Source organism: Aythya marila, assembly GCF_965140915.1.
Source record: "Aythya marila genome assembly, chromosome: 1".
NCBI lineage: Eukaryota > Metazoa > Chordata > Aves > Anseriformes > Anatidae > Aythya > Aythya marila.
Window position 1 is genome coordinate 59,219,835 of NC_139042.1, and position 144,179 is coordinate 59,364,013.

At 38.8% G+C, this 144,179-nt stretch overlaps 2 protein-coding genes across 5 annotated transcripts; both read right to left on the minus strand.

Moving 5' to 3' along the window:
* Window positions 1-17,422: 17,422 nt before the first annotated feature.
* EFNB2 (ephrin B2) lies at window positions 17,423-62,154 on the minus strand. Of its 2 annotated transcripts, XM_082760844.1 has the most exons (5): window positions 61,026-62,154; window positions 39,853-40,136; window positions 23,687-23,779; window positions 22,814-22,927; window positions 17,423-21,228 (listed from the first exon to the last, which is right to left on the minus strand). In XM_082760844.1, the coding sequence occupies exons 1-5, from the start codon at window positions 61,151-61,153 to the stop codon at window positions 20,846-20,848; spliced, it is 1,002 nt and encodes a 333-aa protein (XP_082616970.1). In that variant the 5' UTR covers window positions 61,154-62,154; the 3' UTR covers window positions 17,423-20,845. The 2 variants fall into 2 exon arrangements, with proteins under 2 accessions (XP_082616970.1, XP_082616971.1); XM_082760845.1 differs by lacking the exon at window positions 23,687-23,779.
* Window positions 62,155-67,888: 5,734 nt separating this feature from the next.
* ARGLU1 (arginine and glutamate rich 1) lies at window positions 67,889-78,520 on the minus strand. 3 transcript variants are annotated; one of them, XM_082779966.1, is made up of 4 exons: window positions 77,902-78,518; window positions 73,567-73,792; window positions 71,159-71,242; window positions 67,889-69,877 (listed from the first exon to the last, which is right to left on the minus strand). In XM_082779966.1, the coding sequence occupies exons 1-4, from the start codon at window positions 78,255-78,257 to the stop codon at window positions 69,713-69,715; spliced, it is 831 nt and encodes a 276-aa protein (XP_082636092.1). In that variant the 5' UTR covers window positions 78,258-78,518; the 3' UTR covers window positions 67,889-69,712. The 3 variants fall into 3 exon arrangements, 1 of the variants encoding a protein (XP_082636092.1); XR_014319104.1 differs by having other exon boundaries at window positions 69,813-69,877; window positions 71,159-71,733; window positions 77,902-78,520; XR_014319105.1 differs by lacking the exon at window positions 67,889-69,877 and having other exon boundaries at window positions 71,160-71,242; window positions 71,676-73,792; window positions 77,902-78,519.
* Between the last annotated feature and the right edge of the window lie 65,659 nt (window positions 78,521-144,179).

A 144,179-nucleotide genomic window follows, 5' to 3' on the forward strand; every position in this document is an offset into this window, starting at 1 on the left:
AGATTATGGAACTTAGATTCATGTTTGCAGGTACTCAAATATGGATTTCACTTCATGAAACCCAGAAAACATTACTCCAGTATGGGAACTGTATTTCATTCTCTTATTATGTATGATTTCTGAAACTAGTTTCAAATTCGTGCTCTAGAAATGGCTTCATTCCAAGTCGCTGTATGTTGGATATTACTGAATGTAATAAAGTCCATTTACTGATGAATATGAAATAGCTTTTATTCATGTATCTGCTATGATAGTGACAAGCCTGTGGTTAACCAAATACAAACTTGTGATGTAAGTGTGTGATGTAAGAAAAACCTAATCTAATTAATTATCTAATTAATTATCTATATTATCTGCAGGAATAACAAAATGTCTTTATTCACACATGTAGAGACTCCATCTTATTGTTTAAACTTAAAACAATATTTTGAGGGCATAATTATAGTAGTGTTCATTAGGTAGAACTAGAGTTGTCCTTCATCCTTCTGTACCTGAGCAAAGCTTGTAAAAATGAGCTCTAACTAGAAAAGGTGTTGCAACCTGTCATAGACTAATTGTACAGACCTTCTGTAAGTGTGAATGCATAAAAATGAAAAATATAGATATATAATAAGCTACCTGTTTTCTACATATTTCTTAAATATTTTGCATGCTTTTTATAAATGGCTGTTCTGAAAAGGGACAGTTATGACAATTTGTCCTCCTTTCTTTCCCAGGTATTAATTTAATGAGTTTTAATTTAAAAACATGCGAAGATTACATGAGTGTGGACTTGGAAGAACATACTGAGCCACACACAAGTGTACACAGTATTTGTAGGTGAGGCTTAGTACACCTGCATCTGAATGATAACGTCTAATTTGAGGGCTATAATTTCCATCTAATTTGAAGCTAAAGCAATAAAGAAATGAAATATAAACTGAGGTAAAATTAAGTGCATGCTTCCTTTTCCTCTCCAAAAATCCATAATGCTCCACAGGGATAACAGTAGCTAACTCTTCTGGCCATGTGCAATGGATAAAAATGGCTGAATGAATATTTCTGGATGTTAGTGTTTAACTTGATTGCACCATATGCCACAGGAGCTCACTGGATTTAATTATCACTTTGCCCCAGAAAAAAATCAAGACTTTAATTTTTCCTAGCAAAACTTTTAGAGTTCTCTTAAGAGGATCTCATTGTCATTATTACTATTTTTTGACAGGCCTACTGTGTGAAGCAGACTTATAATCTCATTACTAGAAGATATTAAGTCACTCAGTGGACTGAGTTCATTCCTTTCGCAGTATGTTGAGTCAGGCAGCTTCTATGCAGGGTTTGCAAAATTCCTGTGTATCAGGTAACATTTGTGATCTACCTCAATGACTGACTGGCACCTTTGCTGTCTGGGTTAGGATACCTTCAGGCTTCCACTTTGAGGAGCTTTTGTAAACTGTTCTTTTAGAAGCCTAACAAGGCCTTGAAAGTTATGAAGTAATCCAGGAACCTCTTCTGCCTTTCTATGTTCTTGCACAAAATGTTGGCACCAATGTGCCCAAATGAACTCTATCACATAAAGAGATAAAGAATACAGTCATAGTGTTTAAGCTGACCTGTGATTATCTGAATTGAATCTGACATGCTTGTACTCCATGCTAAAAGCTGCACTGGCCACTGGCAGATTACTAAACCCTGGCAACTCAACAAAAAATCTCATTTTAGTTGTATCAGAATGATGATCCTGTTCAAATCTTCCCATTTTCATCATCTGGGTTGGAAACATCGGCTGATAATGTTGTCAGTCAAATCAGCTGTCCTAGCAACAAAACTGATAGCCCTGGGCAATCATAGAATCATAGAATCATAGAATATCCTGAGTTGGAAGGGACCCTTAAGGATCATCAAGTCCAACTCTTGACACCGCACAGGTCTACCCAAAAGTTCAGACCATGTGCCTAAGTGCACAGTCCAATCTCTTCTTAAATTCAGATAGGCTCAGTTCAGTGACCACTTCCCTGGGGAGCCTGTTCCAGTGTGCAACCACCCTCTCTGTGAAGAACCCCCTCCTGACGTCCAGCCTAAATTTCCCCTGCCTCAGCTTAACCCCGTTCCCGCGGGTCCTGTCACTAGTGTTAATGGAGAAAAGGTCTCCTGCCTCTCGACACCCCCTTACGAGGAAGTTGTAGACTGTGATGAGGCTTCTTTCAATTAACACTTTGTCTTGCAAAGTTGGCCCATGAGTAAATTGGTGCAAACATTCAGTGAGCTAAATCAGATGAGACTGAACAGCCAAATATGGAAGAAAAGGTGGTATTTATCCTGACCAACATGCAAAACCAAACTGAATTAATTTGTAGGAACTATTTATTTAGTAAAACTGCAGTATAACAATTTGCCTAGTAATTCTGCCTCAGGGAATAGAGTATATGTACAAAAGTGTGGACTTGATTAATTTGGACCTGATTTTTTGAAATAAATGTTCAAATACAAACCTATAGAGGAAAAAATCATACACTATCATCTAATTTTTGGCTAGGCATGAAAGATACAAATTTAAAGTAAGAGACATATGTGCTTATTTTTCAATCCATTCTTTCATTTATATCTTTCTGAGGTCACACAATATTCTACAGAGTGAGCACTCCTAAAAATGAAGAGAAAGGAAAGTTAGAGGTTCATTGCTTGTCCATAATAGTTGCATATCATCTTAAGAAAAGTAACAGATATGGCACAAATAATTTAACAAAAGCCAGCAGTCACAATCTTCCTGTAAGAGCAAGGTAACGTAAAGCTACAGTCAGAAAGCACTGAAGGGCTTTTGAATCACATGATTAGTCTTACGGTAATGTATATGTGTTTTCTTAAAACAAAGCAGTACTAATATAAACTACTAAGACATTATTGGTACCAGAACAAGAAAATATATCTGGAAAATATAATGCAACAATGTAATAAAATAACAAACCCAAAACCAAACAAAAACATTGATCTGTTCTATATCAGGTTCATATGCTACTACAAAATGACTAAGGAAACAAATAGAGCCAACAGGCTAGGATTGCCTTCCACCTTCCTACACACTAAATCATAGTGTCCAAAGGGTGTAGGAAATTTCTGATTAGCCAAGACCAGTTTTTAATATCTCCATGACACACTCTGTGAGCAGCCCTTCTGATTTCAAGCTGCCTGTACAAGGAATAAGGCCCTAAGAGGACAAAAGGCAGATTTCCACATAATATAGTTCCCTGCACACCAGTGTCCACCTCTGCATTTGTCCTCCTTGACCTTTATAGTGTTGCCCTCATTTACTGAATCCACACCATCCTGTATGACAGCCCATCCTTCTTCAGGAATACCTCCCAATGAGAAGAATAACTTTGCACTCCTAGCTCGTCAAACTCCTAATCTCCTGATTAAACTGTTCCTTCCTAGAGCATTGCACTGTGATAAGTGATGAAATAGTTGTCAGTTTACAGTTTTTCTGGATTCCATTTCCTCTCCTGAGGCCACTGTTGGAGGAAAAATCAAGCTGATTATCAGGATATTTCTTATTGCCTATAAATAAAACTTTTTCAGGGCTAAGATTAATCAAAAGATATATTTTATATATGATTTCACCGTTAAAGAGGTGTTTTGTTTTGTTTTGTTTCCAAACAACCAGAAAAAGAGCACTTAGAACATGAATGCCTTCCTCACCTACTCAGGAGCATCTGGGGATGGTATTTCTAAGACACATTTACACTTAAAATGGTACGTTGATTTTCATTATTTTTTATTAGTCATGATACCTCTGGCATTTTCCTTCTGAACTTTCTTTTCTAAGTTTCCTCAAAGTTAGCCAAGTATGCAAGTTCCCTTTTATTTCTTAATTCCAAAGGGGAATATGGAAAGTGCCTGCTCTGCGTTTTTATTAATGCATAGTTTGCAGTGGAGATAATCCACATGATCCAAGGAACAAAAACACCCACTTCATGCAGGTGTGTGGGCATGGCTGAGTTTCACTCTGCTGCCAGAAATCTTACACAGGCCTTAAGCTTTATACTCACTGGATAAATACGCAATCCCTCAAATAATTTTGCATCCAATACATCACAAGTAAATTATAAAAAGAAGTAAGTTAGCAGGGAACTGGCACTTGCCACTATGTACGGTCTTTGAAAAGCCTTGGTACAATAATGATTTATCTTGCTTAACAAGGGGGAAATGATGCCTAGTATTCAGTTGTTAGCACTTCTTATAAGCCTCTTAAGCAATCTTTTTTTGCCCAGTGATAAAAGAATTCTTTACAGGTTTTTACACAAAATCTCTAAGCAGCTATCCAAAATCTGCAGGATTTTTCTTCCAGGGTTCTTCCACCTTCTGCTTGCTATTATATTTGTCTCTGTTCTTATGTATTAATATGAGATGCCATTCTAAAATGAATAGAAATTTAATAGAAAGCATACAAATTTGCTGATGTGATGTTATATCAGACGCAATGACTGCTAGTGCAAACTTTAAAGAAAACCGACAACATTCTGTAATATCTCAAGCATAGGCTGGAAGTTTCATTACTGCATCTCAGAATCAAAATAATTTCCCAACATAACAAGAGAAATAAAATTAAGTATATGTGTATGTGTATGTATATGTATACATATACACGTATGTATGCATATATGTATATGTATATAACTTGAGCTATAACTATATGTATATAACTTGAGCTTGTCTCCTGACCTGACCTAGTTCCTGGAGGGTACTGTCTCTCCATTAGCTCCTGGGCACCTGCTGCATTATTTGCTCAGGTGCAGCAGCATGTGAGCACAAGGAGCCAGCACAGGCCACAGGGTACTGTGGCTTTCTTTCACCTGGACCCGTGCCCTACCTAGTGAGCCCTCTTATAACTTGAATTATTAAAGTGCTTGGATATTAACCTTGGGTAAAGGTTATTGAAATGAAGCTTTGTTGTTTCTGGACCTATATTGGCTCTATATTCATATCTATATTCATACCACATGCTACCTGATCTGAGAAGTATAGTCAGATCTGTGTTGCTCTGTGGAATCATACATTCTGGTTGTACTGCACCTACTGAGGTCTCAAGCCAAGGTTTCCTTTCACCCCACTAGATCCACCCTGTGTGTGAGTGGTACATGGGAGGAAAGAGAGAATGGTGATTGCTAGTATTTGGTATAGTTAATGGAAACCTCATCTCTTCATTTACAGAGCAGTGTGGTAGTCTTTTGACACTTCTCTCTCTCATCTTCAAATGAAAGTGTTGGAAAGAGAACTTTTACCCATTCACTTTAATGCATTTTAATTTAATGCTTTCCTTATTTAAGCTTACTCCACAAGTCCTCCCACTGATGTTATTAAAATGTCAGCATGCAGTGATCAGGCTACTTTGAAGATCATTCTTGAAAAATAAAATAAATAATAAAAAGAGGAGGAGAAATTGCGTCTTAATGAATTTTATCAGCTCATACAGACATAATGCTTCTCCAAATAAATGTCCAGTAGAATGGGTATCATAATAAATTATGTAAGTAGATAATTCTGTTAATTTATTGTTATTATTGCCTTTTCCTATTCCATTACATCTTAAGACAGACAAATATTTTCTCCCCTTAAACAAATATCAGATAATATTCACATTCACAGGTTTCTAAAATAAAGTTTCTCACCATACAATAAGCATTGCAAACACTGCATGACACAATGTTTTGGTTGACAAGTGAAATGAGTATCTGAGTGTCACAGGGAATGCCTGCAAGACAGAAGGCCTTGGTAGGGTGCGGAGCAATGTGTGGGAACACAGAAGATTACTTGGGAAAGGTTTTTTATATATGTGTGTAGTGGTACATAAGTGCAGGATGCTTTTGAAAACTCTGTTCCATCTTCTATTGCTTGCATTTCTTCATTGCCATATCACATTTCTCACCGGACTGCAATACTTCTGAGACAGGGCTTGTGTCTAGCTGAGCCATCCCTAAGGCACCTAAGATGCTATGGGAGTGTCATAAGTACATATTTTTAATCTTTGCTTCTCCCTAGTCATATTCTCATCTCTGATTATTAACTGCCACTCTTTAGAAATACTGGTTTTGAAGATTTTCCACTTCCCTATTTCTCTGTGGTGTTATATGCTGCCTTCAATTCAAGTAACTAAATTAAGTCAATGGCACCCAGCTTCTCTCTCTAGGTTTTCACCTGCTGCTTCAAGGCAAAAAAAAAAAAAAAAAGAAGCAGTTCTCCCCAGTCTGCAGCTGTAGGCTAATTATTAGGCTGGTCTGTCAGCAGAAAATTTAAAGAAATACACACTTCTGCTCTTTTTATTCTTTTTTTTTTTTTTTTCTTTCAATTAAACCACAGGCCAAGTGGTCTCCATTTAATTTTCAATTTTCCCCACTAACTTCAGAGCCTGCATATAATAGCTGAATTTAGCTGGGCAGATTATGATTCAGCCCATGCTCCCCAGGCGCTACATGGGGAATTCAGGCACCACATTTGGGTCTCTGAATTCCACTATAGAGGTCAAACGCCTAAAATGTATGTTTGAGCATTATCATACCTACAACTCTCTCCACATATGGGTCATGAAGACCTACATCAGGTGTGCCTAAGGCTGCTTTTCTCCCACACCCTTTCAGCTGTGGTTTCCCACCTTGCCTTAGTAAATACATGAATGAAAGGTACTAAGGACACAGACTCTCTCTTTCAGACTACAAATGCTTAAACTGGTACCTGAGTTTTTCGGGGGAAAAAAAGTCTGTTTTGTTTATTGAGGTATAGAGCTTTTCGGAAAGCGGGAGTGTGATAAGAACTCTAGATATATCAGCAAGTTAAAATTTTAGTATTTCTCTTCACATCAGCAGGAAGGAATTAAAAAACAATTAGTTCAATATGTGATAGCTTCCTTTAATGACCTACTTATATATGAAATAAGGTGACCCAAAATTTACACCTGTAGTGTTTGAACACTACTACAAACAGCATATGGAGCAATGTTGAATTCTCTGTTGACCTAACAGCAATTTTATTCATGTTGCCATGGGGAATACATTGCTCATTAATTAGTTTACTCGTCCTTAATATTTTTTGCATTAGCTTGTAAACAGACTTTTCTAGGCTAAATCAATCATTTGTCAAGTATCTGATGGGTTGGTCGTGTTCTTTTAGGAAAAAAATGGTTAACACTGCATTAAGCAACTAAAAATTGTCATCTCTGCTAATGGAAGAGAGGAACCTGTCTAAATCTCCTGGAATTAATTTTAAAATAACAAGACAAATCAGAGAGATTTTCATACATTTCTTTTCCACTTTGTAGTGGAGAACTGAAAGCAGTTGTAGATACCTAAGGAACTGAAGCCCATAGAAAAGACATATGGCATTGGATACATCACGTGGTTGTCTGAATGCAAAATACTGAAGACATCTGAAAATGTCATCTGTGACTCTTGACTGTTGGTGGGAACATCTCTCACCCAGAGCTAATCTTTTTGAAGTGCAAGGCCTCAGCTGTTTCCTCAGCACTTCCTGCTGACATCTTTGTCTTTGATGCCAGCACTGTCTCTGCCACTTTTAGCTTAATGTACGTGTCTTTAACATGAAGCTAGACTTTATTCTGTGAACCTTAAACAGCATTTTTCTCTGCTCTGATTTTCCAACTGTATGTAGATGTCATTTGGTTTAATAAATTCCAGGTTGAGACTGTTAGAAAATAAAATCCCCAAAATGCTACAGTGGGAGGGCATTTTTTTTTCACTTATTGTGTACTTTGCAAAACTGTCACTGCTGCCAGACCATTCATTATAAATGAGCTAGTTCTGGCTCTTAGTAGTAGAAAATGCACAAGTAAGTTGAAGTCATAAGATACGTTGAGAGAAATCTTCCATTCTGCCTTTCCTCTCATTGAAAAAATGAAGGCTATTGATTTCTTATTATTCATTTTCCACTCTTGTAAGTTTAAGCCCTTTATATGAACATCAGGGGATCTAAAGCCAAGGTGCTGAAGGGGTTAAGCAGGTTTTAAGCAAAGAAAATGTGTGTCCAGATTTGCAGAAGCTTTCAAAATGCCATCTAAAAATCAGTGCATAGTAGTCAGCAAAGGCTCAGCCACTGAGCATAGAAAGCAATACTTTGAAAATAGCTCTTTATTGTTCAAGTACTTTAAAAGTGTATTTTTAAACATCTGGAGCTGTGAAATTGCACGGATGAGATTGTTCGTTACAGGAGGAGGCAGTGGATGGCAAGCAGCTGTGGGATCAACAACATAACACCTGGTTTCTGACCTAAAGTGACTAAGAAACTGGAGATCTCATCACTGGCAGCCACAGTCCTGCAACATGATCTATCCTCTGGTATATTTGTCTAATGCTTTTTTTAGGCCTCCTGTAGGCTCTAGCTTCAGAAAACAATCCCTCTGAGTTCTTTCTTTCCTTGCAGAAATTGGCAAAGATATAAGAAACAAAGTATGAAAGATAGCAAATGGATCTTGGGGGAATGTGATGGAGGGGGAGCCTCTCTTCACTTATAATGAGCAGACTGTTGCTCCAGTGCAAAAATTCAAGTTTTGTCTTTCAAATCACCAGGTGTCTCCTAGACCTCATGGATTCCCTATTTTTTCCTCGGTTTCTACTTATAGCATTCACACTTCCTGCTACAGGAGACTAACTGCAGCAAAATGTTTTCAGTCTGCCAGAAGGATCGCTTATAAGGTCTGTATGTTTGTTTCAGTCCTACGCAAGTCTATACATTTTTTGGTGCAGACGTGTACTAAGTCAGTGGGAATTATGCTTGCATATGCCAGAGCTGAATATGGCCCTAGATTTACTGTGTCATCAAGTATTCGTAACACAATAGCATTTGTCAAAATGCCAGCGTGAAGTGCAAGTGGGTTTCAAACAGCTGTAGTACTGCCATATGCTGCCCTTTGGTTAAGCCATGACTTAAAGTTCAGCTTCTCATTTAGAGAGAAAACTGACAGATTCATCTTTTCCAGATCTTCAGAAGCAGTCAGGCTCTCAGCTGTGCCTCTACTCATCTAAACCCTTCAGATGGGCACTACTGACACCTACCACTGCCACTGAACCCAGTGGGTGCCTTGACTGATGAAAAAACTCCTAATGGAATTCACTGTCCACCATGAATGAAGTGATTGGGGTTGCAGCTCAACCCAGAAGACCTTGCAAATAGGCACCCTGCCAGTAAGACCCGATCTCCCACTTATGACATGTACTGAATCAGGATAAGTTAAAGGTCAGAGCCCTCAGACACAATTTGGACTGCTTAGGTGTGTTTGCAACCTCTGTTGTGACGTGAGCTTTGCCCTCTGTATTAAAGGGGATTTCCCTAAATGTCAGGTTTGGGGTTGATCTCTCTTACTGAATAGCAACAGGATAATGCCACTGCATTTAAGTGGTGAGGCTTGATGAGCAGGGTATAAACCTGACTCCCTAGACCACTGGTTCATAAACTGTAGTATGTTGGAGACTCTGTGCCCTACTAACTGTTCAGCTATCAAAAATGAGGAAACTAACACAAAATGAGGAAACTCAAAATACTTAGTAGGGCACTGACATGAAATCCTATACTCATATCCCTGCTCTGAATCATGCTGGCCATATTTAGTAAGCCTCGGACTCCTACTCCCCTAGTGAATAATCCAAACTGGAAGACAAATGCGTGTTTTTAGAAGTGGAGATGGAGACATTCTGGCTGCTAGCAGGGACCCTTAATACCTGGGAAAGGACTCAACCTTTGCTTCAAGCATGGTCCGTCTACAAAAGATGGATTAGTAAGGCAAACTGTTAGTATGTGGATGATTCATTTGGTTTATGAGGAAGAAAATGGATTAAAGGAGATCTTTGAAAAATAAGTTTTGTGCATCAGGTTGGACTATGCAACAAAAGATTATTGAGAAAAATATTTCTCACCAATGTATTGTTAAGGAAACATTGTGATTTCATAGGTAGAAACCATTTAATCTTTTTGACTGCAGCCAAAAATATAATCCTCCCTGGATAAGATGCTTAAGAGGTGCTGAGCAGTTTCAAATCCTACAACTATTAAGGCAAGCTGAAAGTGCTTATCACCACTCAAGATACAGATGTTTTACAGGAGCAGTCTGCCACAATTCTGTGAACATAGTAATTGGCCATGATGGCATCCAAACTGTTTCATATGCAGTTCCTTCTCACTCTTTTTAAGATTACTCTATTGAAAAAAGCCACACAGTCTCTACTAGAAAATTGTATATATTCCTGGTCTCTTTGCTTTGTAAGGTTATAGCAGAAGTAAGAAAGAGTTCAAAGTACAGAAAAAAAAATGTTTAGGGCATGGGAAATTCTGTAAATGGGAATAGATTGCAGAGCAAGGGTACCATAAGAATGAGAATGAGATGAATGAAAATTTACCAAAAAAAAAAAAAAATATATATATATATATATATATATATGTACTAAGAAGTTATAGAATTTAGGAGTTGATTTCTCTGTCTCAAAAGACACAAATAGAGGGAACTTAAACACATTAAAGCTGGAAAGCTAAAAACTGATCAAAGAAATCACTCTTTCATATGATGTGTCACTGAACTATAAAACTCACCTCCACAGAAAACCACGGTAGCCTAGAATGGAGCAAGATTAAAAAAAAAGAACTTGCTACACTCAACAATTACGTTTATCTTAAAATAGCTTGTAACATGCAGGATTTTTACAAGAGTCATATTTGTAAGAGACTTGAAGATGTTACTAGATCAGTCTTATATTTTACAATGATCTAATTGCCACCCAATTCATGGCAGTTGATGGATTAATAAACATGGGCCAAACTCTTCATGGCACTGAAATCAGCCAATCTCATCAGTGAGAAATTCTGCTTCAGCTTTAAGAAATCACTTCTACGTCAAACAGGAGCCAGTGGAAATGTTGAGTGGTTTCTGCACACAGTGAACAGGGAATATAAGCCCTACCAGACCTCCCTCTGTAACCCAAAAGAAGCCTGTCCTGAGAAGCTGGTGCCTACCAGGTCTGCAGAAGGCCCTGCCATGACACTTGCAGCTACTTCTTCCTGCCTCCATGGTTTTCACCATGCAGGCTGGTTCCACCATTTCAGTTAAGCAAGATCCTCCTCCTTATTGATCATTTCTGGCAAAATGCTGCTGGTATAGTGGTACAGAGGGACAAGTCAGATAAATTATGGCATGCTGAAAGCCCTGTATTGGCCCCCACCTGCACTCCTCAGATGATCGGCTGCTTCTGAGAAATCCGTTGATTTCCAAGTAGTTGCTCTGTCACAACTGTCTGCCGAAAGCTGAGCTGTGGAGCACCATTGCTAGGCCCTGTGTTTATCATGTGCTTAGTGCAACCACGATGGCTGTGAGAAACTCCAGTCTTGTGCAATGCAGAGCAGCTCTTTGCTTTGCGAAAGAATGATCAAAGCACTCAGCACTGAGGCCTCTCCACCTCCTATCCGCCTCCCTACAAAAGCCTAGGCAACCCAGTGCAATTCCTCAGAGCTGGTGAGTGAAAGAGAGAAAATAAAATCAGTCCTTACAGCTTCTGCAAGCAGGGACAAGGCATTCCTGAACCAAGGTGCTTCAATCTGTCAGTGTTGTGGCACAAGTGAAACACGACAGTAAGATATTCCTCAAATTCTTGATATAAAATTGACACAAAAATATGTTCTCCTGAGGCTCATCTACATATTTGTAGGCACTGCTTTATTAATGAATGGTGCCTTCAGTGAAGAGACTCTGTGGAAACTTTGCAATCATCAGCCAGATACATAAAAAGACAGAAGTGTTGTATAACTTGACAAATATAGTTCTGATCCTATCTTTGAAATATTTAGCCTGGGGAAAAATATATAAAGGAAAAATGACTGCTGTTTTAAAACACAACATTGGAAAGGATGGAGGGGGGGAGCCAGCAAAAGGGATTTATATTTCTCCTGCAGGAAAAATGCTTTGGTATAAATCCTTTGTATTGTGTGTGATCACATAGGTTACACCTACCAGTGGCCAAAGCATCCAGACTTCGGTTTCATCACCACTCATCATAAGAGACTGAAAAGAGAAAGCTACATAAACAAGCCCCAAGCTGGCTGGTACACAGACAATAAAACCAACAGCACTTTCTGCTTCTCAGTGTTAAGCTAATTTAAGCAAACAAATAAAACCAAATATTGGTTATTGCCAAAAGTCATTCTGTCTTTCAAATATGTTCACTCAGTTTTGAGCATCACACCAACCACTGTTCTTAAATGAATTCTTCTTAAATGACGGCTTCTGAAGTGAACTGATCACTCTTTTCTGAAAAGAGATCTTAAAAGATCTAACATTTTATCTAAAATCACAATAAATGACCTCAGATATTTTTAGCTTATTATACTGATGAATAGGGATGTAAGAACAACTGGATAGAAATGAGCTATATTTAAATTGTATTTAGGAATTTCGCTGTACGCTATTTTCTTTAAGTTGCAATTGAGTAAATACAAAAGGAAGATATAAAGCCATGTAAAAATACACACCAAAGCTCATTAGAAAAAAAAAAGGGGGGGGGGGAGGCTTAGCAGAAAACATGCTTTTGGAACAAGAACACAGTTTCTGGAACTGTTCCTGTGTTCCATCAAAATGTTTTCTTCATGAAAAAGTTGTCACCACCTCAAATCCAGACGCAGTCACATAAAAAAAGGAAAGTCTAGGGTAACATTTATAAAAGAGTCTTTCATGGTGAGCAACAAAAGCTTTGTCCAGAAGTGAAACCTTATATTGGAAGATAAAGGCCTTTGGGACTGACAGGGCTGGTGTACTGTGCAGGTGATCAGGGCATGGCATCAGGGGTTGAAGGAATGCAGCCACCATTTTCTCAATATTGTAAAGTCAGTAGAAAGCCTCCAGAATTATGAATCTTTACAGCTTGTACCCTGTTTTGAGGTCTAGAAAGCTCACATTTGCTTTGTTGGTTATATACAAAAAGAATATATAGCATGAAGGAGAGAATATGAAGCAAAGGCAGCACATGCAATTATTTTAACTTGTGCATCATCACTTGGGTTTCCCCAAATCTTGAGATTTTTTCCAGCATGACATATGAAGAGTTCTTTTGCATCATATTCTGGGTCCTGAGCTTTCTGGCTTCACATCCTCTGCTATGCTTCACAGTGATGAAGGATAAAATGCTATTTATTCTGAATAATTACTGAATTGCTCATGTGATCATGTACTTCCAACAGCTGAGTTTAAAGAAAGCCAACATTCGGTATTTTGATCTAATTATGATATTTGGAAATACTACGATAGCGGCCTGTGGGGATGAATGGAAAACAGGAACAGCAGACAGCTGACCTGCCATTTACACATTTGGAATAGAGTTGAATAGAAAGGAATGAGTTTAAGTATTACAAGAAATGACAAAGACACATTAAAATGTGAAATATTTTTTATTATACATTTGCTAGTAATGCAATCTAGTTTTAATGAACGGATACAGCAAATTGCTGAAGATGTTCAGTACTGTACAAATTACAATTGTTATGGCATTTAATAGCAGTCTCTTATAAAAGCATGTCATTGTTGGTATGTTTTTGAGTGCAGTCTTTATAATATTCAGGACTACACTCTTATAAAGCACTTTCTCATAGCATAAGAGGTATAATAAAATCTGTATCAATATTGCTTATGCATGTGCAATTCTCAATTGTGGTAAGTAGGATCATATACCAAACGAAGCTACACTAATTTATATCTGTTGAAGGTCTGATCTAGAAACAATTACCACCACCACCACCCCCAATGGATTCCTTGTGTTAGTAAATTAATTGCACTTCTTCAGCACCCTAAGCATATGAGGTTCTATTCATGTACTTAACGAAAACACAGATTTTTTCCATAGGTTTCAAGAGCTATGCACAAAGTTCTATGCTGTTTAGACTTTTGATAGTCCTACATTTACTCACTTTTTTGCAGACCTTTGATCCCTTTTTCACAGGATCCACACTTGCAGAAAGCACTGAATTTTGGTCTCCATTCTCCATCCAATGTAGCCTCTTTTTCCTCTCAATGTCTAGCAGAACAACCTGGGCTGGTCTCCTCACATTTTCATAACAAGAGCCAACAGTATTGAATCACTATTTTTATTTCCCTTTTCTCTGTCAACATTTTTCTTCTACTTGCTGTTACCTGTTTTCCACTGAAGCCTTTACCTGTGTGTCCCTCTAACTCCCTCCACAGCTGGGCTTGTCTTCTCAATCTGATTTTTGCCCAGGACATCATTACAGATTTCCCCAAGCCTCCTCCATGGGCAGTCACTGCCCTGTCACTGGCCTTCCCCCTCCTTTCCTCCTCCCTCTTCTCCACATGAAGCCTTTCTCCAGGAAGAACCACCTGTAGCTTCTATTCTGCATCCTCACCTGGAGAGGTGTGGGCAGACTCCTGCCCATATTTTATAAGGCTTGCCAGTCCCGCTTTGCCAGCACCTCACCTCTTATTGCCAGATCCAAGCATAAGCAAGGATCTCATCTGCACACTACATTTCCAATTGTAACTCCAGTTCTACCGTCAGCCCCATGATTTTATCTTTAGGGTGATTCCTATGGATTGCATTATGCCTTAATTAAGCATCAAAGTATTTCTGTGAGTCATATGAAAGAGAGATATTGTTTTTTTAAGAGATTATGGCTCAGTCAGCTGAATCCAGCATTCATAATATGGATTATGAATGGCACAACTATGAATACACTGTGGTATATTCTCCAACCTTCTTCTTTTTCCAAAACAAATATTACTTGATTTCTGATCCGATGCTTCATGTGATGACATGCCAACTGTATAATGAGTATATTTGGTGTTTTTTAAGCCCTGTGCTTTTTCCCACTAAAATTTCTATTATGGCTACAAAGATGGAGAACATCTCTTCCAAAGACTAAGTTTCATTTTCTTTTATTTTGCTAACTACTACACAATTTTAAACTTTTCTGCAAAAAGGGAATTTACAGTGCCTACAGAACAAAATGAGCATGCTGCTGAGTGAGTAAGCATTTGATCAATGCATCACAGAAAAGCTAAAGAAAGAGGTACAACGTTTTAAATATAGGTAGTAGCATTGTTATGCTTACTCTGTGAGGCACTATTTTATGTAATAGATTCTTATTCCAATCTAGGTGGATAACAACTGTGAATTATAATTTTATTTTCCACTTAGCAGAGCCTATTGACTTGGACTAGTTCTTACCAGGGAACCAGTTTCACAATAAAGGCAGTAAATTCTGATTTTGTGCTTGTTTGATAATTAATAGTGCAGTGTCAGCAGCAGTGCAAAATGCAAGTATGATTTTTTTTTCCTCTGCAAGTTATAAAAGATGGGTTATAAGTTAACAGCTTGATGCCGAGTGTCTAAGGCACATATTATTTACTAGGATGAGTTTAACAGACTCTGTGAAGGTTCAGTTATGTGTGTGAATGAGTGTGCAAGGCCCTCCCATTAATCTAGCATCCTTTTCCCCAAACGCACCTATACAGTTACACCACCAACCATTCTTTTCCCCACACCCCCCCATGGAGACACCATTTATAGCAACACTGCTTTGCCTTATTGCTTAAACTGTGACAAAAATTGGTATGTGGTGGCTGTCTGTAAACATGCCATCTATAAATATAATAATTATATAATAATGTTTATCATGGATGGGCAAAAGAGGCACAGAAATGAAAATGCCACATAAGCTTGACTCTGTCAAATTACTTTTATCTCTATTCTCCGGTGTTTACCACAGCCTAAAATAAAGCAATAAATTAAAGCCTTAACAAAGCTAAAGAGCCACAATTCTAACAGGCAGCTGCATCAGAAAAGCTTTTAGAGCAGACCACAGTGTTAATGAGCACCTCACAGACATTAACAGTGTGGCGGCCCTCATCACAACCCACCAAGACAAGCAAGTGAAATCCCACATGTGCAAGTCACAGAGCAGGGAGTAAAGTCTCAATCCAGCCAAGTGTGTATGTGCCTCTGAGTGCGCAGGAGTACTTCCTTTGAAGCAACTCAGAGCAGTAAATGCAGGATTAGGGCCAAGTGAGTTACTCAGGCAGTCGGTGTATGCTCACACGCTCCACCTTGGGCACCCACATGTTCTGCTGGACCACTGAACTGTCCCAAGGATATCTGTAGCAGAGGCAAGAGGGAAACCTGAGTGAACTGCCTTCTAAGGCCAACCCCCACAGCTGATTCTGTAAGCTGCGCTGATTAAATGAGCTCCACCAGCAAGAAGCCATGCTAGCTCAATGGTTCGATAGTCTAAGGTTTCTTTAAATAAATCCACCTTCACAATACCTGTACCACAGCAACACATACAGTATCTCAAAGTTTACCTTCACCTGTCACTCATTTTTGCCTTGACTAGTCATAAAAACAAAACAAAAATCCCTCTTGACAAATGGGAATTGCATGACCAATACTATAATAAACTAGCTGCCTTTCTTCGGTGAAAACTGTGACAAATTGGCATCAGTTATTACAGTGATGAATGCATCTTTCCCCTTTGTAGACCTTTCCCACCTGCTAGTCCGTGGATGACCCTGACGTTTATGCACTGCTAACAGGCTGATAGATGCTTTGCTTTCAAGGTGGCTGGACTTTCTCAAAAATGAAAGTATTTGTTAAATGTGAGAATCAGTTAACCAAGTGAAAATCAAAGCGACACAAGCACAGACCTTGTTACTGCTTGTGTCACCTGCACACATTGGCACTGGTCTTCTTTAACATGGCTTTCACAACAGGTGATTTCAGAGTGCCTTATTCATAGCAGTAAAGCCAGGACAGGACATTGCATGGCCTCACTGAAAAGAGGCATGCTGAGATGCTTTGACATGGTGGTCCTTCAAATGCTTTACCATTCTTCAGTTTCTTTCATCTCCTGCCCCTTCTTGCTCAGCCCTGCTGCCCCAAGCTTGCTCCTCCTCCTCAGAAGCAGCAGCAACAGCAACAGTGCCCAAAAGGCTTCAGGTATAACTTTTTCTCTGGCTCTACTCAGTACAAAAATCACCCCATAATTGCTGGGAATTATCCACGTGGTTAAAATCTCACCTCCTAGATGATCCAGGCAACTTGCAGCTGCTACAACTCACTGACCTCCAAGGGCGTAAGATACCCACTTTATTTTATTTTTTTTTCTCCCCGAATCTGCTGATGTGCCCTATCTGTATGATTTCCTCTCTGGGAAATTAGGTTAACAGAAGTCAGTGTGTTACAAGGAGCTTGCTTTGCTTATGAACCAGAAGCAATCTGGGTGGAGAGATAGGGGGAGACATGGGAACAGGGAGACAGAAAGGGAAGGAGGGAGGGGCAGATAGAGGCAGACTTGGTGGCTTTCTTATTTATTATTTCTTTTAAAAAATAAAAAGAAAAAAATGACAAAAAAAAAAAAAAAAAAAAAAAAGAAAATACTTAGAAGGCAAGGTTTCCATAGGAAAAAAATATTTTATTTTTTTAAGAACAAATTCAGTTTGAAACAGACGTGGAATGTGATTTTCATAATTTTCATTTTCTGGGAGCTAATTGCAATGTGGAACTAAAGCAGATTTCAAACTTATTACCGGCTAGTTTAAAAACAGAACAAAACAAACAAACAAAACAAAACAAAACAAAACAAAAAAGAAATTATTTATAACTCAAGCATAATACTGTGTTACAAACTGGACAAAGAAATTCTTAAATAAATATTCATGGTACACAATTTCAGCACAAATATGCGGCAATTTGGCAACCTTTATACCATTTTTTCCTTAATACAGTGCAAAGGGGAATGACACTGCCTTTAAACAAGCTGTAGCTAAATACATTGCAAAATTCAAATTTTATACAAAACATCTTGCTCGGACTTTATAAAAAACCAACATTGCTCTATATACACAATCTGGTTAAGAAAAGCCATTTTTGTCTTGTTTTCACATGTTTTTTTTTTTTGTTTTTTTTTTTTTTCTTTTTTCTTTTTTTACTTAAAAAGGTGAATAAGGCTACTGTAACACCCCAAATCCATATACAGTAAATCTGAACCTATTTACAGCATCTTCACTTAGACATGATGGTGCAAATTCCAAGTCAGGTGACTAGGGATGATCATACAAGCAAGGCATTTACAGTAACTTTTCAAAGCTGAACCAACGTCAAATAAAGGAACAGTTGGTAGATTGTCATAATTCTGCACCAGACACAAAACAGACGCACAGTACATTTTATTTTATTTTTCTGATTGGTTGCAGGTTGCTCTTAAGTAATTCATCTGATTTTTTTCACAGTTTAGTACATAACTAGAATGTAGCCAAGTGATGAAGCATAGGTTTGATTTGATAAAAATCAGGATCAGCAAACCCATCTTTTCCCTTCCTTCCCCTCCCCCAAAATAAAATCTTAATGACTTACAAGAGAACCTTGTATGGATGGATTCACAGAAAGGAAGGGTTGTTGAAAAGAATTACATATGTACTGTAGTTAGTCACCATGGTAACCTTCCACAGAACCATGGGTTGGGATTTTTTGTTTTGTTTCTCTCATTTGGACCAACATCCCAATGTCATTTTCAGGTTCAGGAAACAGAGAGAGTGATAATTTCTGTGACAGATTTTTTTTTTCCTTTTCTTGCAGGTACTCACTGGAGGTCTGAGAACCCCAAAATGCTGTTGCTACATTTTCCTTCCAAATCAGAAAGGAAAGTGTTACCATAGTAACATGACTATGTTAGAAATGTCTATTTGCATAGCACATATAAAAGTAGAGTTTTCTTATTTCCTCTCCAGGGTGGGAGCTTCAGGGGAATAGCCACGCTAAAGAGAAAACTTTAACCTGAACCCCCTCTCTAAAAATCTCCATGAAATCTACAGAACACTTCAGCTCGTAAGGCAAGGGAAAATACAACACAGAAAATAAATGCCGGCACACCTTGTCATTGTTAAATATGTGATGCAGTAACATCGATTTCCTGATTCTTTGGGCTTATTTCCTCATTTTCTCTGATGAGATACTTTTAAAGGGATTTGGATTCTGTTTGTATATGCTCTCATTACCATTATTTTTGGATGGTTGTTGTTTTTCCCAGAAGCAGTTTCTGCATTTCTTAATGTATGCATATATATGCATACATAAATACATATATATGTGTACACACACACACACATATATATGTAGAACGATGACAAGTTAAGACTATTTAATTGCCGCAAATGAATTTCACATCTTCTGGTGTAGATTCTGTGCAATCTCAAAATATATATTAGTAAAAAACAAAACAAAAACAACAAAACAAAAAAGAAAGAAAGAAAAAGAAAAGCTATCATTTTATATCCCTTGTGTTCTATACACCTATTATAAATAAGACATATCTTCCTTCTCCATCTCAGTGTCATAATTTATTTTATTCTTATGGACTGCAGGTTTGCCGTATGTGCTTTAACTTTGCAACAGAGCACCAATGAACTGCTGTGCCCATTACAGTACTTACATGTACTGTGCAGGTACAGCACTAAGATAAACCAAAGCGTCAAAAGGCTCAGTCAGAAAAAAATTCTGTTTTACTTGTAGAGATGAGAAAGGCTTTTTTTCTTTCCTTTTTTTTTTTTCTTTTTAATTTTTTTTTTCCAACTTTACCAGTGATAGAATTACAGCTCATTTGACCTGTTGGCTTATAATCATCTTGGTCAGATTTGGCTCTCCGCTATTTTCTTAAATGCTTTCCCTGTGTTTAGTATAATGTGACAGTATAGCAGCTGAGTCTGCTTAAAAGTCTTCCGAAGCAGACTGCGTTTTTGCTACAGCTTCAAAGCTGTACATTTTATTGCCAGTACCGCAATAGCCCTGCCCTAATATATCCTCAGCGGCCTGCTATTGTCTTGTCCGCTCCAAGCTTGTTCACTTCCTGACAATACCCCTTTGTTCTACTGTATTGAAGGTACTATTTTTTCTGCACACTGGTATTTGATAACCGTGAATTCCTTCAAATGCAGCCCTAAGCCACTGCACTTGTTATTGTGTCTCCTATTTGCCTCTTAAACTTAGCATACCAAAGTGCTGTGCTACCTAAATGTTTTTTTCTTCCCAGCTTCTATTTTTGAGGCAGCAGTATTTAATTTCAACTGCAGCCAGCCCTTCCCTCCACCACCCAGTCCTGCTCTTGACTTGTTGACAGCCTAACTTTTTGGCTGGAAGGCTCCTTACTATCAAACACAATTTCTATAAATGCATTACCCATTCGAGTGAGGCTGCTGTAGCAGATGGATGGAGCACAGATCTCCAAACATTAATGTTCCATTAGTGATTCAGGAGGTGGAGTGAAAGGAAATCTTATGTGAAGGATGGCAGAGCCCTGGATAACAGAAATAAATGGAACAGTGACGGACTAAAGCAAGAGAACTTTAACAAGTCTTAGACATCAAGGTCTGTGTGACAAATCCAGTATGCACTGAGAGAGACACACAAAAGTCAGAAGATTGCATTTCAAGCTTGATATCCTAGAGCACCTTCCCAGGATGCCTAGAGCTATTAACATCCACGGATCACTCCATCTTCCCTTGGCTTTTGTACATGCCTGAACGCCTGCAGCACATGGCTTTGAGGATGATGAATGTAACAAGAGTACAGCAATCAGAATGGGCATCTTCTACATAAAAGTCTTCCAGCTTTTAGTGAATACTGATTCACCGAGAGAGGAATTCTACAGACTAGGTAAGCTGTCCAGCTCGAGTCGGCTCTCGGAGAAAGAGCTGTCGCCTTCTCTCCCCTGTGCTTGAGTCAATCCTAGCGCACAAGGCGTCATCACAAACCCCAACAGAAAGCATTTGACCAGTGAGTGTCCTCTACGCCTCAACTGTACCACAGAATTGGTTGTGTGTTTCTCAAACCTTGTAGTAAATGTTTGCTGGACTCTGAGGAGGCATCTCTTGAACTATGTACACCGGATGTCCATAGTCGCCGCTGACCTTTTCATAGTGGGGGCAAAAGACACTGTCTGCAGTCCTTAGAGGAATGATAATGTCACTGGGCTCGGAACCATTGTTGTTGCCACTGCGTTTTGGGGTGGCTAATGTACTAAGTGAGAGAGTTGTAGTGTGTTGCGGGGAATGCTTCCTGTGTCTTCTCCGGTACTTCAATAATAGAACCACCAAAGTGATGATGATGACGATGAAAATGATGCACCCTGATGCAATCCCTGCAAATAAGGCCACCTCTGAACCCAGTATACTGGAATGCCCAGCCTTACTGCCATCTGTGCTAGATCCTGGAAAGAATGGAAATACAACAGACAAAAGTTATTGCCGTCCTGTGACCCGTTTACACTGCTTAAAAATGTGTAGAGTAAGCAAGACTGGAAGAATTAACTGACAGCTAAACTTTGACAAACCAATTACCCTGTTAGATAGCTAAATGCAAACAGCCGAAGTCAGCAATCAATATTAAACAAGACTTTGTGTCTGTTGGTCTCACTTTTGTGCTGCTCCCAAATCACCCTGTTTCATACATCATCATCCATCAGCAGCAAGGACTGGCACTGACAAGGCAGCCTTTGATGCACACTGCATCTTTTAACAGATGCTGACCAGCTCAGAGCAGCAGAGAGGGGTGGGATAGGACTGCACGGGGAAAATAACACAGGGAAATGACAATTCTCAGAACAACTGGTACTATTTAATGTCACATAGTTCTTCTTCTATTTTATCCATCAGATATTGATTTAAGTGAAACTGTCCTTAGTGTCTCTTTATGTGGACTCCTCATGCTTACGAATGAAACAAAAGAGCTTGAGGCAGTGTGGGAGATGGGCAAAATGATTATGGAGTGTATCTGTTTGCATTATATAACTGTCACTTATTTAAAAGAAAACAACTACACATATCAGGTAGTCATAGAAAGCTCACATGCTGAATAGCCTGTTGAATATTGTCACATTATTTGTCACAAAAATTAAATTAATGTTCACTTGACACTTTTCTCATTTCAGAATTTGAGCTGACTTCCTCTCTTGATGCTCCCTTACATGCAGAACAATGCTTCAGATGTTACGTCCACATAACTGTGAACTACTGGAACCTTAGCAGGAAATGGCTGAAGCCTGCCCTGTGACTGTCATATTGAAGGTACCAAATTACACAACTAGCACAGAAAATGTGCAGCCATTTTTGGGAACCTCAACATCAACAGTCAGCAAGCTTTGCTTTGTTACACTCCCACTTTATTGAGTTTTCCTCCAGAGAACTTGTGTTTTAGAAGTTAACTTTTTTCTTGCTTACTGTGTTTGAAATGCATCCTCAAGATTTTTGTTTGGAACCATCAGATCTCTTCATCTTATTTAGATAAATATTTTTTAAACAAATTTAAATTTAGTAAAAGACCAGCCAATCATGTATAGACTTCGCATGGTCAGTTAAAAGATCAGGACATTAATTATAGATGCCTTGAAATGAACTTTATAAATGGCTGTCGAGAACCACTTGATAATGTATTATACGGGAAGAGAAAGACAGAAAGACTCGTTCATCTGCCAGAGTACTAAATGTAAGGAGCATTTACCATCGTAAAGCTGCTTACAGAATGTTCTATCCAAAAACTTTCCTGTAAATGAGTGATATTCTTACAAGATGTAATTAACTTCTACTGCAATGTAAAAGAGGGGAAAGAGCAGCTGTTGCCAAAACTCAGAGCTCCAAAATCCTATCCAATGGAGCATCAGAACTGGCTTTTGCATCATCTCAGTATGAAAACATTTGATTTTCTGACGTTTTAATGCTAAAATAGAAATGTGTCTGGGGACAAAGGATGGTCTGCCAGAGCCCTTCACTTCTCATGTGAAACTCCATAATACCTACCTGAGTGGTCCTTCACAAAGGGACTGGTGGTGGAGCTCTTCCCGTTGGTACCAGCTTCCTGCTCAGGGCGCTTGGTCGGGTCTGTGCTCCGAGGTAACCCTGCAGAATTGGGATCTGTGGAAGAGAAAAATGACTCACTGTAGCTTAGGCATCTGATGATATTAAGCCTTATAGGCCGGCTATAGGTATCTTGTGAAACACGGATAGCTTTGAACAGAAGAATCTTTATGCAAAGGACTAGGAGATACAAGACTGTAATTTTCCTTTTAAAGCAAAATGGTTATATTAGTTATTTCAGAGGTTTAAATTGTGAGGCCATCTGCAGAAACTATAGGGACTCCTGTAATTGGCAAGAAAAGCTTTGCAGATGACATTTCAGTTTAACTGAGGAAGTTGATTGACTACTAAACCAACTTCTACTTAGAAGAATAATTCTTTCTTTCTGCACAATAGGTTATCTATATATGAAAAGAGACAATGAACAAAAACCTCTCTGTAACCACAATTCATAACAAGTAAACTATAGAAATATTAGCTTCCCTCCTTTCATGTATTTAAAATAATTTTGAACAATGTAGTTGTGGCTTTTGTTTTTAAAATGAAAATAAAAATGACTGAAACACGTAACTCCCAGGTGACCTTTCGTTCTAGGGAGCTCTCCAATGAAGAGATCTTATTACACCAACCCTCCTCCTGGAGAAATCTGTCAGTAGCTGAGGAGCAGAAAACAGGCTTTACTTTCAGACTGTTAGGGAGGAACAACCACACTAGATTCGGCTGGCTCTCTGCGCTATGCTAGCAAAAGAAGCCTGAAAACTAAAAGGACACTGAGACTGATCAAAGTGATTTCATGAAACAGCAGATGGTCTTTACCTTGTCCAACTTTCATGAGGATCTTCATGGTTTTTGTCTGGCACACCCCTCCCTCCTGGTTATCCAGGCCCTCCAAAGACCCATTTGATGTTGCTGATTAAAAAAAAAATAAAATAAATAAAAATAAAAATAAAATCAGGAAATCAACAGGCAAAGTGATGTGACATGAGTGTCTGAAAGCAGAAATCTTTCATCTACCAGGACCTGTCCTTGTTGCTCAGGCTGACCTATGGAAAGTTGTGAAATGTTGAAAGCCAAAGGAATGAATACATCGGTAAGCTGTACAATACATACAAATGGAGGAATGTGTTATCAAAGTTTCAAATTTACCCAGCAGCTTTTTTTCTACACACAATTGACTGACTGACTGACTGGGACGAAAACACGGCACCTTGCTAAAAGGTGATGGAGTCAGCTGAAAGGGAAGCCTCAAAGGAGCAAAGCACTGGAAATTTACCTTTTTTTTTTTTTTTTTTTTTTTTCCCAACAATATCTTTATAATCACCACATTACATCTGCTTCCTCTATTACAAATCTCCTGCTGGAAGAAGCAAAGGCATACAAAAGACCCAGGTGAAAGCTGAGATTCTGCACTGATTGGAAAACCATTTAATATTTGAAAGTACAATCTCACTTTTCTCAGCATTGAGGAGCCTCTGCGGGGGCGGGCTGGTGGGGGGGACATGCTCTCTTCTCACAGAAACCTTCCAGCTCATGCAAACAAACGGGTGCTTTCCCCTGTGTTTATATTGTTCTCGCTTATCTCTCCACGCTTGCTGGGACTGCACACCCCCACAAAATCCCGCCACCACAAGTCAACGTGTGTGTGTGAAGCACAGCTCCAGGGGAAGAGTCCAAAAGCCTTGAGTCACCTCCACAAGGGCTACACACCCCGACGGCTGCTGGTAAAAACCCTTCGGCTGCTCTTGGGCGTGGGACACCTCTGCCACCCTGTGCACCACACCGGGCCCTGGCCGTGGCGCAGCAGGTCCTGGAGCCATGGCTTCCCAAAGACCAGGCCCAGTCACACAACTGGGACACTGCAAATGAAACAGGCAGGGGAACGCTGCCTCGGTAGCCCCCACCAATGCACGTGGTCTCGCACCCTGGGTGTTTATTGGGTCTATGTATCCAAGGCCCCAAAAGCACAGACAAGCAGATGCATGCTTAAGCGCCGATACCGGGCCACTGACTAGAGAAAACAAACAGAAAATGAGGCAGTGCAGAGCTTGCCGCGGTTCTGGCAAACTGCTTAAGCAGCACTTTTCTACGTGTGCCTCCCCCTTTTCAGGCTAGGGATCTCATTCAACAAGGGCTTCACACTGCTCAGATCTTTGTTTTTAATTCTCACTCCTTCTCTTTCTGCTTCCTTGGGGATTTTCTTTCAAATGCGAGCAATGTATATTTCCTTATTCCTTCACAATGTCTTCCTAGCCCCATGGCAGTATTTTTCTTGCTCTAATCTTCTCTCTAGCTGTAAAGATATAAACCCCATACCGCTGAACCCTGCTTCCTAGCCTTTGATCTACTTCTTGTTTTTGTTCCACTCCTGCCTCTTTTGTGACTAACTCAAATTGCAGCCACCGTACGAACTTCCCAAACTGTGCTTTCTTTTCCTAAAATTCCCGTTTCCCTGTACACAGGCCCTCCCAGTTCCTCCTCTTGTTCTCTCCCCGCTGTAAAAACATGGCAATGGAAGTATGTGAAACTACTGCTTTTTTCGGACTTGCGAAAAGACTTTTTAAAATATAAAAGAGCACAATGAGTAATTTAAGATAAAAGCAGATCTGAAATGTGCCACTGCATTGCCAGGCTCAGAAAATAATGGAGACATATAGTTTTGTTTTCTTTTTTTTTTTTTTTTTTTTTTTTTTCCAGAGGGAAAAAAAATCAATACTAAGAACCAGTTCTGGACATAAATCAAATGTGTCTTTGCTGAAAGTGTTTTTTATGACCTATTTGCCAATGTACCAGAGCACAAGGACAAGGGAAAAAAGCAGTAAATAGAAATACCAAAGCTGAGCATCAACTGAAAGTGCAACTAATAAACACTGACTTTGTCTTGCTTTTTTGTTATTCTTCCTTTGCTTTTTAATCTAGGCTATGGGGGTTCACAGCTCTTTAAGCACCTTCTACTTAATTTTAATTGAATAGTGTTGCTTCTTCTGAACATCAATGCCTTTTTATTCTTTAAAGGCCTATCCATTTAACCTACAGAGCAGGAGACCTCAATAAGATGCAGAGGATGCAGTCTGACCTCAGTACAGAATAAGAAAGTAAGACGGCAAAAAGAATGTAAAATTACTTCAAATACAGTCTCCAAATGAGGGGGACCAAACGTACAATGAGTCTGGTTGTGTGCCTGTGCGAGTTCAATCTGCCTCGCTTGCTTGCTAAAAGAATGCTTTCATAGCTTTGATGTCAGATGAATGAATTTGCAGAAGTATTCACTTTTTCCACAGTTCTTCAAGGGTTTTCTGAAAGCCTACGTTATATAGCTCAGAGTAGAGTGCTACATCCTGAGGAACGGAGAATTTTCAAAGAGGAGCATTTCTGTGACAAAGCAAAGTTTCAATTTCAGCTTCTCTCTGTAATTAAACCGACAATTACCCAAGGCCATTGGAGGAAATTATTTCTCAAAATTCATTAAGACTATCGAAATATAACCTCACATATCCCCAGCGTACCAGGGAGAAAGTACGAAGTTTAAACACATAGTTTTAAGCTTTGAAAATCAGCACAGAGAGAGAGAAGTAATCTGGGACATCAGAGAAAACAGTTTCATACAGCTAATACCCCTTGACGGTTTAGTGTGCAGAAGTCAAACAAGGGAGTAAGTACAAAATATTCCTCAAACACTCACTGCTGTCTTTTTATATTGATCTCCAACTGAAAATTATACCCAGTATAATCCATCCAAGCTCCTCCGTTACACTGACATTTCTGCAGAAAAGTAACCCTGGACCTGGACCTGTGCTTATATTGATGTGATATTAAAAAAAAAAAAAAAAAAAAAAAAAAGTATCTGTAATATGGCTTTGGGTATAAACAGAGAAACATAACACAAATTCCTTGTGCTATGGAAAGGGAAACACTACTCTCTGGTTGTTTATATGGTCATATTTTAGAACCTCCATTTAGTTTATTTTATATACATATATATATTTATATATAAGAGCATTCTTTTACATTTTAGGTCTAAATATGGATATACTTGAGAGGAATTTACTCACACATAAACTATCATATATGACCCTGCGCTAAGACTAGAAACTACTTAAATATTAACATTTATTAATATTAATAAATGTAACTAATGATAACTATAAAGTTTCTCAGAAGTATTAAATGTTCTCAGGATCTCACACTTTATGTTAATACAGCAACCCATAGGAAACTAAAAGTATAATGCTGCTAAACAGCTAAGGAAATGCTTTTAAATTCTTTGATGGATAGATGCCTCTGATTTTCTGAGATCTGTCCTGTTCCACTGGTGAAAAGTAACATTTACAAAAATGAAACTTACAGTCAAAAGCAGATTAGATTATTCAGCTTAGAGTTTATCCACACCTACAAATAAATGCATATAATTAACCTAAAATCTCTATTAGTTTTAAGACTTTCGGACAAAATCATAATAATTTATAGCCAAAGTTTGTCAGCAGTAAGTCAAAACTGCTGCTTGAGCTCTATATAAGCATCATGTGCCTGCATTCCTTGAATGCAACAGCAGCTGTCATTTTATAAGGAGTACAAGTTTGGGTTTTTAACTTTCACTAAAAATGAATTCTTAAGAAATTATGGTTAAAAGTCTGCTGATACATCCTTACTTTGGAGAAGATAGTATACATTTTCAGTTTCATGAAACACTCTCTTAACATACCATCTCATTTACACAAGCAAAAATTAAATTATTCAGACCAAAGAATTTCATGCTAGCTCTTGCCTTCCCTTCTTTAAGATACATATATGGAATTGGTTGGTTGGTTGGTTTTTCCTAGGAAAAAAAAAAAAAAAAAAAGGAACTAAATCAATGTATGATGCTTTACATTTATTTGCTTTTAAAACTTCACAAGATCTGTTTATTGTACGAAATGCATTAGTCATAAATGCAGAGGCAGGGAATCAGTGAACGAAACAGAATCAGCTGACAAGAATAGTTTCTGGCTATGATTCTTATACAGTCCCCATGGAGAGGAAGTAATATTACATTTTAATATGTCTTCATTTGATTGTTATTACCCTGCCTCCCAGGAGGCTAAGCCACTGCATGGATCTTGGCTGTTTTCAACCTATCAGGTTGGTAACACTGCTCTAATCAGAAAGAGAATTAAGCTGCTGGATTTGTGCCTGTATATAGCTTTTCATTCACAAAGAGATTAGAAATGAAGGCACAGTCACAAAAATTCAGCTTCCCTCACTCTTAAAAATACATATTACAAAATTAAAAAACACCATCACAATTACTTAAAAGGAAACACAAGTAGACTAAAATCTCAACCTCTTAATTCTGTTGCAATTATTACCCATACGTTTATGTTTAGAGATTTTGAGAAACATTACCTACTTGCCAAATTAAATGTCACATCCTTTGAACTAACATAATTTTATTACACATGCATTTCTGGACCCTGAATATGAAATGGACTACATGCCTGAAGAGGGAAATTATGAACATCATTCTTGGTTTTCCTCTGAAAACTATACAGACTTTAAGACGCAGATTACAAGAATGAGTGAGTGATCTCAACTAATGGGCGAGGGCAAAATTGGCTTTGCATGTGTGGACAATCAAAGAATTACACACAAGACACATCAAGAATTAATTGCTGCTGGTGTGGATCCATTAAGAAGGAAGAAGAGAACTACAGGTTTCTTTGGGGCAGATCAGTACTGTCCAAGAGTAGTGAAGTTCAACATCTTTTTTTCTTAAACACTCCTTGAAGTCAGCATCAGAAAACAGGTTGCTCAAAAGCAGAGCTAAATAAAATCAAATAACCCTATCCATCTCTACTTTTCCACAGCTGTGCTGTTTCTGTGCTTAGAAACAGAATGGAAAAGCCTACACAATGCAGCAGCAAAAATCCACAAAAGCTTTAGATCCAACAGTAGTAAGTTATTCTTAATACAAAGCTGCTCTTGATCTAATATGCAGTCAAGGATTAGTAAGCACATGTAAAGCTTTTGAGTTTTTTTTTTTTTTTTTTTGAATTTTATTAAGTAACAGTACACTATTTTGGCCAGGCATCATGTGTTTATGCTCTGACTGCTTTCATCTGCTTTTGGTCTTTTTAATGACTTTCTTAGTAAAGCACCAAATAAAAAATTCTTCTTTCCCATAAATTATCTAAATTTATGTGACAGGTTTAAGAACACCAGAAATCACACACTGAGAAACCACAAATCACAGATCACAACATGGTGGTTGTTTCTAGACCAGCCAGGATGAAGAACAAGGCAGCTGAGGTAATAGGAAGAGTGTTTTAATTAAATGCAATTAAATTCCCCCTCCTCAACATCCCCCCTCAACTTACTAGCAATGCTAGATCTGCATGGAGATCTGAAACAACCAAAAAAAATTGCTCAGGCCACTCACCAAAGAGCAGGTAGCTTGGCAAACACTTGGTGTTGGGTGAGCTGCAGAAAGTTTTGAGAGAAGACAAAGATACAAATTTCAACTACTAATAACTAACCATTTATGCTTGTTTGTAGTTACAAAAATTCAGATTGATACCAAAACCTTCATTATTTTATTTTAGCATGAAACTGTCTTCAAAAATGTAACTCAGCAGTCCCAAACCTGGACTGCAGGTGCTAATACTTAAATGCATTATGAATAGTTGCACCGAGTACAGTCGACATGTTGTTTTTGTTCCTGTCTGAAGGCTGGAGATTTCCTCTCCAATTTGTGCTTGAACAATATAATCCCATCCTACCTTTTCTACTGATCTTATAGAAACAAAGAAAAACAGTCATTAAACATGTATAAACAAAACACGCTTTACCAATCATTTTGTATTTTTCTAACGTTTTGTTTGTTTGTCCTATTTGCAAAGTCAAGGTGGCAGCAGAATTAATGTCTTGAGCTCCATGAACTGAAAACCATTCAGAAACTCCTGCTGACTCAATCTTATTTCATAATTTATTCAAATTAACATAGAACTTCTCTTAAACTGAAGTTTATAGTATTTTTAAATACTCTTATAGCCAGCTTTTTTTTTTTTCCTGTATCCATACAAGGGGAACTCCTATGCGACTGAAGGAAAGGACAAAAAGACTCCATTCTTTTTCAGTTCTCATCCTTGTCATTTCTTAAATTATATCCTATGCTATATGTCTCAGGATTTATATCTAAACAGGATCCACAAATTATATTCTGCACAGCAAGTAAGCAGCAATGCCCTCCCCAGTCAAGCTAAAACCAGAACAAATTGAAGTAAAATAAAAAGCAGGCCTCTGGAAGAAGGCAAAGGCTCTGCAGTGGAATTTTGTGATTCACTTTTTTAACCACTACTCTGAAATGTGTACTCTTGTCCAAATGTGAATGGTGTGACTTGTGGTACTTAAAACAGACTTATGGTAATAGGGGTCTTTATAAAATTCCCTATAAAATTCTCTACTTATATTCGTATGTCAAAAGAGGGACATTTTTTTCTACTGTTTAATTTCTGGAGGAGTGCAACATGGAGGACACAACCAAGACAGAGCCAATCAGTTCCGTACTGTAAAATGCCTTGGTATATACCTTGCAAATATCAACTTTTTAATTCCAGGGATACCTCTGGAAATCCATAGATTCTCCTTCCTGTGTCTCATATCACCTGGCCAAAGAAGGATCACCAAAGCGTTAAGCACAAAATAGGGAGAGAGTACTTGTAGAGTTTTCCCCTTTTTGTATATTCAGAATGATTCTATTAATTCCAAGGAGACATGACATCACACAACAAGAGTAAATGTGGTAAAATACATGCCCTTTATTTATTTTATTTTTTAAACAAAAGACTTTCAATTAAGGTAAAGAGACACAGTAAGCAACATGGAGCTGGGATGTACCAAACAGGCTGTGAGTTCGAACTGGTTTCTTCTGCCTATCATTTTAAAAACAGCACCACTTTATCTCTTGGTTAAGGAATGCCACAGCTTAAGTGTACTAAACAGTACATTATTTGCTGCATTATTATCCAAAACATAAGGTCATAATATCCACCTACTGTGTCAAAAGCCTACTTGTTTCACTGTTACTGTGTCCCTTTTCTAAAATTCTTTTAGAAAGATTTAGCGATGATAAAAAAAAACAACCACATCTCAATGTTGCACCACTGTGAATGACAATTTATCTCTTTCATTACAGTTAAGCTTTTCTAAAAGTATTTCAGTTCTGTATTTCACATACTCTGAGAAATGTTTTCAGATAATGATCTACTGCACACATGGTTGCTTCTAGTTTACATAAACAAATTATATATTTGTGAGTGCTGAAGTAACTGTGGCAGATGTAAGCCCACTAATTATGATGTATTCAGTGTATATCAGAATGTATGCATCTAAAACAGATTACTAGCTAGTTAATTTCACCAGCCATAAGCAGATATTTTACATAGTTTATCCTTTCTCCTGGCATACTACTGGCAAAAGCCTCTCATGGATGAGAAGAAATAACTTCCTCCTACAACAGTGAGCTTTGCTTAACAGTTCAGCTGAACAGAACTAATACAATTAGTTAGCATTCAAGTTACACTGATTGTCGCTAATGACAAGTGGCCTTGCTGGAAACAAAAGCAGAAGCTTTAACATTAAATGAATGAGGACCTGTATCACAGGAACTCAACATCACTTTTCAAAGATATTCATCTGTCTTGAAAATCTCTCTGGTTTCTGTCTGTAGCACTTGGAAAATAAAGGGTTATAGTGAAAGTTCATATTAAATAAATAACAAACCTCTTGCTCATTCTACTGTCACTAATTGCATGCAATGATATTAATGACCCAGTAATTGCTATACGAGTAGCACTGAAGTGGAAAACATCATTCTGAGGCAGAGTTCATCTCTAGGTGGTAGGACTTCACTACTGACTGAGTTAATGCCGAGTGACAGTTCAGAATATAACACTGTAGATGAGAAAATGTGCCAGTCTGTTGGTTATAACAGTTTAGATGGACATGACATTATTTGCTTTGACCACAGAGAGTCCAGGAGTAACCCCAATAAACTGCCACAGTCACAGTTTGCCCTATAGATGAACCTCATTCCTTTCAGGGGAGATGCTCTGTACTATAACAATCTAGAGCAATTTTCCACATGTTTGCCTCAATAAAAGAATACCTTCATCTCCTGCTTTTACATCAAGCACAACAAAAGTGTGCTTTATTGCAAAACACAAAAGCTATTTACATCATTTAACTATCCTTCAGCAACACAGAGTTTGGCACCTTAGTTCTAAGATCAGTTATGATGCTATTGGATGACTATGCACTTGCCGAAGATAATCAGAAGTTAAGCACTGTTTTGATTTCTGCACGCTTATGTTTGTGTTTAGAACTTTAAAATGCCCACAGAGTAAAAACTTAATGAGGAAACACTGCTAAAAGAAAGCAATCTGAATTTCCAAGGTGTTACAGGACCTTTAGTCCTACTACTTGACATAAGAAATTAAGGGATTCAACTTCTTTGGAAGTTATCACATAAGCCTATCTTGGTTCATCTGAAGAAACTCAAATGGGATGCGTATGTTAATCCTCCAGCATTTAGAATGTTGAAAAGTCGTAACTAGACGGGAGAATGGATACTTTTACTTCTAATAATGGTGTTCATAGAGATTTTAATATTTCAGAACTATCGTAATAGGATAACATTATAAAGCAGAGATATTTGTTTGACAACACAAATTATTTAATAGTATCATGATTCTGCTACGAAACCTGCTATGGCAGACTCTGGAACGCAGGTGGAATCAGAATTGCAGCACAGGCTGAGGCAACTGCCTGGAAAGCATCTTTGCAGAAAAGGCTGTGGGGGTCCTGGTGGACCCCAAGTTGACCACAAGCCAGCGATGGGTTGAGGGAGGTGATCCCTCTCCACCACTCAGCACTGGTGAGACACATCTGGAGAGCTGTGTCCAGGTCTGGGCTCCCCACTGTGAAAGAGATTGGACATACCAGAGCAAACCCAGCAAATGCCCATGAAGATGATGAAGTCTCCATAGTTGGAGAAACTCAAAACCTGGCTGGACATGGTCCTGGACAGTTAACCCGCTGTAGCCGATCCTGTTTGAGCATGGGACTAGGCCAGCTCCAGAGGTGCAATCCAAATGGCTGAGTAACCTTCCTGTGATTCTGTGAACAGCTACACTATTGTGGTCTAATACATTTATATGCTAATGTGTAATACTCGAAGAACAATTCCTTCTCAGCTTCCCTGGCAGGGTTTGGATTCAGAGTTGTTTCTCTCACAGAAGCTCTCTGAGCATATGAGAAAAAGTCTGCTGTTGCAGTTTAGTTATTTTTGCTGTCTTCATCTACAGAATAAAAAATCAACAAATCATGCTAACAAAGGCCTGAACATGCTTTTTAAAACCAGCCTTATCAGCTTAGCAGGAACTCTTCTCTGAGAACTACTATAACTACCTTAAGCCTAATCCTGCTTTTACTCACAAAAATATTTCTGTGATTTCCTTGGAACTGCAAAAAAGCAACTGGATATTGCCATTAGGGCTTAGTCTTATAGTTAGATTTATCAGAAAAAAATTGTGAAATATTCTTCCTCCAAAGTTTCCAGGATTGACTAAAATCAGGAAATAACGTATAAACTGACATTTAACCCTGTTTTCCAGACATTTCAATCCTGTGCTTTAGCTAACTAATGCAGTTCTTAGACAAAAGTACATTTCCCACCAATTCAACTATGTAAAGACTTTAATGTGAAAAACAATTTCAAATATTCAAAAACAGTTTCATTAAAGCTTTTATAAATGCTTATACAGTTCTTGGTCTTTTATTTCAGGAATTAAAATGCTATAGTATATAGCAGATATAAGCAACTGCATAAAATAAAGACCAGTCATCACACTTTGACAGGTATATGCTCATCATCAAACTTATGTACAAAATGAAAGTTAAATGTGTTTCAACATGCTGGTGTCATTCTAAGTTTTAGTTCAGACTACTTTCCTCATATAGTGTAATGCATCTCCCCAGTATAAACCTCCTCTATTTAAAGTTACTCATAACCCATGTATAAAGCATAAAAAGTACTTGCTCAACCCAACCCTCTTCTGCACGTAGTCCTATTAAAAATGTGTATATGTAAATGCAGGAATATATACAACTTGCAGAAGATCAAGACAAACTGTTTTTTGCAAAGTACTTGATATGTGTAATACATATATATATAAAAAGACTTTTAAGTGAGAATACTGTATTCTCCTTTGTGAATGTACTGTATTTTCAGTATGTATAAATTAAGAACTAATAAAAATAACAAAGTGAGAGAAGTGACTAAAAATATTAAACAGTCTCCTATGAAATTTTAAATCCTGTTTAATTCCTGAGCATTTCCTAAATAATTCTAAGTGAACAATTTGACTTCATTTTCACCTGATTCCATATCTATTTGGAATATGTGGGGAGTGTGAGGGAGGGTAAATGTGTTTTTTTCACAAGATGCCATCAATTAACAATCTGAGCATTCCTATCTTTCATTTCCTTCCCTTAGGAATTGAGAAATAATAACAGATTTCCTGCTGAACTATCTCTGTCTGCTTTAAAGGAGATAAACGGTCAGTATTGCCTAGGTAATGGCACTGAATATGAACAAAGTCCATCAATCTAAAGTAGCCTTACAAGACCTGTGTGGTCTGGGACAAAACCCCAAAGGACGATGACTCCATTAATCCTGTAGGTCTTAGACTCTGTTAGAAATCTGAAGCTGCACAGACACTGATTTTTTTTTTCTCCAATAATATTATTTGTATGAGCAGTATTTATATTTAATTCAACAAGAGCTAAGTGGTATTGCTGATATATCCCTTAAAAGACTCTCAGCAATGTCAAAGATTGACCTCTGGGTATCATTTTACACTAAGAAGAAATCGTTTAATTTTCTGAAGGAGGAGGAGGAGAAAGGAAAGAAAAAAATAGGATCTTTGTGCAAGAGGAATCAGGGTGGCTATTATCACATAGGCTTTCATTAACACCACCAAAAATAAATAACACTAGATTGCTGAGCTGTGCAGTCTTTATTAAAAAGCATCAATAATATCTATGTTGCAAAGAAATGGCACTGAAATTTTGATACAGTTTTCTCCTGGTTTTGGCTAGTTCAGAATTAACCTCAAAACAAAGAAAAATCTAGTTTTCTTTTGGGTGCGCTTGCTAGGTGTTTGCAGGGTACTGCAGACTGAATCCTGTGTCAAAGATGTGTCAGAATGTCCAGCCAGGCAGATTAGCTAGTGTTTGGTCAGAATACTAAAATAGCATTTTAATGTAAATCTATTTGGCCAAGCAAATAAATTTATTCTTCCCAATTGGGCCGTATTTCAGGGCACAATCTATATTGTCCTTTAATGTGTTCTTCCTCAGACAGTTATTGCCCTTTAATTGTAGCAGGATGACAAAGTGAAAACATAAAAGCCTTGGGATTTTTTTTTTAAACCCAGCTAATGCTAAAGTTTCAGAACAACTGTTTCCATTTTAAAAGCCACCAGACTATTACTAGCATTTATCTAAAATGCAGCACTGCTAGCCAGTATAACCCTTTAAATCAGACAGAGATTAAATACATACATTTTTTAATTTAAGCCAGAGGCCAATTATGTATGTGGGTCACTTGAAAAAAGTTGACAAAAAACGTTTAAGGAAAGCTGCATATTGCATTTTGCCAATGTCAAAGCCAATGAGCATCATTAGGCAAGCTTGCTCAGCTAATGAGGTCACAGGCAGAGAAAGCACTTTAGAGGAACCTTTTCCAGGACCATTCTGCAGCCCCTCCCCAAGTCCGAAGTATTTTTCACTTGAAAAAAAAAAAAAAAGGCAAAAAAACACACACCCACAAAACAAAACAAAAACCATATAAATATTATTTACACATTTCAAGCAGGTAAAATTTCATCGTAGGTGATGTATTCTTTTACACTGATGATGTCTGTGTATAAGCCTCTTTTTTATGCAAAAGAAGAGATGAAGCGAGCAGAGTATGGATTTACTTAGCCAAACTATCTCAGGAGTGTGATGGTGGTTTGAAAACTAGCAGCACTGCTCCCTTCCCTCTGGCAAGGTAGCTTCCTACTGGCTTCCCTTAGGCACTCCTTCAGTGCAAACTCAATGTACTCCAGCACTCTCTATGCCCTGTGACTAAAGGCCAAGTTTGCTGGGAAGGGTTCAGGACAACTCCCATTCACCAAAAGTAAACATTTTTAGCATAGTATATATGCCTATACTATACTACCACGTCTCCCTCCTGTACAAGAAATGCTGCATCTGAGAGAGATACTGAAGCTACAGAAGCTACAAGATACATGATAACCCAAGCACTTGCAGATCTTTCTCTTACAGTCAAGGAGATTCCCATTCATTCTAAGCCATCCACAACAGCAGAAAATTATACTTCATTCCCAAAGCACGCAAAGACATAAAAGGACTTTTTGATGCAAACATTAGAGTTGCAAATTTACACACCCTTCTTCTCCTTAACTTTGCCCTTCACACAGGTATTTATGTTGTTGGGCATGATGTATCTTCATGCATTTGATTAAGGATTTCCTTAGAGACTTATGATATGTTAGCTAAATGGTTGCATATTTTAGGATAATTTAACCTTAATATGTCTGTGATCTCAAGTACATTTGACCTTCCCCAGTTCTGCTGAAAAGAAATCAGGTAGCTATAGGAAATGAATCTATTAGTTTTCGAGGAACCAAAAATTGATGATGGCCAAGAACAGAAAAGCAAGGACATTGTTACATCATTTATTCACTTTCATGACACCATTCAGTATCATCTTTCCAAGTACTGCCCTTCACAGAATTGAATCCTGATACTTGTACATTGAGGAATATCTTGTGCTGCTGTTTTTCCAAAAAATGGATTAGATTTAGATTATTGTTGGATTATAGTACCATTAAATATGAAAGGGGGTATATCAGAAACTCCTCAACATTTCTACTTTAAAAAAAAAAAGTGAATTAAGGAATGGGAAAAGTTATGTTTTTATCTGCTTATAGCCAGGGAAGGAGTGAATAGAAAAGATCTGCTGTATCTATCATGAATACATCTGAATGATATAAAAATTATGGCTTGAAGAATTCATGTACAATCACATTTCCTAAAGGTACACAGGGCTCAGGAAGCTTCTTCATCCTGTGTTATAACTCCTCAACTAACTCTATTACTCAAAGGCTCCTAAAATGACTAACCCCCAAATGTAAATAAAGATTTTACTGTTTAATACAGCTCCACAAACCACATGTTATTACCTTAGAAAAACATATGATGTTTTCAAATAATGGCAAGACAATAAGGGTACATGACGATACAGAAAACATTGTTAAGGGCTGACAGCAACCTGTCTGAATAAGCAGCACGAGCTTAGTCTGTAGATCCAGCCACAGACAGCACTGCAGAAACGCTGGGCTCAGTGAACTCTTGTCTCAGGTTGTTTGATGCCCCTCACTCGAGGGAATATATCGCAAATTTAAAATATCTCAAATTTAAAAGCTGACATATAAAGTACGTGGGTACATTCACTTCAAAGCACACACACACGACTCAAAAAACACCACCACCACCACCAAAAAAAACACACACATTTCCCAAGCAAACTGAAAGGAAAGAAAGAAAAAAGGAGCAATGTTTGCGTGTCTGAGACAGTGGGAGAGAGACCCAGTATACTCATTCAGGCCTCAGCACACCTGTTAAATTACAGGCCTAGGAACAGGGATTTATGCAAATGACTTATGGTCCAATTTGCGTACATGATTAAGATGTATTGTATTACATTCAGAAATGACAGTAAACATCCTGACTACCAGAACTTGTGTCTGACAAGGCTGCATGACGTCTTATGCTTTTGAACGCAAACTGTTAAAATGCTATCTAGCTCCAGTGTCTCTGTAAAATGGTGTCCTAGCTGAGCCTTGGCCTAGTTTCCTGCCCCTCTTGGTGTTTCTGAGGCCAGCATCACTGACTGCATTGTCTTCTTCATGAATGACACAAAAACGAGCGTTTTAGCTTCAGGATGGCCGGGTTATCAGGGTGTTTTTTTTGTCCAGCCTATTAAAATATATAAGCTGCTGCAGCTGGGTTAATACGCTAGCAATACAGTGATAAATCAGCCATTTGTTCATGCAAGAACGAGCATGGAAAGTAATATCCGTGCACTCCAGTATTACTGCAAGGCCAGTGTCATTTTTGAGGCATTAGGCTGAAGGCTGAGCAAGTTCTATCAATGAAACTACCCTGTAATCTTCCAGGAAATGCAACATCTGTTATGTCTTATTGTTGTAATGAAATAATTATACAAAACTAATGAAAATGAGCTGGACTTAAAAATTCTCCAGGTAAATCCATGACGTGGATACGACAGAACTGACAGCGTATCAGTAAGCTCCATTTGTGCCCATGTTTTTCAAGTAATAGTAACAATGCCATTTGCTCCATTATAGCTGCTCTGCTGTTGATTTTTTTTTTTTTTAAGCAGCACTAAATAATGAATGTCATTAAAGCCAACTATTTGAGCATGGTTGTTTTTATGTTCTACATCCTCCTTGTTGTTACAGACAACTATCTCTCAGCATCTAACCTTGCAGCTTTCACCCCAGTAAATCTCACCGTATTTCAGTGGGAACTCTGACAAAGTTAAATGTTCTGTGAGTGGGATCAGGTTTTTATATACTCACTGACTGAAGTGAGAAAGTACTTGTACTAAGTGATGTTTTTGTCAGACTTTAAAAACAATAAATAGTGTTTTATGTCTTCTCAGACTGTTATTTAGAAAAATATGTCATTTCTATATATATTTATTACTGCTAATTCTTACTTAATTTCTGTGATATACAATCTGTTTTATACATAACGATACAGTGTGTACCGTTATGGTTATAACTGGGTAGTGATCATTAATTCATATTAAATGTAATTTCTGTTCCCATTTTAAAAGTACTTGCTTAGAGAACATGTAAAATTAGCAATATTTTAAACTAAGAAATTAAGAAATATTTACTGTGGCAGACATTACATAGTTACCAGGCCCTTTGAACACTGTAATTTCAAGGAGATGGGAGAAATAAGACACACCAGTATGTAACTTCATTGTAACTGCAGATAAACCAATGCATAGACTTTGTCTAGCTCCGACTAAAAGGTGATCATTGCTCAAGACTTCAGAAATCCCCATGGGGCTAAATGAGATCTGCAGGCCACAGTATTAAAATGACAAAACCTAAACTAATGCAAATTGTTGTTGCACTGCTGAAATCTCAGCTTATGCTAACCCCTGATGTACAACATTAACTTTACAAATCATAAGTAATTTGAATCACGAAACTCAGGTTACCTCCAGATTAGCTTTCAGGTATAGATTCCTGATCAGCCTGAAGCTCACAGAGCTTAAATTGCTGGACACAGGCCCTGTGTCATGCACATCCATTCAGCAAGTCCAAGACCATGAAAAAATCAAGATCATGCTGCATCTGGGATTTGCCCAAGAACATGTTTCCTGAAAGAACCCCTGGATCACTTGGAACAAAGGCCAACCAACAGGTTACCTCAGCTGGACCACTCTAGCCCTACTCCTGGCGTTAAGGGTACCCATGGGCAAGGCCAACAGCATGGTGCATTAGCAGAGCTGCAAGCAGGAAACACACCATGCTTTAGCTGTGCACAGCCTTTCAATATGAATATAGAACAAAAAATCGTGCACAAAAGGAGAAGCTCCGTGCAGGCACAGTAGTACAATCTATTTTGGTGTACATGAATCAAGGAAAAAAAGATACAAAGGCCCTACAGAAATCAGCAATAATGTCAAAAATGTGCTGTTGAGAAAATATTGTTGGAGGAAAAAGAAATACAAACCCATTCAGAGTCTTCTTGGTTTGCTTATCATGTATGACACAAAATACAAAGAAACAAACAACTATATTTAAAAGAATGAACAACTGTTATTTTGCACTTACATATGACGTAATAATCTTTGTTCTTCTGAAATTCCAGGCCCCAGAGATTAGGGCTGAACTCTTGAAACTTGATGGTAAACTTAACATCTTGATCTGGCTTGGCACAGTTGAGTAGAGGTGTATTGTCCTTTCTAATAGCACAGCTATCTGCTTGGTCTTTATCAACCATGTAGACCTTATAATATTCATACTGGCCAACAGTTTTAGAGTCCACCTTTGGGCATATAATATCCAGTTTGTCTCCTATCTGTGGATATAGTACCAATCCTTGTCCAGGAAGGAATCTAAAAAGAAAGAAAAAAAAAAAAAAAAGGTAAATGTGAAACACTTGATAAAATCTCATTCAGAAAAGTAGCAATTGCAATGGACAGAAAGGAAAAAACACACGGTTTCCAAAACCAAAATGACAGAGTGAACAAACCAGATCTTAATAGTTTAGGCCTGACTCAATTTAATATCAACAAGATGTTTGTTTAGATCTTGGAAATTACAGATGGATTGAGTTTTACAGTCTTCATCCCAGTTTTGGGAACTCTGGAACGTTTTATGTCTTTGGCAGGAACTGCGGTTTGTTCCACATTTGGCCATTCACAGGAGCCAGTGCAACGTATGAGGGGCTACAATACTGTTTTTACATGTTGGTAATATTTCTACTATTCTTGCACATATTTTGCTAATTTTGGACATGGGAGAATGACAAGAATGATTGTTCATTTGGAGCACAAATGTGGGAAAGGAAACAACTTAGACTTTCAGACTTAACAACATATTGCGACGTTGATTAATGTTACTAGTATAGCACAAAGGAACATCAGTCACTCGTCAGGATGATGCTTACAGACCTAGGATCAACTGGAGATCTACTCAACCCAAGGATGCACATGCTTCTGATAAAACACTCTTCCAAGACACGATGATCACCACACCACAGTGATTTCTTTGTAAACTCCAATATTACATCGTTATTTTATCTTCCCCCCCCCCCCCCCCGGTGCTACAAATGAAACACAGGTGTGCTTTTGTCTTTGTATAGATGGAGATAGATGGGAGACTTCTTAGACTGGCAGTGAGCTTTAGTGTTTGGGGTCAGACTTAATCTTATTGTATCATTCCCGTTGGTATTAATTACCAGTCAAACATCAGCACTTCTTCATGAAAGGAAAATATAAATAATTACTTAGAGCATTGATTTATCCACAAAATGAGGAGCCTTATTCTTACAAGGACAAAAGCTACAGCAGGTTTGTTTGTTTGTTTCCATTCTCCTTAAGATATATTTGTTTCATTTAAAGCTAAGAGTGCAGTTTTAGAACTACAGCCAACGATACAATGTCGTCTAATGCACCAACCTAAAAGCCCGACTTTCTTTCCTCTTTCTCCTGCCTGCCAGCCTTTTCGAAAGAGCTTCTTTAATGGAGAATCGGCCTGAAAAACTGACTGAAACAATTGCTGCCTAATGAACACCCTTCTGCAAGCGCTAGTGCTAAACAGCACATGTAGTAAATCTAGCTTATTCACAGGCAGCCTTCCTGGAAGCTTATTAGAATATTAAGGCCCAGGAACAAAGCTGTAGGCGTAGATCACCCCCAGCCTTTTCCTTTGCTAAAGGAGCCCACCAGCCAGGAGCAGAACTGGATGAGAACTTAAGGAATGGGGGAAAAAAAAGGAAGATGCGATGCCCCAAATTTTGAATCCATCATTTGCAACTGCTCCTGCACAATGTAAGTTTATGATCTGTGCTAATTGAGTGGGATTATTTTCACTCACAAAGCCTGTGTAAGAATTATATTTGTTGTGAAGCAGCACGTAGCAGGACAAAGACATGTAATTACAGATTTAGGGAAAAAGAACAATGAAATGTTGTGGCAAGAAAAGCGACTGTTGATGCATAAATCACTGCGCTCCTTTGTGTCACGCAGTGTAATTTCTAGACTATAGAAACTAGGCTTGGCCACGGCTGTGCAAATAGAGGTGCACTGGAGACGGGGCGAAGCTGCGCCTCCTCCTCCAGTTCTCAGACACACCATAGGAATGCAGTGACTACCGCGTCCATGAAGCCAGAACGGTAATCCAAGTGCAAAGGTGGAAATACATACTCCTTGGAGCTGCCAGCCTCGTGAGAAGCTACCTAGGGAGTGGCCAACCCTGCAAGAGTGCATAGGAAATGCGGAAAGAAATACCGCAGCCGGCATATGTTTCCAAGAGAACAGCACGGATCCTGACTCAGCCCCTCCTCTGGGAAAAATTCTGACCAGACAAACGCAAAGGCAAAGTGACAGCATCTCTGGGCCAACCCAGGTCACTTGCAACTAACTGTATCGTCTTGTCTGGCCATAGCCCCAGCCTGCATTGCTTCTGTGCAGCAGCGTTGTATCAGGAGATGAATGTTACTCGTGTCCCAGGACAAAGGCCATGATCCTGCTGCTGCAGCTCTTCTTCACATCATGGGAATGTGTAAGAAGACACAGGACTTCCCTCAGGAGAGGATCTTTGTTTTCAAATTTAGATCATTTAGATCAATTTAAGTGTGCATGCTTAATAAAATCAAAATTCATAATATTAGAAACATGCACCTGTTATTATCAATTGTACAACCCTAAAGCTAGCCTGAAAAAACAAAAACACTGAATCTAACTTTGGATTTCATGTATACATGTGTGTAATTAAGTAGGAGTGGTATATGTTTCTCCATGCAAATTCTGAGTACAAACAAGACAGGTTCAGGGACAGCCGGCTGTTTCTCGGAAACAGTGACCAGACAGAAAGCATATTTGTGTGCCTTGATTAAGCAGCCAGGAATTGTCCCATAAAAAGCAAAGGACAGAACCACCCCCAACAGACAGCTAAAGCACATTTTACAAGAGCTTTAACCCAGGCACTCGTTAGGCTTTATGGCAGGGGAATACTCTTGCTCTGTGTCTGCAGTCTGTACAGTTTGAGCATTAAACTCGGTAAATCTGCTTCCACTTCAGTTTCTGAACTTTTAGGATCTAATGCTGATGGGATTAGGAAAGAAAAAAGGATGAAAGGATTAATCTGAGAACTAGATTGTATTGATTTCTTTTTTCTGTGACCTTTGCAAGAAAGATATTTTTGCAGTTTACTTTCCTTATTTTCTTACAACTATAAAGCATAAATATGGATGGAGAGAATACAAAAGTTTCAGTTCCACTCATGCATTTCAGTTCAACCACAATAACTTAGTGACCCAGAACTAGGCAGGATCTTTATTCTCCCATTTGTGTAATATTTCTGCTACTGCATTTTCACAGAGACTTTAAATAAATCACTTGCTGGGCAATAAGTACTTTCTGAAACTATTTAATGTCAATGAAGGGGATTAAGACTATTGTTTTATGACCTTATTTCTGCAAACTTTAGATCTAAAAAAAAAAAAATACTTGGTAGAGGCTAACAAAAATTTCAGCACGGCTGAATGTATCTTGAATCTTTATTTCTGCAAGTGCTTATGTAGTTTTAAGCATTTTGGGATAGCAGCAAAACTTATGAAACGTTTGTAAGATTGCATCTGTAAAAAAGAAGCCAATAACCTGGTTTTAAGCCTGAAGGGAATGTGCCTTTAATTAATTGAAAACTTTTTTTTCCCCCCAAACAGAAATACAATAAGGATAGATCAAGAGGTTTCAAGAGTCCTATGCATGATATTGAGGGAGGCTGTGTTACATCAATGGTTGTTTAGGATACTAACCCGGCTCTTTGAGAAGTCGGGGCAGTGACAGGACTGGAGCCATTGCTTTACATAAAAAAGCTGACTTCCTAATTTTATGCTTTTCAGATATAAATGTTCTTTACTGGGAAACTTACGTAACAATATAGGTCCCTGTAACCGAACAGAAACATAGGAGAAAAGCTTAGCCAGTTTCCTGACTCATTTCTTCCAGAACTCCGATAAAGTGAGACAAGGGCATTTGAAGAATTTTACTCATAATTAATAATCACAGTGTTTTCTGTGAGAAAGCACAGAAAGGTACATGAAGTGTAGTACAAGCTGTACGATGAAATGAAACCACTTTAGGATACAGAGGGCATTTTTGCTGGCAGCCCCAAATTGGTGTGTTGTGGGTGACATTTGACATCTGTGCAAAGCCCATGGATGTGAATCCCTCCCACACGTCTAACTAGCCATGCAGCTTAGAGCAAGTAACAGCAACATGCAGAGTTCCCAAAGTTTTTTATTTTTTAAAACAGTTTTAAATTAGATCAAAAATTCACGTCACAGGAATAGAAAAAAAAAATCTCTTCCCCACTCCCACCAATGTTACAGTAATTTTCAGTACTACACTTATTCTGAGGTCCCACAGTTCCAGGTTTTAATGTACACTAACTTGTCAAAGTCCTAGAGAATTTAAATGTGATTTTGCCATTAATACCTATCTATCTACATACAATTCCGAAGTAATTTCTTAAGAATATAACTTTTGTTTTACAGAAACTTAGCACATTCACACATACTAAATTATAAAGGAGTTTTCGTTAATGATGACCACTCAAACTTACCTAACTGCACAATATTAAATTCACGAAAAAAAAAAAAACAACAAATCAAAGCTTTATATACCAGCAGATTTTTTCATGAAGAGTATTCTACTATTCCTAATATTCTACTATTGCACACAGCCATTTCTTAAACTGTAAAAATATCAACAGAAAAAAATCTTAGGGAAATAAATTCTTGAAAAGATTTTATTAATCAACACTGATGTAAAAAACATGTTGTCACACTCCTACCAACTTGCAAAACTCACTCACTCTCTCTATATATGCACACAAACACTAATCTTTTAACTATACCCTAGTAATTATAAAATAAATGCAATTTTAGAGCATGTTACTACTTGTTGAGAATCTTATATATTTAACTGGGGAAACAGTGCCAAATTTCTGTGCTTTAATACCTTACCTGAACTAATTGGTGTAGGCACTTAGTTTTAAATTAATGTAACAAAAATAACCCTAAAAATGCGAACAATCAAGATGTTTCTTAAAATACAGCCTGAAACCTTCTGTTGGGGAATCCTACCCACTTAACTTTATGAAGTTTAACTACCAGCCTGACTATAAAGTTATTCATTGAAAAAGTTTTATTAAGGACCTGTCATGAATACTAATAACACAGTACGTTAGCCCGTTACTTGCACAAATGCAAACAGAATACAGAACAGCATGCCACACACAACTCCTTCTTGTTTAAAAAGAATGGTTATTAAATAGTATATGTATTCATCAACTGGCTTTTTAGGAAAAGAAACAATATTTTGAGTATTATTTTGTCCTTGGTAGAAATATTTAAGCAAGGCAAAAGTCCTAATACCCTGATGCAAAGCTCATAAAAGTTACAGGCAAAGGTCCTACTGATTTCACTGAAGTAGCAGGGGCCTAATCATAGCCTGCTGAATGAGATGAAAATCAGTTTACTGACTCCCAAAGACTTTGAACTGAAAAAAAAATTAAAAAATCCAGAAACATAGACTAAAACTCTCTATAAAAAGAGTCCTTTGCTCCTTACAGAGCTTTTACATTAGTTTCTGTCATATTCAATATCACACACAAAGATATGCCATGTGGATATGAGGTATACACATAGCTCTAAACCCCAAATGCTTTTTTCCAAAAGCAGTGATTGTATAGGACTGATCTCACGCCAGTTTAAATGGATTAAGTGAACAGGAATTCAATGAAAACAGGATCAGTAACTGCTATGGAACAGACAGAAAAACAAGCTTCATCAAAAAAGATTAATGTGGAGTCTCTGTCTCAAAATGAGTAAGGAATTTGGTTAAAAAGAAAGGCAGTACTCTTACATGAGCTTTCTGCAAGAAAAATTACCATAGTTTTGACACAGCAAGATGACAGAACTGGCATTATGCACAGACTACCAAATGAAACTTTGAAAACAACAGAGGCTCAGCATTTAATGTTATTAACATTCTTTTAAGCGAGTTTTGGAAGCTACTTTTCTTTGCCAGCACGGTATTATTAAATTATTTTAATACTATAACAAGGTTTTACAAAATATGTTAAACAGGTATCTTTTTGAATTTCAATAAAATTTAAGAAGTTTAATCTGCTAACCTTTATTTATATGTAACATTTTTCCAGGCAGTTAATGAAATTATTCATGTAAGCAATGGGTACTTGCTTTTATAGGAATTGCAGAATGGAAACTAAATGGAATTCAAAGAAATACATAAGCAAATATATTCTCATTCACATCCTTCAGGATCTTTAATGGTAAGCACCACATTATACAAACACAGATCATTAAATGCCATAACAGAGGTTTCTAAAGCTACAGCTCTCGTGTTTCTCACTTCCATTGGAAGAGAAGAACATCCTCATTGGAGGGCTTGGGCTCTCCTATAATAAAACCTGCAGAAGGCCCATAAATGCATCGAAACAGTCCCCTGAAACCATAACCCATCTCCACCCTTGGTTTTGTGGTACCTCCTTGTCTTCCCCCTCTTTCTTACCTTCCCAGAAAGTCATCATCTTTTGGACTGCTGGAGGGAAAAAGCTCACAATGCACTCAAAATGGCAATGGTCAAGGGTTTATTTTGTTTTTTATCACTACGCTGGCCACAAATAGGGCAAAAAGTGCCACCATTTTATATGTCTCAAGTAGCCATGCAAATGAACCCCATTCTTGGTACCTCTTCCTGAGCCTATCCTTACCGAAATCAGTTGCGAAACTTCCTGAAGGCACAGAGCATGCAGTGTGTGGAGGGACACCCTCAGACACCAGGGCTCTTCAAACACATCAAGAAGTGCCCTGTCCAGCCTCCTAGAAAGATTTGTCATAAGTTTCCTTCACCAAACAACTCTTATGACTAGTGCTGTTGCAGAGATATGTACACTCACTTCTTTCCATTCCGTTGAAGATGGCTGCAAGCCTCAAGCAGCCCTGCATTGAGAGAGCCCCAAACATGTAGCTGTGGCATGATGTTTGGTGAGAACCGTACCCCTTTAACCCTTTGTGTATATGGAAGGAGGTCACCTGGAATCAGATACATTTTGTTGGAGACACTCTCTTCAAAATAAAATCCGGTCCCTTAAAAACTGTCACGAGATTCCAGACCTCGTTCCAGGGAAAATGTGGGTAAGTCAAAGGAGATGTAGCATACCCCTGAGGGGCCACCCCAATTCTGGGCTTGGGCAGAGGCAGCTGACTGCATAGCTCCTGCCCTCAGGGTGACCAGAGGCATGGGACCCTGCTCCCACCTTACCCCACTGAGCAGCAGCAGCGCCGGCCTTTGGGCTGCTGGACCACAGCTGCCATAGGGGCTTTGCTGTATGACAGAGTGGCTGTTTCAACTGGGTGCCATTCCTCCTTCCCAGAGATGCGTTCACTTTGCTGGAAAGCTGCCCTTCCCTCACTGCTTGGTTCTTGTTCACAAAATAAAGCAGAGAAAAAAAAAAAAAAAGAGAGAAAAACACAACCTACCACCCAGTTATATAACTAAAATCTTCAGACTAAGTTGTGCTTTACCCCTCAGCCCTCAACATGAATCCAGGGTGTGAAATGAATGTGCAGTTTTCCTCCCGTAAAAGGAAAGCACATTTTCTTCTGCCTTAAAAATTCCCCTGAGAGCAAACACCTATCTTTTTTTTCCTTTTTTCTGTAGGATGGGAAACAAGCTCTGAGTGTTTTGCACAAGGCAGTGTAGCCTGGCTTAAAATATTTACTGCACAGATAAGGCTCAAAATGCTGAAAATACGTATGATTTTTTTTTTTTTTTAACAAGGATAGCAAAGGATTATTTTCAAAAACAATTTTAGATTTGATATTTGGTTTTTATACATGACCTCCACATAAAGCATTATTATCAGCAATTAACTTTTTGTTTTATTGTGCAGAAAGCAATTACTGCTTTGCAAGAAGCACACAGAGCACTAGACAATTCTGATCCACTTACTAAATCAATGCTGGTTACCACAAAAGAACCACTAATGTGCTTAGGATGGTCCGCTAACTAAGAAAAAAGGATGGATATGACCAACATTCTATTTTAAGTGTATTGTATTATAATTTCATCAGCATTTACAGAAATATGAACCATCACAACAGGGCTGGACTTACTTAGTTTTAACAATGAGGGAATTACTCCTCCAATCATCACTTGCTATCTCTCACACACAAGCCTGCGAGCACACATAAGCACGCTCTCTTTTTTACTGCATTTCAACAGAAACATGCTTTCTACCTAGAGTTTAAAAACTGCAAGTGGCTGCAGTGGAAAGCAGAAGCCAATCTGTATAAATAGCTTATTCTGGGGAATTTCTGAAAGAGAAAACACTCAGTAGGTACATTGTAATTAGTTGCTCTTTCTACTTACCTCTTGACAAATGATGCATGCGGGTCTGGATGAGAGCCCAACTCTTGACCCATGCCACCACTACACACTTCAGTACTTCAAGCAGAACCCCCTAACCTCAGCACTCTTTTAATTTAATTTTCTTTTTCCAGAAAGGCAGCATTGGTAATGCACAAAATGAGAACTAGACATGATTAGCAACATTGGAATTCTTTCGGAAATGCTTCATATAGCTGTGCCCTAAATATATCTGAGGACAGCTTTCCGCCTTCAATTCATTCCAAATATGTAGCATGTTTCAGGACTGGGTTAAAGGAGAGAACATGGAAACTCACTCTCAGCACTGTTCCCACAATGCTTAAAGATACACATTTACAACATTTGCAAGCCTTTCAAACATAAGACATTCATGTGATCACTATTTTAAATACAAGAGATAGAGAAATACAAGTTTTACCACCAAAAAAAATAACCTTAAAAATAAACATTTTTTTGGATAGCACTTTACTGCCCCCTTTTGCACTTTAACATTAGAACAGGTTTCAACATGAGTATACTTCTGTGAAACACTGCTAAGAAATGGGCTAAAAAGACAGAACATTGAGTTTACACACTAAGAAACTACCAGGCACTGCTCTGGAGACATATTCCACTTACCTAAGCTGTAAACAAATGAAACATCTAGCTTTCATTGCCCTTAATTTTCCATGGAAGAGATCAGCAATGGATGGTTTAAATGACCATTTTCCATTTTAATCTGCATGTATATGGGCAATGGAGAAAGAAAGGGGTACTGCTCATTAACGCTAGTTGTCTATCACAATTTTCTAAAGCAAAGATCATCTGCAACTTGAATTTGGTTTTATTCAACAGGAAGAAAAGAATGACAAAGGGCTTTCCAGTCTGAGGCCATTCATGTGTTAGCAATCTCCTAACTGAAAGGATGGGTGTAGCCTTCAGAAGAAAACTTCACAAACTGGCAGGCAAGGATATTTTCATGAAAGGTGAAGACAAGAAGCCTAGACATTCAAATACCCTGCAAGCCTACAGGCATAAACCCGTTCTGCAACTCCGCATTGCAATTACAGTCACTGCAGAATTCATGTGTGTCTGTGTGTGTCCATATATATCTACAAAAGGTAATAAATCTACAGTCTAGTGGCCAGTTATTTACAAAATACTAATTCATTATGACAGAGCCAGAGGGGGACTCGTCCTGCCCCTGCCCTCAGCTTCCATTTGACAAAGTCCATGTGCTGCTGTGTACACTTATATTTAAACTTAATCCATTTTCCTCTGTCATCCTACAATTACAATACAAGTCACAATAATATTAAATTTCACAGCCTACAGCATTGCACAATTGAACCATTACTGTAATGAAAACTGACTCCCTTTGATATTAACACTGGTGTTTTCTCTCATTTGCTACCCATGAAATACAGGAAGAGACCAATGTTGTTTTAATTAAAGAATTGTTGTTCAAAATATGCTACTGGGAATATTAAAGTAGTTCTTTGCTCTCGCAGCAAAGATAATCAGGTATTTATATGGTTTGGGTTTTTGAAAAAATAAAGAAAGTCTGTGCCATGGATTCAGTGAAACACAAAACCACCACTCTACTTGCGCTCGCAGAGGCAGGGTGTGCCAAAACCAAGAAACATGGCGCTTTGTTGAAAAGATGCAGAGCAGTAGTTAGCATGGAACGGAAAGTCAAACCAAACCACGTGTGCTTCTTACACAAGTCACTGAAGTCTTTGCTGTTAGAAAGCTAACAGAGACCAGCTGTCATTTGCAAAAGAACTACTTTTCAAAAAGGGCACTGTAAATCACAAGCTATGGATGGAAGAAAGAAACAATGAAAACAGATTGTTCTATTGCTGTGCTGTTCCGTGCTCTTCTCCATTTCTATTACAGAAACAAATCTCATGTCAGCCACAACGCAAGGATACAAACCAAAGTTTTCAGTCTTCCTTAACTACAATTTGTTCACACCTGTACAGTCTTGTTCCAAGACATGCTCCAAGCAAAGTCTATAAAAGAGGGCGGGGTCTGTCTTCTTACTCAATGAGACATTAATAATCAGTGATGATATCTCAAATTCAAAGAAAAAAATTCAGCTGCTTTGCAGTTGTTAGAAAAGATATTACTGCATACCATTTGCCTGCATAAGGAAACATTTGGAAGCTGAACAAGTTGTTAACTCACAACTTTCAGGAAAAGTTATGCCAAATCAACTATGATGGTGTCATCATAAGACAAACCAAACGTATTTTGGCAAACCTTTGTTATGCAAAGATTTTCAGAATCCAGCTGCAACTCACTTTCACTCCTACCTATACTGCATCCTTTTTCTCTTTATATAAAAAGGACAGTTTTCAGATGGAAAAGGGAAAAAAACAAAAACCAAAAACAACAAATGAGCAAAAACCCAGATGAGACACCTACAATTGGTCTGCAGTTGCATCTCACATTAAACCCAAGATGCAGCCACTGGTAAGCGTGGAGATCCTATGTTAATTACCAACTTTTCCAAAGTCTGACTGACTTGCAGAAGCAGAATCAAGCATGACCGCCTCTGCTACCTCCAAGACAGCAGTAATATCTGAACTACCAAAAAACAGCTCTTGCCCTACTGCAGTGCTGAGCCTCTCGAATTAAGATAAGCTGCCAGTGGAGTAGTTTAAAAATGCCCAGAGGTGTACTCATCACTAGATTGGACATCCCTACCCAGGTGGAAAAGTCCATCAGAAGGTTTCACCAAGAGGCTGGAGACCGCAGGAGCCTCAGCCACTCCATTTTGATCTGCTTGCTGCCCTGTGCCTGTGTCTCAGCCTCTACCACAGGGAGGCTCAGCATGGTCAGTTAGTCACAAACCAGATTATCCTTCAGGGGTTAACCTGATCTGCTCTGGGGATCAACTGAACTGCTCATATCAACCAGTCATCTGTGGAAATGCATTGGCATCACACTGAACTGCAAACAAAAGCACAGAAAATTGGGTACAGGCAGAGCTACCAGTGCAGACAGAAGTCTAGGAACAAAGGTGATGGACCTGCTCGAACTGTCCCAGCCAGCATGAGGGATCACCACCAGCACGGCTGTGCTGGTAGCTGGCAAGCTAAGTGGAAATTAAGACTCACTCCAAGTGCAGACAGGGCTGTAGCTTCTGACATCATTTTCTGATAGAAAGAAATGTAATGAAGCTTCAGAGAGACGTGTATTTGTCCAACCCCAAAAAACCTTTTCACTCTGGCCTTGGTTCAAGACAGCTCATGCTTAAATTCGTCCCGCTTCAGCAAAAATATTCAGCATTCAGCACATGCTCAACATAAGCAGAAGAGCTCAACATGAGCTCTTCTGAATGAGGATAGTTTCCTGAGTCAGGCTCGCGGAGCAGAGTTCAGTCGTGCTCATCTTGCTGTCACACACTGATCCACAGAACTGAAAAGATTACAATAAGAAATACATTTATGAAAATTTAGCTTTTCTCTTCAAAAACTGTCTAAAATGTCCAATAAAATTAGAAGGAACAACAATTACCACCAAAAATCATGGATTTTAGAATATTTATCACACAGACCAGTAATCTTGCCTGCCAGTGTGACCTTCCTTGTTCAGCTAATCCATGTAGCCTGGAAATACCTTGGAAAAAAAGAAAAAAGAAAAAAAGAACCAAAAAAAATAAAGGTCAAGTGTTGTGCAGTGATTAAGCTAGACTGCTTCTGAACTAAACAGAAATTAATTAAACATGAAGAAAGCAACTGAAGTGTGGACAGTGAATGCTATGGGACTGCAAAACCTCAAAAGGAGTCAAGATATGCCTAATTCCAAACTTGCACTTTCATCCTGTCAGGTATAGAAACCAACTGCTGCTCAGAAGGTAAGTAAGCAGATGGCAAGCACCAAAAAAATGAAAATGCAAAGTGATGCACCACTTGAAGAGTTAGAACTGTAGTTATGTGTGCTTTCACCAGTGCTCACTGCATAGGTTCCTTAAACAAACTGCTTCAAACTTGCAGAACATCAAAAGCCAGATGGGCCTTCCTGAATGAATCCACAGGCAAGGAGCCAGGATTCCCGTTTGCTGCAGAAATAGGCCTGGACTTGATTTGAGTCTTCTCAGCTCTGACAGGCTGGAGTCTGGCAGACCTCCCAATCCAAAATAAAATAGCATTCAATTGCAACTAGGCTTTAACTAATAATAATAATAATAAATTTTAAATCCCTCTTATTAGCTTTAACATGCACTTCCCTTTACAGCGCATTGTTCACCTTTCCCACCACTGTTCTTTGGTTTGGGTACCTAAGCAAATACACTATTCAAATAAACACTAACAAAACAGTCAGAAGCAATTGACAGCATCACAGATTTTTCAGGCTAATGTATCATTACAGCATTTAGCCTATCCTCCTGTGCATTCTTTATCCTTTGAAGTGTACACAGTTCCAAATGCTACTAAATAAAGTTTTGCAAATTCTATTTTAGCCATTAATCACAAGACATTTAAAAAGAATGCTGTAGGTTGAAAAACCATCTTATAGTTATGTATATGCTATGCATCAGGAATGATTCACCTAGCAACATAATCCTCTACCAGCCTTTATCTTTTTTGGCCTGGGACCTGCTTTTAAAACCAGAAGAAAGCATAGACTATTACATCAAAGTTTAAATCAGCTGCATTATAATTATCGTGCTGATACCGCAATAAACACTGGGTGTTGGCTGGCCAGGATTGCCAAAAAAGATAGAGGTCCTGCCCTTATTCACTGTCTTTGACAGTGTATATAATCACATCAAAGGAAAGTTCTCTCCATCACAGTTAGCAGAAAAAAAAGATCTGGATGTTCTCTTTCCTTGAGTAAATGATAGATTTTTGTTCATTACAATAAAAGTTTTGCCTATAAGGAGAAAAACAATTACAATGTAGAGCCCTTGAAGGCTAATGTAATACTCACTAAAGGCACTGGAAGTATTTTCATGGAGTTGAACAGGACCTAGATGGAAGCCTTAAACATGTTTACCTACTTGCAGCTGAAAATACAAAATACTTAAGGACATTTTCAAATATGGAATTTAAAATTATATATTTGCAAACCTGTACTTAAGACTTCTTGAAGACTTCTGAAAATCTGGCTAACCTTAAACATTAATTTATAAGCACAAAAAATAACAAAACTAACAACTAATTCAGAACGACACTGAAGACACTACAAGTCTAAGCACCAGTTTAAGGAATGTCTGTGTGTGCTTTGTCATTTCATTTTTGAAGATGGAGCTGTCCTCGAGGGCAGAGGAGCAACGGCAGAACTGTTTTTCGTTCTGCCATTTTGTTTTCATACTTGGCGTTCAGAAACAGACTCACTGAAAATGTGCTTGTTTTCTTAAATCGTGCCCCCTCGCTCTCCCCCTTTAGGGAAACTCAGTGCAGACTGCACAAGCCCCGTGTTAAGTCCATCTCTGAATCAACCTCTGCGAATAAATACTATTTCAGGGAAGTGGCACCTGCAAATGATTTTGTGTGGGAGCACACAGCCCTGGCACCCGCAGCACAGGGAGCCCCCTCCATACAGCAGCACCACCTATTCCTTTCTGTGCCTTGCCAAACGCACCGAGTCTTATCTCGCACATTTCTGAAATGTGACATGACAGGCAGGTTCGAAAGCTAAATGTTGGATAATGGTTGGCAAACAAAGGACATCGGTTTTTGCATTATTTCTTTAATTACTTTAACCCTTGTTCGAACAGAAAGCATAAGGCCAGAGTAATTCAGCTTCTCCCTTTGTCATTTGCCTGCCATAAATATGCACCAGTCTGCATTTGAAAAGCTGAAGGAGGCCGCAAGCTTGCTGGACATTTATCATGCTCTGTTCCCTGTTAACAAGCAAATACTTTAGTTGAATGGCCCATTAGCAATCATTGTCAAATGCAGAATGCAAGGTGCTTGGATGTGACCGGCCTGTAAATTAGATGAGGGTGCCCCTGTGCTTTGGAGAATTTCAGCAAATGAATTGGATCTTTTGAATATAGATTTCTGAAGGTTAAGCTGCAAGAGAGGAAACATATCTGAGTACTTCAGACTTTCACCAATCTGTTCGGCTCCCTATATGCACTTGTTTATTTTTCGTTTGTTAAATCGCATCAGCAGCTTGACAGTTTGGGTTCTGGAGTTGCCTTTTCAGTCAGATTGTGAAGCTTTCCAGCCTACTATGGGGTAGGATAAGAATGATAAATTTAAGCATGTAATTAACATCTTCATAAAAAAATAGAAAAGGGGGGGGGGGGGGGGGAAAGAACCTTAAAAAGTGTCCAAGCCACTGCCAAAAAAACAGCATGAATCCCATTTTGCCGAGCTCATCCGAGGCTCGTTCCCACTAAAGAAAGACACAACTGTTATTGTAGACTTCGGTGGTTTTTTTCCCTTATGTCTAGACTCTGCCTAACAAATGCAGAATGCTTTCTTTTTCCCTCAGCAGTCAAATGAGCAGGCAATAAAGTAAATATTTCTCATTTGAATGGTACCCCGATTTGCAACGTAATGCTGACTTTAAGCTCTGGGTGTTTATGGTTGTCATTTGGGTAGAAAAGCAAGCCGTAACTACTTGGAAAGCTCTTTAAGAGAAAAGGCAGGGGAAAAAAAAACAGGCAGCTGCACTGGGAGAGGTATTTTACTACCTTTACAGCTGCAGATCGCTTAAAATAAATGACACAGCAATGGCTACAATCTCGGCTGGCTGAACGCAAGAGGCTGACAGCAAACTCATCCCAATGATGGGGTGGGGGGGAAGAGGCAGATGCTTATCTCGTTCATTTCTAGATTTCAGCCAGCCACTCAGAAATAAATACCACCTAGAGACTAAGCCAATCAATTTGATTATCTGCAGTTTTACTGGCAAATAGGAATTAATGCTGGTTTGGGTTGTTGTTGTTGTTTTTCCCCTTCTTTTATATTTCTGCAGAGTGGGAAACAAGAAACGCTGAAACACCTGGCTGGGGTGCGGACAATGCAGTATGTTTGTCAGTGCTGCTCCCGTGGAGTGAGGGATCGAGACCTTGGCCCGAAACAGAACCAAAATCTGTTCTCCTGGTCCCTGTTCTACTTCCACACAACCCCAGCCCCACCTGTCCCCCCCTGCCCCCCGTGAAAGACAGCCAGGCCTGCAAGCAGCCCACCCAACAGCACAGCTGCTGCAGGGCCAGGCCTGGACAAGGAGAGCCATCCCTGCCTCACCACAGCCTCAAGCTTCAGCCGGCCCTTGCTCCAGACGGAGCAGCAAATGAAATCTATCTTTACCATATTATACACCACCAATGAGCAAGAACTGAGCAGCTTTTCTTCGCTGCTTTAACCAGCCTGAGCCACAAGTAGGCCTTTCATACAGCCTAATCCCGGCCCCGAGTTTTGTGCAGCTCTCACATAATGCCTTGCAGCCCGGAGCAAGGCCCTTAGTCTCCAGCACCCCTTTCAGAGACGTGTCATTTCTAACATCAAGCTAATCTATATGTTGCCATGGCATCACCCTTTATCTGCCTTTACATCTTATGAACTGCATGGATTTACCACATTATTTTTATCTGAAAGACAGAAAATGGTGGTTTTATTGCCATACAATCAGATTACTGCTGCTAGTTTCTCTATGCCTTTTTACCATACTTCAATCAAAAGGGATCAGTTTCTTTATACTCTGCCCTTGATTTACATTACATCTGTAAAGACCTAGTCTGGGTTGTAATCCCCTTATTAACTATGACCAGGGTTGATTTGCCTAAAAATAAAAGCAAATTGTGTCAGACCTTTTCACTTTGTTTTTGATTCGGAACTACAAAATGGATTACTAAAGAAATCTTCAGAGTTCACACGGCTGGTATAGTACTGAATTTAAAATGAGAATTAAACAAGTTAAACATGGGAGCTGTGTCAACGGTTTACATTTTCCATCATGGGAGAAAGGCTGAACTGCATTTGTCTTTGTGTTCTCCAGCTTTAAAGAGACAATGAAGCCACAGGAGTTTTTCCAAGCTCTTCTAACACTGTCTATTTGCCATCCTCCCTTCCTCTGCTTTTCAGGCAACTCCCTCCCAAACTCTTCTCCCTTGCCGCTCCCTTCCCCCTCCACCCTAGAAAAAGCCTCACTCGAGAGAAGAGTGCTCTGGTTAAAAGTTTATAGTTCTATGGCACTGCATATTTTAATCAAAATATTTCAAGCAGTGTAACATTCCTATTTAAGTTTCCACAACGCCTCACAAAGAATGAGCTCATAAGCAAATCCATGTAGATGTATGATAAATGACCTGAAAAACAGGTTTCTTTATGTCAGCAGTCAAGGAAGGCAGACATTAGGCACACATGAATAACATTTTAATCACTACTTTTTTCTCAGAAGAACACTTTCTTCTCATTTGCAACAAGCAATTTCTAGTACCGCAGGTTGCACGACACATGAAGACCAGATCCTCAAAAAGGCCTTGGTTCTGGCTGCTGTGCAAGTCTCCAAGGCCTGTCCTGGCTGGCATGCCACTGCAGTCACCTCAGGCCCTTTGCTGCCTTTCCATTACAAGAACCTTCACCAAATTTGCAACAATCTTAATTGTCACACCTCAAGCAATGCAATTGCCTTACAACAAAACAGGAAAAAGGAAGAAAAAAAGAGAGGGAGGGAGGAATTCTTGTGTGTGGAAAGAGGGGGGGGACATACTGATTTTAGCTTGACTTTTAGTCACTGCTTTTCTAAAAGCAATTACTTCGTTAAACAAAGTGAAACAACATGGCACAGCTTACAGATAACATGCTTTATGATAATTACGATAAATAATATATCAGTTATACTCCCCCTGTAAAAGGCTAGGGGAAAATAACCAACTGAAAAATCTGGACATTACTTCATTCTGAATTCATTTTGCTAATTCACTTGTGTTAAGACCTGGCTATAAACACCAGAGATGTTTGGAAATGGACTGGAAGACACCACTCACTTCTTGTATAAGCATGCCAAGTGTCAACAGCTATGTTTTGGGTACAATTTAGAAGCATGTGTTTAAATCATTTTAACCTTCCACTCCTGTTTCTTCAGCTTGAAGCTGCAATTGTTGAGGTTAGAAAGTGCGCTCCCATGACACCGGACTCCTATATAAATTCTTGTCTAGCAAGAGGCTACCAAACATGTTGTGAGGTATCGTTTTAGCAAGCTCTTTGTGCTTCGGCAGGCTCACTTGTCCTGTGAAACAAGGACTGTCCATTACCTACAGTTTATCATCCTGACAAAATGTGAGGAATGTGGATGTGAAAGCACTAACAATTCCACCCCTGGTGCTTTCCCCTTTTTTCTCTCTATATTAAAACCGACAAGATTAACCCAAATGCAAACTGCAGAGCATAGTTCAAGGGGCTATTCAATCGGTAGTGAATGTGCATTTGTTTACCTACAAAAATAAGAATTTCAGAAATAATGAGAAGCAGACTAGTCTATATGCCACTGAATAGCCCATTTAACAGGGTCATCAATTGTAGTTTATTTTATCAGTTTCTGACATGTGAGCATTCATTCAGAGATGGGCTGTGAAATATCCCATATATAATTGGTTATAAGAGATAGAGAGAAACAGCTATGTAATCTAACTTAATCAGTGTCAAATGCAGCAGTTTTGAGGATACGCTTCCACATGTTACCAAGGAGAACTGCCTTGCTCACCAGCCTATAGCACGCAAGGCATAGAGACGCTCAGACAGAAACAATGGGTTTTGAATGAGATTTTGCGAAGGTTTGACTGAAATGCACTCCACGACACTATGCTCTGTCATACATTTCAGAGGCAGTGTTGAGTGCTTGGGAGGTGAAACTGAGGTAATCCATGATATCTATATATATTGTTTATCTTGGCAGAAACAGCACAGGCAGAAAGTCCCTGATTAAAAAGCGTCAACAGGAGTTAAGTCTACAGAATAATTTCTCACTGCATTTTCAAGATCATGATAACTAACTTTCTTCAAATAAGAAGTCTGTAACATCTACAAAAACATCTGCAATGATGACATTTAACCTCCCAAGCTATAAAGTCAGAGGTATAATTATCTTATGTCACTTAAAATACACCTCTTGTGACTCGGTGGAGGCAATGAAAGTAGAGCTCAAGGAAGGGAGAAAGGAGCTGAGCAGGGCAGAGAAGTCTGTGTTCAGACAGCTACTGTGTACTCTCAATCCCAGCCACCTGCTAAAAATTACAACCTCTAAACTTCAGTGCAAAACCAATTCAGTTTATATGTTCACCTTAACCTAGAATTTATTATTTCTTACTTTATATTAACCTGACTAATAACTTCTCCCAGCATTTAATTGCCTACCTGTTCAGCAGATTTATGTGTTGAGGCTTTCAATGGAGTTAAATGAATAGCTTCCCTGAATAAATTAACCAGTACCAAAGATAGTTATTATTTCAAACCTAGAAAGGAGTTTTATTATACTACGCTGAGATCCTTTCAGCAGCTTACTTCTCAAGCGTGTTGAATCCCAAGCGAGGACAACCTTGTCTAAGGAGAAATTATTCAGTATCCTTTGGGCAAACAATTGTGACAAGAATTAGTAAGAAATCCTGCTCCGAGAAGTGGAGCTGTCTCACCAACAGCAATATTGGTAATGCATTTGTAAGCTTCCTCAAAGTATGGGCCTCCAAGTGGCCTATAAATCACTATCCCCAGCAATTGAAAAGACTAATTTTAATAGTGTACTTCTTCACTGTGGTGATTAAGCCCCAATGAATCACTCAAGAAAACTCAATTACATCAACAGCAGAACCTATTTTTAAGCATGCATTTAAGTTGAAAAAGTAATTAGATATTATCATTAGATCTACCATTAACAACATTGAAACCTTTTTTTTTGTAATCAAATAGTTTAGAATTACCCAAATGGAAACAACTTGTATTTGATAAAGGTAGCATATCCCCAGGCACTATAAGATGGGTTGAATTCTGCTGCTTGGATACTTTAATTTCACTGATGGCTAATAAAAGCTACAAGGTAAGTTTAAAAAAAAAAAAAAAAAAAAAAAAAAGCAAAACAGGTTGGAACTGAAGGAGCAGCAGAGGAGAGGCCAGAGCAGCAAGCTGTTCTGCATTGGAAGAGTGACCTCTGTAGGAAAACGCTGAGCATAGGGCTGGCGATGCAAACCTCCAGGGCTGAGCCAAGCCTGTTTTCCACACGCACAGTAGGCCCACTAATGCAATGCAGCCCCACCTCGCAGCCTGTGACTTTCAAGAACTCACACAGCACCGCAAAGCCCACTTTATTATCACCTACTTCTCTTTATTCTCAGGTGTCATGCCATACCACCTTTCTTAAACCAAAGAAAGGGCTTTAAACTGCACACATCATAGAAGTGTGGAGCCAGAGACTGGAGCTAAACTTTGTTATCCTAACTGGCTTCCCACCTAGTGTATGTGTAAATAAAATGAACATTTGCCGCAATATTAAGAATAAAAACACAGAAATGGCTATTCCACGGCCTTCCTATCAGTTTTCATTTTTTAAAATTAAAGATTAGGAAACTTCTCTGTAAAGAAGTCACACAGAGATACAGCAAATAGTTTCGTTATTGAAAACTGCTGGCATAAAACCTTCAAGTTTTTCCTCAGCAGGAACAATGGTAGGGAAAATGGTAGGGAATGATGACAGTAAGACAAGACTTGATAAACTTGAGTTGCCACTTTTAATTCAAATTTTTAAGCCTTCCCCAATTTTTTGGAGATCCTGCCACCCGCACAGAATTAAGCCCCAGTCCAGGAAATACTCCATTCTTCTAATTTCATTGCAACCTAACATTTCCTCTAAAAAGTCCCCTGGGAAAACGAGACAGATACTCCCTGGATTTAATTGGAAATTTTAAATTCAATTAATACAATGCATACAGTTTGCTTTTAAATATATATTAAAGATGTAATATAAGTTCGAATAAATTATTTTAATCCATTTCTGGTTTAAAACTTCCTTAACTTATTACAGACTATCCCTTCCTAGCCAAGGAAAAAAAAATTGCTACGGTGTTTTTAATCACAAAAGTTCAAAGGGTTTCACAGCCGGACGAAGCCAACTTTTATTTTGCATATGTCAAAAAAAAAAAAAAAAAGAAAGGGACAGAAAAGTTTTCCTCAGATAGACTTTTATTTGGAAAGACGGCCCACTTTCCGAAGTACTCTTCTTTCCCAAAGTACAAGTTCCTTCTGTTTAAGTTTTTAAAGGATGTGCTATTTTAAGACGTGGCTTTGATAGCGAAGCCCTGGGAGCCCATGCAGTTTTTTGCCGGGGTTTGCTAATGAAGAATGACACTAAATGGTTGCGTGATGGGTAGCGCTCACTTCATTACTCACTGACATGTGCCTTGATACCATCAACTCCACCACCAAATTTAGCCCTGCTCTACGCAGATGCAACCCCGCCGGAGTCAAGCGGGATGAGTTTGCATCTGCGGGCGGAGAAGTTGAGGAGCACCCACACACCCACACAGCCCCTTCCCGGCAGCGCCGCCCGGTGCCTCCGGCCCCGCGGCCTCCGCCGCTCCCACCGCGGGATGGCGGCGGCTCCCCCGCGGGGCCCTGCACCCCTCCCGCAGCCTCCAGCCCGGTGCTACCGCCCCTCCCCGGCCCGGCCCGACTCCCCCCGGCCCCGCTCCGTCCCGGTGGGGGCAATCAGCGGGGTGCCACCGCCACACGGCCCCGAGAGGGCCGGATCCTGCCGGGACCCCCCCCTCCCCACTCCGCCCTGTCCCGTCTCCTGAGGGCCGCGGCAGCGTCCCCCCGCGGAGGGAGGAGGAGGAGGTAGAGGAGGGTGGCGGTGGCGACGACTTACTTGGGGTTGGAGGAATTCCAATAGATGGGGTCTAAAACGATGGACCTGGCCAGTGCAGTTCTGCATAAAACCATCGCGACTCCCCAGCAGTACTTCCAGGCGGAGCCGTCGCGCCTCCGCGCTGCCATGGTCGCGGGCGGCACCGAGCCCGTGCCCGGCGCCTCGCCAACTCCGCCGCACCTGGGCGGGCGCCCGGTATCCCCAAGGCCGGGACGGGTGGGAAAAAAAAAAATAGAATACAATAATAACAAAATAATTTTTAAAAAAGATATCACACGAGACGGCGGCGGGTCGACGATGCACTTGGCGAGAGCCGCGACAGATCTACTGAGTCATGTATGCCAGCCGCACGTAGGGCATCGATTCTCCTGCGAGGTAAGATCCCAGCCACCTCCGAAGTAACGACGGCGATAAGGAGAAAAAAAAAAAAGCAAACGCCTCAGTCCTTCCTCTCACTCGGGGTCTGCCGGCTGCCTTGGAGGATGCCACTCAAACTGCCAACTCCCATTTGGATCCAGTGCGCCATACACATTCACAGTGTCTAAGGCTCGCGTGAAAAGGAGTAGAAAAAAAAAAAAACAAAAAAAAAAACACAGCAAACGGTGGTGGGAGAAATAAAAAGGGCTGGGCAAAGGGGGCACAGCCCCGGCAGGAGGCTCCTGCTACGTGTCTCTCAGCGCTGCCCGCAGTTTGCAATCCACACAGGCACCAGCCCGGGCTGTTTCGGGGAGCTCGGGCGCAACCGCGAGTCAATAAATCCACTCCGAGAGTCACCTCCCCTGGTCCCGGGGAGGCGCATCCGCAGGGCTCCGGCTCCCCCGGGGGGCACCGCCGCTGTCCTTGCCGCCGGCGCAGGGCGAGAAATAAAATTAATTAAAAATAAAGCAGAGAGCGGAGGGGGGGGGTCGCAGCGTCAAAACCTCTCCCTTACGAGATCCGCAGTGCGCGCCGCGGCGGCAGGAGCAGGAGAGCGCCGGGCGCGGGGCTCAACGCGGAGCAGACGCGGCTCCAGCCGCCGCCACCGCCGCCGTTCCCCCGCCGCCTTCCTTCACCCGAGCCCCCGCTGCTGCCGTCACCGCTCCGCTACCACCACCACCACCGCCGCCGCTGCCGCGAGTCCCCGGCGCAGGAGCGCGGCCGGCGGCAGCGCGCCGCCGTAGCCATATAAGCGCGGCCCCGCCGCCCCGCCGCCGCCGCTCATAGGGCCGCCGCCGGGCCGCCGCGCTGGTTGGGCGCCGCGCGTGTCACTTACCGCTGCCGCCGCGGCGGGCGGGGCCGAGCCGAGCCGTGCTGAGCCGTGCCGAGCCGGGCCGAGCCGGCAGGTAACACCCCCCGGCTGTAACACCCACCCCGGCTGAGCCACCCCCCCCCCCCGGCCCCGTAACATACACACACACACACACCCCCCTCCCCGGTCTGGGGGCGGCAGGCGGAGAGAGGGAGAAGCCCGCGCGCTTCGTGTCGCTTTTTAGCTGCGTGGGGCGAGAATGAGGAAAACGAGAGACTGGGGAGGAAAAAAAAAAAAGAAAAAAGCAAAGTCTTTGCTAAAATTGAGCACGCTTCCGTCTAAGGGCCAGGCGCTCCGTGGGGAGCGGGGCTGCGGGTCTCACCCTGCCGTGCCCCTCCGGTGCCCCGCCGGCCCTGCCCCCGCCGTCTGCGGGTCCGCAAAGTTTGGCCGTGCGGGGCGATCGGCCCCAGGCCGCCCCGGAGCCCGCAGGACTTGGCCCCGGCTCAGCCTCCCGGCTCGGCACCGGCTTCCCTCCCGTCCCCCGGCCGCCGCTCAGCGCCGCTTTCCTCCCCGCCACGCTTACGGGGGACGGAATTTTAGGATCCGGCTTCTTTTCACACCTCCCCGGCACCTGGACCTTTTACTTCTCGCCGGCATCATTTTTTATTTCAGTATTATTTTATTTGTTCTTAGTCCCGGACAGCGCTGGAGGTGCTCCCCCGGAGGTCCCAAGGGGGGTGCGGAGGGAGCCGGGGAGGGGGCGCCGCGCCCCCGCCGCCGCCGCGCTCGGTGCCCGGCGCCCTGCGGCTCCCGCGGCACTTCCACGGGGCCACAGCTCCCACTAGCGGCCGGTGGCAGCCCTCGGAGGGGGCCGGGGGGTCCCCTCTGCCGGCCCCCGCCCGCGGAGCCCTCGCGTCCCGTCCTCAGCCGGCGCCCACGCTGTCCCCTTCATGCCCCCCCCCAAAAAAAATTGCCCGGTAATTGGGGATAAAGGATGCACAACGCCCCCCCGGGCTGTGGGACTGGGGAACGGTCCGCGCCCAGAGCCGTACCCCGGGTAAATCCTGGGTGTGTAATGTCACGGCCGCTCCCGTAAGAACGGAGGGGCTTAGCGAATTTCTTCCAGCAGGGATTTCTTGCCAAAACAGTATCTGCAGAAAGGATTAAAAGTTAAATCCCAGGAAATTACGGCGCTCTTTCGGTCATTTCCCAGCCTTTTATTTCAAGCAGGCAAAGAACGTGCAGCAAAAGACTCTAATAAAGAGCCAATTTGGTCTAATTTAATTCCCGGAGTACCACTGGCATTTATTTAAAAACCGGGTTAGCGGCGGTGCTCCTCCGGCATTGGGGCGAACGTGAAGCAGACCGTAGGAGGGAAACGGCTGCCCAAATCCTTTCTTTCCCCGATCAATTTGGAAGAAAACGATCGCTCCCCACTTTCTATTCCCCAAAGCACCGCTGGCAGGAACCGCTCCCCTCGCCCGCAACAGAAGGAAAAGGGTTTTCTGAGGCGCGCTCGATGCCCCATAGCTTTTGTACTAATTGCGTTTGGTGGCTCCCTAATGCAATCTACCACTCAAGCAAACAAGGCAAGCAGTTTCCTTTTCGCGCAAAACATCGAATACGTTTTAAGCAAACTGCCTAATTCAATTTAATTTGCGGCGGGGAAGGAATTGCAGATCCGGCGACGCAATTTGGTGGAAAAGGATCTGATTCCCAGGCGGGAGACTTAGCACTCATGTGGGAGACAGGGCTTGCGTATCTATGCACATCGAGGGGCATCAAAGGATACCTTCGTCAGCGAGGGAGAGAGAGAAGAACTTAATTATTCAACTTTTAAACAAACGGGTGGTGTGCGGCCAGGCGGGAGCCAAGGCAAACAGGGAGCCTGATAAACGCTTCTAGCAACAGAGAGGTGTAAAACAGCTTTACTTTTTTTTTTTTTTTTTTTTTTTTTTTTTTTTTGGTAACGCTGCTGCTTCTGTTTGTTTTGAAGTGAAAGATTACGGGCGGTGTTTTGTAAAAGCTGTGAGTAAACTGTGACCTCTAACTCGCCGTATCCTTGCTTTAAGTAAACCAGAGGAAATGAAGAGCCCTGGTATTGTCTGAAAATATCCTCCCGGGGCTAAATATATCCCCTGACTTCTATTGTCCAGCGGCTAATCATTTTACGTAAATACAGCTGTTGTAATCTACTCTTCAGCATCCCCACGATGCTCGCTATAAAAACCCGCGTGAATAAAATCACCGCGAAGTAGGGAAGCGGAGCAAAAGTTATTCCTGAGCTGACCCCAGAAGCAGCTAAGAAACCCAGAGAAAGAGCCGTTGCTCTTATTGGGTCCCCCCTTTTGCCAGAGGGGGTCGAGGGAGCCGTGCCCAGCCGCCGAGCATCTCGCAGGAGCGGGGCGCAGACAAGGAGGGATGGAGAGACTGCGGGCTGGGGCGGGAGGGGGAATGAGATGAAATAATCCGTGAAAAAAAAAAAAAAAAAAGGCAAATCACGAAGTTAGCAGTAGAGCTGCGGCCGCAGAGGCGGCTTCTGCGGGGGCTGTTTGACGGGGAAGGTGCACGGCGAGGGATTTCGGGATTCGCGGGGAAGGTTTGCTGCCAGACCGAGTGGCGAGGGCCGGGCTGCAGGGGGGAACAAATCCCGCTGGCGCCGTGGGGAGCGACCCCGAGGTCCCCCTGCGCCCGGCCTGCCCTTGCCGGCGGGAGCGGTCCGCGGACAAGGATGGATGGACGGACGGACGGAGCTGCCGGGTGAGCGTTACCTTCAAGGGGAAGAAAAATAAATCAGGACTCTGCCACTTGCACTCCGCAAACCTTTATTTCCTTTACTTCCGCCAGCCTTACGGCAAAAAGTCGGGTTTATCCCGGGATAATTCGTTTTGGCTTCTTTCCGGCAGCGATGCGGGCACTACTAAATACACGTATTTGCCCTGATCCTAAGAAATTCGCGACAAAAAGACAGCTAATTGGAACGGGAGCGGGACTGGGGTCGCGATCCTCGATTCTTTTTTAAACATCAGTCTAAGCGTCGGGGATGAGGATACGTGGACAGGTTCTTATAAGTGTAAATTTTTAAGAGGAAAATCCCACCTTCATTCGTCATTACGTGAAAATTCACCAATGTCAAAGTGGAAAAGATATAACTTAATAGCATTGCTAAATCTAATGACAAAAGTGGGTTATTGACACTTTTAAAAAGTGATTTAAATAGAGTTTTTATTGTCTGTACAAAAGGCCAAACATGCTAGATACTTGAATAAGCTCCTAAAATATCATTAACACCATTACAATGTATCTTCTGTATTTGCGGTAGAATTAATGTGTATCTAGATGTGTTTTCTCTTCTTGGTGTCTGTTTTATAACCACAATTTTGGTTAACCATAGCTTTTTAGAAAATGAGCCTGGCTGCTCCTAAATATAGCCATAGAATTCAAACACCCTTGAAATAAAAGTCAGAGAACTTGGTACATCCTAAAAGTGCATTTCAGTCCTGTTTAATGCATTTTTATACTGATTCTTGCTAACGTTCAGTGACAACAAAAGTTCTTATTTATTTGCGGTCTGGAGTGAGATGTATATGGTAGGAAACAAGACCAGGGACCACACTTCTGCTACCTTATCAGTCTTTTTATAAAAGGTTTGTTTCTTTCTACATTGCTGACCACTGAGCCAGCATAGCCCTTGGTTCTACATGTCTGTCTGGGAAAGGTGATATCAAAAATAAGCTTGTTTTGTATGGAAATGTCAACATAGACTGAGCCCTCCTCAGCCGGCACTGGAAGAAGTGGATAACCTTGACATGCATGCATTTGGTGGTACTAGCATGAAAATGAAACAGAGATGCATGAAAAAGTCATGGTTCTGTTCCACTCGGCCAGGACTGTTAGTCCCAAACTGTTTGAGCCTGGGCACTTCTACTCTTTCCCTTACTGGAAAGAGCCTTAGGCACACAGACAACTTTACAATTCTCCTTCTGAAATAAATCACCTCTGCAGTGCAAACTGAAACGTATTCATCAACTTGAATTTCATCTGAACTTGCACTTGAGACCTTACAAGAGCACAGCTAATCATTTTCCTTCCACTTGCCAAAGTACACATCCCAAATACTCTGAAAACGTTTAACACAACATTTCATGCCGTTAAAAGCAAATCACAAACAATTCTAAGAGACTCTACATGGTTGGGGTACACTTTTAGAACAGCAGAGAAACACTCAAATATCTTAAGAGGGTGCGTTAATAGCATCAGGAAGATGGGTTTATGATTCTCAAGCCAGTAAGGGCAACAGAAAGGTCAAGGTTCATGAGCTAGCACAAAGATTAAGAGAAAAGGAGAGATGATGAAGACATACACTTTTAGAAAGCAAGATGATAAATTAAGTATTGATACTTTAGTAAGTTAATACTGGAATCTTTTTCTATATGTAGGTGTGCCACTGCTTGGCAGCTTAAGACATCTCACCAACCAAAATGCTTTGAGCAGCGTCAAGGACACCAACTCTCCAATATATTTCACAGCAGTCAGCCTTCCACATGTACTTGGAAAAATAACAGTGATAACGCACATGGGAAGTTCAATCTCCAAAGTAACTTTCCATTATGAAATACAGATATGCTAGGATAATGCTGTCATGTCTTCTACTTTTTCCTGCATCTGCCGGATGGCAGCATTGTCTGGTATTAAAATAATTCTCCAGGACATTTATGAACAGGGTTAAGAAAAACTAAGCTCTCCTCTGTTATCAGGTACGGAAACTGACTACTGCTCAAGGCAGGTGGCAACAAAAAAGCGCTTACTGTGGAGAGTGGGAAAAAAAATTAAAAAAATGGTACAACAAACCTGCTAGAGTAACCAACAATTGTAAATTTAAAGTTCAAACTGTAAGATAAAACAAATTATATAAAAACCAAGCACCTGACACATACTGTAACAGCAGTTTTAGTATGTTTTCTGGGTAAACTAATATCTTCACAGAAACTGACACACACACACACAAGCTTACACTGTTTAATCATTACGTAAATACACGTCCACATTCTAACATACTTTGCATTAGATGAGTATCAGGGGAAAACAAGAACATCTGAAGTTCTTACCATCAAATGTCAGTTTACCCTCCTTCCAAAGTGTGAGTTATTTCCCTAGAAATCAACAATATCCCTGAGGTCCCAGAGTAATTTAAAAAAGAAAGAAAACCCTGGAACAATGCAAATACAAGATCCACCCATTCCAGGTCTGTAAAATGCTAACAACTAAAGAGTGTTTTAAGACATTAAAGACAGTGGTTTTTACTGACATATTTCTGCCCACCTCCCCCCACACCAAAAAAAAAATGTAGCTGTTTTTATTTTTTGAGAGAAGGGAGAACGAATCACAGGTAAGAAGCTGTGGAATTGTGGAAGGGGCTAATTCTGACTGTGGACTTTGTCCATGGAGTAGTCCTAGAAGTGTGAACAGAAATAAAATTGTGACTTAAGCTTGGAGAGGTTAAGTATAAAGAACAACTACTACTATTTGACAGCAAGTTGGTGACGTAGGACATAAAGGCCTAATACCCCAGCTGCATGTATGAGAATGTAGCTTCTCAATTTTAGAAGAGGAGAGGAAACAAAAAATGCGTAGATCTGTTTGAGTATTGACTTTTAATAGCTTGTTTCTCTTAAGGGAACAGGGGTTGTTTTCTGTTTTAGAAATACAGGTATCAGTTGAGCTTTAAATAAAACCTGCTCCTACCAACAGGTCATGTACACAATTTATTTGGCTTCATTTTTTGTTTTTATGCATTAAGCAACCTTCAACCTTCTCTTGAAATACAATATATAGAAACAAATTTAAATACAGTAATAGTGTAGGTATTTTACTGTCTTTGCATTTTTTTCTTGACATACTGGACAAAGAGATACACATCAATCTGCCCCGAAGCCCAGGTTTCACACAAAGCATGTTGAATATACTGCTGTCAGTGACACAGTCAACTTGCTCTCACATTTAATTTGCCAAATCTACAGAAACAGATCTGTAGGGAATATCAGGAATTATTTCCATCTTTGTCCAGCAACATTCCAATGCTCAGGCAACTACTGATATTTTTCATCCTATGTTTACTACAGATGTTCCATACCAACAGGAAAAAAAGTTTTTAAACTGGACAAGACATACCATTCCAGGTTTTGGTAAAACTGTAAACATAAAGGGGATTTTATATATAGTTTTCAATCTGTAGTTTAATTTTTCAAAATAAAACCTGTACATACAAGCGAATAACATTCAAGACCTTGTATATGCATTACAGTTGCTTTCTGGCTAAAACAATACATTTAAACAAAGTCTTACTTCCTGCTTTCATTTGGGGGGGGGGAATTTAATTTTTAAATCCTTTAGGATCCATCAGATTCATTATATGGTAATGATCTTCACTTATAACAATATACTATATTATGAGGCAAACTGAAGGGGATTAGATACTGAAGTATTGGTGTGGGTGCAGTAAGCCATACAGCTGTTTAAACATGATACTACAGCTGAAATAAGTCTCTGTCAGAAGAAAAAAACAACATTCATGAAAACAGCAGCAGCCATTAAAAACATTCACAACTGCAGGGATTTTTTACTGTGTGTAATTTTGCATTTTAAGTAGGAGAAGCCACAATAGTTTAAAGCAAAATTAAAAAAATACCACTATAGTCTTGAATTTAATAATGTGAATTGTCACTTACAGCTGTTTATAGAAGTGTACTAAAAAAATTTACTTAAACATATGAATTTAAGACTTTCACTTTATTCAGCAAATTGGTTTATTTACACAATGGGGAACGCTGGTTGAACGCTGTCAATGTAATAAAAACAAATCTAACAGAGACAATACTGAACTCTCTCTATGTATTCATAGCAGAAATGACAAACTATTTCCTTACCTGTATCAGGAACATCAAGCGCAACAATGGGACAGTATCATAGGACACTGATTTAACAATAAGCCACAGAGGTCCAGTAATACCATGGCAATTTACTCATGTATTTACTGACTTAAAAAAAAGAAAAAAAAGAGTCAGCAATACCCAGTATAAAGTTCTGTCAATTATCAGAGTCAAACTCTGATGAGTAGGTCAATTAAAACCTTATCAGATCATCCACAATTCATAGTGACCTGATCTTTCAGACCACTAATACAGAAACAAAACATGTGAGAACAGATTTCCCTCTAAAAGGCAACAATGATCTGATAAGGGTTTAACTTAATGGAATTAAAAAAAAAAAAAATTAAGAATTGCAGAGCACAGCCCCTATTAGAACAAGCTAACTTTCCAGACTTTCAAAAAAAGACAAAAAAAAAAATTGAGAGAAAAAAAAAACACTTCAACATGAAGCTACCATACAAAGTTTTTGTTGTTGTTGTTTTTTGTTTCCTTTTTTTTTTTTTTTCCTTGTAAGAGTTCAGAGTTACAATTTAATCCTGGCTCTTTAGTGAGAAGGACAGTTTTGGCCTAGACTTTCCTTTGCCCAAGATAATTTTTTGCTCTTCCTTTTGCTGACGTTGCCTCTCTTGTTCTAGTTTCATCCTCTCCTCATGAATCTTTCTTTGTTCTTCAACAATTTTCAATTGTTCTTCAGCCTACATATGAAAATGGTAGAATTTAGGCCAACATATTTTGTAGTCATAACAGCAATTTACAAGTCTGTATCCAATATCCAATCCTGCATACTGCAAGCATATTTGAGCTAGATGCCATAGCTGGTTCAATGGAACTATTTATAAAATGGTGACAAAGTGAGTTTAGAAGAAACACTCAAAGTTTTAACATTCATAGCTAACATTATCAAAATCTTGAATGCTTATTTACAATGTTTTTCAGCATTGCTATGCAAACAATGCATTACATTTGAAATATGAAAATCCGTGTATAAATAGAGAAATCTTCCTGACACCTGTCATGTCAGATGAAGTCATAATATAACAAAGTAACAGACCTTCAAACAAAGGTCTCCACCTCCAAGATCTATCTGTAAGACCCTCCTAATTCAAAGCAATTTCTATTTGATTTATAACACGGTCAGTCTTTATACTGACTTAAGATTCTTAGAGCTATTCCAATGGTCTTCTGATTCTTACTTTGTTAATTACACCATTTAACAGATTTCCTTATTATCCTGTTTCCCCCATATAAGGTTGGGAAAAGGATAAAGCACAAAAAGTGGAGAGTGTGATCTGAACGAGACATAGCTCAAGCAGTTTTAAGAAACATCATATTTACTCAAGAAGGTTATAAACACTTCAGCAATTCACACTGATAACATTCAAACAGGATAAAAAAAGCTTAGTTTGGTTTATTTGATTAATGTTTGATTAATTTGATTAATGAGTTTGGTTTAATTGATTAGAATCAGCTAAATGATACTGAATATCTGCATGAAGAAGCAAGCTGCTTAAATAATTTTGGAGATCAACATAAAACGGACTTCTGTAACTTAGAAGTTTTAAGCACACGTTGAAATTCTCTTTCAGCACTTTGCATTATCAACATACTAGTCTCAAATCCAGTTTATACTTGTCCTGCTCAACAAGGTAGAGTAAGTTACTTCTGTTCTAGAAGCTGAGTAAGTTTGCAAACTTATTTCACCCTTCCCCATGAAATACAGTTAAAAACATATTTTTTAAATACTGAAGGCAGCAATCTTCCTCCAAATTAATAAACGGCTAGAAGTATTTTTTCAATTAATGTTATTCTAAGTGTCTGGTTTCTTATTCTCAAGGGAAACAGCAATGCTACTAGCATAACCGGCAACAGAGAAGTTAAACTCTAGAAAGCTTTGATTTGCTTATTTTAATTACGTTGCAAATCAGGCAGAGAGACCTGTATTCCTCTATAAAACTGTTAACTATGTCTTTACATACCAGTTTAGCTTGTGCTTCTGCAATTTTTCGATTATTCTCTTCTAGTATTCGTTCTAGTTCCTCACGCTTTGCACGCTCTTCTTCCTAAACGGGAGGACAGGGCAAGATGTTAGTAAAGTATAACATTCAACTCCGTTTGTTCACTAATCTTTCTCAGAATTCTTTCGTGAACTGACTTAAAGTGGCAGCTTTACAGCCACCAATCTCGTCTCACAACGGTACATTGTGCAGCCACTAAAACTGGTCTCATCTCTCATACTAAATTTAAATCATCCCCGCCCAGTCCAAACAGCAACCAACTAAACCCTCCCTAAGCACAGAATCCTGACAGTTTATTACTACAATTTTAATATCACACAAATCAACAAGGACAACTACAAAAACTCGATAGTATTTACCAAATTAAAAAGTAATATATAAAATATAAATAAAGTGAATAGTTTGTCTCACCAATTAAGTATACCTACGTATTCTTTACCTATACTCCTTTAATCAGCATTAAAAGTTGAATATTTACTGTCTTGTCCAGTGTCCTGCAGAGTGTGCTCCTCGGCTGCCATACGCGCCAGCTTCCTCTTTAAAATGATTTGTACTGTTAGCTTGGCAATACCTGCATCAGCAGCTCAACCATTTATAAAGAAACAACATACAAGGAAGGCTGAGCTGAGGAATGCAGATGTTTATGATAGGAAGGAACAAAAATATGTAAATCATTCCTAAGGCAAACAATTAATAAGAAAAATACATTTACTGTTAGTGAAAAATACAAATGGTAATCCATACTTCATGGAGCTATGGGCTTCCTTCATGGGGAGAATGGACTTAACATTCAATATTTTGACAATTTTAAGACAGATGAAACTGTCATTTGCAGTCTGAACTTGGAATTCTGGAATCCAGGAAAGGCAAGATCAGGAAATAACGCCTTGTAATTGTTGTTTTCTTGGTGAATTTTATGGAACTCTTTTATGCAACCCATAAATATGAAGACTGCGTGAAAGATTTTGAGGTGTTTCAGTTCACATAATATATATCCAAATTATTTGAATATTTGGAAGATTTAAAGTTAGCCAGAGGTTTGTGTCTGTGTAAGAAAAAAAAGTTAATATGAACAAAGCAAGCAAACGAAGAGAAAACTTCTTACTATGACTAGTAACCAGCTACTAGCTAGCACACTTCACTCCAGGCATGGAAGTTTATTCTGCATTGCAAAGAACTGATGGGGCGTCTCCACATCATATTGACTATAGCAAAAACACTTAAAAAAAAAAAATCAATCTGATAAAACAAAAACCTGTATATATAAAGCATTTGCTGAATATACACATCTAAATATCTAAATTCAACTTCAATTCTTTTATAGTCAAGGTTTGAACTTAAAAAAACAGATGTTATTTAATATCCCTAATATTTGTTGTAATTTTTTTTTTTTTAATTTCAAAGACTCTGTGACAGACAGGTCACATTTAGTATGAAGGGCAAAACTTCATTGCTACTCTCTCTCCTTTTGTAAGCCAATCAATATATTCATTTAAAATAAACTGTACATGAAGTGCAGAGTAAAAAAAGTGCTTGACACATGACTGTTTACTGCTAATTTTCTTCACACAATTTAAAGTTTGTCTTGACATTTCTGGATCCTGGAATGACTGGTGCAGGCAGGCAGGCAAAGCCTTTAGTAGCAAATTACTGTCTCACAGAAAGACATTTTCAGCTTCTGCTCCAGCTGCTGATTAAAAAAAACACAACCCAAGTCACATGTTCAGCTTGACTTCAGACATGGGCAACCTGCTCTTTTATAACTTCTAGGGAAAAAAGGAATTGTTAGTAGATATTAAAAATGGAAATAATGATTTGGACATAGATCCTTCGTGAAGACGTGGATGGGCTTATGCTCGAAGTCCCAGAATTAGTCCAATGTATGCTCAAGGAAAATGTTTGTTTTGAATGGAGAGTAAGAAACCTATTTGTTAAAGACAGGTACTGCAGCTCAGTGCTGGACCCTGCTCTTTGCCTGACTGAAGGCAAAAGCCTCTTACAGTCTAGGTAAACAAAATGAAACAAATGAAGGATACATAATTACAGATTTTTAATACCCTTCCCCAAAAAAGAAAGGACCGTTGATAAATCCTGCAGCCATGGCAAAAGTTTCAAACAATTCTGAAATATGTAGGTCAGTTCCATTAAAAATCAAGTATCCTTGTTCAGGTTTTAGGAGAGTAACTGTTTAAGTATCAGTGAGCTCCTCTGAATAGGCTAAAAATTAAGTTTCGCAGCAATGCAAGTTTGTACGAGAAGGGAATTAGATTTGCAGTATTCCATCTCTTTCTGAACCGAACAGGAGGCACAAACCGACACTGAAAGTTTTGCCATGGACTGTCTCTACTTTCCAAACGACCGAGCGTTACCTCTCTGGCTTTTTGTGCTGCAAGTTCAGCTTGTCGCTGTCGCTCGAGTTCTTCGAGCAACTGTTTTTCCATGATGCGCTTAGCCTCTTCCACCCTGCGGAGAACCTCTCGCTCAATCTCATCCTTCCGTTTCTCCAACTCTTCTTCTACGCGTTTAGCCACAAGCTCTTCCACTCTTCGAGCAGTTTCTTCCTCTATTAGTTTCTCTTCAATTTCTTGTTGACGGCTAGAAAATGCAAACATGAAGATTACCTTTTTAATCAATAAAAAGGGTTGCAGTAAAATGAACTCCTGCAAATGCAAAGCACCAACCACACTACTGAATCAACTTCTAATGGTTTTATGCTTTTCTCACATACGTTGGATATTTCAATGTTTTTCCCTACACTGAAGAACATATTGTAGTGAACGTTCAGGCAACCTGTGTTTCAACCACAGGGACCATTAAGATCATACCATATTTAGCATCTCTCCTTATCTCTAGACTGTTAAGCTTAAGAAGACAGCTTATCATACTACTTCTTTAGACGAAAACCCATAGTTTTTAGGGAAAGAACACCTCTCCACCAAGTTTGGTCATCCTTCACCCTTTAGGAATTTAAATGGTTTCAAATGTAGTCATAATATATTGCAAAATCTTGTCTTAAAACAAACATCTCAGTGGCACCAAGCTAATCGGAAGTGATACATTTTGTAATTTGAGTATTTATTAAGAATTCTAGGTGTTGTTTCTGCAATCTACTTATCCAATATCTCATCAAATTTCAAATACTTCAGCTCTCCTCTAACTTGTCTACTGCAGCACTCTGTTTCCACTGTAATTATCCAAAACACAATATACCAACACCAAGCACTAAAAAAATACTTGCAACCTTTACGGTCTTTCATGTCCTGAAATTTTGAAGCATTTTTAAATGTCAACTTTACTTTACATATGTTTAGCAACAACATTATTACTTAGTTTGATCACTGTTTAAGTTTTCATTAAAAAGGATACAAAATGATTAGGTCAATTCCCAGGTTTATTATGAAATGAAGAAAGAATATCTTCCAGGTAGTAATCACTAGTACAGTACGGCAATTAGATATCCAAATATTAACTATGTTCTTTTTACAGAGTGAATACTGTATAGCTATGTTTAAGATGGCACTATTCATTTAGGATTATTACAGGCTTTGGGGGAGAATGTTGCTCTTTTTAAACCTTGAAACTGAACCTTCATTTTAAATATTCTATAAAATACAAAACAATCTTATAAACCTATCTTGTGGCCTGTCAGCACCAGAAAGCCACAATTTAGAATGACATCAATCATTGTTAGTATCCTAATATCCTGTAATTTTCATAATTCTTGCATATTTCTATTTATACCGAGACACGTAAAAAGAACTTTATATATAGGAGATTATGAAGTATAGACTGCAAATCTAGATAGTCAGCTGAAATACCAAGGTGAAAGGCTCAGAAATTGTTCACACATCTTTTCAACCAAACGCATAGTCCCTCTCCTTTATTGAAAAGTTTTGGAAATCCCAACTTAGACATTCAACCCCAGAAGACTAAATTTATTCTTCCATTTCTCAGTAGATAGCAAATTTTTCCAATGACACATTGGGCCAGCGCTCACTTTTTCTAAAGTGACAAAGTATCCTGAGGTAATTTTCTGAAGGGAAAAAAGGTCCCCATCAGTATCCAGAAAAATACATCAGACATGTCTTTGCCAAGTCAGTAACTTGTAGGCCTTTTTTGGATGGAAGTTGGATAACGGTCAAAAGTTTTTTTTATTTATATACACACATATATATATCGGTTAATACCCTTTATATACCAAATAACTTTCTTTTTTTAGAAAAAAATATTCCCTCTTAGCATTATTTATTCAGTCACAAGTACTTTTACAGTCCTGAAATGATACATAAGTCTTTTCTAGAAATCTGTTTTTCAGAAAGCTCACAATCAAATGTTTATTCAATTATTTTAGCTTTCCTTTAATATTAAGGAAAATGAGAATAAAAGTTAGCTAATTGAATAATGATAGTACAAAGTTATAAAAAAACCCTAACGCTCAGGCCTAAAGTAACTTTTCAAATATCCTCAGCAATCAATGATGCATTCAAATCAAGCACTGTGCGTTGCACAAATTTCATTCTTCTCGCCTCCACAAATTCCATTTGTATTCCACTAAACTGAGCAAATACATCTTTTCGCAAGCATAGGCAATGACAGTTTTATAAATATAACTGTTCAATATACAGGACTACATTTCTTGGAGCACTGGAAACAAAAAGAAGTGAAACAGAGTAAGATCAAAATCTATTCACAAAATTCATTTATAATGAATATGTTTATGGATAATGACAATATACTTCTAACCATTTACTGGGTGTCTCAAGAAAATCAAGTTACAAACAAAGATACATATCTCATCAGTGATTTAATAGTTGATATCAACTATATTTTTTTTTAATCACTTATAGTACATTATACACAGATTTAAGTTTATCACCCTGACTTACTGAGCAATAACCCCAGAGAAACAGAGAGGCCATTAACGTAAAAATATTTTTAGTATGCTCCATTTAATTCCTAAAACTAATTTTAGAAAATCTGAAAAAAAAGCAAATGCTTAGCAGTTGGCAGATTTCTGAGGAAAACAACAACGCTTATTTATCATTTTTATGAAAACTTTGCTATAGAAAACTATAATTACAAATAAAATCAGGAGTTAGGCTGTGTGTTAAGATTTGAACAGACACAAGAAGAAAGTCACTTTCGATATATAAATTGTCTGCTAGTTAATTTAGTCAGCAAGAAATTACTTATTTTATTTCCTGAGTATATGTAACACAATTTATAAATGAGTTCAGATATCACACTTGTATGCTGCATTAAGATTTATTGTTTGATACTGGTTTTGAAATTTGAAATACATTTTGGAAACATCAAAATTCTATGTCTAACCTTTTCCAATGTTGTTTCTCACTCAATAGTTTACTATTCTGTTGCCAATATCAACCAAACACTCATGCTGCAGAAGAGACTTCATGAGTATAATTTCAAAGTTTTCTGACTTGCATAGAAAACATCGCAGAAAATAGACTTGAAATGTATGTTGCTACATCAAATTCATTGAATGAACAGGCTACTTTCAATCAAAGCACTCCACTGAAGCAAAACAGATCAAATATTTTAAACATATTGTTAAGCACATTCCGAAGGTGCGTGGATTTTTTTTTTTTTTTAATTTTGGTTCTGAAAAAAAATGTAAACTGCAAAATTAGGGCTAATGATTCAAAAAGCATGTGATGTTTTTGTGTACATTTGTATTGCTACATTTAAGTTTCTATGACATCACTGTCAAATTCTGAAGTTAGGAAAGTAAATTATCCAAAAAAAAAAAAAAGTGACAATTCAGGGTGATCAGACCTTCTGAACTACAAATAGTATTTCATTAGAGTAGCACAACTGAAATAAAACTCCAACCTCCACCGAAAAATTAACAGAACTAGTTGACTTCACACATACAAGTGCTATCTCTAGACTTGGTGCTCTAAGGAGCGAGGGCTGCATCAAAGAAGAATTACTTTAGCACAACTCTTGCAGCTGTTGTTACCTCTGCTGAAGGTCTCTTTCCTAACTGTCCTTTCTTAAGGACATTGCTAGACATCTTTAATGTACAGCAACAATCACTTTAAAACGTACACCCAACATTAAACATGATTTACGTATCTTTATGGACTTCAGAAACTTATTATATTCCCCACAATGAAAACTGAAAAAGGAAAAGCTTTATATAAAACAAATCTCTGGATCTCACTGTCCCATTTGAAGAGGAACGAAAAAAGTAAAGTAAAACGCAAGGTTACAACAATGGTTGCTTAGCACTTCTTGAAACCCTAAGATGGGCAACTCCAAATGCCTTTGCTCGACGCATAATAAGTACCACGCACAGAAGGGGAGGGGCAGAAAGTGTGGCAGTGCAGCACAAAAGCCTGCGGGGCGCGGAGGCCTCAGAGGCAGAAAGAAGTTTAAGAGCAGCGCAGGAGAGCGACAGATAGGAAGTGAGCAGCGCGTCTGGGTGACAGGGAGGCGACGTGCAGCAGGCTCTCGCTCTGAGTGGGCGGCTTTAGTACTCTTGAGCCTTTAGGAGAGGGGAGGATGGCGGGAAAACAGGCAGAAGCTAGGCCTCAGCGAGGGCCTAGGCGCCTTCTCCCCACGAGCAAACGACTCCAGCCTGGGGGAGGGAGGCGAGGCGAGACAGGCCCTGCGGCACAGCGCACCCCCTTCCTCGCCCAACCCCCCCGGGATGCCCCCAGCCCAGGCCCAGCACTCACATTTTCCGCTGCCGCTCGAACTCGGCTTTTTTCTCCTCCTCCTCCCGCTTCTGCTTCTCGTCCAGGCTGCTGCGCTTGCTCACCGTGCGCCCGAAGATGTCGATGCGGTCGGGCGGGGACGAGGCGCGCTCGCGCTCGCGCTCCCGGTCGCGGCGGGAGGAGGGGGCCGTGTTGGAGCGGGACCGGGACCGCGACTCCCGGCGCCGGTTGCGTTTGCTCTCCCGGGACTTGGAGCGCTTCCGCGCCCGCTCCTTCTCCCGCGAGCGGGACCGCGAGCGGCTCCGGTTCTTCTTGTTGTGCTTGGAGCTCTTGGTGTGCTTGGAGCGGGACGAGCTGCGGCTGCGGGACCGGCCCATCCCGGCCGAGGAGAGGAAAAGGCCGCGCCGGCGGCCGCCCGACTACCCGCCCCCTTCGCTAGCAGCGCCCGTGGAAGGCACGGGGAGGCTCCGGGCGCATCAGCGCCGCCCGGCCGGGCGCCTCGTCCCCTCTCTGTCCCCTCACTCCGCGCGCCGAGGGCGAGGACGAGGAGCGGGCCCCGAGAGCGGCAGCAAGTCCGGGCGCAGACAAGATGGCGGCCCTTAGCAGAGCGGTGACTCTCCGCCCGCCCCACAATGCACGGCGCCGCAGCTCGAGCCGTTTGCTCCCCCTCCCCGCCACCCCCACCTCCGGCGGCTTTCCGGAGGTGCACGAAGCCGCTCGGCAGCCTTCGGTGGCCAATGAGAGGCGGCGCTGCGGGAGTGAGAGCCCGGCAGGCAGCGTTTCGCTCTGCGCACGCGCGGGGCTGCCGGCCGTTGCGCAGCCCTCGCCACCCGTTTCGGGGGCGGTTGTGTGGGGCCGGCGCCCTGTGGGGCCGTGTGTCGGGGGGCAGGGGGATAAGGGGGGCGGTCGGCCTCACGGAGGGCCGCCCGGCCCCGGGCGTCGTCCTGGGTGCCGACCGCAGGCGGGAAGCGTGGCAGAGCCGCCCTCAGGTGTTCCCCCCCGCCCCCTTCTCCAGGGGGTTGGGATTTACTTCAGCAACCACCGCATCCTGTGGCGAGGTGCTGCGCAGCGGAGTTACTGCGCTTGTGTTACCAGAAACTTTAACAGGCCCTGATTGTTCTTTTAATTAACTTACGTTGGGTCAATATAGGAGGTACTGTTCCCCTGCAGATTATAGAAGTTACAAAAAAAAAAAAAAAACCTTAACCCTCCCCCCCCCCCAATAAAATTTTGAAAATTATTTTTGTCATTTCTCTGGTGAACTGCATACTTACTGGGATTTGTTTTACTGCAGCTAATCTCCAGCTTGGCACCAGTGGATGTCTGGTTTGATACCTGCTTGGGGGTGACTACATGTATATATTGCTGTCTTTTGTTAATTAGTTACGTTGACAAAAGCCAGTTCAAGTCAGGTGGAAAGTATGAACTAGTGGTTCAGTGAGCATCCATGTATGAGTTTTAACCTTGTTCTGCCGTGAAGTCATTAATGTTTTCTGTCATAACAAAATTTGCATCTGATACTGTCCTTTATTTCTGATGAAATTGGTGAATTTTCAACAAGTGTAATTACAGAAACTTTCTAAATTTCTTATCTTCAGTATTGGATGTGCTGGGCCTGGCTTGGAATATAGGGGGAAAAAATGGGACCCAGTAATTACTTTAGTATCAGTTATGGGTCATAAATATGTTTTAAAAGTAAGCACTGTAAGCATAGTTTTATCCTTGTTAGGGCAGAGTATTTAACTTTTTGAAGAAATATTAATTAGCACTGCAGAATTCTATTCCTTTTTAAAATCACTGATTTTTCCTTCAGAAGCATACAGATGCAGTATACAATATCAGAACAATTTATGGTCAGCTTGTGTAGTAGAATTAAATGATAAAATGAAATAGTTGCTCTAAATCATTATTATATTGCTCCATCTCTGCTTGTTTAAACTTCTGAATTAATAGGAGCACAATTTAAGTACCTGTACTAGGATAACGACAGGCCTCTTACCAGAATCCAGTCTTTGTAAGTGAGAAAGTACCCCTGGAAAAGAACTCTTATTAAAAAGCCCTGAGAGCTATGCAATGCTGATAAATTTTTTAGAGGAATATTCCATCTTGTGATTTCTGTAATTTCTTAGAAGTTTGGATTTTTTTTCTTCATCCTGTCATCTTATTTTGCATAGCTTAATAAAAATAAAATACATTTCTTTTTACTTTTTTTTTTTTTTTTTAGGTATTGCTACAATGGATATGCAATAACAAAAGGGAAGTGTTTATGAATTCTAAATTTAAGAACTTAATGTCATTAAGTATCTTTATTTCCTATATTAATTTAAAAGGAAGAAGGTCATTTCCCTGGTTAGTTCCCTTTTGAAATGTTCAATATTTTAATAAAATATTAGGATTTTATTCTGGTTTATATTGTTAGAATTCTTGAGTTTTTCATCAAATGTAAACACCTTTATTCATGGCTGGTTAGCCATACTTAATTTTTATGAACTCCTGTGGTTTTGCATTATTTTTCTGCATTTTAATATGTTTGGTATATTAAAATGCATAATTTGCTTCTGAAAATAGTTGCCTTGGCATTGGAAAGCACCTTATTTGATAGCCAAATAGTGGCATAATTAAAGCACCTCACCCCTCTGTAATATGGCTACTATCATATGAAATCTCCCAACCTGTAGGTATTTGGTGGTAGCCCTGCAGTTAGATTCTGTATCCTGATAATCTGCAGGTCATGCCTGCTCTCCTGCCATCACTTCTGTTAGTAGCTGGGTCAAGGGAATCTTTGGAGATTGAAGGTGGATTACTTTGGTTTGTGTTGAGTGTAGCACAGCTGGATATTTCTGTAATAGGTCTAGAAGGGAAGGATTCTGAAGAGTAAGAGAGAAAGTAACAGCACAGTTAGGTAAAGTGATCAGTATGTAATTTGCATATGTGGCTCTGCCAGGTCATAGTAGTAGTAAGAGGACAGACAGAAGAAGCACAGAAGATCTAGTTCTTGGAAGGGGAAATGGTTTAAACTGTCAATTCTTTCAAAGTAGCTATTTCAGCATGAATTTATTACAAGGTCAGGAGCTGGGTATGCATGGTTTGTTTTTTTATGTGCGAGTCAGCACTGAGATTCATGCCACATTGTGGATTACAAAAGTTATGCAGGTGTAGAGATTGTATTACTTAATCACTTTTTCACACCTGATGCCAAAGTTGCTTATTTTACTTAGGCATTTTCTGTCAGCTGCTTTGTTTCTCCTTCAGTAGCACTATGGAGTTCTGAGCTGCTAAAATACAGAGGTAGAGAGATGAAGCATCAGGGAGAGCAGCAAAACAGTTGTGAGGCAGGGGTTTCACATTGTACCTGTATAGAAATGCTGTGTGGATCATCTGTGTAAACATAGTTAATAGTTACACTTTCAGAAAAGAGAATTTTAGGTGGTAATCATATCCTTAGAAAGAAAACTGCAGGACTCTGTTGAAAGTATTTTATAATTTGGATATGGGGGAAAAAAAGGCACAGCTTGAGCAATCTGAACTAGTGCGTGGAGGTATGATATAACATAACATCTACTTTCATTTCCAACTAGATTTAGTTTTAGAAAAGAAAATTACCAAATCATGATCAGCATGGTAATTTGATACAGTTAATGATTTTTTAAGTATACTTATCACTTATTAATAAAATTAGGCTATTTCTCACCGCATGGAGGAAAGGGAAAGGGATGTCCATTTGCTTGCTTTGGTCACATTACTTAGTTCACTTACTGACTGAATAAAAGCTCTTGAACACTGTTAGAAGTGGTAAACATAAGTTTTGATCACAACTTGAGGCACTGATCTGCAGGATGTATATCCATATTCAGTTTTTCTCAGTGAATATTTTTAAAGACCAATGTTACATAGAATATGCAGATTTAATATTGTGCAGAAGTATTTATATCTGGACCTAAGACTTGGTTTACTGACGACTGATGGTAGTAAAAATCCAACCAGCCTTGTCCAGCAGCTGCATAACTGTGGAGATACTTCAGCACTGTAGGCATATTCTGATTTACCTGAAAGATTTCATGGCATTTGATGTGTTTGACTAGGGACTTAACCAGAAATGAGTTTGGGTTTCCTTTAAGTCTCATGAGAGACTGATCCAATAGGAATACATGGATAGTATTTTTTATCTTTTTTTTAACAGAGTAGAAACAGACACTTATTCAAAAACAGGTTGCTCGTGATCCACTGGTTAGCATAGTAGTTAGACTAGATGGGCAGGTGTGAAGATTGAATTCAGGTGTGTTCTTAGTCATATCAACATCACTTCCCTCCCATGACAGTATGTTAATCAACAGGCCCCTGTCTAGGCTGGAGGAAGGTGAAAAGGGGATTAGGTGCAAAGTCCCTTCTTAGTTGAAGCCAAGTAGATTTTACAAAATATGGAATATGCAGGTTAAAAGGCAGGAGGCAATATTGCTGTAATGTAATGACTGTAGTGCTCTGGAAGGGGGAAGTGAGTCACCCTGGATTTTGGTCCTTACTCACAAGACTGTTTCTGAATTTTATTAAATAGTCATGGGAAGAAAGACTAATCTTGAGAGCTGGAACGCAGAACTTGGCAAGTGCTGCAAACACTCGGATATTACATAACACTACTCCTACGGCAGCTGTATTTTAAAGAGGGTGAGCCATGCTCAGTTCTTCAAAGGTTTGTAGGCACTGCCCTCAGGAGAGGACTCCCAAGTTTTGGCTCTTAAATAGATGAAGATGCCACCCTTGCGGTGCTGACTCAGACACCTTAGCTTTAACAGAGACAGCCACACCTCCTTGCACAGTGTTTCCGCTTGGCTTGGTGATTCCTAATTAGTGTATGTATTTTGTGAGTTCATAATTCTTCTTCAGTTTTGAAAAGCTATTTGGATAAAGTCCAGGCAATGGAAATTTTATTTGTTACCAGATTTTTCCTGTTTTTTTTTTTTTTTTTTTTGTTTTGTTTTGTTTTGTACTACTTTTTAACACTAATCTGTACAGCAGTACTACTTGTTCTGTGTGAATATGAAAATGATTGGAAGTGATGACTTTTTTTTGAAAAGTAGATAAGAAGTAACTTGTTTCTTATAAAAAATAAAAGTTTGGATAAAAAAAAAAATAGTCAATGTTTAAAAATTGAGTCAATGCTACAGCAATTAATGGGAATGGACCCTGAAGCATTTTTGAATGTTCAACCCTCAGCCATGCTGTTAAAATTCTATCAAAAAAGGTTAGATTAAAACCTTTCTTTTTTTTCTGAACATTAATTCATCACTTTGCCTAAAATTTGCATGCATTAATGGGCAGAAAATTTGAGTTAATACTTTCTTTTTTTTTTTTTTTTTGTTAAAAAATATAAGATACATATACTGTATTATATGGACAAGCCAGTTTAGCAGGAAGTCTTCTGAGTGCCAGGTTCTCTCTTCTGTATTCCAAAATGTAGTTCTCCATTTTGCAAGTTGATTCATTAATTCATTTGCCTGGCTAAATAGGCTAAAGGTTGTATGAATAAAGCATTGAGGCAGAATGCAATTTTAGTTAGCTTAGTTTTAACAGAAGCTTTTAAATTTGCTTTGTGCAAATATCATTAAAATAGCAAAAGCTGAGAGACTGTACTCGTAGAGGTCTTTCTTAACGATCTGAAGAAAACCAGAATACCAGAGAGAAAATAGGCATCTTGAAGTCCATCCTTCTGGGAGTTTTCCGGAAAGAACAGTTTTTTAATGAAGACATCAACAATGGTATGGTATGTGTCGTTTGGTTCTATCGTTGTTCTTCGTGTCCTTTATTCCAAAATTGCATCAGTAGTACACATCTGTAGATGGTTTGATATTTTTTAAACCACAAAGATAGCAATTGTGCAGGTTTAATTGAACTGCGTTTTGATGAGGGATCTGGTTAACTTTGTCCCCTCACAGTCTGCCAGAGAGCCATAACCGTGACTTTAGCAATACTAGACAGGATTGTCTTGAATTCATGCAAAGCTCTGAACACTCGGCACCCTCAGCATACGTGGCATCTAGCTCACTGCTTATGTAGTGTAGTCACCTGTATTTACCTATACACACTGTAGAATCTGTGCATAGTGCATGTAATCTGCCATCAGACCCTGTGCATTGATTTCCCAGTGGGCTCGGGGCCTATTTAATTTGGATCCGTGTCTAAGATGGCAGTGTGTTAGAGCAGAATAGGTTTCCAAAAGCATGTATCTAGTGTCTACATGTACTTCTGTAGAGATGTAGCTGACATCAATGCGTATGTGGTTAGTGTTCGTTGATAGTGTTTTGTGTTGGCATACAAATTTGATAAAGTTGTGTTCAAGTTTCTATCACAGATGCTAATGACAAATTTATGAATTCTTGGGGTGTAATCTCAGTAGTGTGGGAAGCAATGTATATGCGGAAAGGAAACCTTTCTTTTATTTGCATTATTAAAAAAAGGTTTGAATGAATGAAGGATGTCCATTTATGGTTTAAATAACAGCAAAGCATAGTGTGGTGGTATCTTTGTTTGGACAGTTCTATATTTCTGGTGCTCTGTTTTTGGAGATGAGGAAAAAAAGTGAAGCAAGCTAAAACTTTTAAAGAAATATGATATTAAACACAATTTTTAAAGTCAGGTACTGCTGATGTTTGCAGAACATGGTTATAGTAGAACCACCAATCTATGGATCAACACTAGCATTTTAGCTTAGAATAAAGAGCGGTATTTTTACTGTTGAGACAAATCTGTTGAACAACAATTTGAATTGTGGAGTAATCTCAGAGTAGGCAAACTGAATTCTTTTTGGGAAAAAAAAATAAACCAAACTGAAACACAGGAGTTAGAACATAAGTGAAGAAATGCTTCCTTTCTGTGAAGGTGACTGAGCACTGGCACAGTTTGTCCAGAGAGCTTGTGGAGTCTCCATCCTTGGAGAAGTCCAGAAGCCATTTGGACACAGTCCTGGGCAACTGGCTTTAGGTGACCCAGCTTGAGCCAGGGGGTTGGATCAGATGACTTCCAGAGGTTGCTGCCAGCCTTAACCATTCTGTTGTGTTTCTGTAAAATCAGATGGTGTACTGTAGATCTCTATCTGCTGTTGAAGTTACAGTGTGCAGGACTCTGTAGACTGTAGTCTAGAGCTAGTCTGAAATAAAGCACTTCCTAAAAGTATATAGTGTGGGCATCTGATTCCCAGCAGCCATTATCTTAGTTCACATACTTCTTATTGCAGTGTTACTTGCTGATGCAGACATAGCCCCTAAAGTCACATACAGCTGAGTTAGCAGGTCCTTCAGTGTTGACTTCTTTGCTCAGGAGCATACAGGTATTGCAGAAAGACTAGACCAGAAGTTGACACAATTTCTTTGTGTATTGGATATATACTGACATAGCCCCTTAAGCCATTTTTTTCCCCTGCAGGATAGAAGACTGGTATTTGACTGCCAGCATCTGATAGATAGGCACCAAGCCAATCTGAGTATATAGCATTGGAATATCAAGTCAATCTGAATTTGTAGACTTTCCTGCTAGTTGGTTGATGAGTTAGCACTCTCTAGTCTCTCTTCATTTGCTAAAATGGGCAATTATGTATTCTTTCCTGCCAAAGGAAGGTAGAAGAAATGAGTGGGGGAAGGTAATACTGAAGTTGAATGACACAGGAGGCATGGGAAGAGATGAATGCATTGCGCTACGTGGTGGCGGAGGATGTATGTAGCTTAGGGTTGGTATGTTGAAGGTTCCTCTGCATGCTTGAGTCTGGAGTTCCTGCTGTATATATTAAGTAATGAAATAATGCACTGACATGCTCTGACTGTTCAGAACAGGACTCACAGGGCAAGATGCCATCCATGCTAACTCACCCTGTTGGATAGCATTGTTTGCAATTTTTCTCAAGCTGTTTCTACAGGTATTTGATCTTGATGGTGCAGAGGGATCTGGAATTCTCTAAAATAAGCTGTACTTCAGGAAGATGTGACTTTGCATCTATATAAAGGTGCTGCTGCAAAAAGCAAATGCAAAAAAAAAAAAAAGTCCTGAGCTTCCCTCAAGCATGAAGCCAAGATTCAGCTGATTGTGAGACATCTGTCATCGGCAGGAGTTGCCAGTAGTGGAACTGGGGGCTACAAATTAGACTAGCAGAAGTACACAGTGACCTAGTGAAAGAGAAGTGTGTTTTTTTTTTTTTTTTTTCCCTAGGGCAGAATGTAGCAGTTCATGATTAGAAGACAAAATAAACTATGCACCTGAAAGAGAAGGGTTGAGTACGGTGGGGGGGGGATGGGTAATTAGAGGGCAAAAACACACCAAGACAAACTGTGGATGAGAAAGGGACAGATAGTAAAATGCATGAATTGCAGAGAAAGGAGAGAACATGGTGAGAAGACAGAAAGTGAACAGAAAAGCAAAGAAATGAAAGATACAAAACCCTCAGAAAGTACTCACTGCATTAAGGAAAGGAAATCCACTAAAAATGTATTTTTTGATACTACTTTTCTGTATAGTCTGTTGCTAATGTTGCCAGAATGAGTGTTAAACAGTTTAAATGAAATGGTGTCTGAGATGAATTCTCTTGAACAGTACACCTCTTAGACAAATGCGTGAGAACTGCTGATTGGTTCATCTTGTTCAAACCACATGAATGTGAACACAGGAGAGCCTCGACTTGGTGTCCACATCTACAAATGCGGTGGGGGTGGGGAGGAGGGAGGAAAAAAAGTCTCCCCTGGGAAGAAAGGGAGGGATCCCATTATAAATGAGAGTCATACAACATCCCTTCTGGAGGCATGTTGAAATTTCCCATGGGAGGAAGAAGAATAAACAAAGGTCGGTATTACTAATAAAAGAAAAATAGTTGGCAACCAAGGAAACAATAATTATTTGATTGCAATGTCCTGAAAAGCTAGCAACAGAAACAATGCGAGTTAAAAGCAACAGGCCAAATGCATCTCACTTGCAACCCTACCTGTCATTACACCAAGAATGTGTTTGCATTACTGCTCTGAGAGCAGTGCTTTGCCAGCAAAATAAATATGCCCTAACTTTTTGACTTTGCTACTTTACTCTTATGACCACATTGTTCCTGAGGGTTTATTGTGTTTAACTTCACAACACTATTGTGAAGCAAGGAGTTGCTATTACCTCTACTTCACAACTGAGGTACAGAGCCTGAAGGAGAGCTGTGCTTAACATCCATGCAGACAGCTTATGGCAGGAGAGGGACTTTCCAAAACACAGACCAGGAGCTATTTCTTGCTCACTTTCTGAGGTAGCAGAAATTGTAATGGACTATTAATGCTAGGAAGGCATATATGATTTTTTTTTCACTTGAACAGTGAAGTTTATCTGCCAGGAGAAACTTGAGCAAAGCTATTTATTGGAAGAAAACAAACAAAAAAACCTGCTGTTCCCAAAAATTCAATTATGACTTCAAGAATTTCTAGAGATCCATGTAGTTTTGGAAAAAAAAAAAAGTAAAACATTCATAAAGTAACAAGGTTATTTAAAACTAGCTGCATTTCATTTTAAATTCAAGCTGATAAAGGCTTCTAAGGCCAGATTGTAGCAGGCATTATTATTTCAAATGGAGAGGTGTGTGGTGAGCCAGACAGAAGGAAGCTCTGCAGTGCTGTGGTCGTGTTTCCAGTCTGCATGACATTGCAATCACGGTTCCAACCCTGCACTTCCTCGTTGAAGGGCACCATCTAGCTTAGCTTTGTCATAGTGACAACAGCTGTTCTACATTCCCAGTGATGGTATCTTTACTAACAGAGTATGAGTGAGTTGAGGGATGATTTGTTTCTAGTGCACTACGAGTTACCTTCTTTGTTGTATGCATGCAGTGTGGTATGTGTGCAGAATGGAGGCCTGGATTTGCTGGGAAGGCTAAAACATGGGTGAGTGTTTCCTGCCTTTCCCTACTTGACAATTCATGTTTCTCCAGGAGAATGCAGCAGCTTCTTACCAAATGTTTAAATCATACAGCAGAGAGAAGACAATGTGCTATGGCAAGCATCATTTTCTCAAGCCTCAGACTATGTTGAAAGTGATGGAGAGGCAGCACTCCATCATAAGAGGCCATCCTAATCCTGTTGGGAAGGACTAGGTTGAGTAATGTGAGCTCAGTCCTCCTTTGGCTAGAGAAAGAAAGGGAATGTAATGTTCCCCACAATGCAATAAATAACCACCCATCTGTATGGGCTGTAGTACACTGCTTTTCATCTGAAGGAAGACAATGCCATTTGACTAGATTTTTCCTGATTATTCATTTTTTCTTTGTTTCAGCGATGTCTGTTTTTTACATTAGCTATTAACATTTGGGCAGGTCTTCAACAGCTTAAAAGTCTTCCTGTTTTCTCCATTTGCATCTTCTTTGCTCTTTTTACTGCAACTTTGCATTTTTCTTCTATCTCCTTTGTATCTACACTGGGCATCAGTACGCCATAAATGATTGTTGTCTTTTAGAATTGCTACTTCCTGTTAGAGTAGTTACACTGGAGAACAGAAGAGAATGAAAAACATCCCTCTGAGTTCTTGAGCGCTTTTTTTTTTTTTTTTTTTTTTTTTTTAATAAGAAGCAGCATCTTAGTTGTAGCATAGGAGCAAAAACCACAGACCACATAAGTTATTTCTGCTACTACTGTTTTTTATTGTGTCTTTAGCTTCCTAGGTATTTTAATAGTAAATATTTTCCTAATTGAAAGAAAGATGGACCTGAAGCTAAGTTTATCAACTTAGTTTGATAGACCGATAGTCTTAGCTGAAGACTGATAGTGATAATTGTACAGTGACTCTTTCATGTGGTCGTGTATGAAGCTGTGTGCTTCATTTTCTAGTGAAGACTGTGTTAATTTATGACAGGAATTTATGCTATGAATGAAGTTAAATGCTCTTTTTCTGCCATAACTCTGAGAAGTCGCATAGTGTCAGCAGTATTTTCCAATGAGTTTAGAAATGTATCTTCCATTAGACTTTTGCATGCAGCTATTTAAAAATATCAGCCTCTTGAATTAATCTGAAAGCAATCAGTTCACATACACTATCTGTTTTAAATAGCGACCTGAAAAACAGCATGCAAAAGTGATATTTTCTGAAATATTTTCTTTCTCTTTTCAGTGACTGTCTTGTGAGTAAGGAAAAAAAAAGCCACATTTCAGTTTCTTCTGATTTCCCTCTGTGGAAAATGAGGATAACAATGCTTTTCAGTCTTTTTACAATTCTTAAAGATCTGTAGAAGGAAAATGCAATCAAATAATTCAAATATTTTGTGTTATACATAGTTTATTTTCCTTTGTCCATAAAGTGTGCTTGAAAATCTATTTTCTTGCCTCTTTCAAGATGGAATAAAGAGTTTTACCTCTGCCTAGGTACTTTGGTGAACATTTTTGCATTGAAAATACCATTTTCAGGTCTCCAGATACACTCATGGAGGTTGGCAAAAGGATTTGCACTCACGCCTGTGGATGTTGGATGCTGGCCTGTCTGTGTCAAAGATGAATGCCAACATGATTGTATAAATATTACATTAGTATGCCCTCCTGAAAACAGTCTGCGAGCCACCCTTGGATTGCACTACTCTAGAATTCATAAGTGAGTATGACTAAAGTAGGAATAGCCTGGATAAGCATGTATTTACATGTGTGCTCAGGCTTCTTTCTTTGTACACACGGAGACAGATGCGTGAATGGCTAGTGAACTGGTTAGGATGCCAGTAGGTGGCACTCAAGAATTCATTCCCCAGTTCTACAGTTCCAGTTTTGTAGGGTGGGTAACCATGTTGTGGTTGTTGAGACTGTTTTCTGTCCGAAGTTATCTGCATGGTATTCTTAATGAAAGTTAAATTTGTTCTAATTGCACAGCTAAAAGCTGGACTACAGAATCACAGAATTTTCTAGGTTGGAAGAGACCTCAAGGTCATCGAGTCCAACCTCCAACCTAACGCTAACAGCCCTCCACTAAACCATATCCCTAAGCTCTATATCTAAGCGTCTTTTGAAGACTTCCAGGGATGGTGACTCCACCACTTCCCTGGGCAGCCTGTTCCAGTGCCTCACAACCCTTTCAGTGAAGAAGTTCTTCCTAACATCTAACCTAAAACTCCCCTGGCTCAACTTAAATCCATTCCCCCTCGTCCTGTCACCAGGCACGTGGGAGAACAGGCCAACCCCCACCTCGCTACAGCCTCCCTTGAGGTACCTAAAAAGAGCGATAAGGTCACCCCTGAGCCTCCTCTTCTCCAGACTGAACAAGCCCAGCTCCCTCAGCCGCTCCTCGTAGGACTTGTTCTCCAGGCCCCTCACCAGCTTCGTCGCCCTTCTCTACGTTGCTTGTATTTGGAAACTGCTACCCTCTAAATATGAATTGTACATTTTTTTCTACTGAAGGTCACCAGCTTCATTACAGTTCTCAACACTTGTTTTTCTTGTACAATTTTTAGAAAGCATGGGTGATTTTAAATGAATGTGTTCATTTGAATGTATAAAAGGCTGCAATGAGAGGATTTAGAATGTTACAATTAAAGGAACCCTGCTTCCCATTCTGAACAAAAACAGTGTAGACAATAATCTACAGGAGCAGGTCAACCTTTGTTGAACAACATTCAATTTCCTGTTTTATGGGCACCACACTAAATGCAGTCCTTTGCCTTTGATTGAAATAAACGAGCTGTTTGTCAGACCCAGTGGAAGCAGAATTCTTGAATGAGCCTAAAGTTCCTTTTTAAATGAAAGCAAATAAGTAAGAAAACTCCTCAGTGACTAGTCTGAATTCTATTATTACTGGTTTATCAAAGCCTCCACCCATTCCATGTGGATAATGGACTCGCTTTGTCCTTAACATAATTATTAGTCTAGACTGGAGACATGTCAGGTTAATATTGCCACAGAGAGGGTTTTTCCCCTTTAAAACCTGATGATGTCTTGAATCATGGGACTAAATCTGGAAAGCACTCCTCATAAGACCATGTTTTGGTCCCATTGGCAAAGATTATACTGGGAACCTCTCCCAGAAAGGGAAGAAAAATGTGAACCAGAAGTAAGCTGGTCAATTCCCTGTGGAAAGGATTTAGTGAAAAAGAACAAAGTAGACTAAAGGTATTTTACAGTAGCCATGAGTTTTTTTGTCATATTTGGGTTTATCCTAGTACTGTATAGAAATTACTATAGCCAAATATATGATTCATTTTTGGTAATGTCAGATAGTATTTTTTGCTAAACTGTAATAAAAACCGTGCATGATTTGATTAGGTTGATATTTTTCAAGCTTGTGTCAGATAGATAATGTGAAACATGCCTTCAGTTTGCCCTGAAAAAAGAAAATAACTTTGCAAAGAGATTTTGGCTGTGGAGACCTCTCCAAAGTACAGTCTCAAAAAAAAAAAAAAAAAAAAAAAAAGAAATGTAACTCATGTCTCATTAACACTTCTCATAATACATCTTCACTTATGACTTACAATAATTCCTGCTTCAAAGCTATTCTGGTAAGTCAGGAGATTTGCGAGATGGTGATTTCTGTGCTTACATCTGTACTGAATTGAAAAGCCAGGAAAGGCTGTCATTCACTTTTTATATACTAAAGCAGAGTTTGTCAAAGTAAGCTTCAGATTTTCACAGAGTGTCTGTGAGCATTTGTATGTCTAGCTAGCATTGGTGAAGTTAAAAGTCCATCAGCATTTCCATTATGAACATTCATTTTCAGTGTTTTGTAATAGTAACAGTACCTAAAATTTCTTTCCAAGTGGAAACTTGGCCTGTAAATTCTCAGTCCAATTATTTCTCTATAAATGCTGAGACAAATCAGTTTGTCCATTCTTAAGTTTTATGGGAGATCATAAATTTTTTTGGCTTCGGATGCTTTATTATATTCTCGTAACAGTACAGGAATTCATTAAAAGGAGTTCTTCATTGAAAAGAGTTTGCAATAACACATACAGTTAAACAGAGCTTTTTGTGTTTTTGTATTTTGTATTATTATTATTATTATTTAAATCAGAAGGTAGCTACTGTGTGCATTATTTTATTTAGCATATGATATTGTTTCACAGAAACATCTGCTGATTGTGGGGTGCTTGGCAGTCTCCTGTCAGCGATCTGTAATAAAGGACTATATTAAGTGTTAAGTGCCTGAGAATAAGTCTTCAATTAGGCCTGTGCTAGGAAATGTAGACAGGCCAGGCCAAGGCCAGATGACCATTGTGGTATTGTCTAGCATAGACCCCTTTCCTAGCTAAAATCCAAAACATCTTTATTTTTTATTTTTATCCTCTTGATTTAGCTATCTGGCATCCATTTGAAGTTCCCATCACAATTAAACTTGCATATTTAAGCTAAGCTAAAGAGTATTAACTTGCATCTTCATGAGGGGAAAAAAGTGAGGTTAGGTCATGTGTGAGCTGACTCAGAACTAGTCTTGAATATTTTTCTCATTCTAGATAAACCCTTCCTTGTAATTCAAAGTGATAGAACATCATAGAATTTGCTTTCATATCTCTAAATTTCTTGAACTCTCTGTTGTTGGTATGTTTTTATGGTCATTTTCTATCATTCAAAACTGGTGTAATATCAGATGCTCTTCAGTAGAAAATACCATGCTTGCATATACTTGAATATGTCTGCTTTATACTTGATCATAGTTGAATACAAAACATTTTAAAACATTAATGAGGTTAAAAAAACATATTATATTGAAAACCTATAAATTAAAAAATAAAATGGAATATTATCCTACTTGCTGGCCAAGGTGCTTTATGTGATAAAACTACTCTTGAGCAATACCTCCTCAGCATTAACATTAGAGAAGAACAACCAGAAAGTTAACAATTCACAGAAATAAGCACCTTTCCCTTTATTGTCCACACATTTGAATCCATGACTCTCTGAAAAGTATATTAACTTCCTTGATGGAGAAATAACTTCTTAATTAGGATAAAGTCATTCTTATTTATAGATAAAAATATATTTGTAATGGCAGACAAGTCTGTGGATATCAGTCAGTAGACTTTTTTCTTGATCAGAGTGTTTTTGTTGCCCATCTGATTTCTGTACTTCATTTTCGTAAGAACAATTATAATGATAGCAATAATGGCAATGAAAACAATAGTGGGTTATAATAGAAATACAATATCTTGCTTTACAAAAACATTTGAACTCAAGTGCATTCAGAAAACCGATGCAGCCTGATACTCTGTTTTATAGTATATCTTTTAAATATGCCCAAATCCTTGTACGGTTGGTGAGCGTCAACACAGCATAGGCCTCAGAAAGACAGGTATGACTGACTGAGAGCCTGACTTCATAGCTGATTTTAATTGGTTCTGTAGCTATCAAGACCTATGAGAGCATTATTTTGAATGCTCCGCTTAGCAGATTCTTACAGTTTACCAAAGTTTACCATCTATCTGAAATGATTCTGCTCTCATCTAATGTCAGGGAAACACTGTGTTATGTTTAATGATGACTCCAGCATTACTCCTTAAGATGTTAGGTTGAATGTTCCTGTAGAAATGCAAATGTATTTTTACTGTTATCATCATCATTATGAAGAGTTCAAAATCAGGCCTCAGACTGGGTAATGCTGTACAGTTCAGAGAAGGTGTTGCTTGTGTATGTCTTACATTCTGTGTCTGTCAATGTTTCCTTCTCTGAACCTCCAGTATATGCAATTAGGTTAGGCTGCCATAGTATGAAGGAAGCCAAGTGAATATTTTGGATTTAGGAAATTCAGAGGCTGTTTTCCCTAATTCAGACACAGAAACTGTGTTTTATATAGTATCAATGAGATGCACCACTCATCCTAGAAGCCCGTCACTTTGATCTTTAGTAAAGCATAGTAAAACTTCTTTTAAGTGAAATGTTTGGTTTTGTTGTACTTGATCTCAGTAGCATCTTTGTAAAATCATCTGAGCCCTAAATGAGCATCATTTAAGCAGGACCTCTTCCGGCTTCATGATAACTATGATTCCTGCCTTGACCATTGCAGCCTTACTGCAAATGAAAGGGTAAGACTCTTCACTGTGATTGACATTAGGAAGCGATCATCTCCCTGGGGCAGTGCCTGTGGGTGACTCACTGTTATCCTTCCCTGCTGGACTGCAAATACATGTAATAATAGAGCTCTGTGAGGGAAGAGACTTTCTGGCAAAGTGTTACTTGTGTCAAGCCACAGGGGTTTCAGATTTTCTTACGTAATCTTACAGTAGTGCCTCAGTACTGGCAAACCCTGGTGGAAACAGAATTATTCAAGGGTATCAATTACCTCAATTGTAAAAAATAAAACATTCTAGGAATACAGTGTGTCTGGAGAGATTCAGTATTTTATGTAATGGTTTCCTTTAATAATAATCATAGTGTAAACCATGTAACTTTAAAAAAAGTCTGTATCAGAGAGCCATGCTAATTTCATCTGAAGTTGTGTAAGAAGAGGACCATACAAAACATCACAGAGTAGGCAAGTTCATTACACAGAACTTTGTTCTTAGCAGTAATATCTATTAAGAGAGTTTGTAATTTCTAACGATGCCATTTTAGAAATGTTTATTGCAATATGATAGCTGCACAAGATATTAGACCTTTCTTTGACTTGCCTCAGTAGCTATTATTGGATAGCAGGCGGCAGAAAGATGATGATTAAGCATTTCTCCTGAAATAATTTTGATTTTGAAATAATACAAAATTACAGTGATTTCATAGTCCTGTATTAGAATTAAAGATCAATTAATTGTCATAGAATCATTAAGGTTGGTAAAGACTTCCAAGATCATCTGGTCCAGCTGTCTCCCTACCAATGTCACCCACTAAACCATGTCCCTAAGCACCATGTCCAAACTTTCCTTAAACACCCCAAGGGACGGTGACTCCACCACCTCCCTGGGCAACCTGTTCCAATGCCTGACTGCTCTTTCTGAGAAGAAATGTCTCCTCATTTCCAACCTAAAACACCCCTGGCAAAACTTGAGGCCATTCCCTCTAGTCCCATCACTAGTTACCTGTGAGAAGAGGCTGATCTCCAGCTCCCCACACCTTCCTTTCAGGTAGTTGTAGAGAGCAAGAAGGTCTCCCCTGAGCCTTCTCTTCTCCAGACTAAACAACCCCAGTTCCCTCAGCTGCTCGTTGTAGGACTTGTGTTCCAGGCCCTTCACCATCTTTGTAGCCCTTCTCTGGACACGTTCCAGGGCCTTAATGTCCTTGTAGTTGTCATGGTTCAGCTCGAGTGGGCAGCCGAGTTCCACCACAGCCGCTCTCTCACTCCCCCTCCTCAAAGAGGAACAGGGAGAAAATACGGTGAAAAGGGCTCCAAGGTTGAGATAAGGACAAGAAGATCACGCAGTAATTATTGTAACAGGCAAAACAGACTCGGCATAGGGAGATAGTGAGATTTATTGCTTATTACTAGCAAGCTAGAGAAGTGAGAAACAAAGGAAAGAAACCAAAAGCACCTTCCCCCCCCCATCCACCCTCTTCCACCTCCTCCCCCCAAGTGGTACGGGGGAATGGGGGTTATGGTCAGTCTACAGCGCTTCTTCTCTGCTGCTCCTTCTCGGTCACTCTCATCCCCTGTGCTGTGGGGTCCCACCCACGGGATACAGTCTTTGATGAACTGATCCAGCGTGGGCTTCCCACAGGCAGCAGCTCTTCCAGAACTGCTCCAGATATGGGTCCGTACCACGGGGTCCATCCCTCAGGAGAAAACTGCTCCAACCTGGCTCCCCTACAGGCAGCAGCTCCTGCCAGGTCACCTGCTCCTGCGTGGGCTCCTCTCCATGGGCTACAGGTCCGGCCCGGAATCTGCTCCGGCAGGGGTCTTCCACAGGCGGCAGCCTCTGTTGGTGCAGGGCCACCTGCTCCACCGTGGTACTCCATGGGCTGCAGGGGGACATCCTGCTTCACCATGGTCCTCACCACAGGCTGCAGGGGACTTCTGCTCCGGTGCCTGGAGCACCTCTCCCCCTCCTTCTTCACTGACCTTGGCACCTGCAAGACTGTTCCTCACTCCTCTCACTCTCCCAGCTGCTGTGTGTTGCAGCATTTTTTTTCCCTGTCTTAAATATGCTCTCACAGAGGCGCAAAACAACATCACTTATTGGCTCAGCTCTGGAAAATAATGGGGCCCTTACCAAACATGGGGCAGCTTCTAGATCCTTCTCACACAAGCCACCCTTATGGCCCCCTGCTACCAAAACATTGCCACGTAAACCCACTACAGTAGTGAGGGACCCAAAGCTGAACACAGTACTTGAGGTGCGGCCTCACCAGAGCAGAATACAGGGGGATGATCAGCTCCCTGGTCCTGCTGGGTACACTATTCCCGATACAAGCCAGGATGCCGTTGGCCTTCTTGGCCACCTGGGCACACTGCCAGCTCATGTGCAGGTGAGCATCAACCAGTACCCCCAGGTTCTTTTTCTCTGCACAACTTTCCAGACACTTTCCCCCAAGCCTGTAGCACTGCATGGGGTTGTTGTGACCAAAGTGCAGGACCCGGCACTTAGCCATGTTGAACCTCATCCCATTGGCCTCTGCCCATTGACCCATCCTGTCCAGGTCCCTCTGCAGCGCCTTCCTACCCTCTGGCAGATTGATACTTCTGCCCAACCTGGTGTTTGCAAACAGTGAGGGTGCACTTAATTGCCTCATCCAAATCATCAATAAAGACATTAAAAAAAAATGGGCCCCAACACTGACCCCTGGGGAACACCACTTGTAACAGGACACCAGCTGGGCTTAACTTCATTAACCACTACTCTCTGGGCCATCTCAGGGGAGACCTTATTGCTCTCCAAAACTACCTGAAAGGAAGTTGTGGGGAGCTGGAGGTCAGCCTCTTCTTGCAGATAACTAGCGATACAACTAGAGGGAATGGCCTCCTGTCTGTCCAGCCAGTTTTTAACCCAGCAAAGAGTGTACCTGTCTAAGCCATAGCCTGCCAGCTTCTCCAGAAGAGTACTGTGGGAGACAGTGTCAAAGGCCTTGCTGAAGTCTAGGTAGGCTACATCATCCGCCTTTACCTCATCCACCAGGTGGGTCATCCAGTCATAGAAGGAGATGAGGTTGGTCAGGCAGGACTTGCCTTTCATGAACTGGGCCTGATCCCCCAGTTGTGTTAGGCATTTTTTTTTTTATTGGAATATATCCTAATGTATATATTCATAAAGAGAAGCGCACTATAACTTAAAATGTTCTTTAAAATTCAAATATTTCTGAAGAGAAAATTTGTTTGTTTCTATTTATTTTTAATTCTTAATTTAGAACTTGGTGTGTAGGACTTCTCGTCTAACTTTAGCTATCTCTAGGGGTCAATTAAGTCCCTAAAATAGAAGAGATAGGAACATGCTGAGGTCCTGTCCCACGAGATGTGGTAGTGTATGTGGGAACAATTGTCCCTGGCATATGCTTGTCTTTCTTTTGCCTGGGGTGGGTTCTCTTCATGACTGCCTTGGGCAAGACCCACAGTTGAGGGGTGAATCCCTCTTTAATTTTACAGAAATCAGGGACTTTTAAACTGGTTTAAAAAGTGTAGATTAAAAACAAACAAATAAATAGTATTTGTCTCTGGTTATTTGTTTCTGAATGCATAGAACTCATTTTTGAAATGATTCTCAGAAGTTTTGTAAAATAGAAGCTTTATAAAATGAAAACAGGATAATAATGCAAATACTGGGAGCTAAGATTTGCTTGTTTTTTGATTGTTCTAAATGTATTAAATAATCCCATGAATAACGATGAAATTGTGAAGATTTTCAATACTGGAAGGTAGGGACAGCTTTATGATTGACCATGTAACTGTGACATGCTATTTCTTTTCTCACTGGCATAATTCTTACTGATTCTTGTGGTGTTCTTATTACTAATAATCAGGTCCACAATGATGTGTTACTAAGTTCAAGGACACTTAGACTTTTCTTTATTTGTGACTGATTCTGCAAGAAAAGGTCTCCTGTTATGAATATATATATATATATATATATAAGGATTTTGATTGTTATTTGGTTTGAGATTCGATTTGTTTTGTTTTGGGGGGAGGGAGCAGAAATCATCTATTTTGCAAGCTTTAACAGATTGGCTGAACTGTGATGATACCAGTTAAGTGAACATTTTTCAGTTTTGCTGCATAAGGATTGTTGCCTGTTGCAACCTCTTGTCGATGATAACAGAATCTCAAGAGATTTATGCAATAAATAAGGACATTTGCAGCATTGGATGCAAACCTTTTAAAGTGAAACTGCTTTGGTAGGGGGGTTGGACCCAATTTTCTCAAGGTCTCTTCCAATCCCTACAATTCTGTGATTCTGATTCACTTCGAAAGTATGGAGAACATGAAATTCATGACATAGTATGCCTCTGCATCCTTTTTCTGCCATCACACTCAGAAACAAACAAAAGACATTTTTTTCCCTTCACATCCATTTTTTTCTTGTAATTTTACATTGGCAGATTTTTTCATTGGGCTTCTGTGCTTCCAAGGTTGAAATTTGTTGTTCCACTGAAGGAAAACAGTTTTCCTTCATTTGTTGTTGCAGAAAATGAATAAAGGGGGGATGTTAAATAGGAACACATGTAATTTTGACTCTTATTTATTAACTTTAAGACATGAGTTCATGGTCTGCTGTTAATTAAGAATTTGGCTATTAAATGTAAATCATTTCTTCCCATTAGGTGTTTGTATTTTTTTTTTTAATTTGTACCAAGTCTCTATAGCATTATAAACAAGTGACAAGAAAGGAAAACAAACAAACCAAAAAACGTTTATAAATAATGAGATCTACTTTTATAGAGTGCAATCTTCAAATAACTTGAAAATTTGTCTGTTTGCTGAACAGTGTAAATTGTGTATGAGGAGCATGCATCATTGCTGAGGAGCTACAGAAATATAGTTTAAATCACCTTTGCACTTCAGTAGAAATAATTAAATCATTCTAGGCAAACCAATTCCTTAGGAGAAAGCTACATAAAAAAAGAACTGCAAAACCACAGTCCCTACACTATTGTGGTGTGACTGGCAATGTCAGAACCATTTTGCACCACCACAGATCTTTCTACATGGTGAGAAACTGCTCAGAAGCCACTGTCATATTTAGAGCACATTTTATTCTTTATTCTGGGAAGATGTTTGACTGAGACCAAACATCTGTGATAGCTTCATTTGTGACAGCTGTCTAGTATGGCTGCTACTGAACATTGCTGCAGTCATGTAAGATGAAAGTGAAGAATACCTTTCTGGAAGTGTTCAGGCTTTCACCCAGCTAATGTGGAAGCTACACCATTGCTACCCACTAAACTCTGGTGATAGTGCAGTAGAGGTCAGCATAGCTGTCTTTTTTTTTTTTTTTTTTTTTTTAAGGATGTTACAGGAGAGTCAAAGGAGCTCAGGAAATCAGTCTAAAACATAGACTAGAGTTACCATGGGACAGTCTGGTGGACTGTGCTGGGACATTCTGAATCAGAAAGTTGAGCGGTACAAATAGCTTGCCTTTCCTATGGCACAGACATTAAATAAAATATATGCATTTGTTTGCATACATGCTGTATTTATGTCCAATATGTGCTATTGTCCAAGTTGTAGCTTGGTGCTGCTTGACTTGTGATTCTTAAGAAAAGCCTTCTTTGGATTTCTATCTGTGCATTTCTCTTAGGTAGAAGCTCTTTTTATTATTTATTTATTTATTTATTTTTCCCTTTACCCCAGTAATATATTTTCATTGTGCATTTCAAACAGTGGTGAACAATAGCTCTGATTACTCCACACAGACTGTGTCCCTTCAGAATGTATTATCTCAACAGGGACTCAGAATGAAAAGAAAGCTATTTCCTTGCTTTCTAGCAATAAGTCAATGGACTCTTAAGAGGACAAGCTTTGCCACAGATGCAATTCTTAGGCTATGAGCAAGCAGAAGATAAAAGAGATCAAAAGCTTCAAATTCTGGTGAGGGGGGAAAAGCTGCTGTTAGCAAGGGGCCAAAAGCTATAGCAACACAACTATTCTCTAAGAAGTGAAAACTTAAAAGGAACTTTTAAATGTGTATCAAACAAAATCTAGTGTATGTTCTCTGTGGACAAAGGAGCATATGCAGGCTCACCACTTTCTATCTCTCAGTGAAAGGTAAACAAAAATCGTGTTTGATTGCTCTCTTTTGTATTTGCCTAGTTACATAGAAGACAGTGGGGGAAGGAGCAGCTGAAGGAGAAGCCAGGACTGTGCTCAGCAAATCTGATTTTATTGTTCAGGGAGCTGAGTTTTAACTGCTGGGTTGAATTAGTATATAAAATACAGCTTTGAAACAACTTATGTTTTATTAAAGAATTATATTTCATTTGTTCATGGTTCTCTTTTTAAGGATCCACAAGTTTAGCTGACCTAAACAACAGCCGAAGCAGAGGGATACCACTAAATTATCTCTGATACTAAAGCAGCATTCAGGCTGTCATTTGAAGTATCTTGTATTTCTTTCTTGCTGTACATAAAAGCATTTACTGCAGAGGACTTCAAGGTTTGCTATATTAGCAAACACATTAAGTTCTGAAGATGAAATCTATCTTCCTAAAAACATAAAAGTAATTATGTAATTCATTTACATTTAGATATGCAATCATATATAATTTGTGAGTTCATATAGGCTTCCATACCTTTTGCACAAAAGCAGGTCATCATTGCATACGCCCAGGAGATGCATTTCTCATCAGTGGAATATATGCTGGAATTTAGAGATACCACTTCTCACACTGTGCTTGTTCGTAGCATTAGGAATAAAATCTTTGTGCTGCAATGACAACACAAAAGAACAGAAGAATTATATAGTTGTGACATTTTGTTCTCCCAGATTTTTTTTTTTTTTTCTTTCTAGGAGCAATGTTGCTAGGTAATTTTCCATTGTGGACAAGGAAACTGGAAACTGCTCTGTCTCTGAGGTCCTAAATTTGGAGGAAAAATTATTCCTAATTAATTGCCTTTTGCCATTAAGGGAAGATGCTTCCCAGTTCATTGCAGAGCTTAGACAAAAGTAGCTGCTTGTGGAAAGAGAGAAACTCTCTAAGTTGAGTATGTTACCAGAGGTGTCACAAGAACTTCTGCATGTTGCACAGAGTGAGAGAGAGAGAGGGCTTTAAAATATTTCTTAGGACTCTAAATCCATTTTGCTCCTTTTATTTTTAATTTTCTCCATTTTAATCGGATTAAGTTCAATGCAAATCTTTTACATCTTTTTCCTCTTGCTAACACAAAATACTTTACAGCTATCTATCTTCTGAAACACCTGTGCATGTACAGGTAAATCAGGAGCCTGAGCAGGATTTAGTATATACATACAAGAATACAGGTGTTCATCTTAACCAGATGGCATTATTCTATGAGAATGAGTATTTCTGTCTCAGGTCACAATATACTTTGTTGGTGAGAGGTTCAGCATTAATTGAATGAAAAAAAACAAATTCACAGAAAGCTGCTTTTTGTTTGTTTTTCTTTCATTGCACTCAGATGGCACTGGTTAAATTAGACTTCTGCTTGAGGTCCTTTTTTGTTACTTCAGATTTGGTGTAATTCACTTTGTACTACCACTAACCCAAACTGTTCCTTAAGCCTTCATGAAAATAACCTTTCATAAATCCTTAGCAAAGTCTCTCACATAATCAGCAGGGAAAATAATCTCTTCTTCCTGTTCTGATATCTGTATGCTATCTATGGCAATAATCCCTGCATTTAATAAAGATAAGAACACAATAGCTAGGTTAAGTAACACAGAACAAATAACATTCCTGGTTTATCCTTCTGTTTAGCTTTATTGATCTAATTACAGTTTAATTATCCACATGGGTGCACTGGTCTTCTATACAGTATATAGATCCATTCAAATGTCTCTGCAGATCTGCATTCCTTTAAAACATTTTCAAAAAAAAATAAAAATAAAGTGCTTATGAGTCAAATGTCTCACTGGCATTCATGGTCCAGAAATTCTTAAGTTCATTAATTACCTTTGCTGAACTTCCTGTGTGGAGCAATTTCATTATGGTGATCAGCAAACAGTGCCCTTTATTACAACTGCTTTAGCCAAATTAACTAACTTGGGAATCAGTCTTAGACTTTGCAACCCATAGCTTAAGAGAGACTTTAGAGTGTACAATAGGCAACATTGATGTGTAGGATTTACAGTGTCCTGTGCTAGATTTGACATCATCTGGATAAATATAGACAATGGAACCAGTGTAAGAGAAGGTCTGCTTTATTTTAAATGTAAATGGCCTAACCTTTATTTCAGTCTCTCTTGTATTTTGGGCACTCCCCAGCCATTAATAATTAACAGTTTGATTACAAAACTACATTTATATAGCTAATGTCTCTTTTAAATGTCTCTCAAAAAAGATCTTAATAGCATTAGTATGAGGCTTGGTTATTCATTTAATTTTAGTCCATTTTCTTTTGATTTAATAGGGAGAACATATCCTGTGGCTTTAATTAGGATGTAAGATTGTTTTATGGGGTATACAGTGTTCAGCAGCACTTTCTTTTGAGTCTCTTCAGTCTCTTCCACGGGCAAATTGCCCATTGTTGAATTGTCTTTGAAACAAAGCTTTTCCCCAGCATGTCATAGAATCATAGAATCACTATGGTTGGAAAAGACCTCCAAGATCATCTGGTCCAACTGTCCCCCTACCACCAACATTACCCACTCAACCATGTCCCTAAGCACCATGTCCAACCTTTCCTTGAACACCCCCAGTGATGGTGACTTACCTGGGCAACCCGTTCCAATGCCTGACTACTCTTTTTGAGAAGAAATGTCTCCTCATTTCCAACCTAAACCTCCCCTGGCACAACGTGAGGCCATTCCCTCCAGCTCCCCACACTTTCTTTTCAGGTAGTTGGTACCTTTCAGATAGAGCAATAAGGTCTCCCCTAAGCCTTCTCTTCTCCAGACTAAACAACCCCAGTTCTCTCAGCTGCTCCTTGTAAGACTTGCGTTCTAGGCCTTTCACCATCTTTGTAGCCCTTCTCTGGATGCATTCCAGGGCCCTGATGTCCCTCTTGTAGTGAGGGGCCCAAAACTAAACATAGTACTTGAGGTGCGGCCTCACCAGAGCAGAATACAAGAGGACGATCAGCTCCCTGGTCCTGCTGGGTACACTATTCCTGATACAAGCCAGGATGCCGTTGGCCTTCTTGGCCACCTGGGCACACTGCCAGCTCATGTGCAGGTGAGCATCAACCAGTACCCCCAGGTTCTTTTTCTCTGCACAACTTTCCAGACACTTTCCCCCAAGCCTGTAGCACTGCATGGGGTTGTTGTGACCAAAGTGCAGGACCCAGCACTTAGCCATGTTGAACCTCTGACATTTTGAATCAGGTTCTTCAAATTTGAGTACGACAAAATGTTACCATTTAAAATTGCTGTTTTGAAATAATATTTGCACATATATATATATATATTACTTTTTGATGGAAAAAAATAATTTACTAAAGATCTGACATGCATTTTTTGAATTTTTGACCCATTTTGCTTTTCTGAGCAGTCACTGGAGTAAGCTATATTCTGAGTAGCACTACAAACTATATGTTTTTGAGGTATAGTACTGGAGATGACAAATTTTAAAACTTAAAAATATAGCCAGGGACCAAAATAATAGTTAAGTAACATATGTAATCATATCTAATGCCTGGGCTTCCTCCTCAGTTCTCTTTTATTTAGCACTATACCTCCATTCCTTGAAGAATTTACAGTATGATAGATGTCTTTCTAAAAGATCCGTTACAGTTGAGACAGAAGATATGAATTTGCTGAAAAGATACCCATTAAGAAACAGCAGAATAATTTATGCACGAAAGTAATCTAAATAAATGCCGCAATCCTTCATAGTGTTAATATGTGTGAGCATATGTGCCATGGCTGGGTTCTCAGCAGAGTATTCTCAATAATAAGGATATTTTATATTTCTCTCTGAAGATTATAACCCCTACATTTCACATTTTTTTGTCAAGTTGGAATAATAATGATAGTAATAATAATAATAATAAAACCTGTTTTGCGCTCTTCCATATATATCTATAAGATTAATATTTTGTCTCTGTAGGGTTATAGAATTGCATATCATTATTATATATTGGTTTCTGCATGCTTTCCTGCTGTGTTGTACTACCTCTAGATGCATTCAGTTTTAACTGCTGTAGGTATATAGACTACAGCTAAAGAAACAGGGTTATTTTTCCTCTGTTTCCTCTAGTAGTTCAGTATTGCAGATGTTCTTCCTTTTCACGCTTTTTGTTCAAGTCTTCAATTCACCACTGTTTTCATCAGCTGTGTAGTTTGTTAGCCTATTCTATGTCTTATCTTTAAAGTCCAAAGGCATTGTTTAACATTTGGTACAGTTCCTGGGGTGTTACAATGCTGCTGTTTGTATTTTCCAGGCTGCAGAGGTTCGTATCTGTGGTTTAAATCATGTAATGACTTATACGTGCCTTTTATATAGTAGAAAAAATTCTTGTGATTTCAGTGGGAACAGTTAGAGAGTATCAATTTGGCATGACAAAATGTTGGTAAAAATTTACCAATAAGCATCAGTTTTGAAAATAAGACAGGACCTTTCTGGAGAGCTGTAGCTTCAAGTAGTAGAGGCATTTATCCCGTTTTGTTTTGTTTTGTTTTGTTTCTCTTTTTTTTTTTTTCCCCCCTCTGTCTCAAATTGTATATTTTTAATCAGATATACCAGTACTCTTTTGAATACTCTTTTGCTATTGTTTCTGAAACAATGTAATGGGTCTCTAATGAGATAGGCAGGTAGTAGGCCTAACCAGATCGAAGTTCATTGTTTTGACATGGACTTCAGGAGGGCCAGGACTGATCCCCAGAACCTTAGTGACACAGTGAAATGTTGCATACCTCTACCCTTTGCTTTTCATGAGCTGTACATGCCTTACAGTCCTCTGCTGTGAACCAAGTACCCAGGGTGTGGCTTAGTGGCCAATATAATTATTGCCACAAAAACTGGCAGTCCCAATCCTTTCTCCTTACTCATTTGTAACCCTGCACCTATTTCTAGCCATATGGTTCCACCTCTTCCTTTGAGCCAGCTTTTGCAGTATGACAATTCGTTTTACTAGTCTGGCAGGAAGCTAGTCAGGTTTTCTTCTGCCAGATAAGTAAAATGAATTGGCTTGCCAAGGGATCTGATGACAGCTTACTTTCCATACTGACAACTGTCTGAGAAAAGAACTTTGCAGACAAACCATACACCATCTCTGAAGCAAGCTTCCTCACAGCCAAGTTCTCCCAAACACCCCATGAGCTCAGTTTTGTGGAACACATGCTGTGTGTAAGTACAGGCCGAACACTGATCTGCAAGGCCCATGGTTTGGGAGTGTTATTTTCCCACTGGAATTTCACATGTAGAATGAAATCACGTAGGACAGATGGATAATTGGCAAAAGAGGCCTCAGTCTTGATTTGAAGGTCAGCCCCTAGGGCACATATGTTATGTCTTTCTTTTGTGCAGTTCTCTGCTGGTTAGAGCCAAGGATTTTAAGTACTACACCATTAATTTAAAGAATATTTTGGAAGGTCGTTACAGAGGAGGCTTTTTGTGATGTTGCCTGTCTTTCCTGGAATCGGCTGTAGGCAAAGCAACTTATGCCTGACTGCAGGTGGGCGTAGTTTTAGACTAGAGGTTGCTTGGAGAAAGAGAATATCCTATCTGCTGATACTGAATGATTTCAGGATGACTAGGGACATTGAGGTGTAGTTCAGGTGCTGGCTGTGAATGCTTGTTCTCTAATGGTAACAAGAATAAGGAGATAAATTCTTTGCCTCAGAAAAACAAACAAACAAACAAACAAAACAAGACACCCCTCCCCATATATATATGTGTGTGTGTGTGTGTATATATTTTAAGGGAATAATGTATTTCATGTTATATTCATCTTCTAATAGACACCCTCAGAGAACTAGAATTCTCTAGTTCTCATGAACTCAAATTTTCCGTCTCCAAAATATATACAGGCCATGCAAACCTTTACTCCCTACAGAGCTCTGTTTCTGTATGCGGATGTGATATATTCATACTGATCCAGTGGAGGGTCCAGCTAGGAATGTCCAGCTAGGAGGGTCCCAAGACACATGCCTGAGAAATAATGGACAAGGTAAAGGGCATAGGACCATCCTATGGTCCTATTTTCCTTCAGGCAAGCAATGTTTCAGCAAGCTATATTTGCTAGTGGACCAAAACTGTAGGTTGTCTCCTTGCTGTCTGCTCCTATGTTGGCATGTGAACAAATAAGCCTTATGAATACAGAGTCTAGACCATGGCCTAAGTTTCCTCCTTTTGTTAGGAAGTGCTGGCAGTTACTGATATGAGTCAGACTGGGCATTTTGTGTAGGTCATAGGCATGCCAGATTGTTGGCACTGTGATGGAGTCATGGGGGTGGAACCAGCATAGGAAAGTCTTGCTGGGTAAGAACTAGTGGATAAGTATTGCTTCTTGGGATGTACCAGTCTAGGTCCACTCTGTCTGTAGTGGTCTGAAGGTGCTCCAAGATCCTGTATGGGGAATAATCTGCTCCTTTGTGATGCCACGACCAAGATCTTTTTCAGGAATAAATCCACAGTGGAAATGGCCAAAAGGGAACTAAAAGGACAATCTTGAATGAGGAAATGTGTAGCTTCAAGGGAAACTGCTTCTTAGAAATTTTTGTGTAAGATATCATATTGTACTCTACAGGCAGTGCGGACTGAGTGAAGGTTGCTTAGTGGTTAAGTTTCAGGCAACAAATTCTAGAGTTTCAGAATATTTCACATGCCTGACCAAGAAATTGACCACCCAAGTTTAATTCCTGGGAGCTTTAAACAGAAACACTTATTTTGCCTTTTCTGAGAGGTGGATACTCTCCTAAATACTGAGATAGTATTCTAGTTTGCTGGTCTTGGTGAAATCAGACCCTTATAAAGTAAAATTAATAGCGATTTAATTTGAAAATGATGTGAATACCTTGCAAGTCATGGATAAGTGCCTGCCTCATTGTCTTGATTGTAATCACCAGTTTTCATAATAGTGAGATTTCAATTTTTAAAAATTTTAAGTGACTTCAGCTTTTGGAATAAAACTTGTACAGAAAAAAAAAAAAAAGATTTATTGTTTTACGGCAATGCAGCCTTTATGCTTTCTTTTGTTGGTTTATCAGCAAAGTATTGTTTTTTGTTGTTAGTTTTTTTTTTTTTTTTTTTTTTCCGATGATAAATTACACTTTCTTATGGAGTGCCGAGTCATAGTAATTTCCTTGTTCCAATTTCATTAACTTCCTGGTAGTATTGTCTGGAGCAACCAGATGCTGATGTGTAATCCAACTGTTTCCCTGCTATGTGGGAAGCAGTAAACTGTTTGTTTATGTCATAAACAGTTCTGGCTATATATCTTTGGCTGTTTCTTTCCCATGGCTAGATTAAGATTGGCATAAACTGTATTCTTATTGGCAATGTGTAGTACCTAGAAACAGGGACAAAAACATCCTAGACCTCAGTCATTAGTTGGGTTCACAGAACTTATGAGTTGTTTTATTTTGTTTTAAACTCCAGCTGGGTCATGTAATTTTTATATACAATTTAGACATTAATAGTCTCTAAGAAACTGGAACTTGATCATAACATTCAATACTTTTTTTTTCTAAAACCATACCCAAAATCTTCTGAATAAGTGTAGTTTAATTAGCATTTAAAACTGGTGGAAAAGTATTGAGCGAGATATAGCAGAGAGACTTTTCCTTAAATCTCACAAAATATAGCAATTTCTGTGCCAAAAATAACAAGCTAATCATTCTAAATGAGTGCTGAAAAAATAGGCATTTACATATATTTTATTGTTGTTATTTATTATTATTATTATTATTATTATTATTTTACTTTTAGAAAAGTGATTTTGCTAAGCATCAACCTGTATTTGGGTACATCTGTGTATTTTGCATTGAATCTGTATAAGATTAACATTTTGAACATTTGAAAAAAGAAGGGTTTTCAGGCTAGTCTCAAAAGTGTTTAGAGTCTTTAATCACTGTTTCTAATGGTGTAGACAACAATAACAGAGATGTAATCAATCACCTATGCATCCTATTCATAAGCTGCTTGAACATTTGGGGATGAAATATCTCCTCTCCTCTCCTCTCCTCTCCTCTCCTCTCCTCTCCTCTCCTCTCCTCTCCTCTCCTCTCCTCTCCTCTCCTCTCCTCTCCTCTCCTCTCCTCTCCTCTCCTCTCCTCTCCTCTCCTCTCCTCCCCTCTTAATTTTTTTTTCTTTTTCCTTTTGGAAATCAGATCAGAACAATTTGGAATTTAAGCTCTGGAATTGTATTTGCAGGACTGGTGTTATCTTATTTTGTGTTTGTAGAGAGCCCATTGCTGTATTGTAATTGGTTTGGAAATAGGCATTCAGGCCGATTTTTACACAGTGTGGCACATTTATAGCATTTCGTTTAAATAAAGTGAGACTGTGAAGTTGGCTGCAACTATATATAACTTTGTATATGATATAAATGCTTGTAGGTCTAGGTTCAGTACTTAAGCAAATATAGATTAGGCACTAAAGTTATTCCATTTTGTGTGCCCAGATAACTTAGTAGGCCAAAACTGAACAACTAGGATTATTATATAAAGCACAGAGTGACATAGGTGCCTTAAGAAGATAACTATGCTTATGCAGTAAGATGTGTATTACTGGCAATTAGGAAATTGGAGCTGGAGGGTAGAGGGATCTCTACCCTTATCTGTACCTCATCTACATGAAAGCTCACCTTGGAGAGTGTAATGGAGCTTGGTACTTGGGAGTACTTCTCAATTTAGTTGTTTAGGCAGTCTATGATAACCTGCATGGCTTTGCAGAGGACTTCCAGAACTAGCAATTAGAAAATACTGAGTACAGTTATGTATCTAACATTCTTTCTTTTCTATCGCATGTCCCTGGGTTGTAGGTAGCCACAAGATCCATCAGCTTGGTATCCAGAGTTCAGAAGCTACTGCTAAAAAGACCTTGTCTACATCTGACTGCTGAAATAGTAGAAAATAAATTAAACCATATTTTCTTAAGTTTATAGGTTTTCAGTGACTTTTCATTTTTTTCCAATGACTAGAGGGTACCTTGGAGACTCCCTGAGGCACTGATTGAGAAGCAGAACTCCTGTGTCTCACTCAAGTGCTTTCATTCTAAGATACGAACCACTGTTTCTTAGCTCTCTTTCTGATACACTGAAATTCAGGATTTTTACTGCAAAATAGGCTAAGTTTCTGTAAAGAAACTTAAGTGTGCTTTTTCTTGACCAGATAAATTTAACTATCCTGAAGGTGAAGTGGCAGCTCAATATGAAATTGCTATTATGTACACAGGCCTTGTATTGGCATATATTTTGCTTTAGATGCCTGTGTCCTTGATTGTATCTCATTCTTAGTTTTGTCTACATAGTGCAGTAAATTGGCCTACAGAAATACTGGAACTGTTTTCTCAGAAGGATAAATTAGTCTGGCTGGAGTATCTCCATAATGCAACTATACTAACACTGATAATTTGGATCTTTTACTTACAGTTTTCTGGTTCTAGATGGAGCTAGTCCATGAAGTATAGAAGTATTGCATTCTATACAGAATTTTTGAGATTGAAATCTACTATAGTTCTAATAGAGCAACTAGAATAATGCCAAATTTTACTGCTTGCAAAGTAGTTATTAGTTTGGTTCATAAACTGCCAAAATGAGCATAGCATGTGGACATTTTGTTATCACTTCTTTTTATTCCAACAATGAATAGTGACCAAAGATATCAGATTTAATGTTTTAATAATGTCTTGGGTTGAATTTTTCATTTGAAATATTTATAGGTAAAAAACACTTCTGTGTCTTGTAAAAGTAGTAGTCACAAACACCAGTTACACGAACCAATATTTTTGTTCAGCTCCAACTTTTTTTTTTTTTTTTTTAATCAGTGTTATTTACACTTATTTGCAGTGCATTTAGTGAAAAATGTCAGGTATTGCTTAAAAAGAATACCAATAGGGATGAAAATATTTTAATTCTGATAGTAAACATTTTACTTGAAGAAAAGTTTTATATTAACAAAAAATAATTTCTATGTTAGATGTAGATCTTTCAGTTTTACTTCTAGAAGATAAAATTAGGAAACTCACAGACTGTAACGTATAATTTGTTATTTATATTTTTTCATGGATTGGTTTTAAAATTGACTGAATCAGACCTTGTTCTAGTCAGATTAGAATTGTTGGTATTTTTAAAAATACAATTGTATTATGTAAATAATAACTGAAGATAATAAATGTTCATTATTTTTTTCATGGTGCTTAACACTCCTGTAGGAATTTATTTAAAAACACACACTCTTCATTTAAAGATGCTCCACAAAATGGATCTGATTAAAGCCAAAGGAATTGTAATTCTGAGCATTTTAGAAGTGTTTGTATGTACAAAAGTCATACCTACATCTCTTCCAATGCTTACTTCTTGTGAGCATGGAGGGAAATAAGGTGTTTGGAGACTGGTCGTTGTGAGGAAACAGAGTGTGGGGAAGCTGAAAGAGAAGGTGAAAACAATACTGGATCGAATGTGTAAATCCGCTGAAAGACTTAATGCATATAATATAAAGGCTTTATTTATTTATTTATTTATTTTTCCCTGTCAGTTTCTTGTTTGTTCATTTGTTTTGTTGTTTGTTAAATGGAAAGTTGTTTTCCATGCAAGAGGGGATCAGTTTAGAAGATCATCACAAAACTGAGGAAAGGAACTCAGAAAAGGTTTCTTGCTGAAGTGCAGTATTGTTAATTGCCTCTCCCACTATAAAATTCTGGTGTCTGAAAAAAGCTGAAGGAGCTACAAGTAGTGTTTTAATCTGTCTTCAAGCAGTGAGTGCCAGCAAGGATAGAAGACAGCCAGCAGTATGTTTCTTGTTTTTAGACTTTTTTTCTGACACCAGCTGGCACTGAAGCACTTGATATGTTTAACAGGCAGGAAGGATAGCTATGAAATGGTTTAAAATAAGTTTGCGGAGTACTGAAATCTGTGTTAAAACTAAACATATGAAAGATGTTTCTAAATTTGATAGGAACTGTAGATGAAAAGCAGAGCATTTCTAAGTGTTTAGAGGTTGAACATCCTCAATTTTGAGAGGCTGAATCCCAGGTGATAGGCCAGATTTAACTTCAATCTGGAACAAAAATCTCTAGAAAATGTGCTGCTGAGATACCCAAAATTAACCCTGTGCAAAGCAAGCACAGTTGTATTCCTCATGGCTCTGGGGACGCAGTTCTAACTTCTAGATCTGCGTTGCTATTTTTTATTTTTATTTTTATTTTTATTTTTATTTTTATTTTTATTTTTATTTTTATTTTTATTTTTATTTTTAAAAATTGTTGCTCACTGCCATTATACAAATATGAAATTTATTCATTAAATTTGTAGGTAGGTAAATTTCCTTGCCTTGTTTTGATGTTTTCAAATATTGTGGAAATTCTGTGTAAATTCACACATAGAGAAGAACCATTTTGTTTAACAGTTTTGGGTACTCGAACACTTTGCTCTGCTGTTACTCTGCATTTCCATTTTGGAAAATAAGTGTGAGAAGGTAGTTCTATAAATAAAATTTGTCTCAAGTAGATAGTACATCTTGGATGTATTCTAGTCTGATGTTGAGATTATTTTGGTCTTTAACATAATTATCTGCAAACTTTGACCCTTCCACATATGCTAGCACTCTCAGCTTCTGATATGAGGGAAAATTCAAATTTTCCTTTGAGTAATTTTCATATGAACTGCAAGTGTGCAGGGCACTTATAACACAGCTTCAGGATTGTTTTTTTTGGCAGTTCTGTACAGCATATTTATAAACTGAGGTATACATTTGTGCCAAAATAAGGAAGTCTTATGATATGCCCATGGTTCATATCAAGGGTATGTCCAGATTTCTAGCTACACTGGCAGATTTACCTCAGATTTTTCTAGAAATCCTGTCATCAAATGTAGAACTGTCTCTCCACTTTTTGAATGAAAACCTGATTTTTTTGAAATACAAAGCACAATAAATTTTCATACAGTCTGTAACCAAAATAAAGAGAATTGTGTAAATGTCAGATAGACCTGAAATGTGTGGAGATTTCACGATGGGTTATACTGAGAAAGAAATCCAACATATTTTGAGAAACATTGGCAATAATAAAAATATTAATGTTTGACTGACTTTTTTGTTTTTGTTTTGCAGTACCTTAAAGCACTGTATCTAACATGCTAATTTGTATAAGCAGTATGTATGAATGCACATCAGCAGGTGCTCGGGTATATATAACTTCTATATGTTATATGTATACAGAGTATATGGAGGAAAAGTTATTTGGTAGTGATGGGCAATTCTATATTGTCAGCTCATGAGCAAGAGATTTGAAATGTCATATTTCTCACAAAATTCAAAATTAGCATTAACAAACTAAGGAGAATATGAACGATTTTATAATTATGTAGAATAAACTACTTAAAGGCTAATAAGGGCAATTAAGATAATCAGTTGTCAGAATTTATGAGGATTGGTTTTCAAAAGGAAACAATGGGATAGAGTAGTAACAAATGTATTTTTAAAGTGCTTTTGTTGATACTTGATTTTTTTTTTTCCTCATTCTTCTTCTAAGTGTGATCTAATTCAAGCTACAGAAAAGACATTTAGACAAAAGACCTTGAAATATCAAGTTAAGGGTAAAGTTCTATGAGATTGCACTGATCTCAATCTCCTTTGGTGGTAGCATTATGGCATCCCATAAAAACATGACAGTGATTTTGGAAGAAGAATGTTGAAGAGACAATAGGAGAGTTGAAACAATACATTTATTAACAGAGGGAAAGAAAGAGAATATGCTGGGCATAAAAACATGAAGATAGAAAACTTGACAAATAGAAGGCATCCATATGAAGCTTTAAGTATTAGCATTTGGCATAATCATTTTCAGACCTTCAAAGGAAACACTTACAAAAACAGAAGTATCACTTTTGTCAAGGAGGGGAATTTAGACTTTGAATTAACACTGAACTAAACAAGGGTAATAGGTGTGAATTGAAACTAATTGGTGTTTCAGATCATTGAGTTGCTTGAAAATAACTGTGGTGAGAACTGTAGAAATTCAGTCTCTCTTAAATGCCTAATTAAGCACAGTTTTGTCGTGCATGGGAGAGACAAAAATGTTATGTCACTTGCTGCTTTGTACTAAACTGACTGATTTAAATGGACGGTCAGTCAAAAGATTTAGCTTCTGCGTGGTAAAGTTCTCTTTCTGATTAGTTTGGTCTACTGGTCCAGGAAGGGGTAGTGCTCTGAGGCATAGCTATAGGCATACAGATGGGCATACGTATTATCAAAGTTGTTCAGAAAACATTGCATAAATCAGAACAAGCAGGTGGTTGGCACAACTGATGAGCATTTTCAAGTGAGCAATTAATCTGCACGCAAAAGTCCTGTAGCTGAGTATCTAAATCTGCTCACACTCTGTGGTCTGATTTAAGCACACATATGTGAGTTAGGTTATGACAAGGACAGCAAATATGAATTTTCCAGTGGAGAAGTTATCCATGAAAAAGCATGAAAGAACCTCCATTCTACTCCAACCAAACAGGACTAATAATTAAACTTATGTAAAGCAAATTGGAAAATTTGACAGGTAAGGTCTTCTAATTTCCAACTAGTTGTTGAGTTCACTGGCCAAAATCCAACAGGAAAAAAAAAAAAGTGTAGAATAAATACTGTCTATAGCAGGTGGAGGTAATGCCTTACTATACACAAATGCTGTTTTGTGTTGTGTAACCTGGGAACAATTTAACAGACAATTTAATACTTAGAAAAATCATGGCTTATGCAGAAAAGAACCATGGATAATGAATTGTCTACATCTGAAAATACCACACTAGATCTGAAACACATGTCTTACCACGTTGTCTTATGAATTCAAAAGCAGAGGAAGGAAGAGAGATTATTAAATTTAATTTCACTCCCTCATATCACTTTAAAGCAGATGTTTAAAACAAACAAAAAAAAATAAATCTCTTATTTCCAGTATTTATTTTTAAGTATTTTAGTAAAGATATTTTGTCACTCACCACCAAACATAAAAAGAGTGGTTCTTATTCATTTTTTAAGAAAGAAAGCTATTGTAATTCTGTGCATGTAAACCTCTGTTTATTTGTAAAAAAAAATAAATTAAATGCAAACAAAATGAAGTTCTGTGAGAAGTATGGGTTATGTGTATGTGTGCATGCGTGGCTGCTTGGTTTCAGGGGATGTGGATCTCTGAGGCATCCTTTCCCCAATAGTCTTTTACACTCAATCCCACACAATCAAGTGCTGGTATTTTCATGGGAATAAGTCTTAGCTGAGATGTGAGTTAAACATTTAAGAAGCTGGGAGTCATCTGATGTATTTTTTCAAGAGCAGGGAATACAGATTCATTTCTGACACAGTTTAGCTGGTTATAAGTAAAAGGGAAACTTATTAAAGCTTTGAGACTGCTAACATTTTCTACAAATGAATCAGTTGTCTTCACATTTGTACAAAACTGGTAAGGCAAAATTATGTGAATATTCATGTAGGAGCATGCGGTCCAACAGACTTGACTGGAGTACTAGACCCTGAATCACAACATCACTAATACATTACTGCAGTTCAGTGTTTCCAACTTTAAGATATAAAAGAAGAGGGCCAAGAAACAACAAGTTTCCTATGCAGCATGTTTTGCTGAGTTCATCCAATTTCATAATTATCAGTAATAGCACTTTTTCTTCCAAGTGATTTATAAATACTGACTAATTTATTCTCACAATTGTCACAACAATCTGGATTTTACTCTCCCAGACTAAAAAATATCATTGAAGATAAGGAAACAGAGTCTGTCATAAATATTAATCAAAGGCTTAATTTCCTCTGTGAAGTCAATCTCAAAGGTTAGACCAGATCTGGGCAGTTTTTATCCAGTAGACAACTAGTCACTAGGCACTTGTTCACTTGCTTTTCTGTGAAGCTGGTTTCTCTAGAACCTTGTTGCCAGCGGACAGGAAATATAAAAATAATTTATATCTATATATCTATATATCTATATCTATCTATATATGTAAAGAGAGTGAGAGAGAGAGAAAGGTTTCAATTGGAAATTGAACTGGTTTTGTAAGTTTACCTCAGCTTTGTTCCCATCTTTTCAGGTTAATGCTTTGCTCTGCATCTATTCTGGTGGATGTGTTTAAAGGAAATTAAAATTCATGTCATCCTCTGAAGTGTGACATATGTAAATGTTATCCACAGCTTCCCATTCAGGCAAGTGCAAAATAGGTATGCTTTCATTCTCTCCAGTATCATGGAAAAGAAAGATGAAGGGAGTGAATGACATGATGGAGCCATGCTTAGCCCAAGCCCTTGATGCTAATCAGAGGACAGGCAAAGCTGTCCAAGGTGGCTTGGCTTGGAAGGGACCTTAAAGATCACCTGGTTCCAACCCCCCTGCCATGGGCAGAGATGCTAGTAGATCAGGTCCCCCAAAGCTCCATCCAGCCTGGCTTTGAACACCTCCAGAGATTGGGCATCCACAACTTGTCTGGGTAACCTGTTCCAGTGTCTCATCACCCTCTGAGCAAATAATTTCTTCCTAATAAATCTCTCCTCGTTTAGTTTAGAACCATTCCCTCTTGTCCTATCACTATCTGCCCATGTAAAAAGCTGATCTTCATCTGACTGAAAGTCTGCAATGAGGTCTCCCCAGTGCTCTCAGCCTTTCTTCATAGGAGAGGCGCTTCAGCCCTCTGATCATATTTGTAGCCCTCCTCTGGACCCACTCCAACAGGTCCACATCCTGTGCTGGGGGCCCCAGACCTGGATGCAGCACTCCAGGTGGGGCCTCAAAAGGGCAGAGCAGAGGGGGACAATCACCTCCCTCGACCTTCTGGCTACTCCTCTGTTGATGCAGACAGGATGCAGTTGACTTTTTGGGCTGCAAGTGCACACTGCTGGCTCGTGTCAAGTTTTTTGGCCACCAGAACTGCAAGTCCTTTTCTGCAGGGCTGCTCTCAATGAATTCTTCTCCCAGTCTGTACTAATGTCTGAGGTTGCCCCAGCCTGGGTGTAGCACCTTGCACGTGGACTTGATGAAACTCATGAGGTACACATGGGCCCATTTCTCAAACTTGTCCAGATCTCATTGGATGGCAGATGGCATCCCTTCCTTCTCTTGTATCAACTGCACCACTCAGCTTGGTGTCATCTGCAGACTTGTTGAGAGTGCACTTAATCCCATTGTCTATGTCATTGATGAAGATATTAAATGTCACACATCCCAGGACACACCCCTGAAAGATACCACACATTACTGGCCTCCACCTGGACACAGAGCCATGGATAACCTCTCTGTGTCTGTGGCCATCCACTGATCCATCCTTCAGATCCACATCTCTCCAGTTTATGGATAATGATGTCATGTAGGACCATGTTAAAGGCCTTACAGAAGTCCAAGCAGATGACATCAATTGGTCTTCCCTCGTCAACTGATGCAGCCACTCAGACATGATTTGCCCATTGTGAAACCATACTGGCTGTCAGATCACGTCGTTTTGCCTTAACTTTGCTTCCAGAAGGATCTGTTCCATGATGTTCCCAGGAACAGAGGTGAGGTTCACTGCTCTGTAGTTCCCTTGGTCTTTCTATCCTTTCTAAAAATGGAAGTGATATTCCCCTTTTTCTGTTCACTGTGGACCTGACTGCCATGACTTTTAAAATATGATGGAGAGAGGCTTGGTAACTCCATCAGCCAGTTCCCTCAGGACCTTGGGATGCATGTTGTCGGGCCCCATAGGCTGGTACCTGTTCAGTTTCATCAGGTGGTCTTGAACCTGCTCCATGCTTACAGTGGGAGGGACTGTGATCCCGCAGCCCTTGTCTACAAGTTCAGGGACTCAAGAGATGTGGGAAGCCTGACTGGCAGTGAATACTGAGGCAAAGAACTTGCTGAATACCTCAGCTGTCTCTATGTCTGTTGTTACCTTTGTATCTGTTGTGTCCTTACCTGTTGTGTCCTTTCTCATTTATCACAGGGGATACACTCTCATTGGCCTTTCTTTTCTGAGCAATGTACCTGTAGAATTCCTCCTTATTATTCTTTCATCCCTAGCCAAGCTCAGTTATATTTGTGCCATGGCTTTCCTGATCCCATCCCTGCACATCTGGACAGCATCCCTGTACTCTTCCCAGGCCACATGCTTCCATTGCCTGTGCATTTCCTTGTGCCACAGTTTGACCAGTAGATCCTTGCTCAGACATGCTGGTTTCCTGCCTTTCCTGCTTGATTTCTTACACATGAGGATGGAGAGCTCTTGTACTCTAAGTACCCTTGAAGAGACTCTAGCTCAGATCAGCTCCTCTGTCCCTAAGGACTCTGCTCCAGTGATTCTCATCCACTAATTCTATAAACAGCTCACAGTTCTCCTAAAATTCAGGGTACTGACTTTGCTCTTCTCCAGGCTCGTATTCCTCAAGATCACAAACTCAACCAGAGTGTGGTCCCTGTATCCCAGAATGCCTCTAATCTTAACCACTTTAATGAGTTCATCTGCACTGGTGAGCACCAGGCCCAGTGATGCTTCTCCTTCTGGTTGGTTTGTCTAATACCTGGACCAGGAAGATATCCTCAACACACTCCAGGAGTCTTCTGGATTGCTTACAGCCTGTGTGTAGTTTTCCAGCAGATATATGGGTGGCTGAAATCCTCCATCAGGATGAGAGCCTGAGAGTGTGATGCTTCTTGAAGCTGAAGCAAGAAGACAATATTATGTTCTCACTTCTCTGAGGCAATTTTTTTTTTCTATTGCCCTCTCCTGCAAGGACATGACTTATACCTGTTCCAGTTATGGCTAGCTATCACAATTTAGCCTGTTGATTCGAGTGGGACTACTCAAGGAGAAGACAGTATTTGTAAGCACGGTTGATGATAGTGGATATGAAATGAGTAGCATTCCTCAAAGATTTTACCTTTTGGTACCAGATCAGCCTAACACTATTTGGTTGGTGAAATGTCATAGAAATCATAGAACTATAGAATCATTAAGGTTGGAAAAGACCTCCAAGATCATCCGGTCCAACCATCCCCCAACACCATGAAGAGGGTTTCAAACAAAAATAAGCATTTAAAAGCTTTTTTGCTTTGCAAATATTTCCCCAAATATGCCATTGCCTGTATACATACCCACATGAATGCAATGGGATTTTTAGCAATCCAATTTCTATTTTGCTTTAATGTTCCTTTAATAATCACAAGAACTTTACCTTTTAAACATTTGACATTTTGCTTAAATTCAAATATTAAATATTAGTGAGATTTTAATCTGAAAAATATGAGTAGTTCTTCTTTAATTTGGTTCCAACCTTGTGTTCACCTTGCAACTATCACATAGAGAAGCTTGAAACACTATTAGCTGTAATTTGTGACAAGCTTATCTCTGAAGAACATTACATGAAGTCCAAAAATGTGACTTCCTATTGTTCACAGGACAAAGAGTTATACCCATTCACTAGGGCAAGAGATGGGGATGGGTATTAAATAGCAATGTTTCAAGGTTTTATAAAGATACTGTAAAAGATTCAAAGCAGCTAAAAATTTGAATGTTTATGGAATTTCTTCAGAATTTTAAAATGGAAGGAGCAATTTAATTGATGGCATGCTAATAAAAATTAGCAGTTTTTAACCTTTCTTCCTGAAAAATGAGATATTTTTAAATAATTGACTGAATTCTCCAGTACCTGCCACCTCTGAGACATTGTAGGTTATTGTCAAAAGATGACTGGAATACAGAACCACTAAATATTTCATCTTAATGATAATGTATGCTCCAAAAGGTTTGAACTTTATATTGAGCTTTGAATTGACTTTTGATAAAAGACATACTGGATTCTCTCTCTTTCTCTTTCTCTCTCTCTCCCTCTCTTTTCGATTAACTTTGTGCTGGAAGCAGGGGTCAAAACTAGCATTTAAATTCAGACTTTTCTCTGTTTATTACTTGTGAAATTGGGGTATTGGTGGCTTTATTTATTTTTACTATTGTAATTTTTAAAATTTGTCTGGATGGATGAAGTTCAACTAATTAGGTGTGTTTTTAAAGAGATGAATGGAATAAAAGTCAGAAGTGTTCTGAGTCAGTTAAGTGAAATATGTCCATATTTGACTGAAGTCAAATGTAGGCATATCATCCCTAACATTGAAAATTTTGTGCTGTACTCAGCTGTGCACCCAGCTGAATACAGCTATGTGCTACATGCATGTATTAGTAAGACAATCTGCATTACACAGTAGTGACACAAGAGCCAAATGTCTATCATGGTAAAATGGACCGTAGTTCAAGACAGTTTAAAATGTATTTCCTAATTTTCATGATTGGCTACAACACAAAATGAGGTATTTCCTGCATGTCTAGAGTTGTTCCTTCTTTTCTTTATTTTTTAAAGGGATCTCAGAAAAAAAAAAAAAAAAAAGTTGTTAACAGTATCAAGTCTCACCAAGTTCTCTTTTAAAAACATTTTATAATCACAGTTCTATTGCCCATAGTTTCTTCCATATATGAAACAACAATTAGTATATCTGCATTAAAAAAAAAAAAAGTAACAGAAAAAAAAAGACAAAAAAACAACAAACAAACAAACAAAACAACCCTGGAGGTAATCTTCAGGGCTGCAGGTATATTTCCTGATAATTTTATTATTTCTCCTTTACACTTATGCTTTTTATTGTTGAATTTAAGTCTTAAAAAAATACATAGAGTGCTTTACATACTTTGATACATTTTTCAATTTATGAGAAAAAATAATCAAAACCAAAACAAAACAAAACACCAGCTCTTCAATAGTCTTGCAATGCAGCAAAAATAGCTTACTGTTCAGATAGTTCTATCATTTGGAAGAATTTCCAAGAATGTACTTCTACTGTTTCTAAATAAGGGTATCAACACTGTTTTATGGAATTAAGCACTGCATTTTTCCCAAATGAACCTGTTTATTATCAGTATTCAAAAAAAACACCACTATCTTCATGCATTTAACAAGTGACTATCCTGTCACTATCCAGTGACTGATTTATAATTTAGCAGAATTTAAAAACTACAGTCTTTTGCTATATAATCACAAGATTTAAGTGTTAACAAATAATTTTTTCCTTCTTGAGCTGGCCATTTGAAATCTCCTTTTAAGAATGGTCCTGTTCAGAGAAGCAAAATGAGTACAGAGTTTGAAAATAATGGCAGCCAAACCATTTGTATGTTCCACGTTATATCTGCTTTTTTATGGAATCAAAACATGCTTTATGACTGCTGCTTTCTTCAGTTACTTGTATGGTTTTGCAGCAGTAAAATAGAGTAAGATGGTTCCAGTGCATTTTGTGCCTTAACTACAGTTGCAAGCCGTGGTACCACCGCTTGCACTCAAGGTCTCTGAAAAGTCAATTGACAAACAGTATCAATGAGAGGCAAATGCATTCAACTACTCATAGGCATGAAACTTGTGAAACAAATAAAACTTGGGATTTACTCCCGCCATCATTAAAGTTGATGTCAAAGTTCTTGCTGTCTGGAGTGGTACAGGACAGCACAGAAAGAGGAAGCTTGAGATCGAAGGATGATGGTCTGTAGGAGGTAAACAGGAAAAGTCATGTAAAGAGAAATGGGGAAAAAAATGCAGAAAGCACAAAATGTTGTTTGCTTTGCGATACCTGAATGAAGCTTGGAAGCTACAAATTCTCTTGATCAAGGCAGAGGAAAAAAGAATGGAGAGGATGTCAAAACACATAAACTGCAGCGTATTAGTGAATGTGCAGCTGCTGCAATTAAGCTCTTTAAAGGGCATATGTTAATCTGGAAGTTTGAAGTCGTCATAAACTTTTTTTTTTTTTTTTTTTTTTTTTTTTTCCTTCTTGTATTCACAGTGCTGGGCTATGAACATATATAGCACTATGCAAGCAAGTGCATTTTCTCTGTTTGTCCCAGTCACTGGAATGAGTGCTGTGGAGTGGTGAATTCCTGCGTTGCCTGTTGTGGGAATAGGGAGCAAGCGTCCTGCCTGTTCTCTGTGTGATGGAAGCAGAGCATATCTTGCTGTCACCAGCACAGTGGGAGCTTGGTTCTTTTCCATATGTCTTAAGAGAAAGAATTTCTTACCACTTCTTTCTGTCTATGCCACATACAATTGCAGAGCAAAGTATGGTATTGCAATAATCACAGTATATTGGTTGGGATATACATGTATGCATGTTACATTCTAATTACCTTGATAACTTTAACCAAGTCCCTAATTAATGTAAAACATTCAAGAATGCAGTTAAAGCATTACTTTATGATTTTTGTTCAAGTGCACGTGGTAGAAAGGAGATTGGGGAGGAAAACAACTTCAACATTAAATGCTTTAAAAGAATAACTCCTGATCTTCCAAATATTCCTCAGATGTTTTATTACAACTGTTGACAATAGTCTCACTACTTTTCTTGGGGTCATTTGTAAATTTGAAAGTACAACAATGAAGCATAAAGCATCAGGATGAAAAGTAGAAGAAATAAAAATAGTGACCCCTTCTTTCAGCCGTCTGGCAAATACATATTTGCTGTTGGATATATGGAGCACAGCACAAAAGTCTCTCATGAGAACTTTGTGCAAGGAAATGCACCGTGTCTGTCACTAAAGGGAAAAAAGAAACATGTCATCACTCCAAGTGGTATTGATTAAAACAATAAGGATTTCCTGGTGCCAACAGTAGAAACAACTGTGTGAAAAGTAGTGAAGAGGTATTACCTTATTGTTGCAGCTTTCTCAGGAAAATTCCAAATAAACTGAAGGATTCCTGTCAATATTTGTACAAGGAAACATGCTGCGGCCTGATTCTGAGGCACTTCACACACATGCACACACATGCATGTGCACGCACCCCCCCATGTGCAAAATTCTTGAAAAACTTTATTACAGCCAGATTTAAAAAAAAAAAAAAGACACACTCAGAGTTTGGTGCACTCTTTCTCATGCTAATATTTCCTACATTGATCTCTTATTGTTGGTATTTGATCTACATTTCTCCCAGCTCAAGTCAATGGAAGGCACAGCTGCTGAAACCATGTATTTTGTGGGCAGCATGCCTTTGTGCTCTGCAGCTGTGGAGTTCTCATGTCCACAATAGCAAGCCTGAGCACACTAAATTAGGAAAGATTATTGTTTCATTTATTGACTACACAAGTTTAAAACAGCAAGTATATCATTTGTTTCATGTTGTATTTGTTAGGGTCATTTTCACCAAAAGCTGGACACATGGTCACAAATATAGGGCAGCTGTACTTCCAGCCACCCCAGCAGGAAGAAAATTACAAACATTATTGAAATGAAATTGAATGGTTGGTTGCTTTCAGGAGGCTCAGCCTCCCACCTGCCCTCTCCCAGCCATCCATTCGTGAAGACTTGCTGCAAGATTTCCTTCATCTTTCTGCCTCCCAGTTCCTTCCCAATAAAGCATTTATCCTACTGTACAATTCATTTTAAGCAAATCTAGTTTCACAGTGGAAGAGAAGACAAGCAAGTTCAATTTTTGACCTCAGTTCTCTTAAAGCTTCTTCATGGAATGATCTACAGAAAAAGGAAGGCAGTAATTTTAGCTGGAAGCAAATACCATATTGGAGTAACAAAAAAAGGAGGGGAAAAGAGAGACAAAAATCTATTTAACACTTTAGGATATAATGGTATTTGAATAATATATTTTTCTGCCATTTATTCAGTTATGAAGGAACTCAGTGAATAATAATAGCTGCTGTCAAAGATATTTATATTTAAGAAGGTCTTTATGTAAAATCATTTTTTTTTATCAGGAATGATTTTTCTCCAGGAGAATTCTGCCATCTCCTAGCAACCGATATGGCTATCTTTTTTAACAGACGCTGCAGTAACAATGGGCGCCTAACCTTTATATGGAAGCATTTGCACATGTACAATCAGAACACTTATGAATTCAAACCCAGTTGTTAAAGTGCTCCAAGGCAGACACTAGTTACCACTTTATCTACTATGCATCTCATCTACCCAAGATTTTATAATGGCAGCCATTTGAGTTGTAGCTGAGTACCTCCCAATGAGCTTCCAAACTAGATCTGCAAATGACTCACATCTTAACTTTCCTCTCTGTTCTCTCTCAGGAAATGAGTGGAATCATTTAGCTGCTTAGGTTTTATTCCCTTCTCTTTCATTCTGGTTGTGTCACTCCACTTGCAAAGCAGTAGTATCACTTAAGTGTATCACTTAAGTTTGTCAGCTAAAGGTTTCTTTAGATTTATAAGCATGAACAAAGACCTGTATCTGCAAATGGATAATTACTTTTTGAGGTATGTAACTAAATTAAGTACCTCTGGCTATGGGTAGGCTCTTTCACTTTCTCTGCTTGGATGTTTAGACATTTTGAACCACACATATTCAGAAGATTTTGAAGAGGGGAAAAATCATACTAACTATAGCATACTCGTCTGCTTTGGTGATTCAGACTTGCATGCCTGAGGACTTGCTGTGGATCATGAACACCACATACCACCAGGAATGAGTTCTGTGATAAAAAAGCGGGCAACCATGCAAAAAAACTCTTGTGTGTGATACCCCAGGAATTGTGGAAACTAGCTTGCAGTAGCTCAGAGCTTCCCAGGATGTCTCAGCTACTGCCCAAAGGCTGTTTTGAAACATGTTTCAGTGAAGGGCCCTCCAAATTTCTTCTGCTTCATAGAAAGACTTCGAAACAACCATTGGCCTAGAAAGAAAGAAAGAAAGAAAGAAAGAAAGAAAGAAAGAAAGAAAGAAAGAAAGAAAGAAAGAATCAATCTTTGGAACATGTACCTGATACATGGCCTCTGTTCCTGATCCTGTGGCTGATATTGTATACTTTCTTTAAACAAAATACAGGAAGAGTGTGAACAGCAAACACATTGCTGATGATAGGAGAAAATGAAACAAAAAGTCATGTCATTCCTTTCAACAGCATCATTATAGTGGTAATTTCTTGTCTGTCTACCCCAGTGGGTAAAGTGGATCCAAATCAGAAAGAAAATGAAGAACAATAGAATAAAATCTTCCCTTAAAAACTCTTCTATCAATTAAGTACAGCTAAGCATTGAACTAGAAAAAAACAAACCAAACCAACCAAACAACAAAAATCAAAACCTGTAGCTCAGTTTTCCTATTTAGCAAATATGTAGGAAGCTATGACAAATCTACAGGTGTGATGACAGACTCTATTAATCTTCAACATTCATCTCTGATCCCAGTTTATCCTCCTCAATTCTGCTATTGTTTCAATTCAAAAGTGATCTTTCAAATAGCCTGAAAAAAAATACTTTTTTTTTTTTTTTTTTTTTTTTCTTCCTTCTCTTTTGTGGTTGAGCAAAAAGTTGATTGAAAACAAAGTCATCTTATATATGCATTTTTTGGTCAAACTGCAAAAAAATGAAAACTGCAAAATCTTGATGCCATGGAATTTATTAAACATTCCCTGATAGTCTGATGCATGTCCTTGGAGTGGTTAACTACAAATCCTTAATTTTGTTCTACTAAGAGAATTAATCAATATTAGATGAATTCCATTCACTACATGAGTTATTGAATAATTTGTGGTGGATAATTTACTTCGAAAAAGCATTTGACAAATTTAGTTTCTTTTTCTGTTTAATGGAATATCAGTGATAATAGACCTCTGTTTTATAAGGGCATGAGATAAGAAGGGATGTCCTGGGTAATGGGGAACAGCTAGGGAGCATCTAGAACTTCCTGGGTACCAGCTGCCTGCTGTTGCTGACAGCCACATTGTATAATTCCTTTCAGAAACTTATAAAGTTATATCTTAGAAGTAGTTAAGCTGCTATCTTGTATCTCTAGCAATTAGAACCCTTCTTCAATTTTCCAGTGTAATCTTACACAAGACTATTTTTTGATCATTCTTGGATGAACTTTGTTTATTTCAACTGTGCTAGTTCTTTGTCTTCCCTAGTGTATACTTGTTTCCTAGCATCTGGTTTGGTTTGCAAGCCTCATCTAAATCTTGCTTCTATTCCCTGGACCATCCTAGGAACTATTTTTTTTTTTTTTTGTATCTATACAGATTTCTTACTTTTATTATTATTGGACCTAATTCAGTTGTTTTTTCTAATTTCAGAAACCAGTCTTGAGCAGTTTGTAAGAATTAAATAATCAACATTCAGTGTTGATTGGTCTAAAGTATTGTTTTTACTCATAATCTTACTCTAAAATTACTTTTTTTTTTTTTTTTAATTGTAGCTCACTTAATCTGAATCAAACTCATAATAAAAGGATAGAAAATGTCACTTTGTTTTCACTTTTGAAGGTTTCTTTCAGAGTTACTTGCCGAATCACCAGACAAATAAAATTAGGTTATTTTACAACCATTTAAAGTGTTTTCCTGGGCCATACATAGCTTGCCTAGGGATATTACACTAGAAATCATCCTGTTTACTAGAAATTTATTATGGGTGATGATTCAAAATATTTACAGTCTACCTTTCTATGTCTAGCCTGCTCTATGTCTATTAATCCATCCTTCCTTTCAATATTTCTGCATGGTCCTCTTCTTACCTCTTCTGACCTGCTATGAAATTGCCAGATGACAATGGCTGGATGAATCATTCCTGACTGATTTCATTTTTTTTTTTTCTTCTTATAAAGTTAACCTCATTTCCCTGTTACTTGTATGTGTAGCAAGTCTCTAATTAGCTGTTTCCTATTCAGACATCCCACGTGTCTCTACTTGATTTCAATTTCAGTGAGTAAAGCATCTTGCAATAAATCAGGAAAGATCTGTGAAGAGGAAATTTGTTTTCTAGTGGGTATGTTGTCATTGGCAGATCACAAACTAAGGTATGCATTGAACATATACGGTCGAAGGGGATAAGGTTGCCTGCTGAGCTGCAAATATGAAGTAAAGACCTAACTAATTAAGACAGAAAGCGAGGCAGAAATCAGTTGTACAACACTTCTTGGATGTCTGACTTGGTATAGATGTTGTCTATGTTCTTTCTCTAGATGTTTGCTATAGTTGCTTGCTGAACCAAGTTAGATTTTGTGTATTTTATCAAAAAGGCAAAAGTGAGGAGATAATTAGCTCAGCTTTTCTTTTGTAATGTAACAACGTCCTACATATTACCAGTGAGCAGGAAAGCTTTGGATGAAGTAAAAGATGCAATTTTATGAAAAATATTTTGCCATTAAGTGTGAGAGGTTAGACTCTAAACGTGAGAAAATTGTTCCCTTTTTCCTGCTGAAAGCAAAACAAGAGCTGATCCACCTTTCCCTAGCTTGGAAAACTGCTGCGCTGGAGCTTGCTTTCGTTGTTGGCTGATGTACTGAGAGCTCCCCCTCCTGTTTCATCTTACTTTTAAGTGCATGCAGAAATCACACTTCAAAATCACAATTTTCTGATGTCATCCATTTTTTTTCTGCACTATGATATACCAGCATAGAGAATACTTTTTACTGCCAAGTAAGTATATTTCCACAATCTTAAATATAAGTGTAACTTCTAACAGAATGGAGAGAAGAAGATCCTGCCCAAAACTTTTACATACAGTCCCATTTTCCCAACCCCTGATTTTGGGATTTTAATTTTTCTCAGTTTTATACCTGTAAGGTGAGGACCATAATATTTCCTACGCTAAGCAATTTACAAAAAAGTTGGGAATTTTATTTGTACAATTTCTCATGTATTTTCAGATTAAAAAAAAATAATAAAAAATCTTGGATAATCAGATTTAAGAAATATCACCAGCTTAGATTCAAGATTCAAGTAATTACGACATAGCATTAGTGGTTCATTGCTCTCAGGCAAGAGGAGCTGAAGGCAGGTGAGGAGGAGCAGGTTATAACTATGAGTGAGAAGGGTATGAAAAGGGGTTGTATCCAAGCACTTTTCACTTATTACTACATCTGTAGTACAGAAATTGAGTGATATCTTCTGGGGGCTGGCAGTAGATTTGCAGTTCCACCATTTACCAGCCACTCATGTCTGAGCAGAAATGACCATGGAGCAATTTTGAGCCTACAGACTGCCTGTTGTCCAGAGGAGGGCCACAAAGATGATCAGAGGGCTGGAGAACCTCTCCTATGAAGAAAGGCTGAGAGATCTGGGGATGTTTAGCTTGGAGAAGAGAAGTCTCTGGGGAGACCACATTGCAGCCTTTCACTACTTAAAGAGGGCTTATGAAAAAAACAGAGTGACTTTTTACTTGTGCAGACAATGACAGGACAAGGGGGAATGGTTTTAAACTAAAAGAAGGAAAATTTAGATTGGATGTTAGGAGGAAATTCTTCACTTAGTGGATGGTGAGGCACTGGAACAGGCTGCCTGGAGAAGCTGTGGATGCCTCATCCCTGGAGATGTTCAAGACCAGACTGGACAAGGCTGTGGGCAACCTGGCCTGGTGGGAGGCATGCCAGCCCATAGCAGGGGGTTTGGAACTAGTTGATCTTTAAGGTTCCTTCCAACACAAACCAACACTATGATTCTTTGACATTTTCATGAAGTTTGCTATCGGTATCACATAGGCTTCTAATTCAGAAAGAACCATAGGTGATGGTGTGCATCATCTTTAATGATTTGATTTCAATTAATGAACGACTTCAAGGAGCCTCAAAGGTTGCCAATGGAGAAGAATTCCTAGCAATGATATAATTAATTTTTATTTTCCTTCAAGCAAAAGAGACTAGAGGACAGAAGATTCTAGAAACAACCTGCTGGTAAAGTTAAGTGATCAAAGAAACAGATGCTTGCTTTTGTGGAACATTGCTCACTTTTGTGTAAGAAATCAGGGTTACATAGTTTGAATGTCAATATATGGAAAATCATGATTATATATCTGTCTGCAGACATACGTAACATTCACATTACTTGTGCTAAGATAGCATAGGAGTTTACAAAAACTTAAAGTGTTTTATCCAATGGAGAAGAATATTATATCTCTTTGTGATGTATAAAAAGATTGCAAAATGAAAAGCAGTGACTTCTGAGGTACCAGTGCTTATGACAGTTACATTTTGGTTATACAGACAAAATAAAGCTCCAACCATGAGTTAATGCAACATTTAGAAATTATCTTTTAAAGTTAGGTTGTTATAAAAAAAAATATATATCTATCTACCATTTGATATGGCATTTCACCATTTCTCCTTTCTTGCTTTTTGTATTTTTTTTTGAGCGTGTTATTCATAAAGCTCCCTTTCTCTCTGCTTTTCACTTTCCTCTACACCCTCCCTCCAGATTTGTCTTCTGAATCAAATACTTCTCTTCTGTTTTCTCACAGTAAACACATTTATCCAAAGAAAATGGAACAGAGGCAGGAGGGAAGATGCTATAGTCACAAAATCTTCCCTTTGTGTAAGGTGTTGAAGAAAATGCATAAGAAGGAATTTCCAATAAATGTGACTGAGGTTGTTTTGGACTGTCTTATGTCTTATTTTTCGATGGTCCTTGCAATTCTTTTTTCACTGATGAAGTTCTTCTGGAAAAGTACACAATTAGTTCCTCATCATGTGTGAGAAGAACTGTTTTTGTAAGATTCCTCCCCTCCTCCCCCACTGAATTTATGAGAAAGACAAGGAAATAAGAAAATTTTTCATTATGTCTGAGGATTTTAGACATAAGTAAACATTTTAAAGAAATCTATATGAACAAGAAGTCTTCCCATCTGAGGGATGGCCTTCCATAATCTTCTTTGCATTTATGAATTCATGTAGAGCAAAGGAGTCAAGAGCTTCTTCCTTTTCAAAGGAAGGCTTCTTCCTTCCAAAATCCTTCTTCCTTTTTTTTTTTTTTTTTTTTTCTATATTCTTTTTTTTTTTCCTTTTTCTATTTTCCTTTTTTATTTTTTCCTTTTTCCTTCCCTCCCCTCCCCCCCCCCCCCCTTTTTTTTTTTTTTCCTTTTTTCTTTTCTTTACAGGCTCTAATTTTCCTGTTTAACCCTGCTTTACTCTCTTTTGTAGTCCTGCAAGTGATAGAGACAGCCTTTGGAAAGTTCTGGGAACCAGAGGCTTGCAAAAAAAAAAAAGTTTTGGTGACATGAGAACTCAGCAAGTCAGAGTCTGAGAACTGAGACCAGGCGCCTGAGAAAGAAACATCGATGTCTGGAAGGAAGCAGGGCCTCAGGAAGGATACAGTGAGTCTGGGACTTGCAAAGTGCATTGTGTCTTAGAACTGCTGGTGAGGTATTTCATTGCTTTAGAACTTTGTTTCAGTTTTGTCTACAGAAAGGAAGATCATACTTTGTTTGCTTTAGGTCTCACACATCAGGCTTGATATTCCATGTGAGCTTTTTTGGAGTTAAGACCTGAAGATGCCAGTGCATCCCTGGTGCTGGGGACCTTAAAGACTCAGATGCTTAAAAGTGAATGGGTCTGCTTTGAAACAACCCTACTTAACGATAATTTCAGTAGTGAATCACATAGAAAAAGGTGTTTACATCCTCTGGATTGCCTTGCTTTTGGGTATGTTTCCCAGAGGTGCTTGCACATTAAATACTACTCTCCTTCTGTTACATAAATCACCTTTTCCTACAACTCCAGCCTACCCACAAGCACTGCAGGTTCACACATAAAACAGTGTTTCTGGAGCCCACTGCTGTAAGATTGCATAATCACTCATGCAGTTTATTCATCAGAGAGAGGAGAATGAGGCTACTTTGCTGCTGTTGTGTGTAGAATATGCAGAAAAGCAATGGTTAAATAACAGCAGTAGCAGCCAATGAAGCACCTGTATTTGGCTAGCTACACAAATGGACAAAAAGGAGGATTTTCTTCCTACTTCTTCATTAACATAAGTGATTATGTGTTGTCTCTGCTGATCACTACATACAGATTATAGATAAATCAGGGCAGAAAAGTGTGAGAAGAAGGTAAGAGACTGTGTGAAACAGATGGAGAAATACATTGGAAGGTAGCTTTGGGACGATGAGAAAGAGGAAAGGGAAAGAGTGAGATCATTGCCCTGGAGATTAAAGAGCAATTCAAGACCTCTTCCTATCGGTGAGGATTAGGATGGCAGGGGAATGCTCTTATAGGTTGCTATTTATTTGTCTGGATTTTTGTTTGTTTGTTTGTTTGTTTGAATATATAATAGTCAATAAACTTTTGTAGAGAATAGGCAATAAACATCTATGGCTTTAAAAGCCAGAACACAGGTGAACTAACACTGACTTTTTTTTTCACCTTTGTGATTTTTTTAAAGACAAATCACTAGAAATGTTGACCCTGACTGTGCTGATTCACAGCTTCTGACTGCATGATTATTGATAGGAATTCCAGTATGATGGACCAGCCACAGCTGTATTTCACAGGGTATGGTAGCAGTACTCACTGACTCAATAATTTATTTAATCAACCGTGTCATTTATTTCATAAAAATATAATATTTGTAACATGTATTTGCACAAATTTTACAAGATATACTTTATTCTTAGTCTTACAGTTAGTTACTGCAAAAGTACATTTAGTTATTTCAAAAGCATCTCAAGCCACTTTCAGCAATCTCAAGACAAAATGGATTGCAAAACAAACTCCATGTGTTACTCAGGCTGAAACTTGGTATCTGAGTGTAATGAATAAGCGTATTAAGGTAGTTCAGTTAATATTTGACTACTCTCTCTGCTGTTTTACCATAACTATTTTTGTTGTCACGTTGCTGTACATCTGGGTAGACATGTATTATTGTAAAAATAAAAGCTACACTTTAAAATCTCTAAAATAAGCATCTAAAATAGAAAATGTTAAGCACTTCTTATGTACTGCATTTTCAATTCTTAATGCATTTCCTAGTGAAATTAAAAGATTGAACAGCTTTATAAATATATTTCATGGCATTCTCGTATTATGGAAACAATATATTCTTAAGCACTCCCTGCATCTAAAATTTGCCTCGATGTGGCCCATTTATTTTAATTTAGGTCTGTCAGTGAAAAAAAAAAAGAAGTAATTAAACTTGTAACTAGCATGGAGAAACGTTTTGCGTTCTAACACTAGCTTGATACCCAGTAGTTTCTTTATATTTCTTTCAGTTGTCAGATCAAAGTCTCTCAAGTACTATAACTCAGCCATGCTTTGATTAATTACTTCACACAATGAATTTGCAAATTATATTTCTGAAGTGATTTATGTACTTTTTAGCTTCAATCAACCCTCTTTCCCCCATTTTTTTTTCCTTCCCTTCTCCAATTTTTATTCACTAATGTAGTCAATCCACACCTTGGAAAAATATTTTTGAAAAATAACTGATGTTATTTTATGCTTAACAAACTGGTATAAACAGAGGTTCCCAGTAGAGAGCAAAGTCTTACTTGAAGAGTGCCATTGAACAGAACTATAAGTATCACTTACTCCGCTGTTACCCACCAGCAGTCCTAGTCAGGTCCTGAGCCTCACTGCTTTGCACAAATACATGAAGTCCCTCTCTAAAAATTCCCAGCTACAGGTTTTATCTAGGCTGAGGTTTTGTTCCAGATAGGGCTACTGGAATACCTGGGCTAAGGCAACATTAAAGATGCATGTTCAAAACAAATATATGGTTACTGTAGTTAGACATTGGTAAATAGTATACAGGGAAGTAATAACATGTCTGCAGCAGTGATGTGCTTGTTTGGGCAAATTTTAGTGTTTACATTTGTGGTTTCATTCTGCAGTTTCACATAACATACTGTTAGTCATGCTTGATCCCTCTGCATTACACAGTGGTATCTAATATTCATTTAGAGATATAGCGCTTATAGATATAAATTTCCATTCTGTCCATACAATTTGATCTGACAAGACTCTGAAGGAGTGTTATGAGTTTTCTTTTTTTTCTCTCTACCTCTGTATGATCTCATTAGCTATGAGTGTTTGAACAGAGCACCCATTCACACTCTTTAGAAATCATTTTGATTTTTTTTTTTCTTTTTAATTTAGAGATGAACTAAGGAGGTAAAGGACCTGTATTGGCGTCTGGTTTAGAGACGTGACTAGAATACTGTCCCAAATCTTCTTGTTCCTTCTCACATCTACAATTTGCTTTGCCCATCTGTATGAGGAACCATATAGAGTGCATCTTCACTGTTAAATGGGCTGAGGTCTTGAACTATGAATTCACTCCCTGGCTTCCTTTTGAAATACACTAACAGCTCTCTGTGGGACAAAACCCAGCTATGGTTCTGGGGGATCGCACATTCTGAAGGCTCCTCATGACAGGAAAAATAAATGAGGTTTCAGTAAATTTGGTTCTTTGGCACTTGTGGCAAGGTTTTTGCTCTAGAATAACCCCAATGCCTTCACATCATGTCCCAGAATGTGCAATGACTTCCTTAGTATGTGACATATAACTGCTCTGCTAGTGTACTTCAGTGGTGATCTCACATTTTGTACACATTGAACTAGGAAAAACAAACAAACAAACAAAACCACAATAACCCATAAAAATTTGCACATTAAAAAATGGAGGCATGCAGGGTGGATGAAGCCACTCTCTGCTCTCTGCTCTAAACAGGGGCAACCAAGTAATGGATATGAAAGCACTCTGCAGCGACTGACACAGAAGTGAATGATCATTCCCTAGGACAAATGCATTGAGCCATACAGATATAACACAGTCAGATAAAGATATGTAGACGTACTCACATCTCCAGTAACAGATGGTAGTGGAGGCTTGAGGTAACAGGTATGCATTTTAATTAAATTTAGAATGATACCTGTATACCTTTCCTATCCTAGCTTGATTGCTTTCTACCTTCAATTTTAAAAAATCTCATTAGTTCTGGACCTGATCCTGGATGTTGGTAGACACAGATCTATTTCTATTTGCCAGGAAATATTTTTCAGATAAATTTTCCTGGTCTTTCTGAAACTGTTCTCTTGCAAAATTTTTTGTAAGAGTTTCAGCAGACTTTATGTCTCCTCTACAAAATTGTTTCTTATAATGTTCACACTTTTGCTACTGAAATGCTAATTTCACCTAAACAAACAAACAAACAAACAAACAAGCTTGGAATTAATTAATGTGAGCAGTACTTGTATACAAATTCACTTTACAGACTGCTTAATTTGGTCACTAAAACTTAGGCAGGGGAATTGTAGTTTCTTTAGTTTGTCTTGCCATTGCCAAAGCAGTGTTCATGGAATTTTTCAAACTTTATTTAGATATTAAAATGAGCACAGACTGTGTGCAGTTGTAAAATGTCATTGTAAGCTGGGGCATAGTGTTGCCTCCACCTTTTAAAAACCAAGTTCAGCTGATTCAGACTGAATGTCCATGGTCATAAAAAGGAGTCTACCAGTGCAGTATGTTTTCCCGTGACTCTCTCTAAGGATACAAAAAGTATGGATCAAAGTCATAAGGTTGTTTCCTACTGCTAGGCTCCAAATCAACAAGCAAGAATGTCAACAAGCTGAGTGCCAGCTTTGCATGAAATAACAGTCATGGGAGGGATCCTAATGATATGGATAGGTTAATTTTTATTGAGGGTGCAGGGATATCAATGTCTCTTTTGTATTGAAGCAGGAAACTCAAGTGTAATGTTCTTTAGCCATGTAACAAATATACAAAAAGATTACTGTTATTGTAGAATAAATCAAAATAAATAATACATTCCTGCAAGGACCTTACACTTCTTAAACTAGGATTTATTCTACTTGAGTTTGTTTTTCACCATGTTCATATGTATCTGCAATGATCTTTGTAAAGGATCTGTTAGGACACATGATATGTACTTCCTTCTAAATATAAATGAAAAAGTTCAAAAGTAATTATTTCTTTGTACCTATTATTACCTGTGTGTATGGATTCAGATTTTCCCCTGTTGCTTGTTAAATATTGTCAAATCTACCTAAACTTATTTTATTTTACCATTGTAGTATTTCTATTAGCCTGGTAAACATTTTGCAGATGTTTTTAGTTCAGCATTTCATTTAATTTATGCTGTTGTCCCCTTTCAGTTTTCAAGTTGTTTTTTTTAATAAAGGAAATTAACAAGTTAAAAAGTAAAGAAAGTACTAAAACAAAAACAATGCACTAGCCTCCTGAAATCTGTGTATGTAATACCTAGTGATATTTGATCTAGAAAAATAAATGAATAGTGACAGAAAAAAAAAAAAAAACAAAACAAAACATTGATAGGGCCTATCACATTATAGAGTAAAGAATTATTGTAGTATGTATTGACATTGGAAATGATATTAAGACCTGGATTCCAAGAATATCCATGTCCTCAGTTTTACCAGTTACAGTCCTTTTCCTGCAACTGAAGTGTTAGGTCAGCTTTTACACATCTTTGTATGACTCATGACCATAGCACGTAACATTAAATAATTGATTCCTTGATGGTAAGGATGTCTTTTAATAATTTTCAACATGCAAAATTAAGCTCTTGCATAAATCTTCTCCAAATTTCAGTGTGTTAAACCCAAATTAGAGCTAGCCATCTCTAACATATAAAAATCTGTTGAATTAATAGATTTTTGTCCTGCTCAATGAAATCGAATTTCTTATCTTCCCATCAGAAGAAAGTCAAATAGGATGTTTATTTTCCTAGATTTCTTTCTCTCTCTCTCTCTTTTTTTTTTTTTTCTCCTTTGTTTTTCTTTTTAAATAAAAGTAGGTATTATGTCTTTTGAAACATCACCTAAAATAGTTGTGAGGGAGAGACAAGTTAAAACAGTTTCTTTTTTTTGGTGTGGCCTTCTTTCTTTCCCTGTCATTTTCCCTGCACTCTTTTCCTCAGGTATCACTACCTGATTGTCTGTAGAAGCAAATCATCAGGCTGGGGAAAGAAGAGCAGTTCCTTTATTACAATAGGAAGATCCAAACAAGAAGTGCTTTCCACACAGTACCAGCACAACTATGAAATCTGATGTGTGTGGGAACTCATCCATTTTTACACACAAGGACTGTCAACTGCTTTAAATTAGTACAGTGCTGCTGAATGGTTCTGTGCTGATTTAGACAAGCTAAGGATTTGGTCATCTTTACTTGAAAGAAAAAAATGATTTCAAATGCAAAATATGAGCAGACACTAATTTGTGCTGAACATGTTTTTCATAAGGAGTTTCCAAAATCATGGAGAAAGGTTTGTTGGCTGTTCCCACACTCCTAAGTGCACTTGAATGCCAGCAGAAAAAAAAATCTCAAGCTGTGTCTGAGGAAGCAACTTACTGACAAAGCAACTCTTCTCTGAAGGACCAGAAAAAATAACCCTGAAACATCTGGTTTCCGTTTCTACCGGAAACCCAGAAAAGTTGCCTTCCATGTAATTTCAGCATTTAGGACATGCAAGCATATATTTTCGTCTAGTTTCCAAAAGGAAAGCTCCTGTCACCATGTTGCATGTCACTGTGTCCACTCTTATTTTTCTCTTTTTAATAACTTTGGAACCTATTGGCCAATTTCTGAATCAGACAGAGAGGTAGATATATGAAAGACACAAACTTTTCATATGGTTTGTGAAAACAGCAGCCAAATAGAGAATCTAATTAATACCCTCAGTGAGGATAAAGGATAATTTATGAGCTAAGGCAGAGATAAGAGACCAGAACCTCCAGGACAAATCTGTTATGAATGGTTTAAACTTTTTTGGGGGGTGGGGGTCGGGGGAAGGGAGCAAACCAAACCCAAATCTTTCTAGTTATTGTTTGTAATTTTTTTTTATTGATTAAGAAACCTACACATTATATTACTCACAGCTGGCAAATTGGTCCTCTGATGTCTAGTAAGTCATAAACAGTGATTCAAGTTTTTACCACTTATATTGTTCTTTCTGCTGCATGGATGACCTAGCATGATAAAAATCATGATAAAGATCAGCATGATAAAAATCTGCTGGAAACTAGGGTTTTTAGTTTACAGGCTCACATTAGATCAAATTGTAGGTATGGGTCAAGACTGGACAGCTTCTATCTGTTTGGTGTCTGCAGTAATGCTCATTTCAACTGCTCTGCACCCAACACTGATTTCTTCATTTCTTTATGCTTGCTAATTTAACTGCTTAGCCATATTCAATTCACTTCCTAAAGCATTTTCTACATGTTGTCTTTTAACATTTAACCCATAATACGAAATGAATGAGATATACATATTAATAGTGTATTTCAAAGTGTATTGACTTTGATTGAACTTTTGCAGACTTCTGTCTAAGCATCTCCTTGCATATGATGAGGGATATTAGGCCAAAACGCATTATCTTCCCATTTTTGCCAGGTACTACAGAGGACTCTGGACAAGAACTATATGATTAGATTGAGACTTCACAGACTCTGTGGAGAGAGGCTGAATAACATTAGACTAGAAAAAAAAAAACCCTCTCTTATTGTATAATTAGTCCTTTCCCAAGTCCTGGATGTTTTTCACTGAAGTTAATGCAACTCACAAACCTAGTTCATGTTTACTAGCCCTGCAATTGTTACCTCTTAAACCCTATGCCCTGGCACTTTTTTGGCATGCTTAGTTAAAGCTGAGGCATTGATATAAGATGTCTCTAAGGACTGGAACCAAGGGAGAACATTCCCTCACATGCAGTAGCAGATTTACTTCTTGAAAATGGCAAGAAGCTTTGGGCAATTTGTCCACCCCTCTGCTTCACCACTAGGACTTGCTTTTTCCTAACATGGTGCAGGGCTCTCTGCTTTCTGCACTGAATAGAGATAAGGCAGAAAAAGTGTACCTCAAAGCATTCACAATCCCTCATCTTGGGTTTGCTCTATTTTGTGATCTAGTATAAGGTAGATAATCTTGCTGATTGATGATCTGGTGCAGAATGAGGCTTGGCTTCTATTTCCTCATTTGCATTAGGATATTATATTTGTAAAGAAAACTTAAATCCTGGGTAAATCTGGGTAAAATAAAGGACAAATTTATCTTTTCTTTCTTTTTGAATCCTGTATCCCTGGACATTTTTTCTGCAGTTTTGAAGGCATAAATAGCCCTTACCTTGCCATCCCTGCCTTCTTGTTCCACCTGTGCACTGTTCCCTGTGTTGCACAGCTGCTGTTGTTTATGAGACAGAGTATGCGCCAGGCTAGGATAAAGGAAAAATATCTTTTTTTTTTTTTTTTTCCTTGACCTAGGTTGTTTTCTGTGCTGACTCAGTGTGCCCAGCTGAAGGAATAGAATGGAGGAAGCTTTATGTTGGGTAAGTAAGGAGACATTTAAGTCAGCCCTGCCTCTGAGACAGATGTAGCCACAGTATTAGAGGAAGACACCCAGCACTGTGTGCCTGCACTGGTGGAATTTACCAAGAAATTTAGATTGTGGTGGACAGTTATAATCTGGCTTGATTGAAGAAGTGCTTCAGATTGGAAAAACATTTATAAAACACTGAGAAAACTGTGATAACTGTGATTGCTCAGAAGAAAATTGCAATTATTTCCTCCATTATTTATTAATCCTTAAGCTCCTCCAAGATATCTATATGTTCATTAATAAAATAAGATGGTAGGAATGAATGAAACTTCCTGTGTATGGATAATAAATACCTGTTCTGAAGACCTTTATATTCAGATCCTGTCCCTTCCACAAAACACTCCCCAAGATAAACCAATAAAGAGAAAAATGGTATTCCATGCACGTGTGAGCTAATAACAACTGGCATGCAGAACATAAACACCACAGTGGGTCACACTAAGGCAAACTGGCAAGCTGCTGTGCCAGCTTAGTTTCCAAATGCCTGAATATAATTGCTCCAGTATATCCATGCAAAACTTACAAAGAAAAAAATAAGATTATCCCAAGCATGAAACTAGCTGGAAAATTACTCAGCAGTGTTATTGAAAACTCATTTTACCTGCTGTGATATTTAGCTAATATGATTAGTGGCATTAAGAAGGAGACTTCTGCTATAGTTTGGAAATAGATTCCAACCTACCTATCACAGTGGGAAATATTTTTTTGTTCTGCAACAGATCAGGATTTCCTGCCTGCATGAAATCTCTTAAGCATCCACCTCTACTTTCTTATCTCACTAGTGTCAAATTCAAAACTGATTCATGTACAATATATAGTTCAGGAACTTCACACTCAGTGGGAATGCTAAGAACAGTAAGAGAATTATTGTTTCAATAATTAATTACATAGAGCAAAGGTGAAAATCCTTTAAAAATGATTTACAATAGATTTGCATGTGCAAAATACTATCTTCATGCTGAGCTCATTTTCAGGTTTTTGCATGGGGGAGACTACTCAACTTGTAAGGGGAAAAAGAAGTTGAAATACTAATCTCTGTTTTTTATAAAATATAAAAACAGCTTTCCCTTTCCTTAAACTAGTTTCTTTTACTTCATTCCTCACTGACTGTGCCATCTTCCTGCTTAATTTGGTAATTACACTTCCCTCTTTCTTGCAAAGTCTATAATATCAGTGATTCTAATAAAATAATATCACGTAACTGTAGCACCTGGGGCCTGCAGCCATAACAAAGACCTCATCTGGAGAGGTCTTTAAAAAAAGCACAGAACTGGAAATTAGTTTTCCCTTTCACTGTTTCTCAAGAGAATATATTGTAAGACAAGAGATAACATAATACACACTTATGGGGAGACTGTAAGAGAACAATGATATCAAATAAGGCATGTGTGTGTAAAGATCAGGCTCTTTAAATGAGATAATTTCCACTTGGATCATTTGAATACTATAGCATCAAACTTGAGGACTGAGGGATAAAGCCTTTCTGTAAAATTTATTAGAAATTGACCATATAGAAGATAGAAGTCCGTGGATTTTCATGAAAAGGAGAAACTTTTCAAGACTGTTGGTATATTTGTAGGAAGTCTGAAATGTGCTAGGGCACAGTTCAGTAAAGGCATCCATATGCTTAGATGGGAAAGACGTATCCAGTCGTTTTATACAAAGACATGGAGGAAATTATGCATCTCAGAATAGAGGGAGGAAACTACCTGAGGTGAGTAAATGGGTGTAATTCTGCCTAAATCTAACCTGCTGGTAGACTGGGGATATGTTTCAAATCCTACTCAAAAGCAAATCCCGCTTTTCTCACCCACAGTTTCTAGAGATACTCCTTTTCACGTGTAATCTGCAGCCCAGAATTCAAGCTCTTTTTAGGAGGCAGAAACATATGGCATTTTAAAAAGGAGTGGCCCATTTTTGTCTACTGTTTTTAACAGAGCATTAACACCTCCCTCTGAGAGTGTATGTGTGTGTGTGTGTTTGTGTGCATGTGTGTGTGCCTTTATATATATGCATATGTGTAGGCATTTGGCTTTGGAGACCTGAATTCAGTTTTTTGTTTTTTTTTTTTCCAAACTACATGCTCCAGCTATGAGGTCGCAGCTATCATTCACTTTTTGTTCTTTCTTTTCATAAAATCATAGAGCCATACAGCTGAACATGGAAGGACTTCCATGGGCTGCAGCATGGAGAAGTGCTCTACCATGGGACCCATGGGCTGCAGGGCGACAGCCTGCTCCACCAGGGGCCTCTCCACAGGCCGCAGGGGAACTGCTGCTGCATGCCTGGAGCACCTCCTGCCCTCCTTCTGCACTCACCTTGGGGGCTGCAGGGCTGGTTCTCACTCCTCTCTTCCAGCTGCTGTTGTATAGTAAGTTTTTTTCCCTTTCTTTGATCCTCTCTCCCAGAGGCATGACCAGTATCTCTCACTGGCTTGGCTCTGGCCAGCTCCTTTTGGAGCCGGCTGGAACTGGCTATGTTTGCTCTGACAGTGCTTACTGGATCATGACATTTAAATAGGTACAGGGGCATGTGATACTTTTATTCTGATCTGTTTTAGGTAAGGGGAATGTGTTTATTGAATTAGTCCTGTGAAAGCTGAAAGACTTCTGTGCATTCTGGACTACCAGAACTCTGGAATTACTAAAGGAGTTAAGGTAGCTCCAGGATAAAACAGCAGCTGGAAAAAGGCTTTGAAGAATACTAAACCTCAGTTTTATGTGTCTATATTTTGCATAAATACAGTGCTTGAGCTATCTGTTATTACCTTCAACTTGTGCCATCCTTATGGATACCTCAAAGCACAGCTCATGCACAGGCTTTCAAAAAATAAAATAAAATAAAATAAAATAAAAAATGTGTGACTTAAGCTAATAGTCGATGCACGCGTAGGGACAGATAAGAAAGATATAGTGTTTTCTGTGCCTTGAGGATTCCCAATATTTCAGGTCACTAGGTAACATCTTTTCCAAGCATTTCTGGATAGTAAGACTAAGTAATCTCCCTGTCACCTTCTGTACATATTTATTCCCACACTCAGTCTGTTTCTGGCTGGATCTCTCCTTTTGCAAAAGCAGCATATATACTTCTGCCCACTGAAGCAATGAGCTATTGCCAATGAGATGTAAGAGGAATGAAGGTGAGCTGGAGCTGATGTCCATCTTAAAAATACCTGTTTTGCAAACCCCTCCTTTAGAATCGGGATGGTCTGCTAGTAGCATGTGCAGAGCGAAAGGCACTGTTCCTCAGGGGCTGGCGTTGGGACTGGCACTGTTCAACATCTTTGTTGGCAACATGGACAGTGGGATTGAGTGCACCCTCAGCAAGTCTACTGATGATACCAAGCTGTGTGGCGTGGTCACAATGGTGGAGGTAAGGGATGTCATCCAGGGGGACCTGAATGGGCTGGAGAGGTGAGCCTGTGCAAACTTCATGAAGTTAAACAAACCCAAGTGCAAGGTCCTGCACCAGGGCTGGGACAAACCCAAGCACAAATACAGGCTGGGCAGAGAAAGGTTTGAAAGCAGCTCTGAGGAGGATTTGGAGGTGTTTGTTGATGAGAAACTCAACATGAGCCAGCAATGTGTGCTTGCAGCTCAGAAAGAACAACTGTACTGGCTGCATTAAAAGTGTGGCCAGCAGGTCAAGGGAGGTGATTCTCTCCCTCTGCTCTCGTGAGACCCCACCCAGAGTACTGCATTCAGCTTTGCGGCCCCCAGCAAAACAAGGACATGGATGTATAGAATGAGTCCAGAGCAGGGCCACCAAGGTGATCAGGGCCTGGAGCACCTCTCGTACAGGCTGAGGGAGTTGGGGTTGTTCAGCCTGGAGCAGAGAAGGCTCTGGGGAGACTTTATAGTGGCCTTCTGTTACCTAAAGGGGGCCTACAGGAAAGCTGGGGAGGTACTCCTTGACAGTGAGTGCAGTGATAGGACAAGGAGTAATGGCTTTAAGATAAAAAAGGATAGATTTAAATTATTTATTAGGAAGAAATTCTTTATATGTGGTGAAGCAGTGGAACAGGTTGCCCAGAGAGGTTGTGGATGCCCCATCTCCAGAAGTGTTTAAGGCCAGGTTGCACAGGGCTTGGAGCAACCTGTTCTAGTGGGAGGTGTTCTTGCCCATGATAGAGGGGTTGGCATTAGATGATGATCTTTAAGGTCCCTTCCAACCCGTGACATTTGATGATTCTATGAAAAGTGAGTCTAGTGGTGGTCATTGCTGTTGTCAAGCTGAACCTTTCCCAGAGGGGGTGCTTTAGATGGGGTACTGTGTCGAGGGCTCTGAGCTAGCTTAGGCTGCCCACACAGTTCTGACAACTGATGTGAAATCAAATAACCTCTTTCAGAACAGACAAGCATTTTTATGGTTCCACAATCTTTCTCTCAGTCAAGGTATCCCACAGGTATGGTTGATTTTCCTTTTGAATAAAACAGGATTGACTTTAATAACACATTTTTAATTTAACTAAAACTTGTCAGCACTATCAGTTGAATCTTAAAACAAATGTGTGCTTTTGTATGAAATTGTGGACAACAGTATATGAGACTCCAGCTGATTATTGGCTGCATTTGTCTGTTACTCTCTGAGAAGATTTGAAGGGCGGACCTCCTCTTGTCCCTCTGCTTCAGCTACTGACAGGAAAGTGCTTAAGCAGTAAGTCATGTTTCTCTTGTTTACTCCCATCAAGACCTTTCTGTTGTGTAATTCTTTTGTTTTCCACTGTTGTAATCTCTGATGCACATGGATTTTGGACAATGTAGATGACCCGTGTGGGATGCATGAGTTTCTCTGTCAAGATATTGTTGTCCCTCACTGGCTGGAATCCAGGTTTAGTACTAAGCATAAAAAATAATAATAATTAAAAAAGAGAACAATGGAGATATATATAGATCCTGTTGGGAAAAAGAGTCCAGCACACTGTCCATCCCAGCCCTTTGATGCAACGCCCACAATGCAGTTTCCTTTGACTTTCTCAGGGATTCCCAGATATTCATGGTAACTTATGCAAGCAAAGCAGACACCACCTGACTAACATTTGGCTAACCCTTTGCAATCTCTTTCCCAATGCAAGCTACAGGAAAAACAAACAAACAGAAAAAAAAAAAAAACAAAACAAAACAACTTAGCACTAATACTTAGGGTCTCACAGTGTGCACACTGAACAGTACTGGAAACAACTGAAGTATTGATATTGGTACCAGGGGTAAGTCAGACCCCTAGTTGCAGGGCATTACAGTGCACTCCAAGCAACAATGCCTGAAGCTAATTTTGCAAGTCCAAGATCCTCTGCTGAGTCTCAAATTTCTGTTAATAGCTCCTTCAAAATACTGTTAATCATTGACTTTGGATAACTATTTATTATTTTGATTAATAGTTTAGTAATCCAACTCACTTTCAAAGCCTCCATCAAGGTTTTATTAGTGAAACTGATCACTAAGTCCAGGTCTATAATACTAGCATTTCTATATAGACCTGATATTTAATTATTTAAAAGGAGAAGGGTATGGTGCTTGCACTAAGCTTCTTTATTAAAATACTGAAGGCTTGGCAGTGAGGCAGGGGTTGCTCCCCTCCATGCTTAGTGTTTTATGTTTTTCTCAAATGGCTCCTTTTCAGAGGGCTCTTTCCCTTTTGAAGATAATCTGTTACTGCTGAAACTTTCTTTCAGAAAGCAGAGTCTGTGTAATATGTTATTTTGAAGCCCATTTTGTAATTGGGCATATATTATTGGCATTTTAAGTAATGGAAATGCACATTTCTTTTCATTGTGTGATTATAAATGCCAAATCCAGAGTAATGTAGTTTCATAGAATAGTAGTGTAGAATCATAGAATATTGCAAGTTGGAAGGGACCCACAAGGATCATCTAGTGTAACTTCTGACAACACACAGGACCACCTAAAAATCAGACCATATGTCTAAGAGTGTTGTCCAAATGCTTCTTGAACTCCAGCAGGCTTGGTGCCATGACCACTTCCCTGGAGAGGCTGTTCCAGTGCCTGACCACCCTCTCGGTGAAGAATCTTTATACATAAGTAAAGTTATACATAAAAATTATATTAAGTACCTTGATTTACCGGTTAAAGAAAAAAAAAAAAAAAAAGAAAGAAAAGTTCAGTTTGTCATTCAGACACTCAAATCACTGCACAAAAGTGTAGCCAGGAAAATTAGAGTGATATAGGACTATTTTTCCTGCCATAGCCACTAGTATATTGACTTTAGATACTGGCAGACCGCACATCTTAATAGGTAATCTACAGGTAATTTCATTTAAAAAAAAAAAAAAAAAAGAAATTGTTTTAAAAAATTTAAGCATAATTTGCATTTACTCAGCAGTTCTCATCCAAGAGGATGCCATGACAATTTTGATCTGCTGACTTGAAGTAACCCAAAGTAAAGCTTGCCAATGCAGCTCAAGACTTTTTTTTTTTTTTTTTCAAAGTTGTAAAATGTTGGTTTTGGCCACTTCTTTTGAAATTTTGCCTCATTAGTTAAATTGCTTTGTGCTAAAATAATAACATTTTTTAAACATGACAACATTTATGTTAACATGAGGTAATTGAAATGCATTTTCATTTCAAAATTATATTTTTATATACAGTTCATTTAAAACACTTTAAAAATTAAAGCATTTTATATCCTGTTAAAAAGTATATAATTCAGCTGCAAATTATTTTCATTTTTATTTGAATTTTGTTCACATGTGTATAAAAATTAATTCTAAGTATGTCCCAAATTTTCTTTCTGATATAATGAGAAACTGAAAAAAAACATTAAAAAATTACTCTTGCCTATCCCATCATAATTTCTTCCTTAATACATGTTTTCTCAATGGGCCTCTTTGGGATGAAATTTGCATTATAGGATTTAGTCCACAAATAATTTGGGATTTGAAGGCTGATAATATTTTTTGTTTTCTCTCTTTTTGTCATCAAACCATGTCACAAAAAAGTTTAATCATTTAATCGAAAAATGTTGGGGTGGAGAGTTACAATGAGGAGCTTGAATAGTATCCCACTTAGAAAGTGAAAGAATAGCTATCACAAGGGCTTTAGCTTGAGTTCCAAACTGGCAAGCTATTTCA

What these genes read in the sequence shown, in the direction of transcription:
- EFNB2 (XM_082760844.1), bottom strand. Translation starts at nt 61,153, where the DNA reads ATGGCAGCGCGGAGGCGCGACGGCTCCGCCTGGAAGTACTGCTGGGGA. An exon ending in CAAAGATTATTACGTCATAT is followed by an intron (nt 23,780 to 39,852) that starts GTAAGTGCAAAA and finishes TTTTTTAATCAG; the next exon opens with CAACATCAAATGGGTCTTTG. An exon ending in CCTCATGAAAGTTGGACAAG is followed by an intron (nt 22,928 to 23,686) that starts GTAAAGACCATC and finishes TCTCTTCCACAG; the next exon opens with ATCCCAATTCTGCAGGGTTA.
- ARGLU1 (XM_082779966.1), bottom strand. Translation starts at nt 78,257, where the DNA reads ATGGGCCGGTCCCGCAGCCGCAGCTCGTCCCGCTCCAAGCACACCAAG. An exon ending in TTCGAGCGGCAGCGGAAAAT is followed by an intron (nt 73,793 to 77,901) that starts GTGAGTGCTGGG and finishes TGCATTTTCTAG; the next exon opens with CCGTCAACAAGAAATTGAAG. An exon ending in CAGCACAAAAAGCCAGAGAG is followed by an intron (nt 71,243 to 73,566) that starts GTAACGCTCGGT and finishes CCTCCCGTTTAG; the next exon opens with GAAGAAGAGCGTGCAAAGCG.